The sequence below is a fragment of the Mixophyes fleayi genome, chromosome 2 (genome assembly GCF_038048845.1).
Source record: "Mixophyes fleayi isolate aMixFle1 chromosome 2, aMixFle1.hap1, whole genome shotgun sequence".
NCBI lineage: Eukaryota > Metazoa > Chordata > Amphibia > Anura > Limnodynastidae > Mixophyes > Mixophyes fleayi.
Window position 1 is genome coordinate 361,395,261 of NC_134403.1, and position 144,179 is coordinate 361,539,439.

The 144,179-nt window shown below is 40.7% G+C and overlaps 2 protein-coding genes across 10 annotated transcripts in view; one reads left to right on the forward strand and one right to left on the reverse strand.

Moving 5' to 3' along the window:
• Positions 1-8,135: 8,135 nt before the first annotated feature.
• On the reverse strand, positions 8,136-69,837 carry LCA5L (lebercilin LCA5 like). Of its 8 annotated transcripts, XM_075198233.1 has the most exons (10): positions 69,763-69,798; positions 62,511-62,676; positions 52,168-52,605; positions 43,335-43,852; positions 41,028-41,165; positions 28,395-28,485; positions 16,619-16,713; positions 13,603-13,666; positions 8,936-9,058; positions 8,136-8,828 (listed from the first exon to the last, which is right to left on the reverse strand). In XM_075198233.1, exons 3-10 carry the CDS (start codon positions 52,478-52,480, stop codon positions 8,257-8,259), a joined length of 1,914 nt encoding a protein of 637 aa, XP_075054334.1. In that variant the 5' UTR covers positions 52,481-52,605; positions 62,511-62,676; positions 69,763-69,798; the 3' UTR covers positions 8,136-8,256. The 8 variants fall into 8 exon arrangements, with proteins under 8 accessions (XP_075054334.1, XP_075054335.1, XP_075054333.1 ...); XM_075198234.1 differs by lacking the exon at positions 62,511-62,676 and having other exon boundaries at positions 43,335-43,849; positions 69,763-69,837; XM_075198232.1 differs by lacking the exon at positions 62,511-62,676 and having other exon boundaries at positions 69,763-69,837.
• A 25,585-nt stretch (positions 69,838-95,422) lies between these two features.
• Positions 95,423-144,179, forward strand: part of SH3BGR (SH3 domain binding glutamate rich protein) — a 48,833-nt gene continuing 76 nt past the window's right edge. The window contains exons 1-8 of one of the 2 annotated variants that reach the window (XM_075197257.1): positions 95,423-95,612; positions 107,654-107,839; positions 109,765-109,845; positions 123,235-123,291; positions 134,558-134,638; positions 135,369-135,392; positions 136,216-136,312; positions 143,977-144,179. The exon at positions 143,977-144,179 is cut by the window's right edge and continues 76 nt beyond it. In XM_075197257.1, the coding sequence (XP_075053358.1) occupies positions 95,568-95,612; positions 107,654-107,839; positions 109,765-109,845; positions 123,235-123,291; positions 134,558-134,638; positions 135,369-135,392; positions 136,216-136,281 (540 nt within the window). In that variant the 5' untranslated portion in view covers positions 95,423-95,567 and the 3' untranslated portion in view covers positions 136,282-136,312; positions 143,977-144,179. The remainder of the gene's footprint in view (positions 95,613-107,653; positions 107,840-109,764; positions 109,846-123,234; positions 123,292-134,557; positions 134,639-135,368; positions 135,393-136,215; positions 136,313-143,976) is intronic. The other variant, XM_075197258.1, reaches the window with a different exon arrangement.

Consider the following 144,179-nt stretch of genomic DNA (forward strand, 5'->3'; position numbering starts at 1 on the left):
ATATTTGATAATTTTTAGGATTTTGTTCTCATGTTGATCTTTATTATGTCTCCATTTATGGAGATCTTTTAGTCACAGAACATAGTCTTCATGGACAGCAGTAGCAACAGCGACACCTTCTAATAATAAAAAAGACTACGCAAAAATACTAGAGAGCTAATGTGGAGGAGCAGGGCAGAATTCGGGTGGATTGGGGCAGGGATCCTAATAGGATAGAGCTTATTTTGTCCCAATTCTGTCCTGATTTTTGCTACAGTAAAAGGTACTATATAAAATGAAATTACAGTGGGTAGGTGTTAGTATGGGAAATTATTCATGAATATTGCACACTAACAGAGGTACATTGATTATTTCCTATGAGCATGGCATCTGGAATGAAAACACTAAGGGCCGATGCTGAGTTGGATGCATGTCGGGCATAACTTACCCTCAATAGAAGTGTCTGTAAAACTAGCATATTTATGCCTATTTGCTAAGTCGAGGGCATCTGGTGATCTGCAGCTTATGCGCCAGGTTTGCGTCAGACATACATATACTTAAATACGCATGCACAAAGCCAGGTCATAAGCACAAGAAAAGTTTGTTTAAATTTGTTTTTGATAGGGAAAAACACATTCACTGTTAGGTTTTGCATAAATAAAAAAGCAGATATAGGGGTAAATGTATCAAGCTGAGAGTTTTCCGGTGGGTTTGAAAAGTGGAGATGTTGTCTGTAGCAACCAATCAGATTCTAGTTGTCATTTTGCACAATGTACTAAATAAATGATAGTTAGAATCTGATTGGTTTTTCAAACTGCCAGAAAACTCTCAGCTTGATACATTTACCCCACAGTGTTAAAAAAAAAATGTATATGCACTATCAAAGGAGAAAGCGCCTATTGGCTGGTGAATTTGCGATCATCCAATCAGAAGAGGCTAGCTAGTGCTATTACAGAGGCTACATGCACTTCTTCCCCATCAACAGCTACAGTCGTCATTATTCTACTACCTTATGTATCAAGTGTTCCCCATGCCTATTAGATTGTAAGCTCAATTGGCCAGGCCCATATATACCTTCTATTTCACATCATTGTCCAGTATTTTATTTATTTGTATCATGATCCCCTCAATAATATACACCGCTACATAATATGTTGGAACTTTAAAAATAAAAGTTAATAATGAAAACTACATAAAGCAACATACATAACATGTAAACACCATGAAACGTCTTCTAACAAAGTGTGTGTGTTTGAGATGAGTCCTGTGTGTTGATGATGAGGTTGGTGCCAGACACCTCCAGCCTGTTATGGATTGCTGATAATGTCCCCTGCATCCCCAGGCTGATGTGGGGAAATAAAAAGCGACATAAAGAAGGAAATCTGTGGGGCGGGGGCTGCATTGCAGCAGGGAAAGACATTCTGGTGCCATGTGCAGGCTGTTCCAGCCAGTGATGAGGAACAAACAGGCCGAGTTGGAAATTGCTCTGATCTAAATAGACATGATGCAGCCGCAGTGAAAGGAACAAATTACAGCTCAGCTTCTAGGGCCAGAAATCATTTCTAGTGCAGGATACTTAATACCTGCACGCAGTTCCACATTGACATCCAAAGAGAAAAGGACTGATCTGCTCGGTTCTCACTCACAACACGGATAGCCACGTCTAAAAATAAAATGATGCATGTCATGGATTGCCAAAGTCTAATTAGCTCCCTCCCATAATTACAGCTGCTTATTGCCTGTTTCTGGTGAAAAAAACCTGCCAGACTAGACTTGTATATTCTAATCGTAGAAAAACAATTATTATCAATGTTTATTTTGCATCATGTTTATTTTAGTCTTTTAGGATGGGGTTAAAAGATCTTCCATCCATATGGTTAGGGGACGCACAGATAGGCAGTTACGTTTTGTGGTACTGTCATAACAACGAACAAGAGCAATGATCGGCGCGGGAGAACAAGGACTATTAAAAAAAACCAACAGTATCAGGCAGAGCTGAGATACGAGCTGTCACATTTACCCTCAGGGGTAAATTCCAGAAAGTCTGCAGTCCCACACACATTTGAGCAAGGTTGATATAATCTCAATTTCACACAGAAGATAACAAAACATGTATGTACACAATATCTGATGGGACTGCAGCTGCAGGAATTAGAGATAAAATTGGTATATTCTTGTAAACACCAAAGGATCTTGATACAATGCCATACATAAGCCCAGCAGGACAAAAAACGGTAAAGTAGAGGTTTTTTTAACCATTTTCAGCTTTGGATCTGAATTAAAGGGCCTGGATGTATTCTCCGATTCATAATAGTATTTTTCACAAAAGTCCTTTGTTTGAACTCATATTTTATTAAGCAAAATAAAGATTATCTGGATCTTATTTAACCGTTTTGCTGCCCAAAGTCTGTACCAAATTTCCACCTCAGTGGGCCCAGACATTTTTAAAATGTTTAGTGTTACTCTCGTTTTATTTGTTTTTACCTACTCACTCAAATTTTATGTTGTGTTTTTTTTGGGACAGCTTAGAGATAATTTTTGAAGCACCTAAGAGCTTGGTTTTGCACTATAGTGTTTGGATGGCCTACACAGCACAAATTAAGGTGCACATCTGTTCTTTATTCTTGGCAAAGCAGGTAAAAAAATAATTACAAATGCTCTATGCAAATGTGTAAACACTACATTAAAGTCCAACCTGCAATGAAATAACCTTTTTCTTATAAAATACTGCTCGTATTTTCCTCATTTATGTCTTACACTAATCTTCAGAGTAAGGGACATTGAGACTGTGTTATTTTTACAATGTGGCAATTTTGTGTGCAAGGATCTATTTATGACATTATTCGGAGTGCGTCTGGAAATGCGCTTCTCCTAGTGATAATTTATCACTATAAGCAGTCATATCATAGCACTAAGTGCAATGAGCGGCTTTAATACAACCACCTGACCCACGTTCTCTCTGCTCGCTCTCTTCTCCATCCTCTGGCATCAAGCTTCTGCCTTCTTCACTCCAAGACTGACCTTACTAAGTGACCAATTATATACTAAGGGTCACTTCTCCATATTCAACCCTCTTGACCTCACCACTGCTTTCAACACAGTCGACGACCCTCATATTCTTGTCACCCTTCACTCCCTTGGCCTCCTCAGCACTTTTCTCTCCTATTTCACCTCCTACTTTTATGAAGACTCCTTCAAAGTCTCTACCACTGACACAGCATCCCCTCCACATCCTCAATCTGTTGTGGTTTCTCAAGGTTCTGTTCTCATATTTCTCTCTTTAGACATCCTCTCTCAGTGAACTAGTATGCTTCTTTGGCCTCCACTACCACCTCTATGTAGACGACACACAAACCTACCTCTCCTCCTCCGACCTCTCTCCTTCTCTGTTATGCTCTGTCTCTAACTGCTTCTCTGCCATCTCCACCTGGATGTCCCAATGCTACCTAAAGCTCAACATGTCCAAAACACCCTTTCTCACTTATGATGTTACCAAACCCCTTATCCATATAATTATCTCCCACCTGCAAACTCCTACAATCTGGTCGTCCCATCACCCATCTTTCCCCACTACAATCCATCCAAAATGTTGCAGCATGACTGAACTTCCCCTTTCACCACTTCACATCCACTCCATTTCCTCCAGAATTCAATTCAAGCTTCCCACACTCACCTCTTACACTTCATACATTTCTGACTTCCCTCTTGTCCATTTTGGTCTGCTTCTGACTTACGCCTCTAATCCTTTCAGGTAACCACCTCTCACTCCTGACTCCAAGACCTTCTGTGCCGCTCCTTACTTATGGAACTCCATACCCGACCTGCCCAAACTTTCTCTCCACCTTCATGCACTCACTCAAGACCCACATCTTCAATACAGCTTATCCTACTCAATCTGATACTACTCTCTCTGCATGCTCTACAGCTACAGTCCCATGTTGTCATAAACTGTTTCGTCCTTGGTGCAATACAAGAGACTTGCTGGAAATAATGATTCACAGACCTTTTTTTTCCAGATTGGCAGCTGGTTTGGGCCTAAAGAAACACAGCAAGGGTTAATCTGATGATGTCTTGATGAACATTGATGCTGGAGGGAATACCTGTGCTTATAAGATCTAGTCAGTTAACAGATCCCTTGTCAGATGATGGAGTCTTTCAGATCAGTGTCCAGCAATCCTGATATTGGTATCCTGATACTGCTTTGTGATGACTACTGCTGCAAGCTGCCTGCCATTCTGACCATGCTCTGTTTGACTATGATTTATGTATTTGCCTGTAGTCTGTGTGTACATGGACATCTTACTACTACACTCTGCCGTGCCGCCATTGTACCTCTGTGAACTACCTAAAGCTGAAGCCTATATTTTCTGGACTATTGCTGTCTTCTATATCAGTTTTGGCTGTGTCTGGTTCCACCTGCTGTTATTTAGTACTGAACTATCGCTATGCTCTATTCCTGTATTGGCCATGTCTGGTTCCACTTGCTGCTATCTAGCGCTGACCTACTGCTGTGCTTTATTCCTACATTAGTTATGTCCGGTTCTACCTGCTGCTATCTAGCAATAAACTATTGCTATGCTCTATTCCTGTATTGGCCACGTCCAGTTCTACCTACTGCTATTTAGCACTGAACTATTGCTGTGCTCCGTTCCTATATCGCCAGTGTCCAGTTATCTGCACCTGCTGAATTTGGGGGATCAATGGTATTAAGGAGACAGGAATGCCTGACCTATAAAGAGGTGGAAGTTGCTCAAATCAATCTATAGGCTACAGCAGGTGCGTGAAAGGGTGGGGTTATCCTAAAAGAAACAAACACACAGAGAGATCCCCCAGCACACTGCTATAGCCAGCAACATATCTGCCATTTCTACTGTAGATAAAAATGCAAATGTATGTTAAAGCCACCCGCCTCTCCACGACGCTTTTGCTAATAGGGTGTTCCTAATTCTAAACAATGAGAGTCCCATATATTTGGGCCATACACATGTGTTTTTAAATTGAGAGCTAACTTACCAAAGAGGTACCCCAGAAGCCTCCAAATAGCAATCCAATGTCAGCACTCCCCCTCAGCTACTGACACCAACATGCCTCTCAGACAAAAGAAGTGGAAGTTGCTCAAATCAATCTATAGGCTACAGCAGGTGCATGAAAGGGGGTATACGTATGGCCCAAATATATGGGACTCTCATTGTTTAGAGTTAGGACCACCCTATTAGCAAAAGCGCTGTGGAGAGGCGGGTGGCTTTAACATACATTTGCAAATGTGTGCAACTGAGACTTTTGCATTTTTATCTACAGTAGAAATGGCAGATATGTTGCTGGCTATAGAGGAGTGCCTGACCTGTCTTCCCTCATTGATTGTCACTGTGCACCCTGCTTCAGTGTCGGAGCTGTACTGCATTACAGCTCATCAGTATTTCCCTTTGTGTTTTCTGTTCAGGTTCCTTGGGTACAGCTCCCTATGGATGTCACTGCGTGAGATGCGGCAGTCGGTCAAAATCAATAGATTTTGCAACCGAGGGGCAGCCGGCCGGCCCTAACAGCGCTGCAACTGAGCGGCCCGGGGGACCAATGCCCCCCTGCCACCAGGGCCAGCCCGCCCCTGAATAGACGACTGCTTACAAAATAAAACAGGAAGGCTACATATTTGGTAGTAGGGTGTGTATTATGTGTAAATTCATTCAACACAGGGAAATACACTTTATATCTATAGTAGAATATAATGAATTTATGATCAAACATTACATTAATTGTAATAAGTCCTATGTTGTTTACCTCCTTGAATGTGGATAGAACCTAAAATACGTGGGACACACCACATCTTCCATAGAGTAAGGTTTTAGAGGAATACTATTAACAAAATGAAAGCTCAGTCATACCCAGATATTTTCTTCACTATCATAATATTAGCAGTACTAATAGGCATAGACCACATCAGTCCTACAGCAAGAAGAAGCAGTAGCTACAGAGAGCGCTGCCATCGAGAGCCTTCTGGATTTTTTATTTAGTTATATTGTATCCAGATGGCCTTAATGAAACAGTAGACATCAATGATATTCAGCTTTTCAGATTCACTTGTATTTGTGTCATATTATGTCATGGGTGGCACAGGGGCACAGTGGTTTGCATTACCGGCTCATAGCACTAGGGCCATTGGTTCAATTCTGACCAGGGCTCAATTTGTGTGGAGTTTATATGTTCTCCCTGTGCACCGGTTTTCCTCGTAAGGTCCAAGAACATGATGGTAGGTTAATTGGCTAAATTAATTTTAGTAAGTGTGTGAGTTTTCGTGTGGTAGAAAATATAGATTGTAAGCTCCACTGGGACAGGGACTGATGTGAATGATTACAAATATTCACTGTAAAGTGCAGCATAATATGTAGGTGCTATATAAAGCTTAATAAATAAATATTAGTAATTAGTAGTGGATTGGTAGTTATTATTTATTTTATATATATACATATATATATATATATATATATATATTTTTTTTTTTTATTATTTTTTTTTCTCTCACAGGTTGTATATACATTTATTCATTGCTATTTATGGTATTACGGTATCACATATTTATATATTTGTGTTTTTTGCATTACACTTTATCTTAAGTAATTAGGAAGTTGGTTTGGAAGATTAGATGCCATTGTATATTAAATTCATTTTCAGTATTAAAAAGATAAACATCCTCTGTCCGGTCCAAAGTACGGGTCATGGGAAATCCTCTGGTTATAAATATAACTGTATAACCGCTAAGAGCACATGCGCGTGGAAGCTCTTATGGATCCAGTTCCTGGCGAAAAACCTATAGGATGATGCATGACTAGCGCTCTAACAGCAGAAGAGGATGCCAGGGAAGCCCAGGATCTAGGTGAAATAATAAAGTGGGATATATAAGTTTTTTTTTATTTCAAATAAATGTATTTTTTAAACGGGCGGACATCAAAACCGCCATAAAAAAAAAGTTTTAATACCTGCTTCTGATTGGCTTGTGAGCTCTCTCGCCATTCAGATAACAAGAAGAGGTATCGCTGACCTATACATTTTCGGGGGAATCATTATTTGTTAAGGGGCAAAGTTAATTTCTAATTAACTTATGTGGGAAAATTTTATTTTTCATTATATTAAGGTTTTAGTATTATTATATTATGGGGGCACTTTGTAATGCCACATGTGTGCATCATAAATAATTATATCCCCCATTAACAATCAAATAGTATTGCTCAGTTAATATAATTATATATTAAAATTTTCCTATAATATAATACAATAACAGTGTCCCTTTAATATAATGAAAAAAAAATTTTCCCCATAATTATAAACGTATTTTACCCCTTAATCAATAAATAATTATTTACACTATAATTTATATGTCAATGGAGCCTCCTCTTACGTTCCGAATGGCAATATAAATCTCACAGCTCGCAGTTTGCGCAGTCCTACCTCTCACAACAACCACATTTTGGGCAGTTTCCAGGCGGTTTGTCAAACAACAGCTTGCTAAATATTACTGTTTGTATTTTGATCATGTTAAAAATCGGGATGGCGATTTGTAAAGTTGTGGTTTTCAGCCTTTTAACTGTCAGTTTGGCCTTTAGTAAATCTGGCGGTTTTAAAAACACCTTTTAGTAAATCTAGACCTTAAAGTTAATTTATTTAAAATTCACAGAGTATTTTGTGTTAATCAGTGTTCAGAATTCCTGAAACTTAAAGGTAACTCATTACAGTAAACAATCATAGGCAAACCGAGGGATGGGGGGGGGGGGCTTCCTAGTGCCTGGAAACCCCCCTCCAAGCCTGGGGCAATGTATAATTGAGGTGGCTGGACCCTGCCCCCGCTTCACACGGCTCTAAAGAGAAAGCTGCGTGCACCTAACAGTAGTGCACACAGCATTGCCCATGTATATTATGGGGATAGGGAGAGTTGGAGAGCAGCCAAGCACTCTCTGAAATTATAGCCACGCCCCCATGCATGCTGGCCACACCCACTGGCGGCATGGTGTGGAAGCCCCCCTCTGCAAATCCTGCGTGTGCCCCTGAACAAGTAGAGTAATATTCATCATGTGCATTAATTCATCTATAAACACATTCAGTTTGCCTGTCATATGCTTAAATAACAAAACAGTTCAATTATCTATTATAAACTGTGGGTCGAAGCATATATTTATTAGCCTTTATTATAACATTTTTATAACAATATGTTTACATAACGGTTTAAAGATGAATAAAGAAGAAAAGCTTACTTTTTTATATGGTCTGTTTCACAAGAAAGAAACTTTCTTATTTAGGAGTCGTAACTGGACTTGAATAATTGTTTTTCAAGCTGTACCCGGGTCCAAAGAGTTCTTCCATCAAGTTGTTCTTCCTTTCGTATAGAGAAACCTCTGTACTTTTCTCCATTTTCTCTTCCCTGACGTCATTCCATTTGTTGGTCTCGACTTTTGAAAAAGAAGGTTCATAACCAAGACTTGACTCACCTTGAAGCATAAGATTCCTACGGATATTGCCGAAGCTAGAAATTGGACCAGTTGCCGGAAGACCTTGATGGAGGTTTTCAGTGGCAACGGTGAATTTGTAATGTTTTCTGAGCCTTGGCAGGAATGATGTTCTTAGGTTTGCATCACTTGATTCTTCTCTTCTTTCTGCTTCAACTTTATTTTCATTAAACAACTCATCCTCCATGCTGTTCTTAAACTGTATGGTGGCTTGTAGCATTTCATGTTCCTTTCCCAAAAATGTGTCTAACTTATCTCCTAATATTTCAATTTCACAGTCTTGCTCTTGTTTCCTTGCATCTATTTCCAAAAAGTTCTCATTTTCTTCTGACTGCTGGAACTCATGTACTGGGGACTCTGAAAAATCAAAAACATCCTCTATTATCGCAAGTGAGCAACTCTAATAGTTATGAACAAACCTGAAAAAATGCAGAGACGTTGCACATCATTTTTATTAAAATTACCTTCATTTTTGTTCAAATTATTTGACCACTGGGCCAGTGGCGTTTTTCCGATTGGGCAAGATGGGCAGGTGCCCTGGGGCCCAGTGGGCAAGGGGGCCCAAGGCAGGAAGAAAATAAAAAATGCTGTAAAAAAACAAAACATAACAAAAAACTGGTGGTCAGGTCAGGTGGCGATCCGGCTCCCTCCCTGGTCCCCTCTTCTGTGCTGCGCTCGCAATGAATGTCATGCGGATGACATCATCACGCCGACATTCACTGCGCCCACAGCACGGAGGAGCGGAGAAAAGCAACAGCGACGACTCAGAAAAAAGAAGAGAAGGGGATTGGACTCGGAGAACAAGGAGTTTGTACGGTAAGTTAAGGTGGATTTGATTCTCTAACTGAAGGGACGCTGATTAAGCATATGTAAAAACAAAGTGATATATATATATATATATATATATATATATATATAGGGGCCCCAGTGCACTGCTTTGCCCAGGGGCCCATAATGTTGTTAGGATGGCCCTACACTGGGCACAAACACAGGCGCATGCTTCTATTCTGCTATTGCTGTACATGTATTTTGTGGAATTGGGGTCTGTGATAGGACTGTGTATGCTAACAAAATTGGAAACATAGCTTAAAGTCCTGTCTAATCTCTTTAAGACCACCCACTTAATTAAAGGGATTCTGACCCTATAATTTTTATTGTCTACTGTAATTTATTAAGGAATAATGTATAAATATATGCTTGTAAAACGTTCAGAAGATTCTATGATGGTGCGATCATCTGATAGATAGGGTCCTGTTCCATCTCTTCTAACATCCTTCCTGGATATAACATTGGGATATTTATATTTGCTGGTTAGGGTCTCCTAAGGACTGGTTAGCTGGACACCTCAAGCCTTTGGATGGTCATGGTCTGTTGAGGGGCCCTGGACAGTGTGGTCTAACATTACTCATATACCCAGAGTATGGGAGCTGGTTTATTGGTCTATTATATTCCCTCATTGTCTGCACAAGAGATTATTTGGGTGCAGTGTTCCATGCCTGATTGGTGTCTTTTGTCATTGCACTATGTTCTTGTTTAATCTAAAAAGCTAGACAGTGTTCAATCTGCTATGGAGGCAGCAGTAGCACAAATCGAACATAATGTTAAGTGAATTACCGCTTTGGAATCTCCCGGAGGATAACTTAGCTTCTTTACATACTATCTCGGTAAATCAGATCTCCTTACCTTTCTCCAAATAGAACTTGTTTCTGCTTTGGGAATGGCTGACAGTGGTCCTCCAAAAACTATTGGAAGGGCGCATAGACTGGGGCTGGATCGTGGAAATAGTAACAGCGATAATCGATCTCAAGCTGTAATTGCCAAATTTCATAATTTATTTTAGCGATAAGGAGGCAATTTTGTCCTCCTACAGAAGGAAGGGATTTGTTTCTGTTTTGGGCATATAAAGAATTGGTGTTTTAAGATTTTCCGTCTATAGTTTTCCAGAAGAGGAGGGAATTTGCCCCTTTATGTAAGTTTATTAGATTTGCCCTTATTTACCCTGCAAGGCTATGCCTTTCTGACAATGGTCAAATTAACATCTTTACTGACTTTGATAGAGCCAGAGAATTTATCCAAAGTATGAATATACCTGATAATCTGCCCCATAGGTCATTACCCTAGGCTCAGTATGTGTTTGCAATAAATATGATTGTTTATTATGTTTTAGTGGTAAGTGTTTTCTTTCTCCCGTTTTGGCAAAACGGGGGAATGATTTGTAATCGGGTGTAAAACGGAAAAATGGAATTGAAGGGAGGCAAATATGCTTTGTCCCAGACTTGGTTTTCATTTCAGTATGAGCTATTAACTGTTTATTTTTTTTTCACGACATGTTTGGTGTTCACAAAATGTTTTGGCCAAATATTACAATGTCACAGTTTATTTTGTTTGTTTTCTACGTTTAAAAGTACTTGAAGCTAACATTATGCATATTTCTTTATTGTGATTTATTTGTTTTACTTTATTGGTGGGTTGGATTCTATGTTATTTCTTTACTTGCCCTTTTGCTATTAGTGGAAAGATGAGTGTATGTTTTTTTTACTTTCATGTCTTTTATATTGCATATGAATTTCCTTCTTTGCTATGGCTACTGTGCCATCCTTACTTGATTCCGCTCAGCGGGTCTCACAGGGCTTCTGGGTGGTTTAATGAAATGGGGCAGGCTTGAATACACCTATAAAACAGAGTAAAGTGGTGTCTCATATAAAATCTTTATCTCCTGATATAGCTTTTCTCCACTTATTTATATAGCACTGACATATTCCGTAGCACATTACAATTGGGGACAAACAGAGTAATAAACTGGGTAAAACAGACAAAGAGGTGAGTGACTTGACATCTCATGTTACCAAAAAGAGAGGGGTGGCGGTAACATTCTATCAGCGGTTAGATTTTCCAACTGAAAGTTCAGTAATGGATCCGGAGGGTAGATATCTTGTATTACAGGTTGTTATAAATGGTGAAAAGTTCACTTTACTTAATATATACACCCCGAAAATCCCTAACTATCCCTTTTCCTATAGCTTTCAAGCACATTTGGATTACAAGCTGCTGATAACAAAAGAAGAAGAATTCAGATTAGTGAGTATTTTGGGTTTTATTATTTTTATTAAATTTATATGGTAAAAAAGAGGTTGTGTTATGTTTTTATTGTTTTTTTTAATTTTTATTAAAATTGTGTTGTTTTAATGAGGGTGTGGTGGTTTTTTTAAAAAAAAGTTTTGTGGAACTACAGGTCTCAGCTAGCCATGTGTGTCAGGCCATGTTGGCACTTGTGGTTCACCAAGTGCCAGCATGCCCTGGCTGCCATGGGTATGCTGGTGCTTGTAGTTATACAAGCATCAGCATGCCCAGACTGTTTATGGCACCCTGGCTGGCTGGGACTTGTAGTCCCACAAAACAAAATAGCGTTTGTTTTTTTAACTTATAATCGCCGATATTACCCTACATGCACTGCCCACGGGTGTAGGAAGAGCTCTAATGCTTTTACCACTGGGCTAGTTATTCCTAGAGGGGGGGCCCACTCCTTTTTTTTGTGGACCCCACTCCCTAGGGAATCCAGCCCAGTGCTGAACAGCCTGGGGTTGGTGTGTCATTATGGCAGGGGGACCCCTGCCGCGTGTCCCTCTGCTATAGTGACAACCACCCCGGCTGGTTTGTCTAGTGCTGCTTGCTTGAAAATCGGGGGGACCCCACGCAAATTTTTTCCCGATTTTCATGCAACCAGCAGTAGTCTGACAGAACTAGGGTTAATAGTGGTCGGACGGAGGGGGACCCCACACATTTTTTTTTGCTTCCAACATTTATCTATTTTTTAACTTTTGACAGCCTCGGGGACCTGCGACTGTATAGGCAGGGTAGTGTAACAGTGATGTGTTTACTAATCTCGCAGCTAGGAAGCAGCGTGTTGTATCTAGCAATTTTTAAAGCAAACTCAGGAGAGTTTGCATAATCGTAGCTTCATGCATTTAAGATTTCTATAGCTAGAGTGGCAAACAGTCGGGACTTCGATCTCTAGCGATTTTACATGAAATCTCAGGTTCATACATCAGCGACTTTCAACTCCGGATTTTCAAAATCGCAGCTTGACACATTTACCCCCTAGAATCTGACTGGTTGCTATAGACAACATCTCCCCTTTAAAAAACCTGCAGTTTAGTAAATATACCCCCTGATGTCTTATTGAGCATTGACACTGAAAAGGCTTTTGATACGGTTTCATGGACACATGGACACATCTTCAAATGGTCCTTGAGACTAGGGTGTGTGAACAGGAATTTTCACAGTTTATTAGATGTATTTATAATAATCCGTTAACTTCCTTTTTTATTAATGGACAGCTCAGCTCTCCTATAACCATGACCTGGGGCACTAGATAGGGTTGCCCTTTATCTCCACTTTTGTTTAATTTAGCATAGGACCCCTTCCTTCGCATTTTACAATCTCACCCCCCACGTGTCGGGAATTCATACAGGTCACCATGATATTAGAGTGGTTGCATTTGCGAATGATTTATTATTATTTCTATCTCATCCACGCTGTCAGCGTGCAAAGGGTTGCTTGCTGTTATTAGCACAGCTCAATCTGGAGGTGCGGAGTCTAATGCGCCTCTGGTCTTCACCAATCTACCTCAGGGTATACAACCAGACTTATGGTGGATAATCCTCCTTGGATGGAGATTGGCATTAATTATTTTTTTTTTTGTTAATTGTGTTACCATATATGGTACATTCATATTTTGATTGTCTGGCCCTGGTGATACCTGGAGGAGGCGACTAATGTTCTCTGTTGTATAGCGCTTTGTTATCTTCTTGTGGCATCACCTATGATAGGTTTGGCCGCACCGGGATTCTGCTTTAGGAGAATGTATTTTTATCCTGTGAGCATGTGTTAAGTGTATAGCTATATTTAGATGCATCTCGTTGTCATTTATAAACAGGTTATTGTTATTTCTTTTTTTCTTTTGTGATGCCATTTATCATTGTATAATCGTGAGTATGTTTCACACTTGTTTATATAATGATGTTGTTTAACATGTCTTGTTTGTAGTTTTTTACATTTGCTTCAATAAAAGATAAATAATAAAAATAAAGGGTGATAATTGTTTTTTTTTAGCTTTCTCCTTGAAACGCACCTTCACCTGTAATCTGACAATTGTTTTCTTCGTCTCTTGCTCTGTCAATTTCATTTTCATTGTCCTGTAATTATATTCATGTTTTATACAATCCATTATAAACAATATGCATGTTAAGAATAATATTACTAGTGGGGCTAATTCAGATAATATTGATATAATTCAGATGATCACAATCAAAACCCTTACAGTTCCTTGTTATGTATCAAGGATATTCACATTATGCCGTTCCAGTCTCAATACATAAATATTAAAATGCTAAATATTGCTAGTGTTTGGTTAAAACATTTTCAAACCTGAATTTTTCACCAGTTCACAGCTGATGGATATGGGGTCTCGCCCTATACTTTGAATGGGTCCCGTTTTGCGCCTGCATATTGCACTTTAGTGGAGAAGCGCACTCTGAGTAATGAGAAGGGTTTGGGGAGTTGCAGAGTATCTACAGGATTGAATCCAACGAATCCAACAAACAGACAGGAGCAGGTCAACAAACTGGGTCAGTAAGCACTATAACCGGCAGTGAAGCTAAGTTCTTCCTGCCTTAAATACTTTGATGTGCCAATCAGAAAAGAGATGGACAGGGCTGACAATCAGCCTCAGGAGGCTGCTAATTAATTACTGGCTTAGAACTAGCATAGATAATAACATAAACCAGGAACATGTATACATATATAAATGAACCAATTTAAATCATAGGAGAGCTCCCCCTGGTGTTGGAGGATGTCCCTACTCTAAGACACAAAGATAAGCCCAAGGAAGAATAACAGTGCATTGAAACTAATGCATGCGTCCGGCTGTTAGTTCATGCCAGGATGCGGCGTACCGCCGCAGCTCGTGACAGTTTTACAAGATTTACCTTCAGATCTGTGCTCTTCATCTGTCATAACCATCAGCTGAGAAGATGTTGATTCTGCACACTCCATAGAAATCTATGGACACTGCCGGTCCTGAGTGCATACACACTGCAGGATTGGAACAATGTTCCCTCGTTGAATTACATTTTTATAAATATCAAATCACACAATGCGATGAGCTTTGATGCGATAAACATGATCGTGGGAGCGTACACACTAATGTGATATCGGACCTAACGGTTATTTATTGTGTAAGTGGCACGATAATCGGGTGAAAAACCTGTAGTGTGTACCCAGCCTTATAGTTCAAAGTAGCCCAGATATCTATCGCTGTGACTGATAGAGGATTTGTGCTTCCATGTTGCGCTTTAGAGGAGAAGCACATTCCCAGGTGGAGTCCAAGCATTGTAGGAAAAAGCTTTTTACAAACAAAATGCATGTGATAAAACCAGTTCGATGTCCTTTCACTGTCATAGGAAATATAAGCCATAAATAAGTCTAGCCTGAGCAGCATTTTAGGAGAAAAAAACCTTTGTTTTTTTAAATTAACAGAGGTAGTGCTAAAGGTTTAGAAGGCTGAACTTTTTTTTCCATTTTGCACAGTGCATCGGTAACATTTTTTTCTGAACATGTAGGTGGCTCCTGAGTGGGAAGGAGATTTGCATTGGGTGGACCTTGGAGACACACTGGTGCATAACCAAGTTGTGCATCGGGTGTATGCATCCCATATTTACTGACCAAATTTAGTACTCCTCCTCCGATGAACATTCCCATTACCTCCAGTGATCTAGATGATGGGATTACAATATTTATAACTAGCAGGGCTTACCAGGCTGAAAAGGATGTCAGAGGGAAGGGTGTGAGATGATCATGTGAAGGACACATCCAAGCCTGAGATTCACTCTTCTGCAAGGAAAGCCCCAGAAGCTAGAACGAAATCGTCGGATCCCTATGCAAATTTGGCCATGGGGCCCGGTGATGCACTTTTCTTCAAGTTTCTTGTACATAAAAGCCCAAAACATTGATGAATTACACTTCAAATGTCTCCTCCTACAGCCACTGTGAGGAGCCTGCTAAACAATGGAATGTAATTTAGTGCTCCAAATTACAGAAAAACCCTTACACCTAACTCTTGTGTTCCATATAATACTATACATCTACTGTATATTTCCTGTGTTTGTTTGGTGCTTAAATTTGTGGCAGTATTTGTTCATTGAAAAATAAAAGTGAACCCCTTCTGTGCTGAGTATGTGGCAACTGAGAAGTTAATGTCTGGTGATCACCAGACAATAGTACCAAACAGAACAGAAAACAATGAGAAGTCCAGGGATGGAAGAGGATCTCTACCATCCTTGATCCAATAAATTCAGGCATACCCTCGTTTGACAGAGAGGAGACTCCTCTTTCAAATGATATGGCCCCTAAGTAGTTAGTGTCTGGTGATCTCCAGACAATAATAGTCTACACTACAGAAAACACTAAGCAGCCCAGGGATGGGGCGATGTGTTGTATTGCCCAGATTTCCCCCAAGTTCCTCTGAAAGGGGGCTCGTAAAGGTGAACATCTCACAAATCGGTTCTAACAGTGAAGATCTCACGCTACTCTGCCCTTAACAGAACCACAAAGTATTTTTGGTCAAATTTGCTGTCAGTTCACTTTCTTGCAATTGCAGATAAAAAACAAACAATCAATGTTTTGCCCATTTTGGGTCAGAAGGTATAACCAAACAAGTAGTACTTTCTGAGAATTCAATCTTCTGAAAAAACAAGGTGTAATTTGTGTGGGTACTACATAAGCAAAGGACTGAAATTGATGTTAGCATGTGTCCAGCCCAAAATAAGCTCAGCACAGGAGTGAAAAAAGTCTAAGCAGGTGAGAGGTTAAATACCCTTTCTCCATCCCCCATATAAGTATACATCTGCCTTTGAAACTTAAAAATCTTCAACACGTCTGCTCAGTATGAGGATTCCCTTCAGGAACACAATGAATAAAGCAGAACAGGGTAAGTCAATCAGTGTCTCCTCAACTAAAGCATCAAACAGCTAGGTGGCCGAGTATGTTAGGAGTTGCAGCTACTTGGGAGCTAGCTTATATAGTAGTATAACTAAGATCCTGCAACAAGTAAGACTTGTGTCTGATAAATGAGAGGTGCATTGTGTTACCTTGTGATCAGTTTGTTCTTCCACTTGGTGTTTATTTGGCAGCGCTTGTATAAACATTTCACTCAATGTCTGGGTGCCTTTAGCCAAAGTCAATCCTGCAAAACACAATGTTCCAAGTCAGCGAGTTGTAAGAAAAGCTGAATCTCTACAATTCACTTATTATCTTCCAATTAACATACCGTGATTGATGTTACTTATACATCTAAACTCTGTGGCCACTTTATTAGGCACACCTGTACAACTGCTCATTAATGCAAATATCTAATCAGTCAGTCATGTGGCAGCTACTCAACGTATAAAAGCATGCAGACGTGCCTTCCCTCATGATGGCCTTGGATGCGGAAAAGGCTTTTGACCGTATCTCTTGGACATTTAGGAAGGGGGTTCTCGAATCCATGGGCTTTTGTGGTAGGTTTCTAACTGGTATTTTGGCTCTCTATAGAAACCCCTCTGCTACGGTTTCGGTCAATGGCCTAACCTCCAAACCATTTACAATTTCTAATGGCACTCGCCAGAGTTGCCCCCTCTCCCCATTGATCTTCGCCCTTATAATCGAACCGTTAGCAGCCAGAATTCGTTGCAACCAATCCATTTCCGGTATAAAGGTCGGTTCTACGGAAAGCAAAATTGCTTTGTATGCCGATGATGTCCTCATTAGCATGTCCAACCCCATTACCTCTCCCCCCCCTCCTTTCGGAATTAGATACTTATGGGCACTTCTCGGGCTACAAAATTAACCCTGCCAAAACTGAAATTTTGGATTTCTATGTCTCTAAAACAGATAAAGCAATCCTAGATCAAACATTCCCTTTCACTTGGCATCGCCATAAAATAAAATACTTGGGGGTCTTTCTTACCAAAAATCTCTCCCATCTATTCCAAGCTAATTTCCCCCATACCCTTTCCCAAATTAAGAAAGATTTCAACACCTGGTCCCTCCAATTTATCTCCTGGATAGGTCGTATAAACTCTGTTAAAATGAATATTCTTCCCAGACTGTTATACCTTTTTCAAACCTTACCTATCCGAATTTCCCGCTATGTATTTAAATTCCTCCAATTTGAGTCTTCTAAATTTATTTGGGCAGGTAGACGCCCGCGAGTGCGACTCAGGGTCCTACAGAGATCCTCACGGGGTGGTGGTCTAGGTATACCTAATTTTAAAAAAATACTACCTATCGGCCCAAATCGCTCAATGTGTCCTATGGAACGGTCCTGTTTCTGCTAGGGTCTGGGTGACACTAGGGGCGGAAAGTCTGGGGATGCTTACTCCTGCCTCCCTTCTGTGGATTCCAAGGGCACGTCGCCCCAAAAAAGCTTTGTCTCATCCCAGCCGGTCTTTATTTCATTGAATCTGTGCTATTTTGTCTCTAAAGCACGGAGACTTCTACTTCACTATCCAATGTTCTGAATATATTTTGTTTGATATAAAATGTATCCTCTTGCACTGTTAATTCTTTTTTGACCGTTAATAAACACTTGTTTAAAAAAAAAAAAAAGCATGCAGACGTGGTCACAGGATTCAGTTTGTTGTTCAGACCAAACAATGGGGAAATGTGATGTAAGTGACTTTGACCGTGGGATGATTGTTGGTGCCAGACAGGGTGGTTTTAGTATCTCAGAAACTGCTCATCTCCTAGGATCTTTAGGAACAAAAGTCTCTAGAGTTTTCATAGAATGATGGGCAAAATAAAACAAAAAATATCCAGCTCTGTGATCGAAAACGCTCATTAATGAGAGAGGTTAGAGGAGAATGGCCAGGCTATGACAGTAACAGAAACAGCCATCCGTTACAACAGTGGTATGTAGAAGAACATCTCTGAATACACAGCAACCTTGAAGTACATGGGCTATAGCAGTAGAAGACCACACCGGGTTCCAGTCCTGTCAGCTAAGAACAGGACACTGACGCTACAGTAGGCACAGGATCACCTGGACTGTTGAAGACTGGAAAAACATCACCTGGACTGATGAATCTCAATTTCTGCTGCGACATACAGATGGGCCAGAATTTTTGGTAAACAACATGAATCAATGGATCCATCCTTCATTGTGTCAACAGTGCAGGCTGGTGGTGATAGTGTGATGGTGGGGAATGTTTTCTTGGAACAAATTATTTTATTATTATTATTATTATTATTATTATTATTATTATCTTTTATTATAAAGTGCAACAAAAGGTCTGCAGTCCTTTTGTGGCACTTTATAATAAACTTAAAATTAATCAACTGAGACCTCTGATCTTTACAAGTTTTAATGACTATAAACCATCGCGAACAGTTCATTAAGAATAGGCAATGGAACAATTCAGCTGAGTACACAACTAGTCAATCACAACGCAAACACTGTATTCCCAGCAGGTAATTGCACAAATAAATCTGACTGGTAGTATGAGAGGATTTGTGGACCGTAAATAATCTCTGGAGGTTCCTACTGTGAAACACTGTGTTTAAATCTTTCATGCATTAACTTAGCTTAGAACTTAAACGCCAATTCTTACATGCAATAATATTCAACACTAACTGATGATCATCTTTAAATAAACAGTTAAAGGATATGGTTAGAGGGAATTTTGTGACTAGAAAAAACTTTATATAAGTCTGTAACAGGCCTGTCAAAATGGCCGCTGAACTCCATTTTGATGTTCATATACTGTGTGTATTACTTTAAAGGTTTTAGTAAACAAGGCAGAATCGAGGCAATGTTAAAATATCTTGCCATGGTGTTGCGCAAATGCAGGAATGTATTCTGCTTAAGCTCTATTATACCAATTGAGAGCCTGAATTCATTTATATAACCAAGTGATTTTGCAATGCTTATATAATCAAGGTCTTTCTAGAATCTGCCACACATTTCTAGTTAGGGAGTTGTCTTTGGGCCTACTGCACATGCTCAAGTTTATTATCAGTATTAAACCAACAGAAAGTCCAACATTATATTCAAATGATTTTAGGCTTCCCGTCACCAAAAGAAAGGCAATTGCGACATGACGTCGCCTCAGCTTGGAATGCTGCAGAATTGCCTAGCACCCGTTATTACCAGTTGTTATTCCTAGCTTTCGAGTTTACGTGCTATCAGCTGTATAGAGTTAGGAAAATCTGAGATTAAACATATCTACTGGATAATCTATTTTCAACAGCATTTTCTTATATTTACTCTTTGTACTAATCTCACTTTCTTTTGTATTACATTTACTTTTTTATGTTATATCTTTCACAAAATAAACTATATACCTGTTAGACAACCGAAGTGTCTGTTATTAATCCATTGTACCCCGAACCCACAGTTTCCAATCGGGAACACAGTCAACCTGTGATTACATTATTTAATAAGCAGCTAAGAGACACTATGAAATGCCATCAAAAGTTCGCCCCCCATAGCAGGGGCTTGCTGCCGGCGGCTGCACACTATATGCAGGTCCGTTCAGCAGAGACAGGCAGCAGAGATTGTGTTTTAAAAACAATCAGAGCAGCCGGGCAACACACTCTCCCTGCCTGTCTCTGCCAAACGGACCTGCACATACTGTCGGGCAGCATTAGCTGTGTAAAGGGGACTGAGACTAAATCGCCCCCCCCTCCCCTAAATCACCCCCGGTAAAATTATTTTCTAGATCCACCCCTGTGGGACAGTGAGTGATAGTGACAGTAATGTACAAGGTAGGCCTAGGCTCAGGAAAAGAGGATTAGGGAAGCAGGCCTAGACGTACAGAGGATGGCGCAATAGTAGAAGGTGAATTGCTCGTGAGAACTTACATCCCAAAAGGGAGGGAGACACAAATAGGATTGCACTGAGTGGTGGGGAGAGTAGAGGTGAAGGTCAAGGAGTTAGGAGGACAGCTGATAGTCTTGCATAAAGAAATGAGTATTAAGGCCCCTTAATATTATTTGAGCAACAGCCAACCTGAGTACTGAAGCAGACCATGTGCATTCCTTTATAGCGATAGTCTACTCATCCTCTAATGGCTACTTCCAGCAGGATAATGCGCTATGTAACAAACCTCGTCTTCTCAAGCTGGTTCAACGAACATGACAATGAGTTCAGTATACTCCGATTGCCTCTACAGTCACCAGATTTCAGTCCAGTAGAGTACCTTTGGGATATGATAGAATCGGAAATTTGCAGCACGAACGTGCAGCCAGAAAATTGGAATGATACTATTATGTCAACATGGACCACAATCTCTAAGGAATGGTTCCAGCAGCTTGTTGAATCCATTCCATGAAGAATTCAAGCTGTTCTGGAGTAAAAGGGAGTTCCCACCAACTTCTATATGGTTTACCTGATAACGTGGCCACTAAGTATATATATATATATATATATATATATATATATATATATATATATACATATATATATATATATATATATATATATATATGTGTGTGACTTATCTTAAAGATACTAGTAGCAGATACTATATGTTGTACTCTCTTCAGTATTTATCGTAAATGTTACAACTCACAACTGAAAGTGACGATAGTAATGGGGATTTCACAAAGGGTGAAGGGTTTTTATGAATAGAAACATACAAGTAAGACGCTATATATTAGTTATGCAGTGACTGCATTTTACTATGGCAATCATCGTACCCATTACATATAATAGACTTCTGAAATTAAATTCCATATTAACATGTCCAAGGTCTTTTCAAGGGCTCTTGAGGAGTCAAAGTAACACTCATGTTTTCATATCGACGAGGTGAAAGTAAATAATTTAACTTGCAATAAAAATCTTATTCATGTTTTTATCTGTCTAAGACACAAGTGAATATATAAAGACGAGGAATGTGTTCAGATAAGCTTGTATGCTATATTATGAACAGTAAACAAGAAAACAATAGTTTTGCTTTTCAGTCCAATTACTATGGTGTTATAGTGCTGAGGCTAATGCTGACTCTCTGAGGATTCTGGGACATCTACAGAAGCGGCGATACTAAAGTTTATAGTTCCATACACATATACTAAATTAATTTTTTAAAACAATATTTTTATGCTGTTTTAACTTGAATGTTCAAGGAGCAGCTCTTGATGCATTTCCAGATAGAATGATTTTTTAAACCGTTTTACTGGTGTGGGATATTTGCATGTGATAAATTACTAATTATTATGGTTATTATTATTACCTGGTCAAAAGTTGATAGAACTGGTCTTGTTTGATGACCTCGAAATTCAGTTGAAAATATCAACATTTGATTTTGGGTTCACCACCAGGGTGTGGATTCAAAGTTCGAAGTTTGCAGCTCGCAGTTAAAATATGTTAAAATAAAGAATTGTATGTTGCTTTCTCTGCCTGTTTAAGCTTAAGTGGTTCGTTTCATCTTGTCTTTAAAACTTTTTAATTCCAACAGCAAATATTACTGTTTCTAGTTTGAAGATCAAATTCACTATATGCATGTGTGAGAATACCATCCTTAGCTGGGACGGTGGTTACCCTCTGTGAGATTCAACTTACTCGGGCAGACCAAAATATATCCAAAATAAGGCTTTATTACGACAGTACAACACCATCATCATCACCATCTATTTATATAGCGCCACTAATTCCGCAGCGCTTTACAGAGAACTCATTCACATCAGTCCCTGCCCCATTGGAGCTTACAGTCTAAATTCCCTAACATACACACACACACAGACAGAGACTAATGGCAATTAACCTACCAGTATGTTTTTTGGAGAGTGGGAGGAAACCGAAGCACCCAGAGGAAACCCACGCAAACACGGGGAGAACGTACAAACTTCCACACAGATAAGGCCATGGTTGGGAATCAAACTCATGACCCCAGCGCTGTGAGGCAGAGGTGCTAAGCACTTAGCTACCGTGCTGCCATCATAAGACGTTCACAAGTTACCGGGTAAATGGTAGCGTGTACCCTCCGGCAACCTCTTGCAGTTAGCACTCCAAAGTAACAATCTCAGTATCCTTTAGATTCATACTCTCGCACAGTATTACCATTACCGTTTACCTAAACAGTTTCAATGTCGCCCAGCCTGGGATACTGGCTCACACAGACCCTGTCCTGGTAGGGTTTCCTCCTGCGGCACCACGATGCCCGGGCCAGAGTCCTTTGTGCTGGTGTTACATACACCAGGATCCACCACCATAGAATGAATCTGTTGACATTCTGCTCTCCTTATATTCCTGGTTGTCCACACAGGGAGTAGGGTCAAGATCTCCCAATCCTCTAACTAACTTGGGCTGCCAGCTAGCTATCTTAACAGTCACTCAGACATTGTTCTGATTACTAACAGTCCAGACCTCATAACAATGGATATTTGAGATAAACGGTTATTACCTTAGCTAACTTAACTCTCCATCCTGTCATGCAATATGGCTTCTGCTGTCCAGCTATTTTCACACAATTTGGCAACAGTCTTTATATTTTCCAATACATACAATATGGCAGGTAATAGCAAGAGCAAAATGGACCCAATAACATGATATAACAATACACATAATACACCGATGCTCTGGTGTACATTCTTAGACTGGGCAAAAGATTAAAAAGTACAATAAACTGGGAGAAACGGGTGATGAATAAAAAGTCTGCAGTCCAGTGGGACCTCGTTTCATCACAATGTGAAAAAAAACTTTGAAGATACTATACAATGTGGCTATTTAAACAAGCTTGAACATGATCAAACCTGATCACCTTGCTCAAACTTAGCTCAAATTTTAAGTCTTTAATATAGAAAATTGAACATTTATGGCAAACTTCCTAACTTCAAAACTGGTCTGTCTAACGAGTTTGAAAACCACTTTTAAATAATTATAAACATATCTAGTACTTAGCAGTAAAGCAATTCCATTATTTTAAAAAAACATATGGCGTGTTCTTTTTTCCTTACATTTCTCTTGTACTTCATAGCATTTGTTTTTCCAATAAGGATGGGATATTTTATTCAGAGTTAGCTCAAGGGCAAGGCCATTGAGGCAACTACCTTAGGCTCCCAGCTGTTAAATGTATAGCAGAGTTCTATGTAATTTAGTTTGTTCCCACCTACCATATTAGCAGGAACTGACAGCGTAACGGATCACTATGTGATCTTTACTGCCCTACAATGTAAAATAAAATAAGAAGTAATTGTAGTTTCTTCACATGCATTATTGACATAATGGTTCTTTTCCTCTTTTTGGCTTTGTTCTATAACAGTCTTTAACCCTGTTATGACCACAGGTACGTTATACTTTGATGTAAATTGGCCATATGTTGTTTACGCCTCAGGTCCAAGACTTTGTTAAACCTACTTTCTTTTTTTTTTCATCCCAAAGCTGTTCTCAAATATCAAATTGTCTTTTAAAAACTGATGACGGATATAACTAGAAGAGAACTAAAATAGTTCATGACCAGTTATTTACATGTCTAAAAATGTATTGTGGCTAAAGAGGAAATATAGGAGGAAGATTGATTAAGTTGCTTTATGCTTCAAAGCTATGGGCTCAGTCATGTGGCTATGGCTGGTACACACTACAGGTTCACCCAATTATTGTGCCAATCACACGCTAAATGACCGTTAGGTCAGATGATATTAGTGTGCACACTCCAAAGCTCATTGTGTCATTTGATTTGATTTTATAAACGGACTAAAAATCTCTGTAAACGATGGAACGATGCCGCTCCAATTCTGCAGTGTGTACGCACTCACGACCAGCAGTGTAGGCAGATTTCCGTAGAGTTTACAGAGTCACAATCTTTTCAGCGGATGGTTATGACAGATGAAGAGCACAGATATGAAGGTAAATTGTGTAAAACGTGTATAGTGTGTACACAGGATTCGGCTTGCTGACTGGGACTTTCAGTCATTGGTAAAATCGTTAACGATATTGAGAAATTTTCAGTAGTGTGTACTCAGTCTAAGTCCTATGGTTGCAGTATATTGATATTTATAGAGAGCAGCCGTTTTCTTTACTATATACCTTGATATTACTGGAGAGATATTGTACAGCAACTACATAAAATCATGTCATTTTGTGACGATGTTGCCTAAAGCACATTATGCTCTTTACTGCAGGCTGCCCTTTGAAGTGACCAACTAGTGGACTTCAAGCTTGGCCGTTCCTGACATTTATGCCACCTGAGGTGGTCACTGCTGCATCCTCTATCCTCTTGACTTACACCTGACAAGAGAATTATTTCTATTCGAGAAAATAAATAATATTATTTTACTTGTTAGATGAGTCCTGTATATGCAATTCAAGTATAAGTGATTAAGTGTTGGGGTATGTTCCACCTGGATGGTCCACCCAGGGCATATCATGGTGCACGCATACTGTGTGCACTCAGAAGATGCTTCCACAAACTATGTGCTCGGAGACACGGAAAAACCTGAGCAAATGTGTAATTGTCACAACAAAGTTCAACCTTGTTAGCGTCAGGAATGGCTTTGTCACGAGTTTGCTTGTACTGAAGCCTACTTGCTGGTATTAAGGCACTAAGCTAGGAGGCGCGGAGTCTTCATCAGGGACCCTCGCAAGGGTGTTTGGTGTTTGCTGCAAGAGACACGCAGGTTGAGGTCCTCCAAGATAGCCACCAGCGAAGTAGCTGGTGAAGAAATGTAGTCGTGCAATCCAAAGTCAGGCTGTGCTGGATGTGAGGTACCAAGGGATGAGGTAGAAGCATATTCACAAAGCCAGAGGTCAAACCAAGAGACATTAAGCAGCCCAAAGGAGAATCCAAGTGCAGGGTCAGGTAAAGCCAGGTCAAAAGCCAGGAGGTCATTCAGAATGCAAGAACACAAACTGGAGTGCTGGAACATAAGGGGACCTTGATACTCTGGCACCGAGATGTGGGCGTAGTGCGCATGTGTCCGCAGGACGCTGGGCCAGAAGGGGAAGAAGTATCCCATTGCTAGGCAACGAGACGCGGCTGCGGAGAAAGAGAAGGCGACTGTCCCTGGCACCTATCGGAAGAGCGTGGACGAAGCCTGACAAGCTTAATTATTCATGAGGGGAATTTGTGTCACTTTGCTGTGTGTGAAGTAATTTATTACATTGTTCGAAGTTTGCCAAGAAATGATATTTGGTACATCCTAATCAGATCACACATCAGCAGTACAGGCAGGCCTTCCGGTTGGTGATAGACAAGCAGACAGGCAGTGGATTTGGGGTGACAGACAGACAGACAAGCAAGCAGCAGGTTTGGGGTGACAAACATACAAGCATGGCTGCGGGATCAATTTTAGTGGTAATGAGCTCCGCAGTGAGAGAAGTTAAATCAATTGGCATTGAGTTGAACTGCTGGTGTGTGATTTGATTAGAATGTTATTTGGGGGGAAATGGATCTTTTTATTAAAGGTGAATGACATTAATTTACTGTCCGGGTTGGTTGCTGGGAGGCCTAATTATTAAACGTGGGTGCTTTTCATTTAATATCAGGCTGCTTTGGGGGAAGGAGGCCTACTGTGTTCACTTATTGCTAGGATTTCTATATCATGTACCTGTCCTTTTTCCAAACAGGGACCCAACATTCCAAGATCCAGACAAGCAGTAACTGAGCTTAGGACACAAGCAGCAGCAACAAGTAGTGAAAGCAGCAAGAACAGGTAGGAGAGAGCAGGATAGTCTGCCAACTGTGCTAACACACGCAGTTGGACAGTTGGAAGGTATGTCCCGCTACAAATGGCTATGCTCAAAAAGGGAGAGCTGCTTGCACCTAACAGTAGTGCACGCAGCATTACTAGTGTATATGATGGGGATAGGAAGAGTTGGAGAGCAGCCAAGCACTGTCTACAATTATAGCCACGCCCCACACATGCTGGTGACACCCACTGGAGGCGTGGCGTGGAAACCCCTCTCTACAAATCCTGCACTTGTCCCTGTAACATATGATAATATGACAGATATATCATGGCGTTATATACTAAAAGTGTAATAATGTATAATAACTAGGCTTCAAAACAGCAGGAGAGAAAACCTACCATCTCCATACCCTAAGGATATGGGAACCAACTGCATCCTGAATGAACTTACAATAACCCTGCAGGGTAGGATTTTTTCTTGTTGGAATTTTGAGCTGCTTAAAAAGACCCTGTAATGGAGATTCTGGGTTGTTGGTGGTTTTCCTGAGTGTGGGTTTTTCTGAGTCCTATTTCTAAGCAAAGGGTGACCAGATAGTAAACCTGCAGGTCGGGATCATCAAGCCAGAAGAGGATCGCTACAGCGTTTGGCCTAGTTTGGAAAGATCCGGTGAACTGAAAGGATTCGTTGCTCCGGCAGCATATTCAGTACCTCCAACTGGACAACAACTTGACCTACGAGCAACCTAACACAACTGGGTTCATATACAGTAAAGACTGCTCATATGTTAACGGTGTTTTGTGACTGGGGAATTTAGGAAATGTTGTTTGGAGAGTGGCGGTTGGGGTAGGGGTTGTTTAAAGGTATATTTCTTCATTTGGGCTATTGACTGCAATTGAAGTTCATCTGTTGTAATAAAGATACAGTTGTATCTTTGTCTGTGTGATCTCGAACCCCTGAAAACCAGGACCACTGGGTTCCTACCCTAATGTCCTGGTATCATCACAAAATGAAACTAACTTCAATGGGAGAGGGACTTGGTAATGAGTTGACTGGAAACAAATAGCACCACTGTTGTACTACTTTATTAAAAGAAAATTATCAAGTGACTTTTATGGACTCTTCTTTAAAAGTCTTACTAAGAACAGATAGTTTCACATCATTTGCCCATTGTTATATGGAGCCTGTTTGGATTGGGGCACCATTGTGTATATAGCATGAACATCCCTGCGGAAAACCATTTTTGGTCCAAAGTTGCCAATGTATGCCTCATTTTTGGGAACACCATTCCATAGATCAGCTATAGATCAGCTAGAAAATTGCTACTGGGTAGGTAACTCACAGAGATGTGAAGTCCCATTCATCAGCTGGTCGAGATAACTTGTATAACTGCCAGGATACACCTTATATCCCAATGGATCCTTCTCTCTGTGTATCTGCAGTCAAAAAAATGGTCCCTTATACGATCACTAATGAACAGGTAATGAAGTGATAATCACCACTGCCACAGATACACTTGAAATTCATCATTGTATATAGAATCCTGGAAAAAATGTATCAATGGCACATTTTATTCGTGCTAGGGTATCAACTATGTATTACATTGTAATGCTCTATATATTTGACTGTAGTGAAAATACTTTGCCTAATAAGTGTCTACAGGTACCTTATAAAAAGGTTTCTGACACCATGAAGATAGGGATTGTTTTTTTAACTGACAATTAAACATGTGGTTTACATATAGGCTCTCTGACTATTTTAGCATCACCAACTATATTATTAGTCGATCCATTGCTAAAAGCTCAATGGAAATACAATGTTTAGAGTAACGATCACATTCTCAGTGACACATCCCAACCCATTTTATTACGATTTATTTTAGTGTTTTTGTGATAGCTCAATTCTGTATGTTGAAACATGGAACGTGCATACAGTCCATGCCAAACGGAGCCTACAATATAGTCCAATTGTAAAGCGCTACGGAATATGTTGGCGCTATATAAATAAATGATGATGATGATGATAGTATTGTATTCGGTATTCTCTCCAGTGCCCTTCAGCTTAATCACCTCTCATTCTCTGTTCTACTTTGAGGCTTCCTATTGCTCTGAGCAGTACTAGGAGGACATCGTCAGACAAGCTTCTTTGGACCATTTGTGTGATCCTATCACAGTATGTTGATGTGTAAGATAAAATTATTTTGTTTTGTATTGGATTGTGAATGGGTAAATATAAGTAATTAACAATCCATAGACAATACATACCTCTCTGACAGAACCGACTCTCATATTTGTATAAGTCTCTTGGCATTCGATTGGCATATATGTTTTTTATATCCAGTTCTCTCTCCTTTTCCTTAAAAATAACATCAAAATCAGATTAAAATTCAATTGATAATCCAACATAAGTAGTATAAGTATGGTATATTTTATCTGGAAACCTGTTATTCAGAAAGCTGATAACCAGAAACAGTAAATAATTGCTAATGTTCTGTAATAATGTAATGCACACAAATATGACTACCAATAATAACCTTCTACAGTCACTAAGGGGTGGTGTACGAAGGTGAAAAGGTGCAAAGAACACTGCAAATGCTGTTTTGTGATGTTGTGGGTGTGCTGTGCCCAATTTTATGTGTAATCCCATAGATACGCAGACCAAGATGGTACATGGGTGCATAAAGGATGTTAATTGCTAAATACACTTAGGGCTAGATTTACTAAGCTGCGGGTTTGAAAAAGTGGGGATGTTGCCTATAGCAACCAATCACATTCTAGCTTTCATTTATTTAGTACCTTATACAAAATGACAGCTAGAATCTGATTGGCTGCTATAGGCAACATCCCCACTTTTTCAAACCCGCAGCTTAGTAAATCTAGCCCTTAGTGTTGCCCTTAAGTGGAAAAAAACAAGATGTTATTTTCCCAGGATAGCATTCCTGAAAGGGGTTGGCAGGGGTGGAGAAGGCGCATTTAGTGAAGCTGGGTACACACTACAGGGTTTTTGTCCAATAATCGGCTCAACCAGCCGACATACGACCACTCGTTCGAAAGTCAGGTCAGTGTGTGTAGTGACACGATGGTCGAAAGTCTGCCCAACTGAATGATTGTCACCTCATTTGGTTGGTCGTACAGTTCAATATTTTCGTTCCAATCTCCTTTCCGTTGTGTAGTGTGTATAAATTTCCGACCAATCCACGACAATTCTCTGATACTTCCTCGACCTGGGGGGCGTGTGTATGTAAATTTGTGATGTCTGTACCAGTCCCACATGGTGCGGTATCCGCACATCACTGACTTGTGTTTTGTATAGATGTGTATTGCACCTGTCTGGTTGCAGACTATTATACTTGTGTAAAGCACGTGTGTTATTACCCTTTCCATCTATATTGGGAACCTATTCATATTTACCCTTTATAAACTTGTACCTTTAGAAACTATTAAACTTATAAAGTCATATTAACCTTTATTAACTAATATTTGTAAAATACCCAGAATAACCCTTCTAATAAAATGCCTTCTCTTTTTATGTGGCTTTGGGTGTTAACAATAGTGAAAGCTCTGCCCCTTTATCCTAATGTCTTTGGTATATCGTTACATTCGCCGCAAATGTTGCTTTAGTGTGTACGAAATTAAAGTCATTGCTCATGACAACATGACTATAAAAAGTTGCTAATGGGACGGCCACTCTTCCCTTTATCGTCTAAAACAAGACTAGTGTGTATGCAGTCCATGGACCGAGCGATCGGACCATCGATCGGATGTAAAATCGATTGCATAAAAAGTTGGTGGAAAATTCTGTAGTGTGTACCCAGCTTGAGTGTTTAGCAAACATGTTACTACTTCCACCTGGTCTCATGGTAATAAAAATAGCCCTTCTCTATTTGCAGTTGTGTCATATATAAAGTTGCAAGTCAAAACCACTAATGAAGAGGTCCACTTGTTAGTTCTAGCGAGGCCAATGTGCCATTAGAGAATGTACCCATTTTGGCACTTATTAGGATGATAATCTAGACATGTTATGAAGATTTTAACAAAATAGTTTATTTGGAATCTGTGAAGGTGGAGCACTCTCATATTACTCTCATATTACAAATTTAAATCCTCATGCTGGCATTTGGAGCAGAGGTTGAAGGTTTACAATTCCTTACACCTGGCCTTTGGAATGACCCTTGTGTTGAGCGTCCAGACATGCAGAAGTTGATTGGACCTGAAATAGATCGTTCCTTAATTTCCATTATAAGCACATTAAAATTGGATCCAGAAGATCCAGAAAGTTTGATATTACTTCAATTGAAAGCTGCTTTTGAAGCTGCCCATTGGCATTGATGTTACTAAAATATTAGCAAAAGGGTCCAGACTGAGGGCCCCTCTTTTAACTTGTAAGTTAGCCATGGTTGGAGCCATATCTGGAGCTGCTTTGCTTTTAGGTCAGACATTCACTCCTGTCATAAATGAAAGAAGAGCTAGACTGCTTAAATTAACAGGATTCTCAGATTTAGCTCCACAATCTTCTGATTTTCCTAATCTAACAAGTGCTTCTTTTAGAAAGGGCCATTTCTTTTGCGTTCAGCAAAGAGAAGACAGCGTTTACTTCCCTCTACTAGACAACATTACCCAAGATGCAAAGCCTGTGAGTTTGAGCTCTTTGCCTTTCATTCTAGGTCAGGTCACTCAATGTTTACAGATAGACACAGATTGATAGGAATTTTGAAAGTAGTTTATCTCTTTCAAGTACTGGAGAAAGTCCCTTAATAATGCACTGGTAAAGATCATTCCATCAGATCATACTCAAATGGTTGAATAAACCACCTTTTTATTGTTCTCAAATAAGATGTGTCTATCAATTTAGTGCGAAATGTAAACCTGTTTGTAAACGATTTATGATGGAATGCTTAACATATCTTCTATCCATTCTAAGTTCAAACTTGTGAGAAATAACAATAGATGTGAAGACTTATTCCAATGAAGATATATTGCTTTGAGTCTGTCAAATGTCTCATACTTGATCATGAAAGCTGTAGTGGATCACTTCCAATACAAAGGAGTTATGTGCCTGATCTATGACATGCTCACTGTCATCCAAGACAAGGAAACCTTTTATGCCAGAAAGATCTCATTCTGAATCTATTTGTAATGGAAGGTCCAGGTACAGACCCCCTATTCCACTAGCAATTTACACCCGCTAACCTGCAGCATGTGAACCTTGGGTTTCGTTAGTAACTTCTGCAAGAGAGTTATGAACTTCCCCTGGGAAACCCACAGGTCGCAGCCCTTAGGCTAGACTTACTAGGCACCTGCTATCAGAAAGATAGGTAAGGGCTGGTAGTTCTGGTTCAATTCAGTATACAAGTCTGAGTCAGAGCTGGCAACATAAATTCATAAACGGGTAACATACCAAGGTCAGGGTCACAAGTAAAAAAAACAAGGTCAGAACATGCCGGGTCGGTACACTGAATCAGACTATATAAAAAGAAGCAAACAAAACCTCAGGCATCAGTAATGGGGCTGAGGAGGTTTACACAGAAGCCTGAGTGACATCAAAAAAATGTGTCCAAACGTGTGCACTCACATCACTACACAACCAGGCATGGATGTTATGCAAATAAAATGGAAACAGAGAATAATGAATGGTGCAATCTTAAAACCATGTTAGTTATAGTACCCCTCTCTCTCTAGAGTAGCCGCAGACGCCCCTTTCGTTGGTTTGAGAGGACACTTTAAATGGAACTTCTTGACCAAAAGTGGATCATGAACACTGTTCTTCAGGGCAATAGTGTATTAAATAGAAGAGTCCAGTGTGTTATTAATTTCAATATACTGCCCAATCTATGCATTGGAATGCAGTTGTAAACTGCAGTATATGGGAAGGACCACCAGACCATTGAAAAACAGATTCCTTGAACATAGACACAATATTTTAAATAGAGTACAAACACAAAGTGTTTAGAAACACTTTTCAATTGAACATGTGGGGAATCCAGAATGTCTGACTTTGGCAGGTCTAGAACACATAGAGACTACCATGAGAAGAGGGGACAGATTCAAGAAATTATGTCTTGGAGAATCCGCTTGGATTCTAAAGCTTGGTACGTTGTCCCCAAGAGGTTTAAACGAGGCTTTGGATTTCAGTTGTGTAGACTAAAGAGTTAATGAAGTGAGGATAATATTCATGTGTATTTTTATTGGAGATGCTCAGGCTCGGTTCCCCGAGAACCGAACACACCCGCACTTAGCAGATCCGAGTACCGAGCAAAGCCGGCTAGGTACTTTCGCGCGCCCTCGGAATGGAAAACGAGGCAAAACGTTATCGTTACGTCGTCGGATCTTGTGAGCTTTGGATTCTATGAGTGCCAGCGCCATTTCACAGAGGGACACAGAAGGGGTAGCACAGTTCTTGGCAGTCTCTAGAGCAGTTGGGCAGCGTCACAGGTAGAATAGAAAGAGGAGTGGTAGCAATGTTCTTCAAAGTCACCAGTGACATTCAGGAGAGCTCCATTGCTCCATTGCTAATTGTCATTGCTGAAATAGAAATAATAGGTCTGGCAGGCTTGGTCTTCTAAATCTGCAGTCACATTGTGCTGTGTTATATAGGTAAAACACAAAGAGGAGAGCTCCATTGCTAATTGCACCACTTTTCTTTACTGACACTGCTGTGTGGCAATGTTTCCTAGATGTGTTAGGAACTGCCGTGTGTTTGAGTCATTGCTCTGTCGATTAGCATCCAGCTAGGTCGCTGCAGTCTTTGTTTGAAAGTGTATGAAAATAATATTGTGACCTGTGAGGTGGTCAAAATTGACTGCAAATGACTTGAAATTAGTGTTATTGAGGTTAATAATAATGGGGGGGGGGGGCTCATCAAAGCAATCAGCTTTGGTAGGCTTTCTACCACTAGGGATGACATCACCAAAGTTCTGCACAAGCGTCACAACAAGGCGAAACTTAAAGAATACTTAACACAAACTAACTTTCATATTGTGGTGGTTGATTTAAAGTGTTTTTGATATATCAAAATAGAATTATTAATTGTATTATTTTTCTTTTTTTCTATAATACTGGATTTTCACGTTTGAAAGTTTCAAGGAAGAATGCATCTCAAGATCCCTTCACATTAACTATAAGTATTTTTTCCAATATATTCAGTATATTTTATATGCTCATCCATGAATAGTTTGGTTTAATATATTTTACTGAGGTATTTATGAAAGAACCCTTCAGTACTTAATTTCTTCTATATTTTTGGTATGCTTATTGTGAATAATTGGTGTATGGTTTTAGTTGTTTATTGAGTTGATTCAAAAGGAGGAGGAGCGCTATAGAAATTCTTAATACTAATATAATTTTTGTAATTCTAGCATCAGATTTGGATTTATCTCCAATAAATGAAGAACATATCCTCTATGTTTATTTGCTGGTTCTCCTGGCGAGATGTAACCTTGAAAATGGCTTCACAAACTTTTGACCAGATGTTTAGGCCCTTATTTACTTTGACCCAGAAGCTGAAATTCCTGGAATAGAAGATGGAAATTGATCTGGGGGTCTTGGAAGCACCCTGTAGGAAGGGTTTTATTAGTGGAATTATGAATTTAGTCCAATTAAGTCACCCCAGCCATCCTGATGAATGGAAATATAGGACTTGTATTGTTCCAAAACTTGAGTTCACCATTTTGGTCTGGATGCTGGATTGGGAGTTAATTTATTTTTTCAATTTAACTCCCAATTTCTTACAAAATGGTCTCCAAAAGATAGACCAGAATTGAGAGATAATTTCAAGATAAAGCCCAGGCAAAATATTTCTGTCATAAAGATGCCTGATAGATAAGAAGATGTAGGAACACCGTACAGAGCAACAAAATGAGACCTTTCTGAAAGACGAATGAAAATCCTCCTGAGCTTAGTAAATCAGTGATAATGTCTATTGTAAGGGTTCTGCAGGAGACTGATGTGAAATTCAAGTTTGTGCCCACACAGGGCAAGGACTTTATACTAGGACATTGTTTCAAATACTGGGCCACCAGAAACTTCTAATATATAATTTGCAAAGTCTTTTTCACTCCTTTTGCACTCACTATTAAGAATGATTTACCTGTTACCTTTAAAGTAGGAAACAATAATAAGATAATTAATATGAGTGAAATCTTCCTGGGATTCTGTGTCAATAATTGAGAAAAGGCATTAGCTTTTACAGTTTGGGAGCCAGGGCACAAAGTCAACAAATCAAAGTGTTAAAACAAAATTTCCTATTTAAGATCAAAACTTTGTATAGATTGACGGTATTGCAAATTGTTATGATAAGTATATATTGATGATGGGAGGAAGTGCTCCTTTAAAGCCACTAGTCCTAGGGTATTATTTACTAAACTGCAGGTTTGAAAAAGTGGAGATGTTGCCTATAGCAACCAATCAGATTCTAGCTGTCATTTTGTAGAATGTACTAAATAAATGATAACTAAGGGCCTGATTCATTAAGGATCTTAACTTGAGAAACTTCTTATTTCAGTCTTCTGGACAAAACCATGTTACAATGCAAGGGGTGCAAATTAGTATTCTGTTTTGCACATAAGTTAAATACTGACTGTTTTTTCATGTAGCACACAAATATCAACTTTAAATTTCAGTGTACAAATAAGCTATCAAGTATTTGTGTGCTACATGAAAAGACAGTCAGTATTTAACTTATGTGCAAGACAGAATTCTAATTTGCACCCCTTGCATTGTAACATGGTTTTGTCCAGAAGACTGAAATAAGAAGTTTCTCAAGTTAATATCCTTAATGAATCAGGCCCTAGAATCTGATTGGTTGCTATAGGCAACATCTCCTTTTTTACAAACCCACAGTTTAGTAAATATACCCCCTAGTTTCCTTTCGAGTAATTATGTTCTGTAGGAACAATTTTTTTGCAGAAAATTCTACAAGGATGATTTTTGCAAGGATTACTTTGCCTGACTTATTATGCTGCTAGGGGGTGGCTACAATACCAAAGAGGAAGCAGCTGCTTCAAGAAAGAAAGAACAAGAGGTCCTCAGGGTGTTAGGATGATACAAGACTGGAGCAGTGGAAAAAGCTTTCTTGAGTTGTAGGAATACTGAGCTGGCACTCAAAGGCCACTTGAGGTTTGCTGCTGTCAATTTATAGTTTTATAGGGCCTGGTTCATCACGGCATATATTCTGAGCGCAGCCTGCGTTTTGTTTAAGGTCCATAAATGGGCTCTGCGTGCTCCCAAATTCAACAAGAAGCGGATCTGAAAATATGTGCGCTAATGAATCGGGTGTACGGCTATGTTCCTGTCAGCTCCTGCAGCGCTCTATACAATCTTAAAAAATAGAATGAAAAAAAACAAACAAGTGTGGGCTTCCCCCCTCCCAACAATATTAACCCTTGTGCTGACAGTCTAGTTGTAAAATTGGGGGTAGAGGGAGGGTAAGTGTGGGGTCCCCACAATTTTACGATTACCAGCACTAAGCAAGCAAGCCGGGGCTTGTGGCACTATAGCAGGGGAACCCGCAGCATGGGGTCCGCCGGCCATAATGACAAACCAGCCCCTTAGGCTGTTCAGTACGGGCTGGATCCCCTAGGGAGTTGGGTTCCTCAAAAAAAAAAAGTGCCCACCGCTAGGGATTCCCAGCCCTGTGCTGAAATCACTAGGGCTCTTCCCACACCCATGGGTGGTATATAATAGATTCAACACTATTTTAGTTTGTGGAACTACAGGACCCAGCCAGCCCAGGCTGCCATTAACAGTCTGGGCATGCTGGTGCTTGACGTTCAACAAAAACCTTACGAAAGTTTGAGATGAAGGCTAATGAATTGTGGAGAATCAGATAATTTTTCTCCCATAAGGGAGAGGTCCAAGGGCCTGATCAGAAAGTAATGAAATTATAAATGCAAATTAGAATACTGATTCAAAAAGTCCCTACAGGCCTGTGGATCTCCACTGAGGTTGGAGGTATAGACAGGCTGACCTCAGGTGATGTAGAGTTAGGTATAAGCACTTTAAACCAAAACACCAGACAAAGCAGCCAAGGAGGGCTGAAGTGCTTCCATGTGTCTCGGGAGACTCGGGAGCAAGCACAGATTGGATTATATTTGCCTGCATTTGCCCTCGCTCGGAATAATCCTGCATAGTTGAGGCCAGAGACGGAATGCCACTGGTGCTCCATGGTCTGAGCTGTCACATTCAGTCTAGATGTGGAACTGCTATGCTGTTAGCAATTGTACGGGCTAACCTGGGGAACAGAGTCTATTTGTATCAACAATATTCATATTGGACTTTTCCATGGGGCACCCACAGGTCAAGGTCCCAGACTAGTCTCATAAGGCAGCTGCTTAATATTAGGGGATGATAGGTTGTCTCTCTTCATAAGCATATGGCTATCCAGTGAAGTAGAATAATTACTTTATTTCATGCAGGTTATTAGCCAGTTTGCTGCACTATTGGGGCGCATCTTGTTGTTTCATATTGAATGATGCTGATCCGGTAGATTGGTGTGAGGCGGTTTCTGGCACTGCCTGTATATTCCTGATCTTCCTCTGAAATCTGTAGGAATGGTAGACAAACATTAATCCTCATGTGTCCATTGTGCTTCAATATTGTAAGCATATCTCCTGGGGCAGCATTAAAGGAGTCCTGCCAAAATCCCATTAGCTGTTGAAATTCTATTCTTAGAAGAGAGGGAATCTGCAAGTCATAGATTCTTGCAAACTCCTATAAGAACCACTTAGCCCATCCAGTCTGCCCATTTTTTATATTGATATATTTGAAAGTTTCAATCATGTCCCCCCTTTCTCTTCTCTGCTCCAAACTATATATATTAAGATCTATTAGTCTTTCTGGGTAAGTTTTGTGCTGTAGGCCATGGGCAATTTTAGTTGCCCTTCTTTGTACAGTCTCTAATGTATTTATATCCTTCTGGAGATATGGCCTCCAGAATTGAACACAGTATTCTAGATGAGGCCGTACCAATGACCTATACAGTGGTATTATTACTTCCTTCTTTCTGATACTGATTCCTCTCCCTATGCAACCAAGCATCTGACTTGCCTTCCTCATTGCTTTGTTTCATTGCTTACCTGCCTTTATGTCACCTGAAATAGTGAATTCTAGATCCCTTTCCTCCTCAGTAGTTTCCATTACAGTGCCGTTAATACTATATTTAGCCTTTCGGATTTTGCATTTTTTGGCTTTAAACTGTAGTTGCCACATTCTTGACAATTCCTCTAGTCTACCTAGATCACCAATCCTTTGTTTTACCCCTCCTGGTGTGTCTACCCTGTTGCATATCTTCATGTCATCTGCAAAAAGGCATACTTTCCCTTCAATACCATTTGCAATGTCACCAATAAAGATATTAAAAAACACTGCTCGAACTACAGATCCTTGGGGTACTCCACTGGTAACCTTTCCCTCCTGTGAATGTACTCCATTTACTATAACTCTGTTTTCTATCCTGCAACCAAGATCTTATCCGTTCAACCATTTTATAATCCAATACCAAGCTTTCGAGTTTATTTAACAGTCTGAAATGTGGGACAGAGTGAAAAGCCTTACTAACATCTTGATAAGCTACGTCTACGCTCTACCCCCCTTGATCTATTACTTTAGTCACCCAGTCAAAAAAGTAATTGATTTGTTTGATGCGATCTCCCCCCAGTAAATCCATGTTGTTTTCGATCCTGTAAGTTACTGAATTTGAGATATTCTACAATATTCTTCCTTTAAGAGTGTATCCATCAATTTCACTACTACTGATGTAAGGCTCACTGGTCGGTAATTGCTCGCATCTTCCTTGCTTCCATGTTTGTGCAGTGGGACTACATTCGCTCTTTGCCAGTCCTCTGGAATTACTCCTGTATCTAGTGACTTGTTGAATAATTCTGTTAATGGTGTTACCAGCACCCCCTTAAGCTCTTTTAGTATCCTTGGATGTATCCCATCTGACCACATTGATTTATCCACTTTCAGTAATGAGAGCTCTGTTAGGACCTTCTCCTCTGTAAATATACTTGTAGCTACGTTATTTTTATGAGTATACTTGTAACTTATCTGTGGCCCCTTCCCCACTCTTTCTGAAGTGAATGCTGAGCAAAAATAATTCTTAAAATGATCTGCCATTTCCTTGTGTCGCTCAACAAGACTCTCACTCTGTCTTCAGTCTTATTATTCCTCCTTTTGTTTTTCTCCTTTCACCTATATACCTAAAAACGAAATAACTAAATTCACTTGAGTTCTCACTTATTATACTCACTGCTTAAGTGCACTTTACATTTTGTATTGATTGTTTTTTTAGTTGGGGAAGACAATTGCTGCCAGCGGTTGCTGTAACCATCTGCATATATCTGGTACAATAAAAACATGAAGTTTTGGTTTATATTTTGATCAAAACCTACTAGATGTCAATAGCCAAGTGTAGCTGATGTGTCCCGCAGGACACCTAGGCATTCTATTGGTAAACTTTAAAGGTTTGTTCAGATGCAAAGTGCATGCTATTCTCTGCTCATCGAACATGCCTCTGTAGCCTAGGAGTATGTCTACGTGTGGGGAGATGTGAAAAAATCTGAAAAGTGTAGACAACCAAGGGGTAAACTTAACCAGCTGTGAGTTTGAAAAATGGAAGATCTTGCCTATAGCTTCAGATTGTAGTTATCATTTATTTAGTACATTCTACAAAATGACAGCTAGAATCTGATTGGTTGCTATAGGCAACATCTCCACTTTTTAAAACCCACAGCTTGATAAATTTACCCCCAAGCTCCTAAGACTACCAGCCCTTTAAATAAAATAAACACTTTTGTTTTTCTCCTAAAATACCATTTTGTTTCGCCTCATTTATGATCATGACAATGAAGGGGGATTGGGAATGTGTTTATTGCTTCTGGTAATAAATTGTGTGACACCAGAAGTGCCACACGGAGGCGCAAAAGCAGTCTTGTTAAAAGAAAAAGACAAAGCCCAAAGTCTGCGGCAAAACTAAAGTGATTTTGTAGAGTGGAAATGGATGCGTCGTTGTCACCGCCTTTACTTGTTAAAATAATCTTGCCATACAAAAAGAAATCTCGTTTCTGCACTGATACACGAAACAATGCGGCTCAGTGTCTCTCATCCATGCTTTACTAAAAACACCTTCACTCTGCCCAACTTCTGGCAAACCATCACGCTCAATAAATCTATATCCCTTGGAAAAAATCTAACTGCACTCTTACAAATTGGTGCCCACACAGTGAGACTAGGGGGTATATTTACTAAACTGCGGGTTTGAAAAAGTGGAGATGTTGTCTATGGCAACCAATCAGATTCTAGCTGTCATTTTATAGAATGTACTAAATAAATGACAGCTAGAATCTGATTGGTTGCTATAGGCAACATCCCCACTTTTTCAAACCCGCAGCTTAGTAAATCTAGCCCTAAGGCTTCTTTTGCACTATGAAACAAACAATTTGCACATTGTAAATGATTGCCACTATTCTTTTAGTTATTTGTTAAAGTATTCTTGTCACAGATTTTGTCACAGGTTAACAGAACACTTTTCTTAAAGGCCCGATCAGCATCGTTGTATTTTCTAAAAAGTACAACTTTATTGGCACCTAAGTAAGCCATAGGTGTTGGATCTGAGTCCCAGGCAGCTGCCTCTTCTGTCTAACCCTAGTCATGCTCATTTTAAGTGAATTAGTAAGTGTGGATATTTTTCAAAGAATAGTATGACTTATGCAGTTTTACCCTTATTTCAAGAACTACAAAAGGTGGTAAACATGATAGGATGACAGTAGTAATATTTGCCCCACCCCTCGCCCACACTGGTCAGCTGCAGCTGTCCCTGGCTGTCAGTGTTGGTACCTCTCTGCTGGCTCTTGTATGTTCAGCTGTTATACCAGCTGAGGTAACACTTGTAATGTGACAAGGCAGAGGTTGAACACTGTATTTTAACAAGTATTTCAAAGAAGCATTTCCAACAGTGATTACGGTAACCTAAGCAAACACCATGTGGTCTGTGGTCTGGGAAATGAGCATATAACAGTATTCTCGTACAGGCAGTCATTGGAGGTTTGCTCAGTAAAGAAAAAGCTGTAAGACAATGCATAAAATAATACATTTCCATTAAGTGATGCTCTTAGTGGGAAAAAATATACAATGTAAACTTAAACACACTAGAGGTGGCCTCTTTATAAGCTAAACCAATACTCATGGGAATGGAGCAAATCAATTCACCAAGAAACCAGTGACAGAACTGATGCATGGTGGAGGCAGCCATTTTGTGGGTTGAATCAATACTCCTGGGAATATAGCCTATCAATTCAATAGGAACTTATGTCAAAGTGCCTCATGGTTATGTCGCCAGTTCCTAGTGAAATTGATAGGTTGCATCCTCATGAAAATTGGTTCAGCTCACGCAAGGGCTGCCTTTGTTATTTGTGGGCAACGAGGGCACATTAACTTTTTAACTTACTAAAAACCCAAATCAAGGCACTACGGACATCCAATCAGCACCAGCTATCCGTCAGGGGCACATTATTGTTACAAGTGTTGCTGAGGAGGGTAACTGCTGAACTGCACTTGTCCTGGGCATTAAGCCCTCTCAGCTCTACTGCTGAGAGATGTTGGGTCTTTGGGTATTTTTTTATTTGTGTGCAGTTCTCTTCAAAAATATATCTTCCTTTACATTGATATTTGCTGTACTTGGAATTATTGACAACCCTTGAGGGCAAAAACATCCAATTAGCTAAATTATTTTGCATATTTTTTCTTTTATTGATGTACATTTAAATTACACATCTATTCCATATTCACACATATTCTGTGGTAAAAACTGTGGCTATGCTGCTGCATAAACCTGATAAAGTAACTTAAAAGTGTTTTTTTTGCAGCACTAATTTGTATTTGGTGACCAGCAATGTACAGTACCTTTATTTTTTTCTGCAGAGACAGAATTTCAGTTTGCAGTTTCTTTGTGGTGTCCCGGGCGTCAGAAACATTTTTACTTTCGAAATCTATTTGGCGATCATAGAAGGTAACTGTGAGGTGAAGCTTTCTCTCCAGTGCCTACAAGCACAATAAGAGATGAATAAGGGTTCCTTACTCACAGAGCTATGTTTGCTGAAGTGGTTATATAGTTATGAATAGTCCATTTGCATCTAATGCATGTAGTGAGAGTTTACGTACAGGCATCCTAGTAAATATGCTTTAATGTAGTGCACTGTTATATAATATTTAGATCTTTAGATTACAATTCAATATATTATATACATTAACAAAAAATCCTGAGTTTCAGTGAAGCCTTATAATCTTATACATTGTTTACCACGTTTTGGGATGATTTTTCTTTAAATGACCCACTCACAATTTTGCCTAAAAACACAGCCATGAATAAAGAATGGGACCAATAATCCTCCAAGAGCAACTTCTCCCAACCATCCAAGAACAGTTTGGTGATGAACAATGCCTTTTCCAGCATGATAGAGCACCTTGCCATAAAGCAAAAGTGATAACTAAGTGGCTCGGGGATCAAAACATCGACATTTTAGGTCAATGGCGAGGAAACTCTTCAGACCTTAATCCCATTGTCAATCCTCAAGAGGCGGGTAGACAAACAAAAACCCACACATTCTGACAAACTGCAAGCATTGATTAGACAAGAATGGGCGGCCATCAGTCAGTATGTGGCCCAGAAGTTGATTGACAGCATGTCAGGGAGAATTGCAGAGGTCTTCAAACAAAAAGGTCAATAATGGAAATATTGACTCTTTGCATAAACTTAATGCAATTGTCAATAAAAGCCTTTGACACTTATGAAATGCTTGTAATGTTACTTCAGTATACCATAGCAAGCAACATCTGACAAAGGTCTAAAAACACTGAAGCAGCAAACTTTGTGAAAACCAATACTTGTGTCATTCTCAAAACTTTTGGCCATGACTGTACTTGCGTTCACCGCTAGTTAATGCAATGAGATCAATGGAGTGTTCACCCCCACTGCAAGTGCTCGTTAATCACCACGTTTCAAACTCTCGACTTGCAATGCGGTGTCCTTGACGTTTAACACAAATCCAGAGATTCAATTCGACATGATGTGTCTCTAGAACAGTCCCCAATGACACTCCAAAGTGGTGTTCAGCCTTGTGGAGGTTTAGGAGGCTTACAAGGCAGAATGGTGATGATAATATAAGAAAACACTTTGAATTGTGCAACCTTAACAGACAAATCAGTTGGGAAACAATTGCAGCTGTGGCCTTGCTAGTATCAGTGAAAAATTTGGTTGTCCCCCTACAACATCGCAAGCTGGGAACTAAAGCGTAGAGATAAAGAAATTCAACTCGTGACTGTTCATGGGAGAAAGAAAACTACTGATATCCAAATAAGGACTGGGGGCGTTGTTGAATATGTTATGCTGTAGCTAGCAACAACGTATGTTATATTCTTAAAAGACTTGGGAGGAATAATTAATGTAGTGACACAATAAGCTCTATCAAAAGGTGATTCAAATAAATGACCTCAGCTTAGAATCATAAAAGGATATACTTGTGTGAGTGTCTTCATTACTGGACTCCCAGTTAACTGGTTTATAATAAATCACAGACAAGCTGAAGGACGTTGATAATTGAAAGAGGAAGTACCTTAACAGCCTGAAATATCTGCTCATTGTTCTTTGCTCCTCATAGAGGTGCACAGAAAAATGAGAAGGGATTCCTTGCAGTATTAGATGACAATGGGCCTGATTCATTAAGGATCTTAACTTGAGAAACTTCTTATTTCAGTCTCCTGGACAAAACCATGTTACAATGCAAGGGGTGCAAATTAGTATTCTGTTTTGCACATAAGTTAAATACTGACTGTTTTTTCATGTACCACACAAATATCAACTTTAAATTTCAGTTTAGAAATAAGCTATCAAGTATTTGTGTGCTACATGAAAAAACAGTCAGTATTTAACTTATGTGCAAAACAGAATATTAATTTGCACCCCTTGCATTGTAACATGATTTTGTCCAGGAGACTGAAATAAGAAGTTTCTCAAGTTAAGATCCTTAATGAATCAGGCCCAATGTGCGCAGCCGTGTCTTGTGGCACATTACTTGTATTGAATCTCCCCCTTAGACTTCAAAATCCCATATTGAAATCCACCACTGCTGAGAATTATGGCAAGTTGCTATTGTTTTACTTAAATGTGGAAATAATATTTTAAATAAAAAATATAATAAAAGAATACTGTACCTTCACTTTGTTGTCATACATGTCCATCTTAATTAAAAGATTCGATAACTTATTATTAAGCTCTTCCCTCTCAGCTAAATTCTTATCCTCTGAGAGTTTCTGTAACTTCTGTAATTGGTCCTTTGTCTTCAGCAATTCACTTTCTGTCTCTTTAAGTTTCTTTGATAAATTCCGTTCATGCTCCTGGGAGGTTTTCAGGTTCTCTTTTAGTGCTCTTACTTCACTGTTATGTCTGCATATAAGTTGATGCAAACTGCTCTCATCGCTTTCAAACTTCTGCAGGGCCTTCATGTGCCTGTGCTGCAGACGCGTCAGCACCTTGTTTTCAGAATTCACTGATTCCAACGCGCGCTGAACATTGTACAACTCATTGGTCAGTTCTTTGACTTTGTGAAATTCTGCTGATAATATGCGTTTTGTGATGTTATTTTCTGTTTTTGCACCTTGTAGATGTTCAGTTTTGGCGCATGACTGTTTCCAAGAAATTGACTTTCTCCACAGAAATCCTTTGCTTCCTGCTAACAAACACATTAGTTTAAGTTTAAAAAATGAACTTAGTTCAACTTATCCATGAAGTGCGTAGTGTATGCTGTGTTTGGTACTAGTGCACCACCACTGTTGATATAATATCTTGTAGTAATACCCACTGAGTCAGGAATGCTGCATGCTAGTATCTGAATTGAGGAGGATGTTGACATCCTGATCATTGATCCTAGCACCTAAATTATTTTGAATGTGTCAGGGTGTAAAAAAGAGTCATGCTATGGCCCAGTACAAAAATGTCAAAACAAAACAAAAAAAGGGGAGTATATAAATTGAGGCACTCTAGGGAGTTTTAATCAATTATAAAAACATTTATTTTTATTGGTATACATTAAAAGATTTATTTGGTTCCATACAAAAGCGCAAACTATTTAAAAGTAATAAGGTGATTAATTAGTGAAAAAACTGTGTTAAAATAAAATGCAATAGCTTAGTAATCCCCCAAATTTATTCTTAAAAATCACCTTTATTGGTGCTATATAAATTCTGACAATGTTATGTTTAAACTCTGTTGTTATATCACACAGCTATGAATTGTTTTACTATATTACTCAGCTGACTGTTATAACCTCCTCACCAGAGTCTCCACCTATAATGATGATTATTAATAGCGATATAAATATGACCATTAATTATATATTAAATTATGGTTACTATGTTTGTTAATTATAGCACTCTAAGACTAGTGTTATTAAACATATTGATATCAACAATATAGATAACCACAAAGTCAGCCTCTCAACATATGATAATGTTGTTTATTGGCTGTTTAATAACAGATGATTGTGGTCATAAGATTCAAGCTGTTACTGATTAACAGGCTGGTATCAGCGGTATAAGTATCTCGTACCTGGTCACAGTATCAATCGCTCAGTAGTAAGATAAATCTAATAGTAATCTCACTTATTAATTATCTGATTATGGATTGTTAGTGACATAACTCACAGGTTAGTGTTAGATGACAAATTAATTTCAGAGCAACCAATCTCTCATATATAGCCATTATATCCGCTGATCATTATTGAAATGAAAGTATATTGCTCACTGCCTGACAAATAAATTTCCTCTGGCTGTATTCGCTATTAGCATTATATGGTAGAGTTAGTGGTAGAAAGAAAGAGGGAGTACAAAGAAGACTCCGGCACGCGTTTCGCGTATGTACTTTCTCAAGGCAAGACGACTCTTAGAAATGACAGGTTTTTTAAACTCTGCCAGTCTAGCCCCATCGGGATCTCATCGATTTCAGCCAATCAGCAGATGGTAAGCATTAGAGTGATGAACAGACAGAGTTACCAAGTAAGGTCCCTCCTTTCCCGTGGTATTATTGGTTAAAAGACAATCTTCAATTTATACATAGAGAAAGCATTCAGTTTATCTCGCTATTCCCCATTATTATATGTTGATTTAATAGGCAGAATTGATTCAGCAGCACAGCTACACTGCCGGAAGTAATGAGGAGGAAAATATATCATGTTTATTATCCTAAGGAGACGATCATATTAAGAAGATCATTATTAGTTATTTAGAATTTTTTGAAAGTTGTTATAAGTTGACATATATACTCAGAGAAAAGGTGAGTGTTAATTTGAAAATGGTATTCTGATTTAATGATTGTCCTCATGTTGGGCAAAGTGTATGTTACCATAAAGTGAGTCTATTATGATGATGCTTATATGCATCAATTATCTTCTCAAATAATTAATAAAATTTAAATTCAGATGTGTCTGTCAGTGATTTAATGAACGGGATGTGGTCCATAAAATAAATAAAATAAATGTGAAAAACAATAATAGACATTAATTATAAAGTGGGCAGCACGGTGGCGAAGTGGTTAGCACTTCTGCCTCACAGCGCTGGGGTCATAAGTTCAATTCCCGACCATGGCCTTATCAGTGTGTGTGGAGTTTGTATGTTCTCCCCGTGTTTGCGTGGGTTTCCTCCGGGTGCTCCGGTTTCCTCCCACACTCCAAAAACATATTGGTAGGTTAATTGGCTGTTATCAAAATTGACCCTAGTCTCTCTCTCTGTCTATGTGTGTATGTTAGGGAATGTAGACTGTAAGCTCCAATGGAGCAGGGACTGATGTGAATGAGTTCTCTGTACAGCGCTGCGGAATCAGTGGCGCTATATAAATAAATGATGATGATGATAATAAGAGGTAAATTACCATTATTATTATAGTGTGTGATTAAGAGTCAGAAACATTGAGTATATATATTTATCCTATTTTCAACAATAATACCCAATAATATGAAATTAAATACAATATAGCAACAATTAAGTAGATTATAAATAGATCATTTAAATTGTCATTATTTTATATTTATTGTCTTTCCCATGCATCCAGCAGCGCAACTGCATTGCTAGAATTTCGCCAAGGCTATTCCATAATAAAGATCAATATTTCAAATAATGTAGTATACTATATATACATATACATGGCCTATAAAAATGCCAAATAGCTGATATACTCATTTAGACCATCCGGGGTCATACTTCCCATAATGAAAATCGTTTTGGTTTCTCTCTTGAGGAGTTCTTTTTGTAAATCACCCCCTCAAATTCCCATATGGACTTTCTAAATTATGAAGGCTTTAATCAATTTGGGATTGCTACTATGAAACATTAAGAAGTGTTTAGCCACCGAGGTCAATGTCTTAAGATTGTTGTTATCTTTCTCTGCATGTTTTATGTTCCCCACATGTTCTAATAGTCGTTTTTTAAAGGGGTGACTAGTCATTCCCATATAATTCTTAATTCTAGTTATAATTATAACCAGAGAAGTTCAATGGTTAGACCTGAGACCAATGTGCACTTCAGAAAGGACTCAGAAGGACTGAAAGCTTTCACTAAATTAGCACAGTGTGATTTTCAGCATTTCAACACTTTATTGTAGATATTATCAGTGAGCGCTTAATATTAATTTGTTTATGCATGGTGGCGTGGATGGTTAGCACTTCTGCCTCACAGCACTGGGGTCATGAGTTCAATTCCCGACCATGGCCTTATCTGTGTGGAGTTTGTATGTTCTCCCCATGTTTGTTTGGGTTTCCTCCCACACTCCAAAAACATACTAGTAGGTTAATTGGCTGCTATCAAATTGACCCTAGTCTCTGTGTCTGTCTGTCTGTCTGTCTGTGAGTATGTAAGGGAATTTAGACTGTAAGCTCCAATGGGGCAGGGACTGATGTGAATGAGTTCTCTGTACAGCTCTGTGGAATCAGTGGCGCTATATAAATAAATGATGATGATGATACTTTATTGGAACCGAGGCATTGATACTGTTTGAGGGCACCTCCAGGACTGATACTGTAGTACTAGTTTCCTCATGCTTTCATCCTCCAGCAAAGAAAGAAAAATTTGGTAGCAGAACAATCCTATTGCTGTTTTACTGCTCATCTTTGTGGACTGTTGTTGTTAGAATGACTGGTGCACTTGTATACGGGGTATTTTCAGTATTAATGTGTGCCAAGAGTTATCACAGGATCTATTTATTTTTTATATTTATGCAACACTCTACATCTGATGTCTGTAATACTGTTTAGCATGTCACTATTTATAAATCTTTTACTTGGAAACTATTCTTAACTGACCCTTTACTAGTTTTTTGCAAGTTCTCTCACATACCCAAATATTGACACATTAGGTCACTCCCAGATCCAATCAAACCACACCCTATTTATCAAAAAGCCAAATCTCTTTCCCATTAGAACAAATCCCTTTAGACCTTCAAACACTAGAGCTGCTTGCAAAAATAGGGACTAATATTGGATGATAGATGAGGCCAAGTTTGTGATGCAGAGAGAATGAATACTCCATAAATTGTTACATAAATTCAATACTCCTTATTCCTGTTTTTCTTTTCTTTCAAGTATATGGCAGTGAAGGAAATGAGTCAATATGTACAGTATGTTTCTTGGTTATTTCATATGTTCTCCTGCCCCTTTTGAATGTATTATATGTTCAATCACTACAGTGTAGCATATTTTGCAGTTTATTTAAAGTAATAGGTTTTATGCCAACACCCTGTTAGGATATTAGGAATGCATCTTTATCTCTGGTGAGCATGAATCGCTAAGTGTATGTTTCCATTACCTCTTCAGTTGTGGTGAGCATGAGTCATTGAACATCTGTGTCATTAAATTGGGCTGTTTCTCTCCTGACTTGATTGGACGGATGGAGTTTAAACCCCTCTCCTGTTCTATGCACTCTTTGGGCTAGATTTACTAAGCTGCGGGTTTGAAAAAGTGGGGATGTTGCCTATAGCAACCAATCAGATTCTAGCTTTCATTTATTTAGTACCTTCTACAAAATGACAGCTAGAATCTGATTGGTTGCTATAGGCAACATCCCCACTTTTTCAAACCCGCAGCTTAGTAAATCTAGCCCTTTGTCAGTGATAGAAGTTACTCTGAACTGCTGAACAGCCTGCACTCTGAGATTCTTCAGTTACCAGTTTCTGCTTCAACTATGACTCTTTGCCTTGGCGAACAACACTACTACTCCGAGATGTTGGCATCCTGCTTACTATAAATTTTTCTGTGCGTGCTGCTGCTTGAACGCAGAACTGCTTAAATTAAATAAATGTCTGCTGGCTAGGAAAGAAATCTTTATAAATCACACTGCCTGTTGATACTGCACTAAGGGGCTCTGGGCTTGTCTCAGTTGTACTTGGATGCCTTCATGTGATCAGGAATATTGGATATCCTCCACTTCCATGACTGCATCTTTGAGTACAATTGTCTACTATCAAAACTGTTATCATGCTTTTTAGGTACTACAGACTACCAATGTCTCTTAAGATCGTTAATTTACTACAGCTGTTTGAGACTACCTTTTTTCTGTGCTCATTATCCAGTTGAAAGCTGTGTTTCCTCTGTATCTGATCATCTGTTACTTTGGGTGTTTCTACATTTTCAAAATAAATTCGCAGTTGTTTAAACTTCTCTCCTGCCTCTATTTTGCCTTGAACTACCTAAGACACCCGATTCAAATATGGATAAGGATGTACAAGAATGCATTGTTTTACATTAATTGTAAGCCACAATCAGAGTTGGTTGAACTAAAAGTGGGACCTAATGTCATATTAACTTATTCTACCTATGCAACATCTTATCATCTCTAAAAATTCTTAACATATAATTTCAGTAATATACACCCCAATAATACCGATTACTCAACCAATAATATACAACAGTGTCCAGCATATAAATCCCAGCTTACAGTCATAAATATAAAAATAACAGTATAAGAACAAATGCTCAGGTTATCAATCAGCATAGATAAGAGGATTGATACTGGGCAGTTGATCAGTACTAAATGACAGTGATAATATGAAGGATAGAAAATATCCAAGAAAAAATCTTTAACATGTTAGAAAAAGGAAGTACCTGCCTTTTGGCTTTATCTCTTTCTTATATTCCCATTTATGTGTCATTATCATGTGTTCCTTTGATTCTTATGTATCTTTCTCCTGTGTTCCAACTGGTACTAATATGTCTTTCTCTTATGCTGCTCTACTGCCATCTCTTCCTAATTCCTGCTATCCTCCTGCTTCGGATGTGCCTCATCATTTAACAAAAAATAAACAAATTTCTTGGACAAAGTGGTACAGTGGTATATTTTTTGGAACTAGTGGTTGAGTCTCAAAATAATCCTACTTTGAGGTCTAAACCATTATAATGGTTATCACGGCGAAAAAGGTAATTGTTTTATCACCGCAAATGTACTTATCGCCATGATACTCAGCTGCCACTGTAAAAAATATTCGGAGTGATAAGGGAAAGAAAAGGCAGAGTCAGTGGGATTGTCAGCAATGAGAATGAGAGAGGGTAGATCAGAGGGATAAAATGCGAGGAAATTAAGGAAGTGAGGGAGCCAGGAGCAAAAGTTATCAAGGAATTGGTCCGGAGTTAGTGTTAAATGACTGCAACACAAACGTGGAGCAGATAGAAGAGACAGAAGGAGGAGAAGGGGTGTGGAGTTTGTGGGGTGGGTGGATCAGTTGATTTGACTTGGAAGCTGCAGCTATGAGAGAGCGGCATATTCTTTCCCCAACTGTGTCTGTCTCTGGGTCTAGGAGTGTGTGAGTTAGCTGCAGTGGAACCACAACGACTTTGTGATCCATTATTTAGCTTTTTTAATAAAGTACTTTTTTTTAGTTATTTTTTCTGAAAAAAGACATGCTATTGATAAAATGTAATACACCGTGCAACATTATTATATCAAAACATGGGCAGCACTTCTGTCTCATAGCTTTGAGGTCATGAGTTCAATTCCCAATCAGAGCTTTATCTGTGTGGAGTTTGTATGTTCTCCCCGTGTTTGCGTGAGTTTCCTCCAGGGTGCTCTGGTTTCCTCCCACACTCCAAAAATATACTGGTAGGTTAATGACAATTAACATTAGTCTGGGTGTATTTTAGGAAGTTTAGACTGTAAGCTCCAGCGGGGCAGGGACTGATGTGAGTGACAAATATTCTCTATGCAGCGCTGCGGAATTGGTGGCGCTATATACAGGGCCGCCATCAGGGGGGTATGGCCAGTACTGCTGTGAGGGGCCCGGACAGACTAGGGGGCCCGGACAGACCTCTCCATTTGTCCGGACTCCCTGGACTGTCCGGGTCCCACAGTCACCGACCGTGCCTCCCCTTTTTTTTCTTACCTTCTCCGCGATGCTACAGCTCTGCCTCCCAGACTCTGATAGGCTGGGAGCATGGCCAGCGCGGTGACATCATCACCGCGCGCCGCACTCCCAGTGTATCAGTGACCGGGAGGCAGAGCTGTAGCATCACGGAGGAGAAGGTAAGTTAATGAGCTACTATTTTTTTTAAGAGGGGGGAGAGGGAGAGCCTGGGGGACCTGGGGGACCATAACTGTGGAGGGAGGAGGGAGAGCCTGGGGGACCATAATTGTGGAGGGGGGCAACAGGGAGAGCCTGGGGGACCTTATCTGAGGGGGGAAGAGGGGGACCTTATCTGTGGAGAGAGGGAGGGGGGAAGAGGGGGACCTTATCTGTGGAGGGAGGGGGAAGAAGGGGACCTGATCTGTGGAGGGGGGAGGGAAATGGAGACCCTAACTGTGGAAGGGGTGGAGAGGGAGAAGTGGACATTAACTGTGATTGGGGGGGAGAAGGGGACATTAACTGTGGGGAGGGAGAGGGGGATATTAACTGTGGGGGGGAGAGGGGGACATTTAATGTGATTGCGGGGAGGGGAGAGGGGGACATTTACTTTGGGGGAGGGGAACATTTACTGTGATAAGGGAGTGGGGGGAATGTACTGTGATGAGGGATAGGGGGCGCATGTATGGCGAAGATAGAGGGGTGCACATGTATGCGGAGGGGGGCCCCTCCAGATTAATTAGTACTGGACCCAGGGGGGGCGGCAGATTGATTAGTACTGGGCCCCACAGTTCTGATGGCAGCCCTGCCTATATATATAAATGATAATGATGATGATGCTTAGTAGCCCAGTTAGTAGTTAATACTACACAACACTCTTGCTAGAAGCGATTTATTGAGTCCCACCCTAAATGGTGTAGCAACCCATAGATTAAAGACTAACTCCTCCTAAATCTCAAAATGTCCCCCAAATGAAGGCACCATGCCAGGGACCCTGACAGATTTGCCAGGTACTTACATTGGCATCATCATCGTCATCATCAGCTATTTATATAGCGTCACTAATTCCTCAGCGCTGTACAGAGAATTCACTCACATCAGTCCCTGCCCAATTGGAGCTTACAGTCTAAATTCCCTAACACATACAGACAGAGACTAAGGTCAATTTAATAGCAGTCAATTAACCTAACAGTATGTTTTTGAATGTGGGAGGAAACCAGAGCAAACCCACACAAACACGGGGAGAACATGCAAGCTCCACACAGAAAAGGCCATGGTCAGGAATCGAACTCATGACCCCAGTGCTGTGAGGGAGAAATGCTAACCACTGAGCCATTATGCTGCTCGTTGGCACTGACAACTGGGAATAGCTGAATCTCAAATCATCAGTATCTAACAAAGAAGATAATAAGCATTAGTGTGCTAGAAGACGTGAGGTCTCCTGAACTGTGGGCAACCATGGCATGGCACCTTCATGGTGCTGCCAGTGTGGGGTAGGAGAGATGTTGACAAAAAATAAAGTTTTGGGTGGAATTAGCTTTTAGGAAACCACAATACTATACACTTGGCTCATTACTGATATTGCAGGGTATCCATTTAAATCTAGAGGCCAGTGCAATATCATCTTGGGCTAGCCTAATTTGATGATATTAATAAAAATCACATTCTTACCAACTTTTGAAATAGCTTGATAGACCCTGCTCTTTTTTGTCTCTGTTTGTGCAGTTGTCTGCTCTGTGAAGCCTTTTCCTGGAGATTTTAACATTTTCTGCCCTTCTCTACTGTCAGATACATCCGAATACGAGTTGTCAATGAGCGAGCGAGCGCTATCGCCAGTAGAAGACTCATTACTTGGGCTTCTGCTGTCAGTGTCGCTGTTGTGACTATGGATTACGTCATCGTCACTGCTCTGGGACCTTTGCTTGGTGTTGGTAGAATGAAATGGTTTCCAATCTCTTTTATCACCTGAACGGTCAATACTCATCCTTGCTGAACTCGGAATAAATCATTGATAAATCACATAACGCTGACTTTACAATGTCCTCGTTTTTCTACTCAGTGAGAAATTGCAAATATTCCAGCAGGTGATGTTGAGTCCACAGTAAAATCCTGTTAAATACAATACAGTAAAATAGGTGAGATCTTGTTTTCTTTAGTATTTAAAGCGCTGGTAGCTAACACTGATTACAGCCACTATAAACTGTAAAACATAGATCCAATAATTAGACAGTAAATGGAATGGAGACTATTATTAATCAAGCGCACAAGTAATTAACTGTTTTCCAGACTTTTCTGTCTAGTTGTTACTTTTGAGGATGTTGCATTTTCGCACATTGTACATCTGCTCTATGTGATATTGACAAATTGTTCTGCCTGAGTGATGTCCCTGGTTCTTAGTGCGTCTGAATTCTCATAGAGGTTGGTTTAGCTCACACAATGGCTGTTTCCTCCGCGTGCAGGCGATGGTTTCATGTTGAAGAATAGAGACTGCAGAGATCCTCAATTTTTCTTTTAGTATTATACGTAATACACTCCTGGGGGTAAATGTATCAAGCTGTGAGTTTTCATCAATTTAAAATCGCAGCAAATCGTGAGAGATCACCGTAGATTTTATGTGCAAAGTCGTCATATGTATCAACCTGCGATTTTGACATTCCAAAATCCAATCTATGGCGATTTGTGTTGATTTTAAAACACCTATCCCTTTTAGCCAAAGTTGCCAGAGATTAAACACAAACAAGTTTCAGTTTCAAAAGAAACTGAAACTCGCCTGAGATTGAACTGAAAAAAAAGATGTTAGCGCTATCTGGTCAATGGTAACATAACAGGAGACACAATACAAGTTTAATACTTTAATATAGTTTAAATAATTTGTCCCCTGTCAGATAATTAATAATAACTTTTGCCCCATTAAAACAAAAATCATGCTTTACTTAAATTTGCATTGTGTCTCCTGTTATATTAACATTGCCCAGCAGTGTAACAGTGATGTGTTTGCTAATCTCGCCTATAGAACGCAGCGTGTTGATTCTGGCGATTTTCAATTCAAACTCAGGCGAGTTTGCAAAATCGCAGCTTCATACATTTGGCAAAACGTCAGGTCTGCGATTTGTAGTGAATTTGGAAAAGGCGATTTTGAAAGAAACACTTTACTGGCGATTTTATATCAACTCGCCGTTTAATACATCGACAAATTTGAACTCACCCGAGAAAAATCGCTGAAAATCCAAAAATCGCAGCTTGATAAATTTACCCCTGAACTAGAAAACCACACCACATAGACTCCTAATAAGACTCCTAGCAATGGTCAGCTCTCTGCAGTAAACATTATTTGCAGAAATTACACATAGGCCAGGCCTTCAGGCGGCAATGACACAGAGATTTTACAATTTCAGCCAAACTCTAGAGCTGTATATCATGGCAGTTATTTTTTTTAGTATCCCTTGCTGTTTGTTACTTTACAATATATATATTTTTGTTAATGTCATTCAATTTGAGAGTTAATATGGGGGGGGGAGGGAAACAGATGTCTATATGGGGCACTCAAGGACCAAGATAAAATATATTATACACTTTACTGATATGCATTAAAATTAGAATAATAATATGTATATCTTAAACAACATTAGCGAATTATTAAAAAATGGGTGTAGTATGAAAAACCAATAAGTAACTGTTAAAACTAGCAGGTAAATACTGCTAGACACGCCATGGGCAATAAGTATAACTGTCAACTATTTTATTCACTGTGAACAGAAAGTTAAGGATTAATGTTGTCAATGTTGACGATAGGATCCTACCAATATTAATAACCGGGAAATATAATATAATAGTAGCTTTCCCCTCCTCTACATAGCGAGATAGCAATGTTGTAGATTTTCCTAGTAGATATATTTATGCCAGTACATACACGTTTTAGCCAGTGAGGGGAGTATAGAGCCGGATATGATATCCCCGAACCCTGATAAACTGGGTATCTTTATTATTCGGACTATACCCTCTGTCCCCGACACTAAATATACTTAAAAGTGTCAGCTAGTATGCGATCAGTAGCATTTGCCTTATAAGGGTTTAATATGTTTATAATAAATTTCTATCCTCCGGCAAGGTAGCTACTTCAAAATATCTGATTTTATCTGTATGACTTTGGCATGATAAGTCTGAGAGAGCCTGTGGAGCGTATAGACGCCAATGCGCATTTCACTAAACCAAGCTTTGTCAAGGCAAAATATTGGCAGTTGTAGTTGACACTTATGTCCTTCAAATATTAGGAAGGTGGTGTGATCCTCATTTTTTCACCTCCCTGTCCCTTCTAAAGCTTCCCCGAGGAATGAGCTGAAGATCCTATGTCCCTAGATAAGGTTCAGATGAATGCTAGGCAGGACAATAGGCTGGGGTGCAAAGTCCTGGAAGGATGTGGCACAGTTGGAATATTTTTTTTTTTTACATTTCTCGCTCTTTTTGTCTATATTTATTTATTTTAATTCTTTTAATATAACTGCCAGGCTGGTTGCGATAATCGGGGCTGTCCCTGGTCTAAAGGGGTAAGCCCCGACAGTTATTATCATAGACAGGTAATCTGACAGCATCAGTGCGGCCAAGGTTCTTAGTCTGGTTTTGCGAAATTACCACATCTCACAAAACTGGATTAAGAACTGACTGAACTGACAGGAAGCTAACAGCAGTCGGATGTGCTGCCACGCTGCCTGTCCCCAAAGAAGATTTCTGCAGTGCCGGAGAAGAGAAAAGAGAAGAGCAGAGCCAGACAATTGCTGCTGGAGAGGAAGCTATGTGCTCCTGAGGGGAAGCTAGGAGAGAGAAGGGGGGGGGGGGTTGAAGACTGGGAGGGGGGGGTCATAAATTGGCCACTGGGGGTAAAGAGACATTTATGCATACATCCTTTTAATGGGCAAGTGGAAGGTATGTGGGGGGAGCTGAATTGGATGATGAATTGACTGGAGGGTTGAGTCATAAATTGTCTGGGGGTTATGTCATGAAGTGGCTGGGGGAGTGGGTGATTAAATGAATGGGGGTGGGTGATGAATTGGCTGGGTGAGAGGGTGATGAAATGACTGGGAAAGTGGGTGATGAAATGACTGGGAAAGTGGGTGATGAAATTGCCAGGGGGGTCATGAATTGGCTGCTGGTGGTTGATGAAATGGCTGGTGAGGGGCATGATCTCCGTTCATAAGGGGCATAATCATTCAGGGTTTGTTAACATTTTGCATTATAATACAATTTTTGCACATTTTCAAAACAGGAGCCCAACTTTCCAGAAGACAGCTAAATGGCCAGAAAGCTGCAGGGACAAGCAAGAAAGTACAACAAGAACAGGACAGATAATATATCTAAATTTGGAAGCTGGAGAATACTCCTGAATCTTCCTTTAATAATTTGAGGGAGGTGGGGGAGCGCTACAGGTGTATTAGTCTAGGGCGGCTTGAACCCCTTAATCAGGCTCTGATGCCAGAGTAAAGACACTCCCCCTAGCCAAATTCAATGGGTACTTCAAGCTGCACAATAAATGAAAATAACAGTTTGTTGTACAATACACTTGTAAAGTGGGCACTCTTTGTGACGGATTACAGTCTAAATGAGGTACTTGGCAAACATTTACAGACATTATGGGATACTTGGTTGACCATAAGTATTGTGTGTTAGATTCTCAGGCTATTTGCCTTTATAGAAAAATGACTGACTGAAACATTTGGTGGACAAACTTTCTCCCCAATGCTTTGTGTGGAACGAGTCCACAGACTACCCAGCAGATCCCCTCACACCATTGTATAGAAGTTCCTTAATTACAGAGACAGTGACCATAATTTTCTCATATCAATCACCCCAAAAAAGATAACCATCCTGTGTATTTAGATTTCTCTATAGACAAACAAAAATGACATGCACAATTTCTATAGGTGAAGAAGCTTCTCAGAAATAAAAATCTTAATTATGCCATGATTGTCCCAGCCTGGCTGAGACAGGAATATCATAAAAAGACCTACATACCGATGCCCTGCACAATTCCACCACCTGGCGGGAGACACTGCTGGCTGATGTCCAGGGGATAACCTTCAAAGTCTGCTGCAAAAGCTGTAAGCAGAACTATTGTTTACAAGAGCCCAGACAAATTATACTCATTTCTCTCACACCGGTCTACATCTGCCTCCCCTTTCTGTCAAGCATTACTCCCTTTTCGCTTCGGAATCATCTTCAAACCCTCACCTACAAAGCCCTCTCTAACTCCACTGCTCCTTACGCTTCAAACCTCATTTCCATTGATACTTCCTTTCGCCCTCTACAATCAGTCAACAACCGACACCCCACCTCCCATCAGGTTACCACATCTCAGTCCCGCAATCAAGATTTCTCCCACGCTGCCCCCTTCTCTGGAACAATCTCCCTCCTTCCATCATGCTATCCCCTAGCCCGCAAGACTTCAAACGATCCCTTAAAATCAACCTGTTCAGGAAATCCTACCATACCACTATATAACTTCTCCCCTTCCCTCCTGATCCTGTCTCTTCATGCATCTTCTTCACAAACTCTAAGTATTCCTTACCCTTATTCATCCTCTGCTCCTTGTATAACCCACTCTTTATCTCTTCCTTCAGATTTATAGCCCGTTACTCTGACTCACCACTATGTGTTTCCTGTTGGTTTGCCCCTCTAACCTCAGGTCCTTTTCCTCATTACCTTACTTTTCAGCACTGTAGCATCATTTTGCACCTCGCCCCTAGGCCCACTGCTCTTGATCTCCTCCTCTCCCTTGTTTTCGCATCTGTCAGGCGCCGTCCCCGGCCCCTTCGCGCCAGCGAACGCATGCGCACTGACATGTCCCGTATCTAGGCAATGGGACACTTTCTTGTTTCGGCGGACAGCGTGTCTGACCGTCCCTCTCCTCTCCTATCACAGCTTGGCTGCCTCTATTTAAACCCTGGTCTGGCACCATTAATGTCTCCTGTCCTCCAGCATTATTGTATGTTTCTGCTCCTGTTTTGGTTCTGGCCCGGCTTATCCTGACTTCTCTTCTGGATTGTGCCCGTTTGCCTCTGTTGTGACCTCGGCTTGTTGACCATTCTTCTAGATTCGGCTATTAGTCCTATCCTTGTGACCTCGACCTGTCTGCCTACTCTGTCGATCTCCCTTAGATACCGCCGGCTCCTGTTTGGTTTTTGACCCGGACCATTCTGACCACTGTCAATCACTACTCTGGTAACTGTCTAGAAGGACCGTGACCAGAGTACCTTGTGCAGATAAGCCCAAACTTCCTTGTGGGGTCCCTGGTGAACACCAGGGGTACGTTAGACTCCGCACCTCCTGGTTTAGTGACGCTAATACCAGTTAGTGGTTTCTGAGCATCTGTTAGTCCACAGCGCTCTACGAAGCCTGACAGCATCTCTATCACTGGCTTTGATCCTGTTAGCTGTGCCCACACTCTTGGGCTGAGATTCAGCTTGCTTTAGTTTATTCCTTTACCCCTCCTCCTTACCTTTTCTAGTTTTTAATTGTTCTGGGATTCTCTCACACCTCTTTGCCCCAAGTGTTTGTTCTAAGCCGAGCTGATATTTTAACTGCATTGTGTTTATTGTATTGTCCTATAATGCTATGTTCTGTTTTGTCCTATGCTCTCTGTACAGCGCTACGGACCCTTTGTGGCGCCATATAAATAAAGGATAATTATAATAACAATTCCTCGCTATTAAATTATTTACTACCTCAAATTTGCCTTCTGCTGTTATGCTGGTGTTTGGTTTTGTTTGCTGGTTGTAAATAAATGTGTGTTGAGTTTATTATCTATGATATGTGCTGCATTCTATTACCAAAACAATATTCCCGCCATGACATTTGGAAGCTTATACAAGATTTTAGCCAGTGCCAAAACTTATACTTATGTTCAGTTTGAATTTTTGTCATGAAAGATATCATATATCCCATGTCTTAAATTAACAATTCTTTCATGGAATGTAAGGGGTTTAAGTATAAGCACTCATTTGTATTTCAGTACCTAAACACCAACTCACCAGTTGTAGTATGCCTTCAGGAAATGCATTTGATGGAACACAGATTAAGGTTCTTAAAAGACCGTGGGTGGGACATAAATTTCACTCCACTTTCTCCAACTACACACAAAATGTCTCTATACTGATTACAAAGTCAGTAAAATGTCACATTCTGCACACTAAGATAGATGGCAATGTGGGATCTGTAGTTTTTCACTTTAAAATTCCTGATTCGGACTTTATATAAAACCACCTAATCCACAAGTATTAAATGATGTACATGTGAAGGATCCCCCTGGTGGCCTAATCAGCAAAGACAAGTGGTCCTTTTCCCTCGGTTAGTTGATAGGTACGGGCAAATTATACTAGAAGGCCCATTCCCCCCGAATACATGGGTGTTTATCACAGTTTAAGGACATGGCTGTAGACACTAGTGGTGTACATGATGCAGTGCAAATAATGCTGGGGCCCAGGCCATCTCAACTTCATTGCAAAATATAAGCTTTATTCCATCCTCTCTTCCTCCAGCACAATGATCTTAAATGTGGCACATGGCAAACACTGCACATTTCTTTAGCAGATGGTAAGGGATGTAGCCAATATGTCGATGCTGAACCTGATAACAGTCAGACTGTCAATAGGTTCAGTGTGTCTACGTGGTTAAAATGTCGACATTGTGACTGTCGAAAAGTAGTAAAGTCGACAGTCACAATGTCGACATCCAAACGGCAATGTCACTGCCAGCCGGCAGACCCGCTGGCACAATACAGTCACGGGTCTGCCGGCACAATATAGTAAATACACTCTGGAGCTGCCAGTACAGTACAGTACAGTACAGTACATTGGAAAAAAAAACTAAATACCCAGTCAGAACATAAATTTTAAAAAACCAGCGTTCCCCCTACCCCCCCAAACAGCTTAACCCTAATGCCGCCAGCCTAGCAAAATCAGGGGGGGGGGGGGGGTCCCCCACTAGGTTTTGCCAGGGACCTCCTACCATAATAACAACCAACCCCAGGCTGGTCAGCACGGGGCTGAATTCCCTAGGAAGATGGGGTCTGCTAAAAGAAATGCAGCCCCCTCCCCTCTAGGTGTAGCCAGACTATTCCAACATCCCTGGTCGGTGGGTGTGGGGTAATGTAATATTATTTTATGTTAAAAACTCTGATGCACTTCAGGTCCCAGCAAGCCCAGACTGCCATTAACAGTTGGAGCATGCTGGTGTTTGTAGTACTACAAGCGTTTACATACTCATGGCTGCCAGGGCATACTGTGACCTGTAATGCATCAAGATAAAATGTAAATTAAACACACCCCTCATTTGTAAAATAACTTTATTTGAAATAAAAAAACAAACAAACCCTGTATAATCACCAACATCCAGGTTCTTCATCTGTAATCCATGTTTGCCCATAGAATAAAATTAAAATAATCTCCTGGGATCTGGCAGCTTGGAACCTAAAAAAAAACCCAAGTCCATAAAATAAAACTAAAAATGTCACATCCTCTGTCCTGCAGCTTTGAAAAGAACTCAAATAATGCACAGGATCCATAGATTGTAAGTTTGCCAGCACCTCTCTGTCAGTATTACTCAGTATTCTTTATTACTTTGTTTGTCCCCAATTGTAAATCGCTACGGAAATTGCTGGCGCTATATAAATAAATGTTGCTGATGATGATCGGTGCTTGACAAAATAAAAAATGTGTTTGGACCACTGTTTGGAACTAGCTTTAATCATGAAGAGCTCCCGTCAGTAGATCGATTTATAACATGTGCTTTTCCCATGTCCTACAAGTACCAGCATGCCCAAACTGTTAATGATTGCCTGGGCTTGCTGGGAGCTGTAGTACACCAGGGACAAATGTTTTTATAATAAAATATTTTTATTACCCCACAACCACTGCCCAGGGGTGTGGAAAGAGCCCCAGTGCCAAAAACTCTCAAAACTGAAAGTGGATAAATCAATGGGGCCAGATGGGAAACATCCAAGGATACTAAAAGACCTTACAGGGATGCTGGTAACACCATTAACAGAATTATTCAATCAGTCACGAGCTACAGGACTAATTATAATAAATAGTAATATTAGTATTATAATAGTAATAGTAAACATCTTTAAAAAGCAAATCAGGGCACGGGCACTGTCTAAGTTTGGTAAGCCAGGAATCAATTTGGTTTTCTAAATCTGAGATCTCTACAATGGATTTCTTCTTTAAGGCCAATCCGGCACTTATTATTTTCCTCTGCATTATAGCCTTTACAGGATTACCAGAGAATTGCAGGGGAAATGTCTTCAATGTACAGAGTGAAAAAAATTATTTAATAGCTGTTTTATTTCTTGAGGGCGAGGGGCGAATCACCCGCCGGACGTCAGTGGAACTCTCATGGAGTGGAACGAGTACTGTCGTAAATGGAGACATCTGTGAAGTGGTCTGTCCAAGAAAGTCGGGTGATGCCACACTGACCAGAGAATCCTATGTGGGCTTGGGCGCTGGGTCATCATTGGTGGCTTTCGTGCCTCAGTTGCTATATCTTTCTGATTCAGGCCTTGCCAGATTATTTTACTAATATGTCCTAGGGCTAGATTTACTAAGCTGCGGGTTTGAAAAATTGGGGATGTTGCCTCTAGCAACCAATCAGATTCTAGCTGTCATTTAGTAGAAGGTACTAAATAAATGAAAGCTAGAATCTGATTGGTTGCTATAGGCAACATCCCCACTTTTTCAAACCCGCAGCTTAGTAAATCTAGCCCCTAGTGTCCTGTGCTCTATCTCAGTCCTGAATACCTGTGTACCAAATCCTAGACTATGTCTTTGATTATACCCCTGTTAGTAATTGCTCCCAGGTTGCTTACTGATGCACTGAACTTTTGCCTATATCCCTATGGTTTCTGAGTGCTCTATCCGGTCACCAACTATTGGGTTCCACCCCTGCACATTAAATTTCAGGTATCAAGTTGCAGCTGTCGGATCCCACTGTTGCGCCTACACAGCTAGCACTGGTTTAAGTCATTCAAACTCTCCAGACCGCTGACTGTGGTTCATGCTCACTTAGATGAATTACAAGCAGCACAATATATTTCCATATCCACTCTGACTCCACCTACGGTTGTACTGATGTTGAACAATTCCGATAAAGCACCCAAAGTGAAGATATCTGAGACAGTACTGCCAGTTTGCAGCTTATTTTGTCTGATTTTACAAATTTGGCGCTGAACCTATGCCACAGATTCCTTGAAGGTTGGCATAATTCTCACCATACTGAAGGGAGAAGCCCCAGCCCAGCCCGTTGTTAGAAAGACAAGACATCATGTTGAATTCTCTGTTGCTTTTCCTGGATGCTTTTAAGAAAGCCTTTGATTATCTGCACAGAACCATTATGGAGGAATCAATTTTAATCAGTTTTTTTTTATCATGGTCCATGCTCTGTGTTAGTACACTGTGGAATTCCATCAATGGATGGATGATATGGAATATGACATCTAAACACCATAAGTAGCATCAAGGGCTAACTGATAACAACGAGGATGTTAGCCCATATATATTCCTCCCCCCCAAAATTCTAGAAGAATTTATGGGCAAATGTATTATCATTGACACTTGTCTTACTGAACATTCTAAGAGAAAACACACACAAGTAAGGTCTACCATTTCTGTAACTCTTCCCTTATCCTCTGTCAAAACTTTGATTATCAACACTTTAGACTCAGACTCAGACCCCATGTAAATCAGGGGTGTAAGAGATCCATTATCGTCACAGCAAAAAGAATAGGAGGAAGCCTCTGCCATTATTACGCCAGTCCAAAACATTTTCTAGCCGAATGTCCACTCGGAGGAAAATATTGTAAACTGTTGGGAAGCTATCGGATGCAGGTGCCTTAAAGAGGGGGGGGGGGGGGCTGGGTCATGCTGTTTCATTACCTCTTTGGATAAATCATCTTAGACCCACTGACCGCATCCCACACTCTTATATCTCTTTGCAGTTACAATTAGATTATGATAACCAGCAGGTACCTGCTTCAACTTTGGTGGACTCTGGATCCATGGGAAATGTTATTGACAGTGGAGTCTCCATTGCTTCTTGGTTTGTAAATAAAGACTCTGTACCTCTATTATTTAAGACTTCTGTGGCCGCTGGTAGTCACATTTCTGTGACTCATATCACCGACATAGTAAATCCCTACAAAATAAACCCAAATCTAATAAACCCGATAAATAAAAAATTCAGACTTAACTTAAAAAAGACACAGTACATCCCCGACATGTCCACTTTACGACTGCTATATTTATCATTTGAAGGAAATGCCAGGACTTGGTATTGACGTCACTAATGTGCGCGACAGTGACATTTACGAAACTAAAGCGGCAATACCATCACTATGTCGGCGATGTCGGCATCGCTGAGACGCACCCAACCCTCTGTGGTACACAAAGAATTCTTTGTTTTAGACATTGTTCAATACCTTAAATTTCCAGAGAATCCCTTGGCTAACCAGACATAAATCTCCATCAATTGGCTTACCAAGAAACTACTGTTTCCATCAGAGTTTTGTGGATGTTACTGTAAAGAAAATGACATTATGGTGGGTTCCGTTTATCTAATCACTTTGGGTATCCTTGAGCAATACAAAGAATTTAAAGATATATTTAAAAAAAGACAATGAGAAACCTTGCCGTCATTCTGTCTTTATAATTGTTCTCTTGATTTTTATGTCTGGGGCATCAATTCCTTTTGGGGGTATATAGACCTTGTCTGAACCAGTATTTGCCACCTTAAAGGAGTTTCTTGATGAAAATCTACAAAGAGTTTTTATCTAACCTTCTTTTCATCAACTGGTGAAATACAGATTTTCTTTGTGAGTAAGAAAGATGGAGGTCTTCGTCCATCTGTGGACTATTGAGCATTAAACGCTATCCCCATACACAATATGTATTTTGGGACATTTTGGATCGATACATAATAGTATATTTAGATGATATACTAATTTATATACTAATTTATTTGTAAACCTTACATGAACACAGACATCTTGTCCGGGCAGGTTTGAAATGCCTCAGAACCCACGGATTGTATGCTAAGTTATAAAATTGATTTAGAAGCTGAATCTATAGATTTTCTGTGAGATATTATATCCATCAAAGATACTGAAACGGGTCCTGTATAAACTCAAGCTATTGAAGACTGACCCTTAACTAAGGAATTAAAAGTAATACAGTGTTACAGTATTAGGCTTTGCTAATTAATATAGAAAATGTATTAAGAATTTCTCTATCATCCAAACTAGCTGACAAATTTATTGGACCTTTTGTTGTAACAGCCAGACTGTCAGGTTTGTACACGAAGGATGAGTAAGATCCTGCTGACTGGTATTTGCTAGACTCACCCAGAGGCGCGGAGTCTAACAGGGCGGAAGGTATTCACCAGGGATCCCTGCAAGGAGATTTGGGCTTAGCGGCTTCCACCCTGCAGGTCTCGGCCCCCTAGGGAAGTTCCCAGTGAGACAGGACAGACAGATGACATTGAGAGGCAACTTGACACAGAGAAGTAAGATCCAATGAAGGGCAGGTACATGGGTCTTTAGTAGAACACTGGAGAGGAGGAGATGATGACCCCGGACAGGGCAATCCACGGTGAGGTAGCAAGGCAGAGATCAGCAGTATATAGGATAAGCAGCAGACGATAACCCACAGCTATTGTCACTTGAGAGTGGAACAGATCAGCGGAGGTCAGCGGTGCAAGCGGGATAGGTAGCGGGCATTGATCACAGCGATTACCACTAACGAGTGGAACAGGTAAGCAGAGATCAGCGGTATCCAGGTTATGCAGCAGACGAAGACCCACAGCTATTACCACTTGGAGGTGGAACGGATCAGCGGAGGTCAGCGATGCTTGCGGGATAGGTAACCAGGGTTGAACACAACGGAGAGAAGGGAGCTGCTTCAGGCCAGGTGAAGACTCGCAGAACCAGCACTGAAAGGTGAGGGGAGGAGCCTTATAAAGGAGTACTGACCAATGGCCAGATAACACAGATGAAGCATAACACAGGTGCAGACTGCTGCTGACAGCGTGCACAATGGGGAGAATTAAGATGATGGCAGGTGCGCCGATCCTCGAGTGAAGATACCCGGAGAGCGGTGTGTGACACAGACAATCACCATCTGTTATAAAACGTTGTCTTCCAGTTTTTATGCGTTGTGTCCATCCTGTATTTCATGTGTCACAAGTCAGGCCTACATTGCCTACATCTTCTCGAAATCCAGACCCTCCATCCATCAGGATTCATTAGCATGTTGGGCCTGATTCATTAAGGAAAGTAAGGCAAAAAAAGGAGTAAGTTTTCTCTTGGGCAAACCATGTTACAATGCAAGGGGTGCAAATAAGTTTATTATTTTGCACGCAAGATAATTACTGCCTGTTTTTTCATGTAGCACACAAATACTTGATAGCTTTATTTGTAAACTGAATCTAGAACATGTGCTACCCCAACTATGAATCTGCCACCGCATTTTAAATTTGTCTCCCCTTCCAATGCAACATGGTTTTGGCAAGCTGCAAATATACTCTTTTTTTTTTTTTGCTTTCCTTTCCTCAATGAATCAGGCCCATAATATCTACACATTTGACACAGTATAATAATGTCTACAGGGTAAAAATGCCGACAGACGTAGGTCTATAGCAGGGAAACCCGCAGCATGCGGTCCCCTTACCATAATGTCAAACCAGCCCCAGCTGGTCAGCATGGGGCTGTATTCCCTAGGGAGATCGGTTCACAAAAAAAATGCTGAATCCCCCCCAGGGGTAACCAGCTGATAGCATTAGGGCTCTTCCCACAATGGGGTGGTGGGTGTGGGGTAATATTAGTTGTTTAAGTGTATAAATCCATTTTGCCCCTGGTGCACTACAGGTCCCAGGACACCTATGGCTGCCAGGGCATGCTGACACTTGGGGAACCACAAGTGCCAGCATGCCCTGGCACCCAGGGACCTGTAGTGCACCAAGGAAAACTGTCAATAAAACACAGACACAAGTGTAAAAATAATTTTATATGACATAAAAACTCCCCTACACTACCCTCATTCACCCGCTTTATTGCTCCCTAAACCAGGCTCTTCATCTTTAATAAATCCAGGGATCCTTATCTTGACAAAATAAAACACCATCATATGCAACGCAATACTAGCTCCTAAGAGCTCCTGGTGCAAATGAGCTCTTGCCTGCGGATCACTCATATACTGTATATAACATGGGGATTTTCCACGGCTTGAGCTCAGGGCTTGAACATCCTAGGGCAGCGGTGGCCAACCTGTGGCTCTTTGAGCTTTGAAAAGTGGCTCCTGTCCAGGAGCATCAACGAACTATAGTTGTCCAGCCATAGGCAAGGGTTGATTGGAAAACATTCAACTTTTTGATTGTCTGAAAGAGCAGCCACATCTTGTGACCTTCTCTGAAAAATAGAGGGAGGTCAGTGTCGCAGACAATCCAAAGAGAGAAGGAGGAGAGAGTGTAGTGTGATCTTCCTCCGCAAGGGCAAGAAAGAGGCAAGTGAGATCTGATGGCATGTGAAGAGGCTGATGGACTGTAAGGAGATGTGATGGCATTTGGGGAGATCTGATAGAATGTGTGTAGATCTGTTGGTATGTAGGGAGGTTGATGGGCATGTAAGGTGTAGATGTGGAGGTCTGATTGCATGTATGAGGAATGTGGGTAGATCTGATGGCATGTGGGGAGGCTGATAGCCATTAAAGTGACATGTGGGGGTGTCTGGTGGCATGTGGGGAGGCTGATGGGCATGTGGTGAAATTTGGTGGCAGGTGGGGAGGTCTGATTTTTGTGTGGAGAGGTATAATGGCATGTGGGGAAGTCTGGAGGCATTTGGGGAACTCTGAAGTGCATATCTGACGGGCATTTTTGAAGCATGTGGGTAGATTTGATGGCATGTGGAGAGGATGAGGGGCATGTGGGGAGATGTGATCAAATTTGAGGAGATCTGATGGGCATATAAAGAGGTCAGAGGGGCACAGTAAGAGGTCTGAAGAATTGTAGATGCAGTAGAAGTGTGAGCTACTGTGAAGAGACTATAAGTAGCCCTTTGAAACCTTCTCCGCTGTGCTGTGCAGTGCAGAGCTGTGCTGATTTTCTGATTATTCTGAACATTTTGGCACTGTTGGATATTTTATGGCTCCTGGTCTCTGACTGGTTGGCCACCTCTGTCCTAGGGAATCAAATCCCGTGCTGAAAGGCCTGTGGCTGGTTTGGAATTATGGCAGGGGAGTCCCATGCTGAGGTTTTCCCTGCTCTAGAGCACACTTGCCTACTTTGAGGGATCTCCCTGTGGAAGAACCCTGGAGAGGGGTCTGGTGGGAAGGCGGCGGGGTATGCTGAATAGCGTCATTTTGGCCCCGCCAGCACAACAAAATTCAGATTTTTGATGCAGGGACGGGGCCAAAATGTATTGGGTCATTGAGGCCCGCTGGGGACAGGATGCGGGAGACATGCCTGCTCTCCCAGGAGTCCAGGATAATTCGAGAGTCTCCCAGACATTCTGGGAGAGTAGGCAGGTATGCTATAGTGCCATAACCCCAGGATGTCAAAGCCTATGGCTGGTAATAGTTAATGAGAGGGATCCCACGCTTTTTGTCCCCTCAATTTTGCTAGTACCAGCCTAGACTGGCAGAACATGGGTTGGTGAAGATGTTTGGGAGGAGGGGGGGCACAGCAGGACTTTTTTTTTACATCTATTGCCGCTTTATTTTAACATGTAATGCCGTTTGTTTTTTTTTTACATCTATTTATTGATGTCGACATTTTGAATGTCGGCATTACAACCCTGTATGTATTATGGCAGTGTGTACACATTTTACATGTAGACATTATGATTGTTGACATTATAACACTGTAGACATTTGGAATGTCGACATCTCATACCCAACCCATAGGGAGAAACTTTACTATAACAAAGTGTCAGTAAAATTAATATCCATATGTCTAGTTTGTCAGTAAAATATTTACTATGGTTTACTAACGCTGCTGGTGTATCATTCACTCAACAAACAGTACATATGAATGAATAGCAATTATTTCTCTTTATCTGTAACTTGAAAATAAAAGTAAGCAGGTGGGGAAGGTGCTGTACTGGAGAAAAATGTTAGTTTAGTCAATGGGAGCTGAATTTGAGTTAGCGCTAAAAAATATATATTTTTTGACACATAGGGGGGTATTCAATTAGCTTTCAGATTCGCGGTAACGCGCCGGAACAGCCGCGAAACGTAATACACGTTACCGCAATAACGTGGATTTTCGTTCGCAGCCCATAGGGTTGCGTACGAAAATCCGCGTTAATGCGGTACCGTAATACCCGCAAGAACGCGCACTTTTCACGGTAACGTGCGTTACCGCGAATCGGAAAGCTAATTGAATATGCCCCATATTGTTGCTCTCCCCTCACCACTTGGCCAGCAGTATACCCTAAAAAATATATTTAAATCTCTTGACAGAGCTTCTGGGCTAAGTTGAGTTCTGCCATTCCCATCAGCCCTCCCGGTGTTCACGATATTTGTGAGAATATCGTGTGAGAGCTCATGGCACGGACAAAGTGCATGGAGGTGTCTGTGAAGAAGGATGCATGGGCCATGTCAAACCCACCTGGGATCCCTTCACAAAAAACAAAAAGCCAGAAATTGAGTGATATTCAAAATTGCAATGTTTTGAAGATACCACATTTTACTGATCTCATCTTCATACTGATTTTTAACACTGGTGGTGTTAACATGTAGCCCCCCTCACGGCAGGTGAGGTCACTGGGGGGACATTACTACAGACGTTAGATCGCGAGAGCAGGGAGGTGTGGAGAGAGCACCTAAAGCCATCTTGCTGGGGACACTGGACAGAAGAGGAGGGGGTCCCAGGCTCCCCTGGTCTTCTGGGAGTTGGATTGTTGCAGTAGCTACGTGGGGCATGTAAGGGGAGTCCCCACCTTCAGGGGCTCCCTTGGATAGGTGTGTGTGTGGCGGGTAGCTACTAGGGCTACATTATAATAAAGATGAGTGGTGAAAGCCCCAAAGTAATAAAAGAGCAAATAAATTGCAAGGTAGAATAGTCCCTGGATGAGGGGATAATTGTACCTCACATAAGGAGAGCCCTTGGATATTGGGGTGGATGTATTAGAGAAGCTGTGAGATAAACGACAGTATGCCTGCAGATCAGGCGAGCTCAGCAATGCTGCAAACCTGTCAGTGTGTGTTGTACTACTGCTCCCAGCAGCAACAGGTATTGTAATTTGATAGTACTGTGCACGGGGAGTGAAGTAGCAATTTTACATTGGCTTATGCGCTGGAGCAGGAGTGTAATAAAGTTTTGTTTACTTGAACTGGGATGGCCCAGCGCCCAATTTCACAACCATCTTGCACTGCACCTCCATTTTGTACACTAGTGCCCACTCCACTCTATCAGTGTTAAACACCTGTGTATTCGGAGGGGAAACATTCTGGTGTGTTATTGCCCCTACCCACCAGCCAGCCAGGGCAAAGGACCGCCTATGGTCATCAGACTAGACCACCAGGGAGGTATTCACCATACCTGCCTACAGTAGGCTACGTCCGGGAAAGGGGCCCCACCCCTTGGTCCCGCCCCCTCGAGTAAAATGCAGATTATTTTTGGGGGGGGGGGGGGGGGGGGCAAAGGGTGAGGCCCCTCTCCCGGACGTAGCCAGGTAGGGGGGGGGGGGCAAAATGATGCAATTCCCGGTGAATCGTGTCATTTTAGCAAGTTAATTTCGGGATGTTGGAGAAATGCCAGCTCTCCCGGGAGTCTGGGAGACTGACCCGAATTTCGGGAGACTCCCGGACTTTGGAGAGCTGGCAAGTAAGGTATTCACAGACTGATGTACGCTACACTACAGTTTTACTGACTCTCAGTAAATTTACTGACATTTGGAAACCCACTCATCACCCATCCATGGAATCTTGTGCTTGTTAGACGTGATAACCATCGTGAAGCTGTTAGATGGATCAGTTAAAAAATAAAGTGGGGGAGGGGTGGTGGTATTAATACATAAAAATATATTGAGCAAGAGGAAAAAAAGTGGCAAAAGTTTTAGAAACTAAACAAAATTCTTTATTTGCAATATTAATAATTGGTGCCTTTATTAAAAACCTAAAATCAGGACAGCCATCAGTATATAATAATATGAATAATAATATGCACACTGCTTTTTTCTCTTCCTCATATAATATTTCCTGGTTTATCCTCTATCTATCACCTAATTACCTGAGCTGGGCTCTGCTCCCCTCTACAATCTCCAACAGACGTTTTCCATGGAAAAAAAAAAAAAGTGTATCTTTGTTGCTATGGAGACAAGGAACTGAAGCTGCAGCAATGCATGATGGGAGGTGTAGTTCCTGGAGCCAGCACTCCATCTTGTGGACAGTCTATTGTATTTCACTGTGTGACTTGGTAACAAGTAACACAAGTAATAACTGATAACAAGTTTTATAGGAGCATATGTGAATATTAGCTTATGGTTTTCTATACTATATTTATTATTTTGTGTTTAGTTACAAGATGCATTGGTATGTCCTAAGCTAGAGCCAACTGCTTGATTAAAAGTAAAAATAAGAAATGCTTATACTGTGTAATAGAAGATGTCACAGATACAGTTGAGAGGTGTCTTTCTCCAGTGGACCTGAATTACCATTTTTTGTTTCTCCAGCTGTGTTTGTGTGTGTAGAATATCCAATCAGACTGCTGAATGAAAAAAAAAAAAAAAAAAAAAAAAAGATATAAAAAGAACATGTCTTACATTTTGTACATTATTTTTTTTTTTTAACTAAACAGTGATTCTTGCAAACTAGTACGATGTACCTAATTTTGGGGAGCACTGATATATATATATATATATAACACAAATAGATACAAATGGCGCTATGACACTGCACCAGTAGATATTAGAGTCCAATGTCTTGAAATGAGTCCTTCTTATATGACACTTCCCCTGTGCGGGCGGCTGCCAATCCTCTGTACCAAGCGGTGTAGCAGGAATAGATCTAGAAATAAAATAAGAGGAGGCGCACAATAGTGTAGTATGGCGAGTTAATTTGGCCAGGTGAGAAAATTCAAAGAAGGAACCAAACCACCAGGAATGGATAAGACAGAGCTTCCCACCATGTGGATATCAACAGTGTCTAGGGTAAATGTGATTAGTTCATACAATGAAGAGATCACACAGAACCAGATAACAATCAGGAAAATGTATATATATACAGGTCACACCAATGAAGGTATATGCGTACCAGAAGCCAGAGAATATATGTCTTATCTGTAGAATTTTCCAATGGACTGTGAGGGTACAATCAATCTTCAGCCAACCTTGATTATCCAATAGGTTACCTCAATACACGAAAGGACACAGATGTAGTATCCAAAAAGTTCAAGTTTTATTAAAAAAGTAGTAACTTACACATCCAGAAGCAGATGACAAGCCTATCTGATCAGCGATGGTAGTGTAGCAGCAAATACTCAACGCGTTTCGTCTGTAAAACAGACTTCATCAGGAGCAAACACAAGTATAACTGTCCAAAACAGCATCTCTATATATAGTGCCTAGCGCCATTTTGCGCGTGCGCCCTCGAAACCGGAAGAGAGGCCTTTGCGCATGTGCAGAACTCATCTGCCAGCGATTTTATTAGGCACAAATGCATAGTGAAAACATTCTAATGTACGAATGCATTGCCCAGGCAGCATACTGCCAGTCAGATACACAACCGCCTTTAGATGCATAAAGTGCAAATAGTAGACATAATATAAAGAATATACATATAAAAATATAAAAAAATATATTGCGCTACTTCGCGCATGCGCACTAAGAACCGGAAGTGGGGCACATGAACATACTCCGTGACCCAACCACCGGCATCCTCATCTGCGCAACTGCAGAGATTCTGTAAATCAAACTACAGCACATACCAATCATATGGATCACAATCAACAATAAGCCACATAGCAAACACAGTACATACTACAGACAGCGTTAACACGCTATGTAAACAATAAACATAACATAGGACAAACTGAACATTCAAAAAAGAGCCATAACTAACCTCATACAATACAGTAGTAACACAGTTAATATAATAAGCTAAGAGCTAATTAGAAGGTACATAATACACATTAATAGTTAAAAAGTTAACACAGTTAGTAAAAGTATAAAAAAAAGTATTATAAAAAAGGAGCCACTTCAAAGCCTTCATTTAGTCCAAATGGTGACAGCGTATTGAGTGTGTATATCCAATGCATCTCACGCTGCGCTAGTTTCTTCCCTAGATCGCCACCTCTAGGACCCTGTACCACATGTTCTATGGCGAGAAATTTGAGATGTTTAGGATCTGATTGGTGTACATCGGAAAAATGTTTAGACACCGAATGGCTTAAAACTTTGTTCTTAATATTTCTAAGATGTTCCTGGATACGCAACTTTAATAGTCGTTTTGTTTTTCCAACGTACCTCAAGCCACAGGAACATTCCAAAAGGTACACCACGGATGTAGAAATACAATTCATAAGACTAGAAATTGTATAACTCTTACTACCATCAGAATTACAAAATTGTTTGTTGTTAATGTTCATATAACGACATACGTTACAATGGTTGCATTTTATACTTCCTTTGCAATCCAAAAAAGTAGTAGAAGGACAACTTCTATTAGTTCGAAGTAAGCTCGGTGCCAACATGTCTTTAAGACTGCGGCACTTTCTGAAAATAATGTTGGGTCCGTCTGATAAAATTTTAGTTAAAACCGGATCTCTCTTAAGGATGCCCCAATGTTTCGTGAATGCTGATCTGATCAAGGTCTCATCCTTATTATAGTTAGTAATGAAATTCACCACATCCTTATTAGCTCTATGTTCCTTCTTTTTACCATCTATTAGTGATGATCTATCCACATTATCAATTTTGTTAAGAGCTCCGACAAGGAGGGATTTGGGATACCCTCTTTCCAGAAATCTATCATGATAGATTGCTAATTGCTCCCTACATACCACAGGATCACTGCAATTACGCTTAACCCGATTAAATTGGGAAAACGGAATGTTCGTTTTCCATTTCTTTTGGTGGCAACTCCCAAAATGAAGGTAACTGTTAGCATCAACACTTTTGAAATAGTTTTTTGTGGTGACCCAACCATTTTGTTGGATTAGAATAAGATCTAAGAATTCTACTTGACTAAGATCGTACTTAACTGTGAACTTCAAGTTGTACTCATTATTATCAAGAGTACTTACAAATTCTTCTAATGACTGTGGGGTACCCGCCCAGACCATAACTATATCATCAATATATCTGCGGTACAACTTGATATTGTCCTTGTATTTTTCTGAGAGATAAATATAACGCTCCTCCCATTGGCCCATATAGAGGTTGGCAAAGCTAGGGGCAAAAATAGTCCCCATGGCTGTGCCACAGATCTGAATATAGAATTGGTCCAAGAATTTAAAAAAATTATGGGTCAGGATAAATTCCATAAGGACACAAATAAATTCTTTATGAGCTAGGGTGAGGTTCTCGTCAAGGTCCAGAAAGTGTCTGGCAGCTTCAATGCCCTTCCTATGACCAATGGAGGTATAAAGGGCCTGGACATCGATAGTGACCCAAATATAGTCTGTTTTCCATGGAAAGTCCTTGAATAATTTAAGGACACTGGTGGTGTCTTTCAAATATGCTGGTAACTGTACTACATACTTCTGTAGGAATAGATCTACATATTCTGAAGCCCTAGAGGTAACTGAGTCAATACCGGCCACTATAGGACGGCCAGGTGGATTTTCAAGGCTTTTATGTATTTTGGGCAAGAAATAGAATATTGGCACCACAGGATAATTCATTATCAGGTATTGGTATTCATCCTTTACTATGATATTATCATGTAGTGCAGTAGTGAGAATGTCCCTTAGCTCAGAGACGAATCCCTCTGTAGGGTCTTTACTCAACTTTCTGTAGGAAACTGTATCACTTAAAAGGCGTAAAGCTTCCACCACATATTCGTCCCTATTCATTAAAACTACCCCTCCCCCCTTGTCAGCTTGTTTTATTATCAGATTAGGATTGGTCTGTAGATCCTTCAAAGCCTTGACCTCTTGCGGCTTGAGATTATTAACCCCATACTCCTTGGAGTTATTGGGTTTAGAATGACACAAATCTTCAGTGACCAAAGTCTGAAAAATTTCTATAAAGCTACTCTTGGATTCCAAGGGGTAATATTTGGAGGGTGCTTTAAGGCCTGATTTCGAAGAATTATCATAGTTCGTTAGAACTGCCTGTTCTTTTCTCAGAAAATGCCTTTTTAATGTCAATTTTCTAACGAACTTGTTGATATCAATAAACAATTCAAATTTATTACATTTTTTGGAAGGGGCAAAGGATAAACCCTTCCCCAGAACCGAAATTTCCGATTTCGACAAAACATGTGTGGAAAGATTAAAAATGCCATTACTCTTTAGACTTGCCTCATCAACTACATGTATCGCCTTTTGTAAGGTTTTGTTGCCCCCTCGCTTTCCTCTTCTTCTAAAAATCTGCGTTTTAGAGGAGACGCTAGCCTGATATTTTCTTGTAGTGGATGTTTGGGTCTCTCTCTTACAGCTGGATCTGGGGACAAAAAATCATCCACCTCGCTCTCAACCCTATCCAGGACAGAGAAGCGATTCCTATAAGTATTAACGTCCGTTTGTCTCCTATTGGGAGGATTCCTAGGTGTGCGGACTCTCTTTTTAGATGGAACACTTGTCCATGGTTCAGAGATTTTCATATTCTTATTAGGCTCAGTATTATTTCTATAAGACATATTAGGAAACTTCCTCCAGTTTTTTATTTGATCTTTATTATAATCATTTCGATCTCTGGCATATTTCCTTTCTTTGACCTTAGCTACCTCCATTTCCACTCTATTAAGCTTTTTTCCAAGAACCTGTTCATTGATCGTAAAATCTTTGTGGTCTTTAAAACCACCCATAGTATTTTCTTTAGCCTGTATCTCAGTTTCTAGAATAAGAGCCATTTTCCTTTTTTCCTGTATGATTAAGAGCATCATTTTTTTGGAACATTCATGGAGTATAGTGTCCCATTCTTTAAGAAAATTTGGATCACTAGAGTTAAATGTGGGGGATTTATTCAATCGTAAACCTCTTGGAACCCTATCCACCTGGATATATTGTTCCAAGCTCTTAATATCCCACCATAGCTTAGTCTCCTTAATAAGGACCTTTTCAAGGTCCCAAAATAAATTATCCAGTTCATTATTGGATTCTACTGGAACTATATTGTCATCAAATATTTTGCTCGAAAATTCATTCCTCTGTTTACCTCTATTAACAAAAGACCACATTATAATTTTAAAAATAACTGGTAGTATCAGCTGCCTAGTATCTATAACACCAATAACACCAATACAACACAAATAGATACAAATGGCGCTATGACACTGCACCAGTAGATATTAGAGTCCAATGTCTTGAAATGAGTCCTTCTTATATGACACTTCCCCTGTGCGGGCGGCTGCCAATCCTCTGTACCAAGCGGTGTAGCAGGAACAGATCTAGAAATAAAATAAGAGGAGGCGCACAATAGTGTAGTATGGCGAGTTAATTTGGCCAGGTGAGAAAATTCAAAGAAGGAACCAAACCACCAGGAATGGATAAGACAGAGCTTCCCACCATGTGGATATCAACAGTGTCTAGGGTAAATGTGATTAGTTCATACAATGAAGAGATCACACAGAACCAGATAACAATCAGGAAAATGTATATATATACAGGTCACACCAATGAAGGTATATGCGTACCAGAAGCCAGAGAATATATGTCTTATCTGTAGAATTTTCCAATGGACTGTGAGGGTACAATCAATCTTCAGCCAACCTTGATTATCCAATAGGTTACCTCAATACACGAAAGGACACAGATGTAGTATCCAAAAAGTTCAAGTTTTATTAAAAAAGTAGTAACTTACACATCCAGAAGCAGATGACAAGCCTATCTGATCAGCGATGGTAGTGTAGCAGCAAATACTCAACGCGTTTCGTCTGTAAAACAGACTTCATCAGGAGCAAACACAAGTATAACTGTCCAAAACAGCATCTCTATATATAGTGCCTAGCGCCATTTTGCGCGTGCGCCCTCGAAACCGGAAGAGAGGCCTTTGCGCATGTGCAGAACTCATCTGCCAGCGATTTTATTAGGCACAAATGCATAGTGAAAACATTCTAATGTACGAATGCATTGCCCAGGCAGCATACTGCCAGTCAGATACACAACCGCCTTTAGATGCATAAAGTGCAAATAGTAGACATTATTTTCAGAAAGTGCCGCAGTCTTAAAGACATGTTGGCACCGAGCTTACTTCGAACTAATAGAAGTTGTCCTTCTACTACTTTTTTGGATTGCAAAGGAAGTATAAAATGCAACCATTGTAACGTATGTCGTTATATGAACATTAACAACAAACAATTTTGTAATTCTGATGGTAGTAAGAGTTATACAATTTCTAGTCTTATGAATTGTATTTCTACATCCGTGGTGTACCTTTTGGAATGTTCCTGTGGCTTGAGGTACGTTGGAAAAACAAAACGACTATTAAAGTTGCGTATCCAGGAACATCTTAGAAATATTAAGAACAAAGTTTTAAGCCATTCGGTGTCTAAACATTTTTCCGATGTACACCAATCAGATCCTAAACATCTCAAATTTCTCGCCATAGAACATGTGGTACAGGGTCCTAGAGGTGGCGATCTAGGGAAGAAACTAGCGCAGCGTGAGATGTATTGGATATACACACTCAATACGCTGTCACCATTTGGACTAAATGAAGGCTTTGAAGTGGCTCCTTTTTTATAATACTTTTTTTTATACTTTTACTAACTGTGTTAACTTTTTAACTATTAATGTGTATTACCTTCTAATTAGCTCTTAGCTTATTATATTAACTGTGTTACTACTGTATTGTATGAGGTTAGTTATGGCTCTTTTTTGAATGTTCAGTTTGTCCTATGTTATGTTTATTGTTTACATAGCGTGTTAACGCTGTCTGTAGTATGTACTGTGTTTGCTATGTGGCTTATTGTTGATTGTGATCCATATGATTGGTATGTGCTGTAGTTTGATTTACAGAATCTCTGCAGTTGCGCAGATGAGGATGCCGGTGGTTGGGTCACGGAGTATGTTCATGTGCCCCACTTCCGGTTCTTAGTGCGCATGCGCGAAGTAGCGCAATATATTTTTTTATATTTTTATATGTATATTCTTTATATTATGTCTACTATTTGCACTTTATGCATCTAAAGGCGGTTGTGTATCTGACTGGCAGTATGCTGCCTGGGCAATGCATTCGTACATTAGAATGTTTTCACTATGCATTTGTGCCTAATAAAATCGCTGGCAGATGAGTTCTGCACATGCGCAAAGGCCTCTCTTCCGGTTTCGAGGGCGCACGCGCAAAATGGCGCTAGGCACTATATATAGAGATGCTGTTTTGGACAGTTATACTTGTGTTTGCTCCTGATGAAGTCTGTTTTACAGACGAAACGCGTTGAGTATTTGCTGCTACACTACCATCGCTGATCAGATAGGCTTGTCATCTGCTTCTGGATGTGTAAGTTACTACTTTTTTAATAAAACTTGAACTTTTTGGATACTACATCTGTGTCCTTTCGTGTATTGAGGTAACCTATTGGATAATCAAGGTTGGCTGAAGATTGATTGTACCCTCACAGTCCATTGGAAAATTCTACAGATAAGACATATATTCTCTGGCTTCTGGTACGCATATACCTTCATTGGTGTGACCTGTATATATATACATTTTCCTGATTGTTATCTGGTTCTGTGTGATCTCTTCATTGTATGAACTAATCACATTTACCCTAGACACTGTTGATATCCACATGGTGGGAAGCTCTGTCTTATCCATTCCTGGTGGTTTGGTTCCTTCTTTGAATTTTCTCACCTGGCCAAATTAACTCGCCATACTACACTATTGTGCGCCTCCTCTTATTTTATTTCTAGATATATATATATATATATATATATATATATATATATATATATATATATATATGTGTGTGTGTATACCCCAATTGTAAAGTGCTACGGAATTTGCTGGCGCTTTATGAACAAATGTTGATGATAATGTTGATGTATACACACGCACACACATATGGAAATGAGTTACAGGGGTGGTGGGGGCTTATTTTTAGGGGTACTCTATGGACCCAATTTTTTTCACACTGCAGATGTACTAGAATTTTACATTAGGTCAGAGTTGGTGGTCTACTAGTCTCATCCTATATTTTTAATTATACTTACCTACTTTTTGTTAATCTAAGATGTGGGAGAATGGCCTGTTCTCCCAGGAGCTGGGAGACCTACCCGTAATTCGGGAGTCTCTAAGGGACATATTCAATTGTTTGAATTTCCCACAGCATTAAAAGTATTACAGTAATACTAAGCCATACTTACCAGAGAGGGGGCGTGACTGGAGGGTGGGAGGGGGCGGGATGAGGCCAATCGCGTAATTTTGGCCCCTCCCGCCCTCCAAAATGGCGTGATTCACCGATTTTCGGTGTGAGATTGGGATGCGGGAGAAATGCCAGCTTGCCCGGGAGCCCGGGAAACTGACACGAATTTCGGGAGTCTCCCGGACTTTCCGGGAGAGTTGGCATGTGTGTACTAAGCTGGATTTCAGCTCCCAGCTCCCTGAGTCGCAAACTGAAATCCAGCGTGAAAGGTACCGTAATAATGCTATTTACGTGCACTATTACTGTAATGATGGTAATAGTGCGCAAGTCACGTTATTTTTGCCAGTAACGCTAACAACTGAATATGCCCCTAAGACATTCTGGGAAAGTGGGCAAGTATGCTTTTAATCATAGTTACCAACTTTCTGACTCTCCCCTCCGGGATCTCTCAGAAGATGGGTCAAATGACTAGTGTGGAGGAGGGCGTGGTGCAGCAAATTGTGTCATTCGTCCCTGCCTCCGGAAACAAAATGGCGTGATTGTATCTGCATGTGGCGGGACGTGGGGTCAAAATGACGCAATTTGCTGTGAATATCATCATCAAGGTCTCCGTAATGCCCACTTGTAAAGAAGGGTTTGGGAGGACAGCCTGCTCTCCCAGAGGTCCAGGTGAGGTACCCGGAATTAGGTATTCTACCGGAATTTCAGGGAGACTGGGTAAGTATGCTTCTAAATGTGACACATTTTACACTTTCTTTAACCTGAACCTCAGCGGAGAGGCACATTTTTAGGCACATTTTTATGCAATGTAATGAAAAACATCACACCCACAAAAGTACCACGTATAATAAAATCAATGTCCCCTTGCAAAAATGAATAATTTAGGCCATAAATATCACAGTATTTAATTAATTAGTCAGTCATGACTTTGTCCTGAAGTGGATGGGATGGGGGTTGGTTATGCCCACTTAACGGTGGCACGGAAACCGCCCCTCTAGAAATCCCAGGTTTGCCTTTGTGATATGTTTGTGATGTGCCTAATGGCACTCAATGACACATACATAAAACATGCAGTTCGTACACCAGAATTGCACAATGCATTTTAAACATTTAACTTAACATGAAAGTTAATAAATACCTTGACGTGCATTGCTTCAATCTTCCTTTATTGTGTGTACAATTAAGATTCGTCTTCAGGAAAATGCGCAACTCTTGGCCCTGTATCCTCCAACAGCACAATAACTTGTTCCAAGATGGAACCAACAATAATTCTCATTGTCCAAAAAATGTTGAACAGATTGAAGCTTCAACAGACCAGACTGTGAGGTATAGGTGGGTCAAGGTTAGGTGCCAGCATGCTGCTGTACTTAGCCAAAATGTGTCACTCACTAACTTGTAAGAAAGTGTTCCAGGTGCAGGACAGCCATATATCATCATCATCATCATTTATTTATATAACGCCACTAATTCCGCAGCCCTGTACAGAGAACGCACTCACATCAGTCCCTGCCGCATTGGAGCTTGCAGTCTAAATTCCTTATCACACAGACAGACTAGGGTCAATTTGATACCAATTAGTCTACTAGTATGATTTTGGATTGTGGGAGAGAACCAGAGCACCCGAAAGAAACCCACACAAACACAGGGAGAACATACAAACTCCACACAGATTAGGCCATGGTCTGGAATCGAACTCGTAACACCAGTGTTGTGAGGTAGAAGTGCTAACCACTACGCCACGGTGCTGCCCATATATATTGCACAGTGCGCGTAGCCCTGAATTACTCTGCAACCCTTAGAGAACAGGCAAGTGGCAGTTTGAATTTATAGGGCACATTCTCATGAATATTGGTCCAGCCCATAAGATGGCTGCCTCTACTGTGCGTAGGTGAGAAAGGTACACTTTAAAGATTACAGACATTGGGTATAGTCTGTCTACAACAGATACCCAATTGGAGAGCGCTGGATAGAAGGAAAATTATGGCGCACAGATCAAATGACCTTTTTTTTTTCTTTTATCAGAGACGTAAAATAAATAAGTTGCACTTCTATATGCCAAGCATAAACAGGCAAACAATTATGGTAATTCTACCAACATATGTATCTATATCCTTCTGGAGATATGGCCTCCAGACCTGAACACAATATTCTAGATGAGGCCGTACCAATGACCTATACAGTGGTATTATTACTTCTTTCTTTCTGCTACTGATTCCTTTCCCTATGCAACCAAGCATCTAACTTGCCTACCTCATTGCTTAGTTACATTACTTACCTGCCTTTATGTCACCTGAAATAGTAACTCCTAGATCCCTTTCCTCCTCAGTAGTTTCCATTATAGTGCCATTAAAACTATATTTATCCTTTGGGTGTTTGAGACCCAAGTGCATGATTTTGTATTTTTTGTCATTGAACTGTAGTTGTCCCTCTCTTGACCGTTCCTCTAGTCTACCTAGATCATCAATCATTTGTTTTACTCCTCCTGGTGTGTCTACCCTGTTGCATATCTTTGTGTCATCTGCAAAAAGGCATAATTTCCCTTCAATACCATTTGCATCTCCAATAAAGATAAAAAGCACTGGTCCATGTACAGATCCATGGGGTACTCCATTTGTAGCCTTTTCCTTCCTGTGAATGCACTCCATCTACTATAACTCTCTGCTTTCTATCCTGCAACCAAGATCTTATCCATTCAATCATCTTTAAATCCAATCCCAAGCTTTAAAGTTTATTTAAGAGTCTGCGATGTGGGACAGTGTCAACAGCCTTGCTAAAGTCTAGATACGCTTCATCTACAGCCCCCTTGATCTACTACTTTAGTCACCCAGCACCCTGTACAGGATTAATTCATATGCCATCTTATGAGTGACTGCTCCACCCCCCATTCATTTTCTCTAGCCTGGTCCAATTGTGTTTTTTACCAATTACTCTAAGATTTATAATTTACTACATTCCTATACACTTAAGATTGAAAGACATTGTGAATTGTTCTATCTATCTATCTCATATCTATCTATTTATCTATCTATGAAGTCATTACGTTGCATATGTATTGTGCAAGTCACCAATGGGCAAAAGGCGGCCTTTTTAAGAGGGAGACAGTTATTATTCAGACTATGTCTCCTGGCTTTGATTGTTTATTCAGAGACGGATGTCACAGAAGGGCAGTCAACCCTTTTTTATTGCCTGGTTAAGAACCCCATAGATCCTCAAAGTTTGCCTAAAAATCCTCTGGCTTGAAAGAACCAGAGCTGGGTCATTCCAACTTCTGTTTTATAAGATTTCTGTATGAATTTATATCAACCAGAACTAGCCAAATAAGATTTGTCAATGGCATTTAAAGGTGCCCTAAGGATCCCTTTAGGATAATGTATCTCCCTAAGATATCAATATAATGTAATCATGTTTCATATGTACAGTACTGTGCAAAAGTTTTAGACAGGTGGGGAAAAAATGCTGCAAAGTAAGAATGCTTTCAAAAATAGAAGTGTTATTACTTTATTTTTATCAATTAACAAAATGCAAAGTGAATGAACAGAAGAGAGATTTAAATCAAATAAATATTTGGGGTGACCACCCTTTGCCTTCAAAATAGCATCAATGCATCAATTCTTCTTGGTAGACTTGCACACAGTTTTTAAAGGAATTTGGCAGGGAGGTTGTTCCAATCCTTCTGTCTCTTTATGTAATCCCAGACAGTCTCGATGTTGAGATCAGGGCTCTGTGGGGGCCATATCATCACTTCCAGGATTCCTTGTTCTTCTTTACGATGAAGATAGTTCTTAATGACATTGGCTGTAAGTTTGGGGTCCTTGTCCTGCTACAGAATAAATTTGGAGCCAATCAGACGCCTCCCTGATGGTATTGCATGATAGATAAGTACCTGGCTGTATTTCTCCGCATTGAGGACATCATTAATCTTGACCAAATCTCCAACTCCATTTGCTGAAATGCAGCCCCAAACTTGCAAGGAACTTCAACTTCACTGTGGCCTGCAGACACTCATTGTTGTACTGCTCTAAAACTTTTGCACAGTATTGTACATGTGCAAAAAATCATACCATCTTTAGTGGAATTAATGCCATATCTGTGCTATGTCCCAGAAGAGAGTTAGAATATATTTGTGTAATCCTTTACTAAAACTGTTTTTGGACAAAAGGGCAATAAAAAAGTTGAAAAATAGGTCAGCATAACAGCACACCTTTTGCCACGATGTCACAGAGGAGGTAAGTTGGGTAAGAAGAAGTTTAAAAAGTAATAAAATGATTTTAGGAATATGTAGATCTTTGGGGGTATGCTACTAAGAACTGTTCACCTTCCAGCCTTCCCACAGGCAGAAGATTACATGAAAAGTATGTGAGTAAAATTCTTCTGGTTCTGTGCTTAATTTTATTTTGTTTTATTTTAAAGAAACTCCATTTTGCATTGATATTCTATATGTCGCCATTTTTCTTCAGTAAGCATTGAGACGTTTTATCATATTAAATTTAATTACGTTCTGTCTTTATGTTCTTAAAGCATTCACAAGTCAGATAGTCTTCGTTTTTATAACGCTACATTTATTTAGGGAATTGTTTGGTTTAAAATATCTTGTCGGATGGGGAAGTCTATTTAAACAAGGATTGCGACAGTACTTGTACCGCCACAATACTTGTTATGTTATCGCAATCTCTGCAGATATCCACAAAGGCGAACATGATAATGTATAAGTAAATCCTTACCGCTCTGGGCCAGTATCGCCAGGGCAGCTCAGTATGGCTGAGTGATATAGTCTAAACATTTATTTTTGGGACATTGCTGCTTTTATATTATCACCAATAACAGTATATATACACCAGTGCAAAGATGTAAAATCAAAAGCTATATGGTATAAATGTAACACTTTAGGTCTGCGAACTATTGTATTGTTGTGGAAGGTTGAGACCTCGGCTTCAGAGCAGCTCCTAAGCATTGTTTTTATTGCAAACCCTAAGGGAAGATAATGAGCGCAGACAACATCTCTCTACTGCTATGGGTTATAGATGTTTGCACAAGGTTATTATATAACACCTTTGGAATTCAGTTGAGGAAGATGCTGTCCCATCTACTCAGCTATAGTAGATAGAAGTTTAAAGTTGGAAGGCAGTGGGCCTGAAGCAGAATTGGCTCCAACTGTGCCCCCAATCGTAGGCATAATTTGCTTTCTTAAAAATGTTGCACTTGCGGGCATATGCAAATATGCAAGGCACCTGCAGGTCTGCACCAGTAGCATATGCCCTCGATTTACTCTAAGTGTGAGGACCCCTGGGTTGGAACTGTAGTTTTCTAGATACCCAGCCCCATCGGTTCACGGTTCACACAGGTAAGGAGGCAAGAAAGAGATAATAGCCTATTTATTTATCAAATGTGTATACTCAGATTGAATGCAACAGTGCTCCCCAAGGAGAAACGTATTCCCAGACCAAGTGTCAGTAAGTTCACCAGTGTCAGTAAAAACCCAAAGTCCCCAGCAGATTACCTCACAGCTCAGAGTTCAAATTCCCGGCAACACAGTCCACAATTGAACAATCCATGAGTGTCAGTGGGCCAGGGGTGTTTATCCAGTCGATGAGTCTGTATGTCTTGCTGATCCCGGCCACTTGGCTAACTCTCCACCAGCTTATTGGGACTCAGAGTATCAGTCTCCCTACCGATGTAGGCTCACCAATTCCCCAGACTCTGTGAGCATCTCCCGGTGTAGTGATGACTAAACAGTTGTAGAAGTTCAGCACTTGATCTGGCTGAACAGGTCCCGGGTTCAAACGATCCTCTCTGGCACTGATAGAGTACGACTGCTCAACATCAGCCCAAATCCTGTCTCTCCAAATTCCCCAGCAACAACAAAACCTCTCCCCTCGGGGTTTCCCTATTTGACTCTCCCCAAATCCCCTGAACCTTGTCCCCTCCCTGGTCCAACCCCCCAAGTCATGATCCATTTTCATTGATTTTTTTTTTTCTCCGAAAAGCAGTGCTCTCTAACCCAAGTGCTCGAAAAAAAGTGCGTGACTTAAAAAACGTGCACAAGGGTACGGTACATGACCCTCCTCAAAAAATGAAGGGCCCTAGTCCCCGACCCCCGGATCTAAAAGGACCCTTAGGGGGCAAGAGTCTTCAGACCCCCTTTGCCGTAAGGCTAGGGGGGGTCCCTTTAGCCCCTGTGATCTGCTGAAACTTCACCCAGGGCTTGACAGCTAGTCCACCCCCTAAGGGGAGGACCTACAATGTTTTCAGGGGGGCCGGAGTCTCAGGGCCACACAGATCCCCCTAGATCTTTCAGGGGCAGAGCCCATAAGGGCCGACCCGCACCCATAAAATCCATGAAAAAAAGAACATAAAAATAAATCAAGTGACAAACAGTGAGAATATAAATAGTGCCGTGCAAAACTGCCCCAGTCTTTCGGCCGAGATGATAAAAATTGTTCCTGTATAGCCAAAAGGCCGGGGCAAGGAAAAGTGGGTGGTTGAAAGTGAGGTTTGTGCAAAGTGTCTTACTGTCAAGTGAGGGTCACCATGCCCCAAGTGAGTTCAGGCACCCCTGGGTCACCACTCCAGGGGCACTATCTCAGGCTTTCAAGCCACTGGCCTCTTGGCAGACCAAGCTTTCCCATGGTCCTTTCAGGTGCAGGAATCCCTACTCAGACAGGTACTCACTTGATCTTAGCCAAAAGGCCGAGAAGCGATCCATTTTCATTGATGGTGGATGGAATCTAGGTGGTAACAGGGTTGGGGGTAGAATATGACCTCAGCAGTAGCTCACCTGCTGTTGTTCACAACTTGTCTGACAAATGGCAGCTAAAGTTTGAGTTTCAGCTTTGAACAGGTGATTCCAAGTATAAACCAAACTTCAAATGTCAGGATTTATTCCAGACAACTGAGGTTCCCAGCAAAATAATTTTAATTAGGCAAAGTAATTTGTGTAGAGTTTACCCTTTAAGGCTATTTGCACATGGCCATTTTCTATCTCTTTCCCCCCAATTCCCATATTTTTACAGGAGAATGATGGACACGGATACTTCTATTGAGAATAACAATGTTCATAGAGACAGAAGAATAATGTATATGGCTGTTTTCAGAAGTGGATGAAAGAGCAGAGACAGGGGAAAGGAGAACGTGTTCTATTTCCCACTGATACCCCTCCGATATCCACCTCTGTAAAGCGTTCATGAGCACTGTCAGAGATCACTGATCCTTATGCGAGTACCCATCTCTCCACCATTTACCTGTCAAAAACAGTAAGGGGGGTATTCAATTGTCAGCAAGATTTTTTTTTCCCTGCAGCGTAAAAAAAAAAAATCTCCTGTGGGTTTTTGACGGCAATACCGACCGTTTTGAGTTAGCGCAGCGGGAAAACTCGTGCAATTCAATTGAAAAAGAGGTATCGCTGCCCCCGCGCGTTAAACGTTGTGTTTGCGAGATTTTAGGGGAGTGAAGGGAAGTTTTAACGCTGTCATGTATAACAAACAAAAAAAAGGTTTTGCATACATTTCCATACATTAGATTGCATTACACATTGATAATAACTACATTACAGTACTTTCTTTAGCATATTTTTTAATTGAACTATTTTTTTTACCATAGAATCATCTATACCATGTCAAAACACATTATTACATTCATATTTGTACCAAAAACATACATAAATATAATTAATTAGTGATTTTATTTCTTAATTTTTTTAAGTTTATTTTATTTTATTATTTTTTCACAAGAAAATAAACTTACACAAGTTAGGCATTAGCGATAAACATAACTTTAACTTTTTTTCCACATTATTACATGATTTCAAATACTTTTCAGAGGTTTTTTATTTTTAACACACCCCAAAGAGGTGCGAGATAAAACAGCATATTTTCCTGTTTAACGCGCAGCGTTAAAAAACAATTATATAGCTTTTAACCCGGCTGCCGCTTGCACACTCTATACTTTCAATAGACCTTCTACTGGAGCGCGAGAGCACCGTTTCATGAAAAAACTGAGCGTTAAAAATGGATTGAATCGCGGGTAAAGTTAACCCGCTCGAAAATGATAAAAAACAGCATTAAAATGACTTAACGCGGTCAAAAAAAAATCTCGCTGACAATTGAATACCCCCCCTAAAAGTCTGTGATACCTGATCTTGGGGCAGTCTTGGATGTGTTATTGGAAACCTCAAAAAAGCAGTTTGCAAATAAATAATTGTTTGATTTATCCTGAATCGTGCAGTCTCCTTCATTTATACTTAATAATATTTGTGGTCCAGCCTCTGTATGACTTCAGTGTAATTTTACTTTTGCACATGCTGAACACATGGTGGCATCATCGCTATCTCCAAAATACCGTTCAACAAAGACACCTGACCGGGCCAACTTGATTCTAATTCTGAATCTAATTATTGTTCTGGTGATTTCCTTTTATAGTTTCTTTTTAACAATATGGGGCCTAATTATTAGTAGTTCATCTATTCCGGCAATCATTTTTTATTGCTGATAAGTGTGGCTATAAAGAAAAATCATTTATTTCCTGAGTTTATATAATAGTGACATGGAGCATTTAGTGTTAATTTAGCTCTTTGCTGGACCCATCCCGGTACCTGTGTGCTTTCAGGATCCCGCATGGCGGCACGTGTGTGGCGCAAGTCGAGAATGAGCCCCATGATCGATTTATGTATATTCTGTAAGAGTATTTAATGTAATGTAGTACTGCTGACTTTGGCAACCTGTAGTTTAACAGCTGCTTTGGAACTACAAATCCCAGCATAAAATGCCAGCTCTCGCATGCTGGTGATTGTAGATCCATCTTTGCAGTGGATCACAGGTTGTCAGTATCTCGACAGTAAAGTATGCATTTGTAACATCAGCTCAAAGGACAGGAACATATTAAAAATAGACCTGGTACATGTAACACCACCTCAGGAATTATACATCACAATAGCTGGTTCCAGTCTTCTGGGAATTTACCAGTAAATATGAGACGTATCACACACAGAATGGTGGATGAGAATCCACATTTAATAAATTAAAGTTCATGCGGCTGCATATTTACCTTGTTTTTTATGTTTGTCACTTAATATTGCATGAATGTGCCCAATTGTATATCAAGTGCATAGATCTGTGGGCCAAGATGGCAGTGTCTGGGGGAATATAAACTCTAGCATCTTCTGATCGTTGTAGATTGGTGCATCCGGTCTATCCTTGCTGAATGCGTGCTAGGCACACTTTTGCAAAAACAAGAGCCTCAGGGATGGTGGAGACAGATCAATGGACTATACTTTCAATGGGACAGCTTTTGCACTTTATAATAATGTAATAACATTATTATATTGTATAATAATTATACAGGTAATAACGCAGGGCCTGATTCATTAAGGATCTTAAATGAAGAGGTATCTTAATTAAGTCTCCTGGACAAAACCATGTTACAATGCAAGGGGTGCAAACTAGTTTTCTGTTTTGCACATAAGTTACTGACTGTTTTTTCATGTAGCACACAAATATCAACTTTAAATTTCAGTGTACATATAAGCTATCAAGTATTTGTGTGCTACATGAAAAAACAGTCAGTATTTAACTTATGTGTCCGTTGAATCGATTGCTCCACACAGCGATCAGGCAAGGAAGCCGTTGTTAAATGATGAAAACTTTATTGACTAAAAGGTAAAAATACACCTGTTCCAGGGAACAGTAATGATATAACACTGCAAGTAGTCGCTAAAAATGGATATATAATAGTGCCAGCTCAACGCATTTTGTTCTGGTAAACAAAACTTTCTCAAGAGGTTCATACTGTACACATCAGGAAAACACTCATGTAGTATTACTAACCTATCAGTTTATTTTTAGGACTGTTGGAGGAAATCTATACAAACATTGAAAAAAATACAAATTTCAGAGAGATATGGCTCTAGTCAGCACAGTGAAGCAGCAATGTTACCGTGCATCCCTGTATTAAAACCTGCAATCAAGACTTGGGCTTTCGTTACACTGCTAAAAAAATAAAAATAAAAAAATCTGTTAAAAATTATAGGGTAAGCTTATCTCCAGGAAAACCCTGGCGAATCTTATTGTTGGCAGTGTCCCCTTGAGTTTTATCGTGAAGCCTTATCGCCATCAAAGACGTTTTCGCCCCTCAATTGTTTTTTGCAGGCAATGGCTCACTCAATAAGTAGACACTGTCACAAACAAGCAATTAAGTGAATTATTGCTGACAAGAATAGCAAAACACATAAAGCTGATAATGTAATCAATAGCAAAGCAGTATATCAGAAAATATAAGAAAACACTTTAACAGCAATGAAATGTTAGAGCGTCTCTATATGACAGCTACATATAGATATAATATAAAATAACACTAATCATCATCATCATTATTTATTTATATAGTGCCAACATATTCCGTAGCGCTTTACAATTGGGGACAAACATAGTAAACTAATAAACAAACTGGGTAAAACAGACAATGAGGTGAGAAGACCTTGCTCGCAAGCTTACAATCTATTGGACAATGGGAGTTTGACAAATGAGGTTAAGTCTACATTTGCAGTCGGCCCGGCCAGACTGCAAAGGTAAAAGTGACTCATAAGCTGAATGATCCTGTCACACGAGGTTATATATACACTAAATGGACAAAAGTATTTGGCCACACCTGTTAATTATTGAGTTGAGGTGTTTCAATCAGACCCGTTGCCAGAAATGTATAACATCAGGCACCTAGCCATGCAGTTTTCATTTGCAAACATTTGTGATACAAAATAGGTCGTTCTGAAGAGCTCAGTGACTTCAAGCGTGGTACTGTGATAGGATGCCACCTTTACAATAAGATGGTTCGTGAAGTTTCATCCCTGCTGGATATTCCACGGTCAACTGTAAGTGATATTATTAGAAAGTGGAAGCATTTAGGAACAACAGCAACTCAGCCACAAAGCGGAAGACCACGTAAAATCACAGAGTGGGGTCAACGACTGCTAAGGCGCATGGTGCGTAAAAGTCGCCAATGCTCTGCTGATTCCATAGCTAAAGAGTTCTGAACTTACACTGGCATTAATGTAAGCACAAAAACTGTGTGCCGGTAGCTTACTGGAATGGGTTTCCATGGCCGAGCAGCTGCATGAAAGCCTCACATCACCAAGAACAATGCCAAGCGTTGGATGGAGTAGTGTAAAGCACACCGACACTGGACTGTGGAGCAGTGGAAAAGTGTTCTGTGGAGTGACGAATCACGCTTCTCTGTTTGGCAATCAGAAGGGTGAGTCTGGGTTTGGCAGATGCCGGGAGAACATTACCTGCCTGAATGCATTATGCCAACTGTAAAGTTTGGTGGAGGAGGGATGATGGTATGGGGCTGTTTTTCAGGGCTTGGGCTAGACCCCTTATCTCCAGTGAAAGGCAATCTTAATTCTCCAGCATACTAAGTCATTTTGGACAATGCTATGCTTCCAACTTTGTGGCAACAGTTTGGGAAACGCCCTTTTCTATTCCAACATGACTGTGCCCCAGTGCACAAAGCAATGAATACAAAGACATAGTTTGATGAGTTCAGTGTGGAAGAACTTGACTGACCCGCACAGAGCCCTGACCTCAACCCCATCGAACACCTTTGGGATGAACTGGAACAGAGATTGTGAGCCAGGCCTTCTCCTCCAACATCAGTGCCTGACCTCATAAATGCTCTACAGAATGAATGGGCACAAATTCCCACAGAAACACTCCCAACATCTTGTGGAAAGACTTCCAAGGAGAGTGGAAGCGCTATCGCTGCAAAAGGGGGAGCAACTCCATATTAAAGTATATGTATTTAAATACAATGTCATTACAGTCCCTGTTGGTATAATGGTCAAGCGTCCGAATGCTTTTGTTCATATAGTGTATATATACATAGTGAATACACAGTATAAGAGGTTAATCTGCTGCAGTTACTCAATTTTGGTTGATTTTCATTGTCCACATCTGTACTCAGCAGGGCCGGATTTACCGCTAGGCAACCTAGGCACCTGCCTAGGGCCTAGCGGCTCTCTGGGGGCCCAGATGGGGGGGACAAGGGAGGAAAAAAAAAATAATAAAAAAAAAATTCGGCCCCTCCTCCGATTCGCGGCATTCCCCCCCCCTCCGCCCCGCGACTCCCGGGGGGACAGGGGGAACAGGGTTGCTGGGCAGCGCAGCCTGGACTCATCGGAGGTGGCCGCAGTCAAGCGTTCACACACTACAGCTGTGTAGACGAATCACAGCAGCCACAGTAAGACTCTGACACAGCGATGGGACCAATCATTTGGAGCTTGCAGATTTGTAGCAGCCAATGAGATCAGTCTACATTGTGAACTCGATCTTATTGGCCGGTGCATATGTGCGGGAAATAATGATTGGCTTCCTGTCCTGGAGCTGCTGTGATTGGCCTGTGTCGCCCTTGTCACTTTCTTAGGGATCAAAGAAGAAAGGGGAGAATTAGCTGGGGGAAGAAGAGAAAGAGTACAATAGGGGAAAAGAGGGAGAGCTGGGAGAGAATAAAGAGCTGGAGAAGGGGAACTTCACAGAGAGAGAGAGAGAGAGAGAGAGAGAGAGAGAGAGATCTAAATGATGAATGTAAGAGTACAAGGGACAATGGATAAAGCTGGGGAGAAAAATGAGGACAGTAATTGGTGTTTGGTTGGGGGAGGGGGGCTGGAGTAGAGACCATTGATGGAGAAAAGTGTTTCCATTAGAGGTGACAGATCAGGTGTGCTGGTGGAAAGATTATGGTGGGAGCGGAGATGCAGACCAAGCGCAGCGCTGGAAGACGAGCAACCAACAGCCTTGAGGTTAGTATGTGTTTGAATGTGTAAAGCACCATAATGTAACTTGTTCTTTAAAAATAAAATATACTGTTAGTTTCAATTTTTTTATTACATCTTACGCTATGTGAATAAGCACCACTTTTTGACTCTACCGTACTTGTAATTTACAGTAAAATATTTTTACTTCAAAATAGTGTCACTTTCTGGCCTATTGCGGCTTTGCCCCAGAATCCAGTATTTTGAAACCCTTCTCTAGGAATCTTTTGTTTGCCCATGCCAGCAGAATGCATTCAAAAACAGGCAGTCTGGCAGTAAATCAGAATGTGACAGCTGTATTCTGATTTGCTGTTCTGTTGTCTCTCATTGCATTGCATGAGCTGTGGAGCTCTTAGTCTCGTGAGATGTGATAAAAATATAATGCTATGGATTGTTTCAGGTAGGTGGGGGGGCTGGGGGGGGGCGGGCGTGGAGGGCTGGGGGGGGGCATAGGGGGGGCTGGGGGAGGCCCCAAACCAATATCTTGCCTAGGGCACCATGAGGTGTAAATCCGGCTCTGGTACTCAGGGGAACCCCAATCAGCAATCAGCCCAGTTGACAGCCTGGCGAGGCATCTACTGTATGAAGGATAGTCCTGGCACTTATTCTGTACTGTCTAAGGTGACGTTCAGTCTGGATGTGGCAATTTTCTCTTCTTATAATCCTCCACATTGACATATAATCGATGAGTACAAAATAACAATACACATTACTTACGACCGGTGATATACACCTGATTATGATTAGTCAACAAAAATGTGATATTTCTACGTAATATGTCATAGCCACGTGTGTAATATGCCATCTAATTAATTAGTGTCTTGTGTACCTATCCAAATGTAATAGATAATCAGCATACTAAAATGAAACAATTATTCCCTACTCCCCAAATCCTTTCATGGCCTTATATAGTGTTGTCCAAAGACCATGTGCCAGGTACACACTTTTCCCAGCCAAACATTGTCCATCTGCCTCAAGCTTTCTTGCAGAAATAATTCCACATATAAGACATTAACCCTTCCCACAATGTGCGCGTCCATCTGAAAGTATATTTGCTTACATCACTTTTACCTCAAGTTTATAATTAAACGGCGTATCAAACTAGAGGTAAATGTGGTGGTATTTTATTGACGTATGAAGTTAATTTACCACCATTATATATAAATAACTGATGATGATGGTTCTAGAAGAAATCTGGTGCAGAGGAAAATATTTATGTAGTGTTTATTGTTCAAATATATAGACGTGACAGGTGTATACTGACATAAATGACAGGCAGGTCCATCTATTGCCACTTTAAGCCAAGTCCCGGTGGGTGATGATGTCATTTTGTCCAGCCGACAACAGAGTGAGTCGTGATTTGAAGTAATCTGTCTTCCGGTAAGTAGTTTTTTTGCAGGTAGGTGTACTTTTCAGTCAGACTCCTCATGTCGTTGTCTTCTGTGTCGGGGTATTCAGTACCGTTAGAAAGTACAATGGTACTTCTATTGTACAAAACCACAAACACTAGAAAATACAATATTAAATAAATGCCAGGCAGGTTTATCACACTCACTTTCCCTTACACCAATAACCAAAAATACTGCAGTCCCCATGATTCTTTTATCCCCTGGTCCTGACCACTCAGCCCGTTATTCTCCCCTCTACCATCGTGGTAGGAGTCAAGTGCAAGGTCTCACTGCTCCAGCAATGCTCACCAGATAGCAGTACTCACATGGTTTCAGACGTCTCCAACAGCTAGATGTCCCATCTAGCTGAAGCCCAAACATCAATGCATATGCTTTCCAAAGCCAAACACAAGCTGCCTGGGCCTGGTTCCCAAGCTTATGGGGCTGGGCCAGGGCAATCGTAGATAGGGAACCTAGCAGAGTTTGGCAGCTGTCATAAAGTGGCTATTACCAGGCTGTTCCTTTCCAACCTCACAGAGCCACAGAGCCCCCTGCTGGTCTGACTTTGGGCTGTCTAGGTGGCCACAGCCCAGAACAATGGGGCCCCACTTAGGTTAACTAAGGGTCTGGGTCTGCACAAGGGCTGGGTGACTCCCAGTCAGAGCTGGATTAAGGTTCTGGGAGGCACTTAAGACAGGGGGCTCCTATGCTCTAACATGGCTATTATTTTAGACAGATACAGGTGTAATACTGTGTGCACACAGCTCTCCCTTCAGGAGCAGTACGACATACCTTCCAACTGTCCTTGTAGTCGGACCAAATCCTCACTAAGCGGAACAGTCACCCAAATTCACGACTGTCCCTCCAGAATCAGGACAGGACTGTAGCGGTTTTTACTACCTGCAGCTGTTGGTTTCTGTTAAGAGCGTTTTGTCGCTATCCAATAACGATTGTTGTATCTCGATTTGTGTTTCCAACGCACAAATATTTATTCTCAAACAGTAGCAGAATAATTCAAGCGAAATAATAATAAATACAGCTGTTACTTATCGCAGGCGCTCTGGATCCAGTGTACAGTCATTCGGGTCTGAAGTCTGTGGTCAAGGTGATTGAACACTACATGAGAGCTACTGCTTATATGGAAACAGAGATACAGTGAAACAATGCAGATGGTATAGCTTGCTTCTATTGGTCCAGGCTTCAGGAGGGTCCAGGGAGTTGCACATCATAGGCTGATTCAATCTAAGGAATCCAAAGGTGGGGGTCATCTCTCCAGGGGATGAGCTCTGTTCTTCCTGCCAAAGCTCCAATTACAATCAGTCCATTAGCATTTCACAGTCAGTATCATATTAAAGGTTTATTCCCGAACATCAATAACTAGAGTATGCAATGTGCGATCTCTTCGCCGAATGCACCGGACAGCTGCTGATGTAAAGGGGATTAATATGATATCAGACATGACATTCCCTTAACCTGAACTGTAGGTTTCACTAGTATGCATATACCTCCTTTATTAAACATGAATTCTACTATATTTCGACATAAATGACTATGTGTTGCAACTACAATTAATGTGTACTATTTACAAATGTTTATGCTTGTGCGAATGTGTGTAAAAGTGTAGAAACTGTTTATTGCCATGTGTTGCAGCTGGATACGCCCTTTTACGCCATAGCATGCTCTACGCATAATTTCAGACAAAGACAATCAAGTTTGCGCGATATTAATTGAAATGACTTCATCCAATTTGCTGACTTCGACATTTCTTAAGCTCAGTTGCTGCTTATTTAGATCTTGGAATGTTGGGTCCCTGTTTTGAAAAAAACACAGGTACATAAAATTTAGAAAACGTCAACCAATCCCAACATTAAATCAATGCACTCACGTTTAGTCATTAGGCATTCCTCCCCAACTATAATAAAGTAAGTAAAATTAATAGTATCCACATTTAGTAAACAGACCTATTTTCCCTCCAACCAGCCCTGACATTAAATTAATAGTATTTCCATTTAATAAATAAACCTATCCCCCCAACAGCCCCAGTAATAAATTAAATTACGTTTATTAAATATACCTATTTCCCTAAAACATAGTCAACATTAAAAAAAAAACATATTCAAATTTAATAAATAGCCCTCCTCCCCAAACTCAGTCCACTTTAAATTAGTAGCCCCAAATCCACCCCAGGATAAATTAAGGTCCCATCACCCCACCTTAAATTATTAGGCCCCACTATTAAATTAAATAGCCCCACCATCACCTCAAAAACAAATTAATAGCACCCACCATTAAATAATTATTCTCCACCCACACTCCACCATTAAATTAACAGCCCACCTTCCGACCACATTACATTAATATCCTCCCTCCCCTCTTCCCTCACACTTACACTTACCTTGCTCAATCAGTATTGCTGTATTGGAGACGTGCCTCTCATGTGGTGTACGTCCCATGTGAGACATTGTCAGTGAGGTAGATAGGAGGAGGAGGAAGAGGCTGACACACATAGGGGAAGGGAGGGAGGGAGGAACCAATCGTATGATCTGCAGGCACAAGGCCACTAAGACCTCTCCTCTAAGAACCATACTGTGCCCCGTGGACACCCCTAAGTTGGTACTGATGGGAGTACCTAGTCCAGGGGCCCCCTGGGAGATGCTGAACAATGCATGCACAGTGGAAACCCATTTGGGCCTTCACTTCCAGAACTGAAAACCCGAACTGGACTTCACTGTAGGTCCCGGAAACCTCTGGACTTCATAACCACTGCACCCACTGGCAGCAGTTCCTCCAATGCTGTGGAAGATAATAAAATAATAATAATGATAATATCAGGTTGTAATAAACACTATTACATAGGTACAAATAATCAGAGACAAGGTGACTGATATAATAATTATAGACACATTTTATTAACTTTTCAATTGCTTCCCCACACTTGGGAAAGTTTGGGTGACTCGCCAGGATTATGGAAATGTTTTCCAGCAGTCAGCTTTATGCAACAATAAATAAAAAGGCCTTAGTTGTTTTTTCTTTGTTTATTTCCAGAAGTGCTCCCCTCTCATGTTATATGTAATTTACAAACAACAGAGCACAATAAATGAATAATATGCTTCAAGAACATTCTGATTGGTGTATTGTCTTACCTTACCTTTTAGGGATTGCGGCCAACCTAACCTGATTAGATGCAGTTGCTAGACTGCTCACAACAGATGCCCTTTAAGAACCAATCGCTCCCAAAATATCTCAGAGCCAATGATTAGGTTGCAATGTGCACAGCTCGGAGAGCTGGCTCGGTTTACACGCACTGCACTGGGATTCTGTCTGTGAAACACACTCGGGATCCTTGTTACGTATTAACAGCCTTCTTGGAGTTCTGCAGTCAAAATGGTCATTAAAGTCTTTGTCGCAACTGTTGCAGGATCCACTGCGGTAAGTCTATTGGATATTTATTACTTGCTGTTTTCCCCCTTTGTTCTTTTTTAGTTGTGCATAACCTGTGCAGCTTTTAGAACAGTTTAAAAGTTATCACAATACAGCAACTGTACAGAACTAAGTAATATAGAACAAGGCTGATACTTATTTTCATACACTTACATATATATATATATATATATATATATATATATATATATATATATATATATATATATATATATTCTTCATCTCTGTCATCTGATATACTGGATTACCCAACTAACATCCATTAAATTATTTAAGCACAAGTAATTAGTATTCAACCTTTCTTGTGCTTTGTGCTGTACCAACCAACACGGTGGATATTTACATATAAGTGCAAAGTTGTTTGTTCACTTGTATTATTGTCAAGTTGTTATAATTGTAGTAGTAATAATAATAATAATAATAATAATAATAATAATAATAATAATAATAATAACAATAATAATAATAAAAAACTGTATTCATATTTTGGCTGTGAAGCCAACCAAGTTTCATTTCCATTGTGATTGCTGCTGCTTTTTATACAGTATGTTGAAAATGTTTACTTTTTTGCAGATTTTAATTTCAAACCTGCTCAACTCCTGAATTACCAGTTTTATAGATTCCTTGTATTATCTATTTTTGTGCGCATTATGTATTTTTTTTTAAAACATTAATGAAAATCAGCAAAATATACAAGTTTGTTGCTCTTTGTCATGTAGAAAATTTGCAACTTCTACTTTGTAACATGAATCACTTTTGGGGGTTGTGCAAGTAATGTGTGCTCTCTAATGTCTAATTATCTAGTAGTCAGGTATGAACTGGTATAGTTATTGGAACGGTAGATATATTTACTGTGAAGCCGGACTGAAAACCCTGGATGTGTATATTTGATAGGCTCTTTGAGCAGAGATGCATGACGGAGAGAGAGAGAGCATGGGGGGAAGGGTCACTGTTTCCTTATATATCCCTGTTTGACAGCTGATCTCTAATGAATTTGAGCCTTGTATGTAGCAGCTACTCAAAGACAGTTCATGTGGAGCTGCAGAGATTATAACGGAATGTTGAGAAACTTCCAGACAACTAGTTCTGAAGAACAAACAAATATACTTCATAATAACTTAAAATAAAAACTCTTTTAAATGTTCATATTCTTTTGCATCAGTTGCCAGTAAAATGATAAGCTGCATTGAGGAATGTTGGTTTAGCTTAAAAAAATGGCTGCCTCCACTGTTTACAGCAGATAAGTGCACGTTGAAGTTCAGTGAAAAAAAGGGTATAAAACTTTGTTTTAAGATTTCACTAAAAGTAGTTTACAATTAAGTATTTTTTATTTATGTTTTATTTATAATTATGAAAATAAAACATGTAATAAGATGTGAATAAAAAGTCATGTAAAGCTGGTCAATAATGCATATATTTTTGTTAACAAACAACTGTATTTCTTTAGAATCATATCAATAAACAGTTGAAGATCTAGGGCCTGATTAAGGATCTTAACTTAAGAAACTTCTTCTCTAAGTCTCCTGGACAAAACCATGTTACAATGCAAGGGGTGCAAATTAGTATTCTGTTTAATACTGTTAAATACTGTTTTTCATATAGCACACAAATATCAACTTTAAATTTCCGTGTACAAATAAGCTATCAAGTATTTGTGTGCTACATGAAAAAACAGTCAGTATTTAACTTATGTGCAAAACAGAATGCTAATTTGCATCCCTTGCATTGTAACATGGTTTTGTCCAGGAGACTTAAATAAGAAGTTTCTTAAGTTAAGATCCTTAACGAATCAGGCCACCTAATGTTACAGTCTGGTTTAATGATTTTGAATCCAATTGTTTTTAACCAGATTTTAAACCAAGCAACTAGTGATTTCTCAGAGCGGAAAGACATTTTCAGTTGATGCCGAATGTTCTACTGATGTTTACATGTTTATCACATGATTATGAACCCTTCAATGATTTCAACACTATCAATTTCAGATGAAAACTTTCCGTTGAAGACAATCAATTTACCTATCTGTATTTCATCATATTAGATTCATTTGCACCCACATATTAGATCCATTGTCACAATGTATTAACATTATTTTATTAAATTGTTTCTAAGAGAGGTGGTCTAAATTATACTAGGTGGTTTGGTTGGGATAGAGGCTTACAATACAAAGGTAAAGCTTAAGCGAGATTAATGCACACCAATGACGTGAGAAAATAGCCCCCCGCACATGAAAGCGAGTAAAGGGTTAAGTCTCAACCTGTAAAAGTCAACACAGTAAAAAGATGTCTCAGATGAGGCAGTTTTTCTCCCAGACTGCAAAGGAGACTTTTTGGGAAGATAAAGTGTACGTTTTTCACTTACGCACAGTAGAGGCAGCCATCTTATGGGCTGGACCAATATTCATGAGAATGTGCCCTATAAATTCAAACTACCATTTGCCTGTTCTCTATAGGTTGCAGAGTAATTCAGGGCTACGCGCACTGTGCAATATATATGGGCAGCACGGTGGCTTAGTGGTTAGCACTTCTCCCTCACAGCACTGGGGTCATGAGTTCGATTCCCGACCATGGCCTTATCTGTGTGGAGTCTGTATGTTCTCCCCGTGTTTGCATGGGTTTCCTCCGGGTGCTCCGGTCTCCTCTCACAATCCAAAAACATACTAGTAGGTTAATTGGCTGCTATCAAATTGACCTCAGTCTCTCTCTGTCTGTGTGTGTGTGTATGTTTGGGAATTTAGATTGTAAGCTCCTATGGGACAGGGAATGATGTGAGTGAGTTCTCTGTACAGCGCTGCGGAATTAGTAGCGCTATATAAATAGCTGATGATGATGATAGGCTTAATATTGTCTGAAAAGTGTTAGGTTGGTAGAGATGGCATAGAATGCTTAACATGGCAATAACCAGATCTGAGGTCAATGTAGACAGATATGTGTACAGGTTTAGTCATTTACCAGTGGTGTGGAATGACTATATGAATCATGGCACTTACATTGTGGATGGTTGATGTATGCTATTTCACAGTACTTAGGTTTAAAAGATACATTTTAAGGTGGAATATTCGTTTCAAAGGCCACTATTCAGATATTAAGTGACATTGCATTGCAGCTCTGTTAAAACATGTAGTATGCCTTCTCCCACATCATTATGTCCTAATGAGATCTTAAACAGGTCAAAAAGAGACTGAGTGGGTTTGACATCATTGTTCCTGTGTATGAGTCAACCAGTCCACACTGTGCATTCCTGCAAATTAGGTTTGACAATCTGTCAGTCACTGTCTACATGTTTATGTGGTTCTCTTGTCGGGTAGTTGTCAGTGATGGTTTCTTAACTACTTCTGCAGAGAGGGTGTCGCCAACCCCAATGCAGAGAGCCAAAAACACCAAATAACTGAACGATACATAGAAATTAATTGGACACAATGAGATAAATTGGTTAGTTATTTATTTTTCTATGCAATTCTGTAATTTACTCTAAAATTTATAAATAATAACTATACATAATGTCAATATTCCTACAGTAAAACTCATGAATACCTATTTCCTACTATTAGATATATACAAGTAGTTTTATAGTTCTACAAACACACTATTGCATTTGTGGTTTCTGAACTAGCTTCAGTGTCTGTTTTTCCACTGTATTTCTTATGTCTTTCTTTATATACTTCTATTGGAGTATTATGTGTTGATGCTGTTCACAGAGGATTCAGCTCGCCAGGACTTAAATGTAAATGGTTTATAAGCGTTGGTAGATGTAGCATGATACTCTGTAAGTGGTACCACTCTGCTTCAGTAAAGTCCTGATCTAGTTGAAGTCCTCTGGTGTTCTCTGGTTTCCTGGTGCTGGTAGCTCATGTCTGCAGATGGTCAGTTCAGCAATTCAGGCTTCCTCTGCTTCGGTGTTGGGATGGATGTAGGCGAAGTCTCACGAGGTTCCTGTGGCTGCAATCAACTTTGCCTACTCTAACTTCCCGTTCTCGAAGTGTTACCTCACTCGACTTACTTGTTACTGTCTCATACCCCTTTCTCACCAAAATCCTGGGTCAGACACGGGATAATGAACACGGTGTTGCCGCCCTTCACACCGCACATTGGTCCCAGGTATATCCCGGGTCCTTGCCTTTCACACTGGACCTTTGTCTGCCCTTCATTATCAAGTTGAGTCATTAAAAGGGGACAACAGAGGCTCATATAGATGACGTAGCAGAGGCCAATGAGCTGCTTTCAACAGACCCGGGTTGCATGACCTGAGTTGACCAATTCACACCAATTTATGACCTGGATTATTCCTAGGTCCATGCCTCTGAGTGAAAGGAGCATAATTAAACATTTATTCTGTCAGATGCTTTTCATGTCAACCTAACTCTTAGGGGCATATTCAATTAGGGTTCCGGTCCACGGTAACGCACGTTACCGTGGAAAGTGCGCACTATTGCCGGTAATACGGTACCGCAATAACGCAGATTTTCGTATGCAACCCTATGGGCTGCGAACGAAAATCCACGTTATTGCGGTACCGTGGATTAAGTTCGCGGCCCATTCCGGCGCGATCCCGCGGACTGGAATCGTAATTGAATATGCTCCTTATAATTTCACATTCTTGACTGAAATGTCCTTCTCTTTAAACCTTTTCCTTCCAGTCTCTCATCTTTACCTCATAACCTCACTTTGACTAATCATTTCACTCTAGTTATCTGCTATTCTCTTTCATTGTCCATTAATCTAATCTGTAGTCTCTTCCTTTCAGCATTGAAACTATTTACTATCCGTTCTCTCCCGTTTCTCCTTTATCTGTTTGGTTTAAGCTCTCTCTTCTCATTTAAGTCGATTTTTCTTGGCGCTCTCTCTTTTTCCTTATAATGCTCTGTGTTTTTAAACCTCCTTTTCTTGACACTGATGTTACTCTGCTCTCTCTTACTCCCCCTCTCTCTCTACTCCTTGTTATTGCTCTCGCTCTCCTTTTTAATCTTCTCTATTTCCCCTCACATCTCACTTATTCCTTCCATTCCTGTGCCTCTCCTGTCAGTTCTCTGCCTATACTTTCCCCTTGACAATTACCTTTAATGCTCACTTTCCCCTTTCCATTTCCCTGATTCCCTTATGTATTTCTCTTTCTTTTTTATCACTTTTGTCCTCCCACCCCCTCAAAAGGCTCCTTTTTCCTTCATGTCTGGTTCCAACTGTATGTTCTCTAGTGGCCCACAGCTCTTCACAGTTGTTAAGGCTGAGATTGAGCTCTCCGCATCTCAAACGTTCTCTATTCATGGATGTAAGTGGAGGAGGCTGTGTATCCCTCCTAGATGTTGAGTCCTCATCAGTCTCCACTTACTATATTAGGTGTTTGGGAGGAAAAGGACGGAGAGTTCTTTGCTCACAAGAGGTTAAGCTGCTCCTAGATCCTTGATTATAACCTAAGGCTTTGGAGTGGCTAAGTCAAAGTCTAGACCTCAACAAGTACGAGGGCAAGCAGTGGCCTGCCTGATTTTCACACCCCATACAATCCAAAGTCCATCCTCCACAGTGTACTCACAATGTCCATGACAGATATATGTTTAATTGGCCAAATCAAAGCCTAGACCTCAACAAGTTAAACAGCAAGCAGTGGGCTGCCTGATTTTTGCACCCCATACAATCTTGAGTCAGTTCTCCACAGTGTACTCACAATGTCCATGTCTGATGTATGGACTCTGCAAGGCGTTATGAGTGTGAACGATTAGATATCCACATGTTGCGATTGTATGTGCCATTATGACACATGTGTGATTGATAGAGCATGTGACATGAACATGGAATGCTTTTAATACATTCTTCCCATTCTGCAATATCGGTGGTCTACAACAGGAGGAGCAGCAATGGCTGGGGTTGGCAATGTCCTTAAATGTATGAGAGAATGTTGTTGGACTTTAAGAACTGAAGCAGCGTTTAAAGGAGGATTGGGTCAGTTCCTCAAATATGATGATTTAAAGTTATTGCTGCAAAGTCAGGTTTTTCAAGCCACTGCATCATGGGGTATACTTATCTTTTCAAACATGACATCTACATCTTGGCTTATTTCGTCTTGAATAAATAATAACAATGTACAATCTGTTATTGGTTCTTTGTTACTGTTATAAATCCCACAATCAGCAACTGATAACCCCTATACAGAACCTATGGTGTGGGATGTTTTCACCATTAGCAGCCGCCTTTCCCTGGAACCACACACTGTTCACTGGTACTCGGATGCCCCCTGGACTTGATCCCAGTAGTGTATATTTGTTAACAGTTGTGAGTGTGGTAGAGTCAGGGAAACTCGCAGCTATGGAACCACACACAGACAAAACAAGACAACAGGACACAAATGAGAATGGTCAATTGGCAAACCAGGTCAGAGGACCAGAGAGGTACACAGAGTCAATAAACAGGCTGAGAGTGCAAAGGCAGGCAGAGACACAACAGCAAGGTCCAGTAAACAAAGCCAAGGTCAAACACAGAAATCCAGCAGCATAAGATATGCCAATCTATACAGGCTAAAGATACCAGAACTAGCCTAGTCATCTCTAACACCAGCAAGGCAATACAATTAGTATATTTATGTAGGTCCCGGTCAATCAACTGCTGGGTAGAAATCATGTGAGCAGAGAGTGTTGACTGCTCAGCTGCTAGGTTGTGAGTAGTGTTGAACCTTGCAAGTGCTGGTAATCAGCTGCAATGAAGAATCCTCGTTAGCAGCTCAGGAAGCAGGGTGAGTAAGGTTGCTCAGCAACAGACACACAATAACTCTGATATTCACCAAAATCTGGAATGGATTCCTGAGACTAGAGTGAAGCAAAAACATAACTGTCGTATGAGATTTATAGACTTTTAGGACTTGCTTAGGACTAGATCATTGTAAATGTTGTCCTGACTAGTAAAAACACTTACTTGAAAGGGGGTGTTTTCTCTTTCATATGACTGTATAACTAAGTCCCCTGAAACAGAGATGAACCCATTGATGAATCTGGTTTCACATACCTCAAATCCACTAGTGTAAATTTGCAAGTTAAGAAAAATTGCCTTAAACTCAAGCTTGTAATCCAAGTCATTGATTAGTAAGCCCTACTGGCTACTTCTTTGGCAGTAGAACACTTGCAACTAGTTGGTGCAGTTAAAAGTCCTTATATATTACTGATATTATCCTTTTACAGAAGCTGATGCTTTAACATGATTACACTCAAGCCTTCTTTGCTCCTTTTGGTCACCCAGCACAGACAGACTGAGCCTCCCTGTCTATGCCAAAAGACAGCAGGGTAGAAATGGTCACAACAGTGGAACCAAGCACAGTGCATATTGAGACTAAAGAATCCAAACCCGCTCACCAGGGATCACTTCAAAACTCCCCCACATGCCCCTTAGGTCTGCTCATGTACCCCCAAATGTTTGTCAGGCCTACACACATGCTTCTCAGACTTGCCTTTATGCCTCTCAAACCTCACATGCCCTCCCAGACCTCAACACATGACTCTCAGACCTCCCCACTTGCCCCTTACATGCCCATCCGACCTCCGCCACATGCCCCTTACATGCCCATTAGTCCTCCCCTCATGCCCATCAGACTTCAGCCACATGCCCTTTAAATCCCAATCGGACCTCTCACAATTCACAGGTGAAACTATCCAAAAGCACCACCACCATTTATATAACATACAGAAAGTATATTCTACATACCACACAATAGTCCTTATATCTGGCAGTCAAAAGTGGCATGGCAACAGGAAAAGTGCATATTTAATCTGAAATAGGAGTAATCAGGGTGTGGTCTAAAGAGATTATGGGTGTGGTCAAATTTGTCAGGAATGTTGGAAGATGTGGATTCTTGTAGCCTAAATTCGGGAACCAAATGGGCTAATTTTAGGTGTGTTTAGTCATGTGTATAATTCAGACCTGGTGAAGGATTCTCTAAGGGAAATTCTACCCAGGAATCATCTCCCTTAGAAAATTCTTCACCAGGTTAATTTGGCATGTGCTTGGAAGATATAAAAGTTAATAAGTATACACACTGAGCTGTTGCAAGTTGTGGCTAATGGCTGGTACGGAATGGCAGGAGTTTTTGGTTATGTATGTGTGACTTGACTAATTGTCAGGACCTGTTTGATTCTTTGTGTTTTATTATTAATACTGTGAGTTTAAATAACACTGAAAACATTAAATGCCAGATGCAGTATAACCAGGTCCAACATCAAAAGGCGTAAGAAACAGCATAAGCAGTGATCCATATTATGAAATATTATGACCAAATTTAAGGTCTAAAAACAATTTGGGAATAGAGTGGTGGGGGTAAGGCAGGGTGGGGAGAGGGGTAACTCCGGGTATCACTTGACAGCGGGGAAGAGGCGTCACAGAGTTGAAGGAGAGTCTTGATGTTGGGTTACCTCTCACCGTGCATGGACTGAGGGGAGAAATCTTAGGGGCAGTCGAGGAGGAGCATAGAACCTTCTCTCTGCGAACAACCAAGAGCCCATACATGGTTTAAAGCTTGGCCTCTCACTGAGGTAGTACGCTATTTCCTCAATGAACACTATATGCCAATGTTATTTTTTAAGCATGGAATAGGATGGTGAGCATAAGTTCCCCAATTTTTGGCTAGTAGGCATTTAGCTTTCGCTAATATGTGTGCAGCAAGCAGAGAATGGTGTAGCATAGCAAGAATACCCAATGGTCCTTGCTACCAGGGTGTAAGAAATTACTTTGACATTTGCACCTCCGACCACTAGAAGTCTCTGCATTTGCAAACTTGCCCTTAGATTTGCCCTTATCCAAGATGGCCAGTTTGGCATCAAAGAGAAACCATCTTGGATCCTGTTTCCTGTTTTGGCCTATAAATGGCACTTCCTGGTTCAGACATATGCTTTGAGTATTCTGCTTGCTCAGCTCATGCTACTTGCTACTGTTCCTTGCATCTCTGACTGCCGACCCGGCAAACATCTGACTAGCCTTTTGTGTACTGACCCGGCAAATGTCTGACTACTCGATGGATATCTACTTGGCTATTGGGCTTCAGATAATACCACCAGTATTGTTACACAGGGCCTCAAAGAGGTTTTTCGTGAGTCTATGTACTTTAATCCAAAAGGGAGCTATTACTTCTCCATTATATATGAACCATCGAGCCCCTGTGGCCACAGTTTCACCAACAATCAGGCGAAACAGGAGAAAACATTTTATTGAGCCTTGCTGGGGTATGTTACCACTAATAGTAGACTTTGCAGGAAGTTTCTGTGATCTCTAGTTAAGTTACAACTTTTGGCAATTTCCAGTCTCATGTACTCCTAGACCTCCTCATCCGGAGGGGGACCCAGGTCCCTTTCCCATTCAGCTTCATAGTAATTATGGGCAGCATTAAGCAAAAATACCATAAATTTGCGAGATCACACCCCTGTCCACTGTGTGGCAGCTACAAATTTTCTCATATGGAGTAATATCTTAGAGAATGTGGGTTGGGGTTAAGGAGCACAGGAAATGGAGAATATGGAATAACTCACATGGAAAGTCATTAATCATGTCCACAGAAATCAACAGGACATTTAAGATCAGCTTGGATCCATGGGTCTAGTCACTGAACTTGGTCGTAGACGTCCCTGGGGATAATGTGATTTTGCCTCAGATGGGAGTCGGGGGGGAGGGGTTGGGGGTGGACTGGAGAGGTGTTCTTCAGTTTTACGTAGTATAGGTCCCAGATCTTAGCAATGAATTTAAGTGTTTAGAGTAGTTTGTTGGCAGGTGACATTTGCTTTTTGGGTAGACCCCAAAGGGAGTTTGGTAAGGGCGATTTAAGAAGCTAGTTCAATATTGAGCCAAGAGGTTGCCCTATAGCGGCTATTTTGGAAAAGCGTGATAGTAGGATTTTACATTAGGGATACCCATTCTGCCCTTGTGAATAGGGTTTTTTTTTAACTTTGGCTAAAAGATATGGAGGTCTGTTCTTCTAGATAAAGTTGGTAAAGGCTTTCTGGATGTTGTTTAATAGAGTGGGGAGGACTGCCATCAGGAAAATCTGAAAGAGAGCCATTTGGGGAGATTTTTTTTTTAAATCTGAGATCCAGCCCAACTAGCAGATGATAAAGGGTTAGGTTAGCTTGCATTTTGAAAAGAACTGGGGACAAGCAGCAGGATGTGAGAAAAATCCCCTAAGTATTTTATCTTTTGAGATGGTCACTTAAAGGTAAAGTTTGCTTTGAGTATTTCAACATCCGGAGGAGAGACATGAAGCAGCTTGGCTTAGGATTTTGAGTTATTGATCTTGTAGACAGATAGTTATGGGTTTGCATAATTTTGTAGAGGTTTGGTCAGATGTTTTCATCTGGGATGAGCACAAAATTGGGTGATCTTCTGAAGATTACTATGTGGATAAGAACAAAGGCTTGTCTGGGATTGTCCCTGACCTGATACCCCGGAATGAAGCCCATCTGGTTGTAGCTTATCAAGGAAGGGAGGAATTGATTCAATCTATTGGTCAGCATTTTAGTATAAATTTGACATCTGTATTAAGGAGGGAGCTGGTACAGTTATGTGGATCCTTAGCCATCTAAGACTGTCCTGGTCTGTTGCATTTCAGCAGGGAAAGGGTCCTCTTTAAGAATATTGTTAAAAAGGGAGTTCATGTGAGGAACTTGCAAGTCTGAGAATTCCTAATAACATGCAGCTGTAAACCCATCTGGATCAGGATATTTGCATTTCTTTTGGTCTTTTTCGGTTTCCTCCACCTCCTTAAGCAAGATCTCCCTGCTCAAATCCAAAATTTAGATAGCTGAGCTCAAGTGAGGAAATTGCTGATTATCTCGTCAGTGGGTTGTCTAGAAGAAAGGGGGCAGGGTGAGCGCGCAGGTTGTAAAGGATGAGATGAAGGCGGGATGATCTACTCTCAAAGATTGTTTAACTCTGCATAGAAAGCTACAGTGAGAGCAGTTTGAGTATAGAAATATCCAAGTTTCATAGAACAAAATTTGATAATGAGTAGATCAAGTATCATCATCAACATCATCATTTATATAGCGCCACTGATTCTGCAGCGCTGTACAGACAAATCATTCACATGAGTCCTTGTCCCATTGGAGCTTACAGTCTAAATTCCCTAACATACACACACACACACAGACAGAGACAGACACTAGAGTCAATTTTGATAGCAGCCAATTAATCTACTAGTATGTTTTTGGAGTGTGGGAGGAAACCGGAGCACCCGGAGGAAACCCACGCAAAAACACGGGGAGAACATACAAACTCCACACAGATAAGGCCATGGTCGGGAATTGAACTCATGACCCCAGCGCTGTGAGGCAGAAGTGCAAACCACTTTGCCACCGTGTTGCCCATATCAGCTTTAGTTGTTCTGAGACCAGTGGACAGGTCAGGAGTTAGATTGTGTTTGGATTCTAAATTTTGAAGTATGATGCACAATTCATTAATGTTGGTAATTTCAGGAGGCCATGCTAATCAGGTGTCCCCCTCGCAGGGGAGGACTGGCAAATTTTAGCCCAGGGGGCAGGACTCAACTCAGCAGCCTATTACGGACATTTTAAAGGGAAAAAAAATGCAGGTGGTCCAGTGACCCAGCCCAAAGTAGCCCACAGGGACCGTCCCGGAGGGCAGATGCCCCCCTGCCCCACAGCCCAGCCTGCCCCTGCCCCCTCAGGACTGCTTTGCAGGCCATCCAAAGGGTTGACAAGGCTGTATCAGGGAGGATGGTAAGTTCAAAGTATTCGGTAATTAGGTTTTTGAGCTAGGATACAATGTGATTGTTGTGGAGGAAGGAATCAATGAGGCACCAGGTCATATATATGGGCATGATCAGACCAAATTAATGAATGGACCTGGGACAATTTCAAATTTAGAGTTAAATCATGGCTGCGCAGGATCATATCTATGTGGGAGTATGAGCTGAGGTGTAATCTCCAGAAGTCTTTGAGTAGTTGAGATTTCAAGAGACTTCGGACAAGTGATTTTTTTTTACCCAAAGAAACCATCAAACTATGGTTTTAGATGTTTGAATTTTTTTCTTTTTTTTTCTTTCATAAACAGATAAAAAAGAAACAGCAAGAAGTGGTTGGTTTTCTAGAAGCAAACAGAATTGACTTTGAAGCAAAAGATATTGCATGTGACGATGACAACAGGAAATGGATGAGAGAGAACGTTCCGGGGGAGAAAAAGCCAAAGAACGGGATCCCTCTCCCTCCCCAAATTTTTAATGAGGAGCAGTATTGTGGGGTAAGTGGTTATGTACCAGCTAAAACTGTATAACATGTAAAAGACACCTACCTAACTACGCTGGGCAACTGCCCCTATTTATCTAACTAACACTCAACCCGGGGAAAACAAAAACTATCTAAAGTGATACTGGAAGCCCAGTTTGAGCTTAAAAAAATCTTTATATACAAGTTAACCCGTGCATGATACTCATGCATTCTAGTCAAATCAAGCTACTTAAGGTGTTAAAAAGGTTCTTGTCATGCATTTGGGCCTAGCCCAGGCCTCCTCAGGGGAAGAGCGTTACTTCCCGACGCAAGCACCCTTTTTTTAACGTGGTTTTGTCCACATGTCACCACCTCATCATTTTTCTCCATCACCTCATCCTTCATCTTCATCGCCACATCCTTCATCAAGCTACTTTAGGTGTTAAAAACTCCCCACTGTCACCCCCGGCAACCACCAACCACTCCCAACTGTCACTTCTCCTTCAAGAAATATATAGGTCAGTGTATAACTCTGCCCAGCAGGTGGCGCTGCAGCTTGGTTTTTTTTTTCACACACACGCCACTAGGCATTTATATAGTAGATATATATACATACACAAATATTTGGTAGATGTAATATATCTCCCCTCCTGGATATCTGGGGGTGTGGTCTAATGACTCATGTCATAAAGCCCCACCCCCCCCCACTATACTAAGGAAGTGGGCAGGATGTGGGAGATTGTCCAGGAGAACTCCTAGAAGTTTGGAAGTCTCCCGGGCATTCCGGGAGTGTAGGTAATTATATGGGGCAGTGAGATGAGCCCTATTGTTGGGGATTAGGGTCTTTCCACCCTTTGATAAATCGGCCCCATAGTTGACATTTTGCTACTGGGTAGCCTCCAACAAGCACATCATGCACTCCACCACTGTCCCCAAAAATTACCTTTTTAATGAAACTCATTATAATGTATTTTTTTATTTTTATTTTAAATTATGTCAATAAATTGACACTTATAAGCTCTTGAAGTAAGAACAGTTAGTAATCAGTGTATCCATTAAGCAGATCCACAGGAATTTTATCACACAGTGTTGAAAAATAGGGATATATACAGGGACAGACATTTCCAGAGGTACATTTTTAAAATCTAGAAACAGATAAATGGCTACTCTCTCAGAATGTCCAGTCTGGAAGAGCAGACGCACACCTAGGTTCCGTGAGAGGCGGGACTTAATGACGCGTCACAACGTCCCCCTCCCACATTTGCCACCCGACCACCTCTCCAGAATATCCCAGAAGGGAGATTTGGCAAGTATGATCTATAAGGGCATATTCAATTAGCAATGTTACTCGCAAAAGTAACGCGGTGTTAAAAATATTACCGTTATGGTAATTCTAACCCGGATTTCAGCTCCCTGAGCTGCGAGCAGAATGCTGGCGCTAAACGTACCATAATAATGGTAATTGCACGCACTATTACCGTAATAACGGTAATAGTGCGCAAGCCGCGTTACTTTTAACAGGAATGAGTCCAATTGAATATGCCCCATAGAATATAAAGGATCGCTATGATTCTTGTAAAGAATGTCTACAGCATGATTCCATTGATTTGTGTAGAGCCTGAAAGCAAAGCCAGATACATAGATATGATCACCAGTTGTTTCTTCTAGTAGTTACTATGAGGAGCTCTGCTAAACAACTTAATGAAGAAGGAGATGTCAGGGGAAGTGTCAGCAAAGTTTAGAGCAATTTTAAATGTGTTTTATTGTTTTCTAGGCAAGGTTTTCCAAATTAAGAAAAAATGTGAAATGAATAATCGTAACTTAGCCCAATGATATTTCTTATAATACAAACACGATAAACCGATAATTATATTCAATATATTGCAATATCATTCTTGTGACGCTTTCACTTGTGAATTTCTACAAAACAATTTTTAATGCCCGTCTGTTTTATTTTAGGACTTTGAGTCTTTCTTTGATGCTAAAGAAGGAAATGAAATCTATGTGTTTCTGGGCCTGGTGCCACCTCCAAGTTTAAAGGTAAATTAAAGTAACATTGTCCTGCGTTTCCTGTCCTTCATGGATATAATATCGTCACTACTAATCATAGGTTTTATATCTGCTTTTTGGCAATACTTTTGCAAAGCCATTGAAACAATACATTGAAGCAGGGTTCAGAGATGTCTTTATTTTTGCTGATGGACCTTTGCAGGGATGCTGCTAGGCCTTGACACCAGGGGCCTGATTCATTAGTGATCTTATCTTGTGCAAAAGTTAAGATGCTTATTTTAAGAAGAAACCAGGAGATAAGAGTGAAGTTAAGATGGATTTTCATCTTAACTTAAGAAATTCTTCACTTACGCAGTGGATTTTGCTACTTATCTCCCTTTTCTGAGCATGCACAGAGCGGATTTGCTTAAGATAAGCAAAAAACGGCAGATAAGATCACTAATGAATCAGGCCCCAGGTTCCTAGGCCCCCAAATCCCGAGCACTGTGCCCTGGTCATTAAATCATTTTTCAGTTGATTTATTGAAACATTACCATATATACGACATCACAGTGGATCTGTCATCTACACAGACTGGAAGCAGCCATTGTGTGGGCTGAGTTAATATTCATAAGAATGCAGACTATCCCATACATGCCAACTTTCAAAACTTCTCCCACCGGGAGATCCTGGGGGAGAAGTCATGTGACGGGGGGTAGGAGGGAGCATAGTGACGTCGTCGTGTCACCATAGCCCCGCCCCCACTATAATATGCAAAAATTCACTGCATTGAAAAGCAGGGACAGGGCTTAATGACAAGATTAAGCCCCTCCCCCCACCATTCAATGCCGGGAATTTTGGCGAATCTGGGAGGTTTGCCTACTCTTCTGGGAGTCAGGGAGGACTCCCTGAAATTCAGGATCCTCCCGGGAATTCCGGGAAGCGCCTCATGAATGTACCAGGTCTCATGAGTATTAATCAGGCACTGCCTGAATGATGTCACAGATTCCCAGTAAATCATACTTGCCAACTTGAAGTACAATTGTAGAGTGGACAGAGCATCGCAAATCATGGGATTCTTTCTTGCTTCTAAAATTAAAGTGTTTCAATCTGAATGCAATTGTGTGAAGGGCAGTATCACTGACATCTGAACTATTTAGTGGACTAAAAACAGGGTGCAGTTTGACTGTGAGCAGACCCCCCCCCCCCCAAAACAAAAAACAAAACAAAGAATATTTTTTTTTAAGAACCAATTGTATACATTTTAATAATATTGTGAAGCAGTGTTTAAGGAATTGCAAGGTAACAGTCCCTCCTTCCAAATCTCGTTGGGTGTTCACCTGGTGTGGTGGCAGCGACAAGTGGCTTCAACGTTAAGTAACATTATTCCTCTTATCAACCATGTATCAGTCTACAGATCAGGAGCATCCCAGTACTAATACTGGCAGTAGAAATACTTTTCCAACTTCTACTAGTAAAAAAGGTCATGTGGAACGAAAGTATAAGAAAGTGTCCTCAAAATCCAGACACTGAGGGTCTGCCCGTGCACCACCTTCTTGCTCTGAGTGTAGATCCGTTACTGTCACCTCCAAAGCAGCCACATTAGTGCATGAAAAGAACACTGAGGCTGAAGAACAATTGGGCACTCACAGAATCTTGAAGGGAGTCTAAGGGTATCCATGAGTGCTATATGTGAGTCTGACATTTCAGATTCTGACTCTGTAATTATAAAGCAGCCTCCTTCCTATTTACCAAAAATGTAGACAAACTGGTATTCATCAATATGAACTTCAAATTGTATGAGGAATACTGTTAATACTGCCAATTACAGACAGAATCTGTAATGCTGGATACCAATGGGGATGAACTAAAATTGTGTGATGCTAATATTGACATCAGTGACTAGAATGATGATGAGGGTGATGCCATTGTCAACATTGAGGAAGATGACCACTGTTAGCCTGATGCCCATTAGTGAATTGTTAGTACAGTTTACTATGCATGTCCTTTTTAACATATAGGTGTGAGAATTCCTTCTTGCACTATTTTATATTATGGCCTTTGGCCCACTTGGTCTATCATCTTGTCTAAAATGTCTATTGATGCCGCTGCTATTCGTCTAATGAGCTGTTATTACTGCCCTGCTGTCCCTCTCCAATGTTTCACCCATGATGTCTAACGTTCACCTATTTGGTGTATCTTCTTTTCAAAAATGTCAATTACATTGATCTCAAGATCAGTGATGAGGATGTCAATGGCCTTGATCTTGACATCATTGATGAGAATAATGGTGAGGGTGATGACATTGTCAACATTGAGAAAGATGACCACTGTTAGCGTATTACTAAATGGTAACAATCCGTATCTATTCTACAGTTCAACAAGCAACTACAAACTGTTCTCTTTTGTGAGGTTGGGCATAGAAATCAAGCACTTCAGCCACAAAAGTAGCATTTCCTGTCACTGAAATGCTTGCTTTGTTAAAATCTGCATGTTTTTTTAATATATGGGTGGGTGCGAGGGTCCAAGGACAATTCCCCTTGGTCCCTCGTCTTGTCTAAAATGTCTATTGATGCAGCTGCAATCTGTCTAATGAGCTTTTTTTAATACTGCCTCTCTGCAATGTGTCACACATGCTCTCTAAAGATGAAAATTTGTGTGTGGTCTTTCTCCCACTATTGTGTGCGGGCTACCTAGGTCTATCTACTTGTCTAAAATGTCTATTGATACTGCTACTATCCCGACTAATGAGCTTTTTTTACTGCCTTTCTACAAGGTGTCACACATGCTGTCTAACATTGACAATAACAAATAAGTCCATCGTCTTTCTTAAACCATTTCACTTCCGGGTACAGGCCACCTTGTTCTATCTTCTCTTCTAAAATGACTGTTGATGCCGCTGATATCCGTCAAATGAGATTTTATTATTACTGCTGCTGTTCTCCCTGTCTACAATTTGTCAAACATGCTGTTTAGCATTGAAAATAACAAATAAAGCCATAGTCTTTTTCCCACCATTTCACTTCTGGGTAAGGTCCACCTTGGTCTATCTTCTTTTTTAAAATGATCATCCTTGATCATCAGCATGTGCTCTGCCACTATGTTTCATAGGGATTGTATCTTTTATTAAACTGCCATGTATCATACTTGCCCATTCTCCCACATCTTGCCCAGTTTTTAGTGAAGTGGGCAAGATGTGAGCCTCCATGACGTCATTCCTGGTGAATCAAGTGAATTTGGCCTGGTCCCCAGTGACAAAATGATGCTTTTGTGTCATTGCACTTCACCTGGAGGTTTAAAAAGTTGGTAAGTATGCCATATATCTGTGCCGCTGTTCTGTCACTATTTTTAACAAGCCAGCTTGCCTTTGGCCAATATTGGTGACAATATAGACAGTTGTAAGGTGGTCATTCGAAAGTAGAATGTAAATGACTGTAAATGAATATTAATGATATAAATACTATGTACAAACAAAAACATCTCAAAACTTATAATTATACCTGTTTTTCACAATTTTTAATGATATTCAGATCCAAAACCAAAACACGTGAGGTTTTTTTTGCTAAAAAAAAAGCACGAACTTAGTTTTAGAACCAGAACCAAAATGTCTGCTCACATTTAAAATTCTTATGTTTTAAAGCAAGGGTTTGTTATTCCCTATAAAGAATATAAGGTTTTTGTTTTATTGACAAACATTTTAATAAATTGTTTTAGTATACAACCTTTTAAGTTTATTTACATATTTACCCTTTTCTTTCCAAAAGGGGGGGGGGAAGGTAAAAGGGCCTGAGCCAAGTACAGGGGTGATGCTGGGTGTATTTTGGGCCATGAGATCTCTGTTTGAGTTAAATTTGATGGAGGAAGAGAGTAAAGAGGCAGTAAATATTTTTCAAACTGTAAATGTATTTTATCTTTATCACTCTGTGACATGTGGGGTGTGGCCTAAAATGTTATGTTTGAATGGAGATTGACAAAGATAAAGATATATTTCACAGCTGTTTATACAAGTATTCATACCACTTATTTATAACAATAAGGCCTCAAGCCTTATATAAATCATGGAAATCCAGGGAGACTACTAATCTTATATATATATATATATATATATATATACATATATATATATATATATATATATATGTACAGTATATATATATATATATATATATATATATGTAAATCGTACTGGACACGGTACCCTTTTATAAAGCTATTTATTTATTGAATACATTACGCTACTACCCCATGGCGATAGGGCCAGTTAAAGAAAATAACTTCACCCACTTGCGTCACATGACCCACTTGCAACGTCTGCCATTATGGCATTTGTTGTGTTATTGGTAAAGATATTTGAATGTAATTGAATCTGATATTTAAAAGGTATCTCCCAAGCCTTATATGGTAACCTAGCTAAAGATTAAGCTCACTCTGAAGCGTCATGTCCTGGCATCCTAGTCACAGGGTCTATAGTAGTCTGAAACCCTCATGAAGAGCATGTTAACACATAATACATTTGCAATGTCCACACTACACATACTAAACAAAAACTGTTAAAAACAACAAAAGTTACAAAAAGTAATACATTAATAGACACATAGTATAAATAGTGTGTGTATGTGCGTATATATATATATATATATATATATATATATATATATATATATATATATATATATATATATATATATATTTTATACGTTTTAGAAGTTTTAGATCAGAATAAGGGATATATTTTGTGGGTTGAATTACAATCATCATGCAAAAAGTTTGGTCTCGCATGCCCACTAGTTAAAAAAAATAATCACTTGACTGTGATGCAAAAAGGAAGCCCCATTTGTCCCAAAAAACTATTTGCTCAAAACAAATAAAACCCAAGTTATTCCTGATAGAATTGAGTTTGTGAAAGCAGAGAAGCCCTTGTTTGCTCCCTGTGCTCTCTCATTTTGTTCCCTGACTTCGAATGAGCGTGCTGCCCTCTAGTGGTGGCAATCTATGTGAGCCATAGCAATCAACACACACTCGAGCAAACCCCTTGAAACATAGTAAGTGTAAATTCTAAATAATGCAAGGTGCCTACTCTTGTGCAAAGAAACCCCAGTTTTTACAGGCAAGTGCATGGATTTGCAGGTCAAGATGTCAGTGTTTTCAGGGAGTGTAATAGTTTGCGTTTGTGGATAGCAGGTGTAAGGTTAATATTTGCCTTCCTTACTAAGTGCTGATTAGGCCTACAAACGGGCTTGGTTTTACACCATACTTGCCAACTCTACCGGAAGATCCGAGAGACTACCGGAATCCGGGTACTTCTCCCTGACTCCAGGGAGAGCATGGCAGCCCCCCGCATCTGCCCATTTCCTAGTAAAGTGGGCAGAATTAGATCCAAAATGCCTCCAAAATTCTCAGGTAATCACCGAATTTTGCCCCGACCACACTTTAAAATGTTATAGCAACCAGTGCGGCATAAACTCATAGGACTAGTAGAAGAGGTCTTCACCTTTAGCAGCCGCCTTTCCCGTAGAGACTGGTTATGCTCACAGGTACTTGGATGCCCCCAGGACTTATGCTCAGTGTAGTATAAGTTTATGCTCACACGGCAGCGCACAGGTACAGGTGGTAGTATACAGAACGGAGGCAGGCCAGAGATCTGCGGACTGGACAGAGCACCGGAAGAGATGTCACATACCAGCAGGATCAGGATCACAGGCAATGGTTCAGAATCCGGGTACAGGTAAAAGGTCAAGGTCACAGGCAATGGTTCAGAATCCGGGTACAGGCAAAAGGTCAGGGTCACAGGCAATGGTTCAGGGTCCAGGGACAGGCAGAAGGTCATACACAGATAAATCAATCCAAGGTTCAACACCAAACACGCACAGGAGCAGGTAGCAGTACTGAGACAGAACGCTACAACCGGCAGTGAGGTTCAGTCCTCGCTGCCTTAAATAATGCCAAGAGCCAATCAGGACAGAGCCCTGAAAGCATCCCCAGGTTTTACATAATTAATAAATGGCTCTGCCAGCCAATGCAGTGCCCAGCTGCATAGCAATCAGCCATAAGGCTGCAACAAGAACTGCCATCCAATCAGCTGAACTAATTAACCCTGCGCGTGCGCCCGGCTGCTTGACAGCAGGCCGGGCGCTGTGGCAGGGAGATGCGAGTGTCCCGATTGTTGCCTAGACAACCGAGACGCGGAGACCGGAAGTGACGTCAGAAACCAGGGGCGGGGAGTCGCTGCGGTGCCCGCGGCCGCCTCGGCTCCTGACATAAAATGACTCATTTGTGTCATTACATTGTGGGGCAGGGCAAAATGGAACGATGGAACCCGTATGCTTTTCGCTGGTTGTGTAAACCACATTCACCTTAGACAAACCAGGCTCTCATGGTGCCGGCAATGCCAGTTCATCCATTGCAGCATGCTGCTAGACGTGCCTGGGTCACTTTCATGTATTTCCCCCCCTGAGATAAAAGTTGTAAGAAGTGTATTGCAGGCACTACTTGCAGCCCCTAGCGGATGTAGTACCGGCAGGGCGTGTTACTGTATAGAGACGTATGAATACTCTTTTTCTGTGTTCACTTTGTGTGTTAAGTGAACAGTGGGTTCAGCGACTGCTGCGCCCTCTCGTAAGCACTGGTCGTTACTTTCCTCATAAACCACAATTAGTGATGAGGATTAAAGGCAGGGAGAGACACAGTGGAGACATATAGCGCAGTGTGATAAACAGATTCAGGCCGCAGTGGAGCACGCAAGTTATACCAAACCCTTCGAGTAAGGAGGGAGAGTGCTAACAACAATTGAAATGTCAGAATATATCGGCACAATAGCAGCTTTTGATAGTACAATAAAAGATTGTACTACCTGTATAGAGAGTGGAATATATTGTTATTCAAACAATGTGGACACTAAAAGGCAGGTTTCAGTCCTGCTTAGTGTAATGGGAGCAATGACCTATAGTCTAGTATTACGCAACTTGCTAATACTAGTATACCCTGCAGACAAAATGTTCAAGGCATTGCTGACATTTTACAGAGTAATATGAACCGAAAACTGAAGATTCTGGTTCCACAAAGGAGTTGGTCCAAGGGCGAAAGCATATTCGAATACATTGCAGAGGTGAGACGTCTGTCTGAACACTGTCAGTTTGGAGCCGAACTCTGAGAGGCATTAAGGGACAGGCATGTGTGCAGCATGTAACGTGTGCGTAGGAGACAAAGTCACACAAACTGCAATCCCCTTCCCGACTCCCCAGGTATTCACCCAATCCTGAGAGACCACTACGAGACGTACCGTACTTTATTCCACAGCAGTCCTTGAGCCACACCTCGTGTCCGCTCATCCCAGCACCTCCTCCTTCACGGAGACCTGCCCTTTGGTTCCTACAGGGGAAGGATACCAGAAAGAGACAGGTTACATACAATCAACACTAACAGTTCGGTGTGTTACCTGTTAGGGACCACCTCACCAATGTTCACTTTTTTGCTCTTCTGGGGACGGACAGATCCTGCTGCTGCTCATCCGTCCTGGGCCACCTATATATACGCCTTTACTCAGCCGCTCTGCAGGCCTCCGCCTGCCGCCTTTACCCCAGCTTAACGTCTTCTTCTTTTCTTGACACAGTGTCTCTCTCATCGTCTTCTTGTAGCAGGGTAGCTCTTAGCCTTTACAAAGGCTCCCTGACACTTCCGCTGCCGCCGCTGCCGTCTTCCTTTCTTCTGGACGCCCCACAACATCCTCTCTGCTGGGCTCTACCGCTGAACTGAACTAAAAAATGCGACGCCCAGCGGCTTATATGGCCTATTAAGTTGTGAGTTTTGGTATTTTATAGTAGAGGCGGGGCAGAGCTATGGTGACACAACAACATCACCACTCCTCCCCTCCACAAGGATCAGGGAGATTGCCTGCTCTTCCGGGAGTCCAGGGTGACTTATTGCAACCCCCTTCTCCCCAATAGGTCTCATTGCAGCCCCCCTCCTCTCCCATCACTTGTTACTTATCTTTAGTAGTGACCCCCGGCGCAGTCCTGCAGCTACGCTGTGTGCTCCTTGCTGCTCAGACAGGAAATTAATACACTTCCTCTCTGAGCACTGCATTGTGGGGAGGCTAATCTTTCAGTACAGACTCCTCGCAGCGCTGTCTGACTGCTCCGAGGAGTCTGCATGGAAAGACTAATGACTGTCTTCGGGCAGCCGGACTTACATGACCCCTAAGAGAGGGGGGGCCCAGGGCACATGCCCCAGGTGCCCCCCCCTTATTCCGGCCCTGGGTTGGGGACAGCTTAGCTCTTCAGATGTACTAGGCATACACCCCTTATGATGCAGTTACGTTTCCCTATCCCCGGTCATGTCCTATCCCAGTTCCAAAAATTGGAATTTTGCGACATACCCAAAATGCCTCCTTGCAATCAAACTTAAATATATTAAAAAAATATATTAGGCAAAATTTGTGTATCTCACATGAGCCTTCAGAATTTAAAGTATGCATATAAAAAAAAAATTGTAGCAGAGTTTATATATTATTTTTTCTAATGTACTTTTTTGGCAGAATTAACCTGTGAACCTTTGAGCAGTCGGCAGGACTAATGTACCTCTGACTCCTGCTGTTCTCTTATCAGTTATGTAAAAATTGCATTTTTTTTGTAAGGCAAATGTATTGTTTCCTACTTTCTGTACTTGGCATACTGTTGATGTTTTGAACACTATCAGTCCTCATTATAAGTGTAATAATGCTAGATGTAAGTCATTAAGCATAGCTATGTAGGTAATCAGCCGCAGCAGGAGGTAAATTATAAAATAATTTCTTTTTTTGCCTATTTTGCATTCTAATTGTAGTGAAGCTGCTGAGGGTGTTTTCTGTGGTCACTGCTCTATGTAAGTTTCTCATAGATCATTGGCCAAGCAAATCCCCGCAGATCTGGTGGCATTAATGCTGCTGGATGTAAATTCTGCCGGCTAGATTCCCAGGGAGAAAGAATAGTAGGGCTGAATCTGAGGTCTAATTAGAGTGTTTGTTACTGCTTCATGTAAAATGATTCTTTGCCACAAATATCTGCCAGTTATATATATATATATATATTTTATACTATATGGACAAAAGTATTCGGACACCTGACCATTACACCAACGGGGCTGTACTGGAATAGAAAATGACCTTCCGCAAACTGTTTCCACAAAGTTATAAGCATAGCATTGTCTAATGCTGAAGCATTAAGATTGCCCTTCACTGGAGATAAGGGGCCTAGCCCAAACCCTGAAAAACAGCCCCATACCATTATCCCTCCTCCACCAAACTTCACAGCCATAATGCAGTCAGGAAGGTAACGTTTTCCCGGCATCCACCAAACCCAGACTCACCTATCTGACTGCCAAACAGAGAAGCGTGATTCGTCACTTCACAGAACACGTTTACACTGCTCCACAGTCCAGTGTCGGTGTGTATTACACCACTCCATCCAACGCTTGGCATTGGTCTTGGTGATGTGAGGCTGCATGCATCTGATCGGCCATGGAAACCCATCACATTAAGCTCCTGCCGCACAGTTTTTGTGTTTACATTAATGCCAGTGGAAGTTCGGAAATCTTCAGCTATGGAATCAGCAGAGCGTTGGTGATTTTTACGCGCCGTGCGCCTTAGCAGTCGTTGACCCTGCTCTGTGATTTTTCGTGGTCTTCCGCTTTGTCGCTGAGTTGCTGTTGTTCCTAAACGCTTCCACTTTCTAATAATATCACTGACAGTTGTCTGTGGAATATCCAGCAGGGATGACATTTCATCAACCATCTTATTGTAAAGGGGGCATCCTATCACAGTACCACGCTTGGAGTCACTGAGCTCTTCAGAATGACCCATTTTGTATCACAAATGTTTGCAAATGGAGACTGCATAGCTAGGTGCTTGGTGTTATACACTTCTGGCAATGGGTCTGATTGAAACACCTCAATTCAATAATTAACTGGTGTGTCCAAATACTGTTGTCCATACAGTGTATATATTGTATATATAAATAACTACTGTATGGTTTACATTCCTTAAAGGGGAATTATCCATGTGCATATCCATTCTGCTGACCCAGGGAGCATCAAAACTGGTGTCCTCACTTTCACAAATCCATGCCTCCCAACCATCCTTGGGTACTGGAGGTGTTTGGAGGGGAGGCGAGGATAGTACAGGACAGCCTAGCACTTCAAAAGCATTAAGCCAGCCCCCATGTGGTTACGCCCCCATTGTGAAATTGCCACGCCCCCATCATGATGCGGCCACGCCCCTGTACTGATGCCGGGTAAATAAATGTTGGAGGTATGCATAAACCTTTGCATTTAATGGGTGTTCACTGTACATGCCCAGATGCGTTTTACATCATTAAAATACATTAAATATTTGCATACGAATGGTACCAGCTAGCCCAGATTTGAGATTTCATTTCAACTAATTAAAAGTAAATAAATATAATAATAGTTAAAAATAGATAAAAGATAATTTAAAACTTATCAAAGAATAAAGCATTTTTTCTATGATTTTCTTCATTTATTTTCATCCTGATATATCAATAACAGACCAAGGGGTAAATGTATTAATGTCCGGATTCTTCAACTCCGGCGTGTTCAGCGTCTTCGGCGATTAAATTTAAAGTGGCGCTGCCTTGTAAAGGGAAACTTCCCTTTACAATGCAGCGCAGCTCTAAATTTAATCGCCGAAGACGCTGAACACGCCGGAGTTGAAGAATCCGGACATTAATACATTTACCCCCAAGTATTGCAATGGTAAATATACTTATGAGATCCTTGTTAAATAGGCTTCCCGTTTATAGGCCAGTTACTGCCGGTGGGCGGAGTGAAAACAAACCAGCTTAAACACCCACTTTTGCTGGTAATAGGGCTTTTCCCATTTTAAATCTGCATCTCAGGCCAAATATATATTAGTACAGTGACAAATTTCTAACTAAATTCTGTATATACTTTTTTCATTAATACATTTATAAAAAAAAAACCCTTCTAAATTAGATGTTTTGGCTACTTGTCACCTCACTCCTATTTCCTTAAACTAATTTGGACTTCTGCACTCAAACAGGAAACCCCACTGCCCTCCTCCTTTGTAATCTCCAAGACCTAGTATGCCCGGGCAACAATAACTGGGCAACTTTTTACGTCTACTGCGGGTACTCATGTTTCGGGGTGATCGTTGGAGAGATCAGTACAGCATCCGTTTATAAAAAGGCTCTAAAGCCCATTCAAAATTAGGAGCTCACTCCTGGTCATGTCGTATGCACAAAACATACTGAAAGAAATGAGGATTGACTGATCTTTCCTTTCCTTTTTCCTACAATGTACCAAATTTGGTACAAATGTATATGTCTAGAAGTTTGCCACAGTTTGCAGTTGTGGTTGGATAGTTCCTATTTAACCACGAGTTTGGTGGTTTGCCATTATAAATATCCTCTGAAGGGTTTGGTGTAAGCAGAGGCGGATCTAGACTTTATGTTTAGGGGGGGCGATTTTGCATAATCACGCCCCTCCTTTGCTCTGATTGCCTGGCCTGCGTTAACCCCGCCTTCCGCCCGCGATTGGCCCCACCCCCTCCCATTGTGGTCGCCGGCTGGGACCACTCTGATTGGCTGGCCCACATTTAGCCCCGCCCCCGCTCGCGCTTAGCCCCGCCACTCCCGTTTTAATCGGCTGCTGGGACCTAGCTTTTTGCTGCTAGGGGGGGCGAATGCCCCGATCGCCCCCCCCTGGATCCGCCACTGGGTGTAAGAGGTTGTCACGTGGTGTATAATAAATGTTAATACCAGTATAATGTTTCTCAATGTCTAGTCTAGTGGGTTTTGTACATGCTATTTCTAAGATCATTCTCTGAATGCTGGGTTAAATTTGTAATTAGTGGTCATAGGCATATTTGCGAAACGCGCACTAAGGCTCAAGAGCAAAATTACACCTATTGTCGACTGAATGTTCCTGTTGTCACAGAATTCGTATGGCTTAGCAAGGTAAGGTTGCAGTGTCTTCTGGGGGTGCAAAATCTACCGTCTTGGGGGATTCTTTTCTAAATGCAAACTAGGAGCAGTTATATATTGTGTCCACATGAAAAAGATTATGTTTTGCGGGACAATATATTGTATGAGTTTCTAGGAAGGGAAGCATGTACAAGGACTTTATCCCCCACAAAAATACCTGATTTTCACACGTCCTTGGGACTGTAGTTAGACGTCGGCCTATTCTTTTGCACCTTACAGCAGCATTTTATGCAGGCAAATATACCTTTCTGCTCACAAATCACAATGTAATAAAAACACACACACAGACGAAAATTATTGATATGATAACTGCAGTTCCAATGTCCCCTCACGCTAATTATTTCATCAAGACCTAAATGAGGCTTAATAGAGCAGTAATTTAGGGGAAAGTTAAAAGCTGAAACCAATGTGGGGTCCTAAAGTTATTAAGAATTTGAAGTGACGTTTTTAACTTTCTCCACCATGAACATCTTGTCCTATGGTCCTACAAAGAGTCACACTAGGCATCAGCTCAGGGGCCCGGGGGGGGGGGGGGTGTTCCTAATTGTGCTACGCTTTCAGACAAATAGGCACATGGGCGCAAAATAAAATGCACCGTGCACCTACATATTACCCAGTCATCAAATGCTCCGCAAGGAGCATGAACCTCGCATCATTTACATGTCTATTTCTTAAAGCCGTATCTGGAGAGAGGGCTTCTCCAAATCTATCAAAGGCTACCACCGCCGGTAGCCCCCGTCGGCAAAGAGATTCGCCAGGCTTCTTCTGCAAAACATTCCCATATAAAACATGGGGAAAGCTATTTAACAAGGATCGCAGCAGTGCAGGAAAGTCATCAGTAATCTCCTGAAACATTTACATGTTTTGAATGTTATTAGTAGGTCTCTTACATAAACCAACTTGTATTTTTAGGGTTAGTCGTCCTTTAAAGCAGCAATCCCACATAGAAGATTCTTTTTCTTCTACCTTTATATAGTGCCTTGTAGTCATTTTTATTAGCTATCCTTCTACAAATCATCATATCTAGTTTCCAAAAGTTCTCAGTCTGACAGACACAGTCAGTCTTCTGCACAGACACAGGCTCACGGCTCTCTGCATGTCATGTGACTTCAGAGGGGGGGGGGGGGTGATCACTATGTAGACAGAGCTGACTGAGGGGTTCCAAAGTCTCTATGCTCACTACATTATGTGCCATGTGACTGTGGCTGCCATGGTAGTCCAGAATCATTAATCATTAATAGCAGCCTGAAGAAAATAAACATGGGAAAATGGTAAATACCAACATTCTTCTTGTAGCAAGTTACAGCAGTTTATGTTAGAAAACACAGCTGTTTTTTTCCATAGGATTGCTGCTTGCTTTAAGGTCATAAAACAATTGCAGAAATGTACACTTGTGTTGCTGTTTACACCTCACATCAACATCTGTTGGCTTTGTTTGGCACAGGAAATGGAGATATCACCTGACCTCCAAAATGGAGAAGTTCCAGCAGAAGACAGCCCTGTAATAAATGAGTATAACTCTTGTTTATTTCCTAACCCCTTCTTATTAACCATAATATGATTTGGTTTTAAAGAAGTAACACTACTACTGGAATTTTTGCAATATTGCCATAAAAGAAAGGCACACCAGCAACTCAAAGTGCCCCAGTTGTACTGCTTTGTTTATGATAAAATATATTCTGCTTCTGTTACAGAAGAGTTATACGTGTTTATGTACATTCCTTGTGAATCCCAAGATTTATACTACGATATGAAGCTTTAGAAATCCCTGGTTCACCTAATGCATACCTCCCAGCTGTCTAGATTTAGGCAAGACAGTTCCAATTTGGACCACCGTGTCGCCTGCGGACAGCTTTGTCCCGCGGAGCAGAAAGTTGGAATGTATGTTTCCCGTTCACTACCCCTTTAATGGGTGCTGCATGGAAGTGGTGGTTTAGGGGAGGGGGGAAAAATCTTGGTAGCGCTGGGCATGCCCCCCCTCCCGGTGAGTAATGCTTATGTCCCATGATACATGGCCGTGCCACCTTCTCGTACATGCACGTTGTCCTGATTCTCCAGCTACAAAAGTTGGGAGTTATGCCTGTATATGTATCTGAATTGGGTCATTCCATGTCAATTCAACCAGGGCTGTCCACCACCCATCTCAGATTTCTACAAAAAAATTTTTAGTTAAGAGAGGATGTCAAAACAACTATTTCTGCCAAATATCTTCACTGTCTGACAATTAGTTGATTAAATATTGATTTTTCAATTTATTAAATAATTTACTAATTGCGGCTTCTTTATCCAGTTTATTTGAAGTATTAAGGGTGTTTACTAAGGAATCAGCACAAAATTTGGACCCCTAAAGTAACTCTTTCTCCCGAATCCAAAAATCCAAACCAAATTACTTTCTCTGCCTCATGTTTTGCGTTACGGCAAAAACGCATGTTTTTCGAATATGATTAAAAACGCTAGATTCAATTAACATTAGGGATCCCATTTTTGGGGGGTGTTTAAAAAAGGTATAAATAACCACCACAAAAAAAATCAGATGGGTACTCTGTTTCATTTTGGAGAAAAAAAATAATGAAGTTGATGCTCGATTACTGCTATACAGCATACATAATTTACACATTGTTAAAAACCATACCAAAAAAGTGAACTAAACTGAGGCATTTCATGTTTTTTTGGGTGATCTGATGTGGAATAACCCAATTGTTGTTCATTAACGTTTTAGTAAATTGTGTTACAGATGTAGCAGTTGATCACCTGAGTGGTATTACATAGATTATGAAGGAAGATTCTGTTCAGTTGTTAATAAATTGCATCCTAGCGCTGCTTCCATCTTTCCTGTTGTACTGTAAGTACACTATCCTATTCCGATATAGGTGACCTGGTGACTTTCCATAGCATAGCTGCCATTGGTCCCTACCACTCAGGCACAGTCCCAGGTTATAAAGACTCATCCCAGGAAATCGTTGTTCCAGGAATTGTCCCTGTTTATCAATATTGAACCACTTACCCATAAAAATTCACTCTTTTCTGAATGTTAAGTGTAATTTTTACCATCCATTCTTACTCTCAGTGCTGTAGTATCCCCTTAGATTGTACGCTCCTCTGAGCAGGGCCATCTCTCCTCCTGTTTCCACCACTTCTAACTCTGCTCTCCAGCTACTTAGCCCTCCTCCTCGAGGGTCCTCCACCCCACGTCCACTCTCGCTCCCTCCTCCCCCCTGGGGGTCTCCCTGTCTTCCGCGCCCTCCTTCTTGGGCCCCGTCGTTTGCGGATCCTCCCTCCCCCTTCCCCGCCCTCTCTAGCTGTGCATTGAGCGTACTGAGTTGCTGTGTTTTCTGTACTGTGCTGTCTCCCATTGTATTGTGATTTTGTTTGTCTCTGTACGGCGCTGCGGATGTCTTGTGGCGCCTTATAAATAAATATTAATAATAATAATAATAATAGTAGTGTAATATTTGTTGAGGAGTATTCATAGTGCAGAAGAGTATGTAATGTCGGGAAAGATGATATGATGAGGATTGTAGCGCTCCTGGAAACTATTTTAAACTGTTTGGATTGTATTTTTTTTTTAAAATATATAAGGATTTTTGAACTCACCGTAAAATCCGTTTCTCTTAACCTATCTGTGGTACACTGCTTACCTTGGGGTATAGAGGGCGGTGTGCTGGGAGTAAGGCACTAAATTCTAATAACTTGTCTGGCCTGCTCCCACCCTTCTATGCTCTATGCTCTCAGGACGGAGGACCATCAATTATTTAATTAACAAAGCCCTAGGGATAGGACTAAAGTACAAAAATCCTCTTTTCTCTCGCACAGCCATTTGGGGGAAACTGCTGACCTTGGTGATGTTCCAAAGGAACGTACGTTCAGGCTGTGCTGCACGCAAAACTTTTCGGGCCAAAACTTCTTTCCAAACAAGCACAATCCAATTTAGGTAAAGTTCTTTTCCACACACTGAAAGACCACTGGTTCTTCCCTGCTCACTGATCCATTGAAAGTACTTTCCTGCACACTGAGCAAACCCACTAAGCACACAACTTTAAAAGACACTTATAAAACCAGCATTGGTTTCTCGAAAGAGCTTTTACACTACACTACAAATTATTTGGTCTTTCAATGATATCGAGCACCTTTTCCATTAATCAGTAGCTGGTAATATTTATTCCCAAAACTCCTTTTCCAGCTATCCTCCAGGAAATCTAGTTATGCCCAGCTGTGGAGTGGAGCAGACAAGTTAAAAAAAAAACAAAAAAAAACCCCTCCCTTGTCACCCTATTTAAAATGTGTTTATGAGAACTCCATTAAGAAAAAGAACCATATATTGCTTAAACACTACATTTATTAAATACAATGGTAGAACAAGAGATGTTGTCCTGGAGGATCCCTGGAAAATGAGTTACTAGAGAGTCTAACTCTCAGTTTCCAGGTCATTCCCAGGACATCATCCACCAATAGATAACAATGAAGTTATGTTTAGAGAGGTACTACCTACCGTTCTGCAAAAACCTGTTCCCCAAAAAACCTGCATGTTTACTCGCTAGTGCCAGGGGAAGGTATGGATGCTGGATCAAGTGGCAGCTCTGCGAATTTGCTCCACTGTGGCTCCTGCCTTCTCTGACCATGAGGCTGAAATTGCTCTGGTGGAATGGGCTTAGGTCTTGATATAGCTCCTTTATGATTGACCTTCTTTTGTCAATGTGCTACAGGCTTCCAGTATTGTATATCTTACCAGAGAAACCTTTGAAGCTTTTGGAACTTCCCTGAAACCAAACCAGCAGATGGTTGTTTCTTTAAACCCTGATTACTTCAAAATATCGGATTAGACACTTCACTCCATATAAACAATGGGAATTTTCTTCCTTCAGATTTATGGGCATTTGGCAAAAAAAAAAGGATGGAAGGATCACTTCTTGAGATCTATGAAACTGAGGCAATACTTTTGGAAGTGAGGAATGATTCAATCTTAAAATAACATGATCCACTTAAATATTTAGGTCTGATGTATAGAAAAAGCCAGAATTTCTCCAAACCCATGGTCTGCAGTGAGTGCAAGTAAAAAACCTTGCTTACTGGTGAGGAATTTCAAGAGGAGGAAAGGCTAAAGCCGTCAAATCACATTTGAGATTTCAAGTGGTACTGGTTGACTCATTATTGGTGAATTCTGCTGTGGACCTTAATGAATCTTTTAAAGACTGACACAGCCTCTCGGATAGAGATCTAGGACTGATCTTACATCTTTTAAATAATTCTTAGTGCTTGATTTACTAAACTGCGGGTTTGAAAAAGTGCATATGTTGCCTATAGCAACCAATCAGATTCTAGCTGACATCTATTTAGTTAACTCTACAAAATGCCAGCTAGAATCTGCTATAGGCAACATCTCCACTTTTTCAAACCCACAGTTTAGTAAATATACCCCTTAGTTTCCTTTCCAAGGGAATGAGCTTCTAAGATGCAACAATTTCTCCTGAGAATGCAGAGGACTCCACCCCTCTTCCATGTTTATTAGCTATTCCATACATATCGGGATTTATTCAACTGTTTCCACATTTGTTAGCTGAAGGGTTTCTGTTTCTATCATCAAATCCCTCTTCCAACAGTTCTCCAATGTCCGGCACTAATGCTCTTAGGCCATCAACTTTGGGACTTGCGTAAGAACAAATCGGGAAGGTGAGCAAAGACTATCTTGTATCCTTCCTGGATGATCTTGACAATCCTTTAGCTGAAGATTAGTTCCTCACACCAATGGGAAAATATTTTTATTGCTTCTGGCATCATCAGGACTTGAAAGTAGATTTGTTATTGTTAAAAACTGAACCTCCTGCCTTGGTTGGATATAACAATACTGCATTTCTTACCCTTGTATCTTTTATGGAGTCCTGTCTTTTTTGTCTTCAAAAGAACTTACATTTTAAAAGATATTCTTTCAACAGAAAATCGTTTGTCATCATCAGAGGTTTTTTTGAGAATTTTCCCCACATAGTCTGGGCTCAGAATAAGTATCCAAAACAAAAAGACAGTTGTCAGTGCTTATCCTTTAAACTGCATACCTGTGTGTGTCTAGCAAAATGAAAACATGAGGTATTAGTTCATATTTTGATCAAAAGATTTAAGCCTGCATCCCACGTCAAGGGTACCTCATTATATGCAGGTCCTACACTGACCTATATGCTTTAAACACCATTAAAATGCAGTTAAAATCAGATGCACTCACCTCCCAGGTATAGGGGTTTACATCTAGCAAGGGCTGGTTTGTGAGCCACACCCAAATGTGCCTTAAATAGGCTTAATGGACAGCTGCTATGATAAAAAGGCAATATTTTTTCTCTGGTCAGAATAAGTATAGTCTACCCCGGTCTTTCGCAATATTTCTCTCATGTTAGAAAAGGCAGTTGTAACTCATTCACCAGCCTTACTTAATACTGAAAGATAGGTTTCAGCCTACTCCCTGGTAGTAGTGACCCTTCATTTGATTTTGCTACACCATTAATGACCTGCTATTTGAATAGAGGCATTAAAAGGTTTGAAGGTACAATTAGTTTCCCAAGTTTTACTTTTCGTTTCCACTTTGTATCCATTGGGTCTCTCAGTACTCCCGTATCCTCAAAGGGCAGGGAAGCTTTTTTTGTCAAAACTTTTCACTATAGGGACATCTACTCTAGGGTAGGCCTTTCAAATCATAGTATCTTTCATAATGGCTATCTTCTGCAAAAAGTAAGGAAGGGAGAGTGGAGACAGAGAAGAGAGTGGAGACAGAGAAGAGCAGATAAGAGCAAGAATACAAAATTGATGTGAGCAGCTTTCCAGGAACCCCAAAAACCTACCCATCCCTAAGAGTTCTTCAACACATTAAAGGTCGCCGATTATGCAAATTACATTTTCCTCACTGTTAAAAAAACCCCCCATATTTTGCATCCAAAATTGTTTGCTAAGATACAACGTTTTTTCAGCCTTATCTAATTTAAAAATAACAATGACCAAAATGGAAATACTTTACTTTTTTTATCGCCCCCAAATGAAAACCGCAAATTGAGCTAAACTTCCTCTTTGTTTGGCATGCCAGTCAAAAAGCTACCTTGGGGTCATGCTCCCCAAAAAAGTTGAAAATCGCTTTCAAACTAATCATCTTCCATTTCTCAATCTCATTGATAATGACTTGGGCGCTTGGAAATGTCTCTTTATTTACTGGGTTGGGCGTGTCACGTTGGTGAAGATGAACCTCCTTCCGAGGCCCTTGTATCTTTTTCATACCTTATCCATTAGATTCCCCCTCCTTTCTTTCTTCTCTACAAAAGGTGGTGATACGATTCACCTGGTCTGACAAGATGCCACGGATCTAGGGCTGCATACTCCAAAGATCCACCGCAGCAGGTGACCTGCGCATTCCCGGTATTCGCAAATACTATTATGCAGCCCGGTTAGCACAATGCGTACAATGGCATTTCCTGCCAGGTACCAGAGTCTGGGTGGACATAGAACCAACAGTGACAGGTGGTTTTCCGATATGTTTGTTGCTCTCAACTCAAAGACCTCTCCCTGCTCATGTTCACTCTATACTTCATCTCTCTCTGGTCCTCTGGACTCATGGTAACAGGATGGCTAATTTGACTCCTTCCCCAATTATTTCCCTTTGGGGTAACCTAGATTTCCCCCCGGGGCTCTAATTACCCATGTCCTCCCTTGGGTCTATAACAGGTATTTTGCTTTTAAACAACCTTTCCAGAACAGGGCTCTTCTGACATGGGGGACTCACCTAGCTTCTCAAGGAGCGATTCCACCAATATCTGCCGATGTGGCGTTTCTTTCGCTCTGTTAAGAGCAGTCTTTTTGAGCAGACCATGCTCAATGATGGACAACCTCTGTCTTTCGGGTCACTCCTCCAAAGATCTTATCTCGATGGTCTTCTGCCTGGCACAAATGGTGAAAAGGACTCATAACTTAACAAAGTGGGGAGCTGACTCCTTAGACCTGGAGGAGTGGGCTAATATTCACCAAGGAGCTGCCCCACACTAGAACCATTCTGGAAATAAGTAATTTCCTAGCCACATGCATCATTGGGTTGCGAATTCCACATGACCCCAAGCATATCCTGCCTGCTCTACCTATCCCGGATATTTCTAAACACTCTCGTAAACTGCTTTGACATGAGTGATTCATCATGTCAAATAGTAGCCCCATGGAAAAACCCATCCCCCTACCAACATCTCGGTCTGCAAGCAAGTGTGATAGATTTATCAACTTAACAAGTATTCTGTGGAACTCTTCTGCATCTTTCCACAAGATTAGGGCTTCTTGGATCTCCTTTCACGGTCAAGTTTAGCATGTAATCCAGTAATGGGTCACTGTCTTGTTTGGATCCAAACTGTCATCCCTATATCTTAGTAATTCACCTCTTAGCCCTCACCCTCAAAATACTTTCCAGTACCCCTTCCCTTTATCCTGTCCCCAAGCCCACCATTGTCCCACTCCTTTGTTTCTTTGAAAAATGTGAATCACCAATTTTGTTTGCTGGATTGACTGTAGAATTATATCTTGTTACTCTTTGCGACAGGATAGACCAACTATGCCACCCTGTCTGTTGTCTTGCTGGGGACTGGTTGGGCTTGCCTTGCCACTGTCCCCTTTTCTTTATCCCAAATGTGCCCTCTAACTGCAGTAGGAGGGGCTTTTTCTGCTGCCACAACTGGACTCATTTGCAACATCCAGAACGTCGTCCTTCTGGGTAACTTGCTGGGGTACCTCCTTGCTGGTACCCCTGACCTCTCGCCTTCAGATCAGGGTTGCTGTGGATGGTTCCCCCTGGCCTATCACATTGGCCAGAGCTGCAGATAGCGGGCAAAGCTTTGGTACTGGATGCAGAGTCCTAACCTCAGAACATCCGGATAGCAGATTAAATTGGTCTAATCTGTGGTCACAGGAATTACAGCAGGTACGTAGGCATCAAAGCAGGTTCCTTAAGCAGTTCATGTTTATTAGCTCAGGAAGTCCTGAAACGGGCAGTTACATTCACTAGTTTAAGGTACTAGTGCTATCCAGAAAGGTGCAGATGGAATAATACATTTCAGTGTAAAATAGGGCTCTTTAAAAACAATTTTGGACACTAGCTTGGCAGGAGGTAATCCGCCCTCCCGCCCCTTTAACCAATCCAGACTGATTCATGCAGCCTGCACATATATCAGGCTGGAAGGAGTTTAACACCTTTTTACATTGCTAATAGCAGTGCCACTACGTCTGTGGTTTTCTATTGAATGTTTACCATCAGGATATAACATTTCTATAATCTTGCTTTGAACGCAATTTAACTTGCACAATTCACATTCATCTGTGATCACTTGCCTAGGGAGTCTACCAGCAAGTATAATTACCCCCTCCTGTCTTTCAGGCTCAACAGATGTTTTGGTCACTCAGCGATGAAAAAGTCTAATTATCATGAGATTACCTGTCTCTAGACAGTTGCAAAACCCAAACATGACATACTGTCTACAAAATCAATACATTTCTATACAAACACATATAAATATAAAAAAGATAACTACATTTGCAATAATATAAATTGGTTTCTACAATAAATTATTTCTACGTGATCCAGTCACAAATAAGTTATTTATAAGTGATCCAGCCACACTCCTTTTTTTATATCACAGTAACCTCTTTATGTATTGTTCCTGATGCATTCAATAATTTTTTAATAATCATCCTTATCGTATTTTGATAAATAGGAGCCATAGTTATTTACATTAGATTTTATTTGTTCACAAACACTTTCACAATAGTCGAAGAGTATGTTACATTTGTTATTCATACCATATCAATGTTGTATTTTATATCATCACTTTCTATAAATCCATGTTTAGAAATCATGCAGAATAAGAACAGACAATGAGATTTGCCTCCACTAGCACTGTGCGCTTGAGCAATATTTAAACCCAGGGACAGTCCCTGAGACAAGCATTTTGGTAAATTTACTAAAACTTTTAAAAAGGAAAAGTGTGAGTGTTGCCCACAGTCACCAATCAGATTCCAGCTATCATTTATCTAGTACATTCTAGAAAACAATAAATAGAACCTGATTGGTTGCTATGGGCAACACCTCTACTTTTCCTTTTTAGTAGGCTTAATAAATCTTCCCCTGGTAAATTGTTCTTTAATAATGAAATATTGAAGTTATATGACCATTTATAGAAAGTTACAAAACAAATTCTTTTAAAAAATAAATACCTTCCTGTATGCACAATACATTAAGTCACACTGAACTCTGTAATAAAGCCTGACTATAGAATCAATGGAATATGACCAAAAAAATATTAGCCAGGGCGCATTTGTGCCCTGAGGCTTGTTTGACAAACCTAAATATCTACATCCATCTGGGTAATCCCTCATTACCACTGACATAACACATACTTACCAACTTTATTATGTTCAATACCGGTAGCCTGCGGAGGAGGTGGGCGTGACGGGGGCAGGGCTCCAAAATGTGTGTCATTAGATCCAAAACGCCGCGATTCGCCGGGAATCACGGCGTTTGGGATCTAATTCTGCCCACTTCACTAGGAGATTGCCACACTCTCCCGGGAGTCCGTGAGACTCTCGCAAAATGCGGGAGTCTCCCGGACATTCCGGGAGAGTTGGCAAGTATGACATAACACCCCACACAAAGGGAGTATGACAGTATATCTTCGTTTTATCCAATGTTCAGTAAATTATTTAATGTCAAATACGTTTAATTCTCCTCAATGGTGTCTGCACATTAGTGTCGATCCCTAAGCCTGTAACTGGCAGTTATGTTTCCACAGTTCGGTTTCACGTACTAATTATCTATATGGAGTGATGAACAGCTGGGTGCAATTAATGTTTGCTAAAAGCATCAGCCTAAGCAGATTGTGTCATCTCATTACTCAATACCTGCTAGTTGTATTCTGCCCAAATCTGTGTCATGCTTCTTCTGCTCTCCTCTACTACAGTACAAGTAAATATATATTTTGTGTTTTGTGCACAGTCCTGATTTTTCTATGTAGACACATTTATATAATGAAAAATAATGATATATATATATATATATATATATATATATATATTTATTTAAGTCCTCTGTGCCGAGTTAAGACATCCCAAAAACTGCAGGCAACTCACTTCAGGATTACTTGTCAGGGTTCTTAGCAGGTTTCGTTTGTGGGAGTTGTTCGGCCCCTGTGTACATAGAGCCCCTGAACTCCACCAGATGTAATGTTTAGTTATCACATAATCATACTTGTCTACTCTCCTGGAACATCCGTGAGGATCACAAATTTTGGGTACTTCTCCCAGACCCATGGGACCCACAATTACTTAAAAGCTAAGTTCTCATTTGACATTTGTGGACCTTTTTTTCTTTAACATATATCTCCCTACCCTGACTTAGATATAGATTGTATCTAACCAAACAATTTGAGTATATCTAACAGGTGTCTCTTAATGCACGGTTTCTAACTTCAGGAGGCATACTCCCGGATCCCACCTCAATGTTGTCCACCCAATGTCAGTAGAAATTTCTAGCGGGTTCCCAAGTGGTACTTTGCTGTTCAGTGTGTGTGCATTTATATATACCGTATTTCCCCATGTATAAGACGCACCTTAATTGCCAGCAGCCTTAGCTGTAAAAAAGTGCAGGTCCGTTCGGCAGAGACAGGCAGGGAGAGTGTGCTGGGCGGCTTCTCTGAATCAGAGCAGTCGGGCATTTACTAAACAAACGGATCAAAATGGGATTGATCAAAGTTCCTTACAGTGATCATATGTTTGGGTTGATCCTAATACTTTACCTGATCTGGGAAAAAGTACTGAGTTCATGAATGTGTGATATCTGAATTTAACAATGTCCTCTTTTCACTTTATTTCAGGCATCATAGTAATGGAAATATTTTTCGCTGACAATATTTTTGAAAAGAACTGACATAACCCATTTACTGACAGGAACAGTGGAGGAGTTGCCCATAGATTCCAGATTCTAGCTATTATTTATCTAGTACATTCGAGAACATGATAGTTAGAATCTGATTGGTTGCTATGGGCAATACCTCCACTTTTCCTTTGTATAAGGTTTGATAACTCTACCCCCTAACGTGGTGCATGTTACATGGAGTTATATTTGTACTGAGTGTCAGTGGATCATTGTGTCCTGGCCAGGAGCCTCACACAAGCCACCTATGAGACAATAGAATTGGATACAAGGGGCTAGATTTACTAAACTGCGGGTTTGAAAAAGTGGAGATGTTGCCTATAGCAACCAATCAGATTCTAGTTATAATCTATTCAGTACATTCTACAAAATGACAGCTGGAATCTGATTGGTTGCTATAGGCAACATCTCCACTTTTTCAAACCCGCAGTTTAGTAAATCTAGCCCAAGGACTTTCGTGAGCCTGACAATATAGAGAAACTAAGTGCTGGTGAAACACAGATAACGAAGTAAGGTGGGAGAAAAGTGTTCCCCCGCTGGTCTTCCTCACCCATCAATAGTAACATTTCCAGCAGTGTGTGATGCGTGTTCACAGTTATTCCAAGAAGTCTGTAATATTATTTTCCATGGAATGTATAAACTTCAGCATTATAAAACCAGATACTATAAAAGTTATTTAAGCTGTAAATCTTGCTTTAGTCTATTCATCCACAATTTGTATTTATTAAAAATAACTAGTAATGGAATGATTGAGCGTATAAACTTCTTTTTTTCGCTCACATTCTAATTATTTACTGCTGAGTAGTGACTGATTAACACTATATTTCCCCCTTCATAGAGCAGTGATACCGCCCCTGTAATTGAGGAAAAGCCAGAAGAAAACCTGGAAGAAGCAACGGATCCAGCTGAAGAGAAGCAGGTATGAAGGACGAGTCTGATTTTATGCTACTAAGAAATCGTCATATGACTTTTATTTATTCATCAGACATTAATTTTATGAATTCTATAGTTTGTGCGACCTGGTGCTTAAACAATCACCTTAAATCCATTACCCCATTGTTTCTCCTCCTATGCTACATTCATTTAATCTTCTCTTCTGCCATTTAATTCAATATAATTTGGTCCCCCATTCATTCTCCTATACCCCTCTCTCTAATTCATTCCTCACGCCATACCCTTCTCACTTCATCCTACACTTTATCTACACCTAGACCTTATCCAAACCTTATCTAATTTCTGCTTGGGCCTGGATTTGGGGAAAGGACACACAGACCTATCCCTAGGACATCACGCTATCCCTGCTTTTAACAATCATTTGAATCACCAGTAATATTCATTATTACATTTATATCCATGTGGTATGGGACCTGGTGAAAGTTAGGGACATCGAGCTTTAAGGAATGCGATATTGGGTTGGCAGGATAGCAAAAGTATTCTATGGGGTCAAAAAAATGTACCCCATAGTACTATCCTGCCCGTGACATATCCAAGGTGTTATCTAGTAAACTGTAAGCATTGTGTAAGTCGTATTAACATACAACTTTTCCATTACAAAATTCTTAACTTTTTCTTAAAATGTTTTTATTCATGTACTACCAACGCGTTTATTAACTTTTTATATAACTTCTTCTGTTTTTGTTACTTTGCAGGAGGAAGAAGAAGCAGCAGAGGAGGTAAAGTTGAATCAGCAACGTTTAGTTTGAGATGCTAGTGAAAATTTGAGCGATAACGTTGGAGAGAGCACTCCAGTCAATAGGATATACATTTGAAAGATGATTTTCATCCCCCTTTCCTCAGAACTAATAGAGTTATGGGGGTCCCACTTTTAGGAACACTTAATTTGTGAGATACTAAACCACTCGCCTTTTCAGGCTCTCTGTAGGTAACCAGTTTGGAGAACTTTGAAGTTGTGAAGATCTAAAAATCCTCCCGGTTGTTATAACTGGAGCACACAGTAGTAGGTAACTCACAAATGGCAAGAGCACTGGGGTGAGACACAGGGGCATAACACAAAATCACCAGGCTCCATAGCAAAATTTGCTGGGGGTGGCAATACTGGCCCATCTACTCAGAAAAACAGAGCAAAGCCTACGAGCAGACGGGCCAGTATCACTGAGTTTCCTTTTACTGGTCCCAAAAGCTGCTCTGGCAGGAATTGCATCACTGGTGACCCCTATATCATTTCTACTAGATATGGGAGGGATATTGTAAAGCTTTACCATGTGAAGTGATGATGTCCAATTCATTAACTAGATTTGAAAGTGAATTTCAGGCAAAAGGAGACAATCTAATACATAGTGTAAGAAGTCATCAGGGTTAGAGAAGAACTTGTAATATTTTTATATTAATCCCCTTAGCCCCCAAGTAGCAGAGTGGCGATGCTCCAATGTATGTGAGATATTAACCTCCCTTGGCCTCTCGCTAAATTTTTTTTGTAAATCTAGCCCTAGGTGTTCGCTGCTCTGATCCCACTTATTTTTCTCTTCCCATTTCCAGGAGGCTGGAGAGGCAGATAATGAGCAAGAAGGAGAGGAAGAGGAAGAAGAGGAGGAAGAATCATAGGGTTCAGTGATGTCACTAATTTGTAATTAAGGTACTGCTTAAAGATCACATCTCATTCAGTCATTTGTCTTGTTCTATTCACCCAGTGATATGATACATTTTAGTTTAATATAAAATACTGTACATAACTCTTATAACATGCCTCTGAAATACCACCCCTCTTTAACTTGAGACTTACCCCTTTTGCCCTGCAGTGGGGTTCACTCCTGGTATCCCCACTATTTGGGCTTAACAGAAGCGTCGCTCCGCCATGACTGGAAGCATGGAGAGCAGTGTGCGCTCATTGCTGGGGGACCGAGTATATCCTAGCTGTCCAAACACTTGTATGCAACACCTGCTCCTGCCCAATCAAAAGATTGCTCATATTCAGAGCCATGTGCTGAGTGTAAGGAACAGTTGGAGTCTTTGGAAGGTAGGAGCTACTTAAGGACAGTGTAAACAGACACAGTTCCAGGCTTCGTCTCTGATAACCACCTCCCACTCCCGCCTACAAGACTTCTCCTGTGCTGCTACACACTGATGGAATTCCCTACCGAGTCTGCTCAGGAACTCCCCCAGCATTCAAATCATTTAACCCTCTCTGAAAACTCATCTCTTTATTACCGCTTACCCTACTCCCACCTATAATACTCACACTGGAACACCCTCACTAATGTTACAATCAACACTAGTCACACTCGCTTCTGTTGTCTCAGTTCTGCCCGTTTCCCACTAGATTGTAAGCTCACGTGAGCTAGTTCCCACCCCACCTTCATGTCTGCATTTATGTTATCTACCTTATGTGTATTTGTTTTAAGCATTTCTTGGTGGGTCTTCTCTACAGGCCTGAATGTGTCACTCATGCAAATATTCTTGCATCATGCTAAGGGCCATCATGTATGAAATGTAGGGCCAGTGTCTAGGAAGAGACCCCGGTGACAGCGGGAACAGAATGATTATCAGAGTATGTTTAGCAGGACATATCAGGACATTTAGCAGGACGTCAAGACTGCTCAACTTGCTGTTGTCTCATAAGGAGCAGTGACAAAGGTGATCTTAGAATGGGCGTCAGAGGGAAAGAGACCATCAGCTAGGAGCAACTGTGGATAAAAGAGAGAATATCCCACAATCATTAACAACACATCAATGGTGGAAGTAGTCATAGAAGATTCAGTTTTTGGCAGATTATCCTAAGTGAAGGTCGGCTCCCAAGGTTTACTTACCTGGGGTCCCGTGTTTATTTTCTCCGCCAGGTACCCCATCATCCTGCATGCACCTTCTGCTCCTCCCCTCGCAGTCCGTTGTCATTTTATTTTAAGTATGCCATGCATACAGGAGATTCATAGCCAAACCAAGCGGGGGTTCCCTAGTGCCTGGAAACCCCCCTCCAAGCCTGGAGCACTGTATAATAGAGGTGGCTGGACCCTGCCCCCACTTCACACAGCTCTGCTTGAAAAGGGGAGAGCTGTGTGCACCTAACAGTAGTGCATGCAGCATTGCCCATGTATATTATAGGGATAGGAAGAGTTGGAGAGGAGCCAAGCACTGTCTAATATTATAGCCACGCCCCCATGCATGCTAGTCATGCCCACTGGTGGCGTGGTGTGGAAAACCCTCTCTACAAATCCTGCGTTTGCCCCTGAAATTAACAAGACAGTTGGCGCATACAGGGCTGTTATAGGCTGTATAAATGGGAGAAGCTATCACAGAAATTTGACGATTTAGCAGAGCTTTTATGACATGCCAAAGTAAGACAAAACAGTCATTACCGACAACATATCACAATATTTATTCAGGTTTAGTTCCATTTAAGATTTCACATAATCTAACATTAAATTGGTCAGCCTGTGTTGTGCTGCCATCTTGTGGCAGAAAAGTAAACTTAATTTAGTTGTTTCCAACATTATAAATCTTTGTGGAGGAAACACTTACAAATACTACTAATATAGTGCAAATGTCTGTTAATAATTTAATAATAGATACTCTGTACTGAAAAGCCTTATATAATAATCTGTGTGTATAATAGCCTAGTATTTTGGTGGGTCTTAAGGAATACATTTCAGTGTCAGGGTAATACCAGCCATTGTTCAGGATTTAAAAGGCCCTATGTCCATAGTATTCATACATTTATAGCATGCTTGCTTACTTTTTGGACCTCTTTCCCTCCGGAAGCCCTTCGAGGGGAAGTGCGGTGGCATGTTGTCACGATTTGTACCATTGTCCCTTTCTGGGAGAGTAGGCTAGTATGATTTATAACATTGCCAAATCTGACAAGTCTCCTAATTAATATCCGATTTTGCATACCATGAAAAATAAGTATTGAAACAAAAAGAGAGAGGCTACAGTTTTGGAAAAGACCATGTTAATCTCACCTACTTTCCCCCCCCCCCCTCCCCACTCCCCACATATAGCAAACGAGGGTGCCTTCCCTGGACCCAGGGTCAGACTGGCCTGCCGGGGAGCCGGGCTATCCGCCAGTAGGGCCTGACCTTGATCGCTCCCCTCTTCGTTGGTGGGGGGTACGGACACTTTAAAAAAAACTAAAAAAAATATACTCACATGATCGCGGTGCCGCCGCCCCTCCTCCCTCCTCTCTGCTCCCTCCACACTGAATGTCGGGCGTGACGTCATCACGCCCAACATTCAGTAGAGAAGAAAAGAGAAGAAAGAAGCCGATAGAAAAGGTAAGTGAAGGAACGGAAGCAAGGGGGAGCAAAGACAGCATGGCAGTGATTGAAGGGGGGCCAAGGCAGCATGGCAGAGTGTGATGGGGGGAGCAAAGACAGCATGGCAGTGATTGAAGGGGGGCCAAGGCAGCATGGCAGAGTGTGATGGGGGAAGCAAAGGCAGAATGGCAGTGAGTGAAGGGGGAGGCGAGGCAGCATGGCAGAGTGTGAAGGGGGGCCAAGGCAGCATGGCAGAGTGTGAGGGGTTGCCAAGGCAGCATGGCAGAGTATGATGGGGGAGCAAAGGTAGCATGGCAGTGAGTGAAGGGGGAGGCGAGGCAGCATGGCAGAGTGTGAAGGAGGGCCAAGGCAGCATGGCAGAGTGTGAAGGGGGAGGCGAGGCAGCATGGCAGAGTGTGAAGGGGGGCCAAAGCAGCATGGCACAAGGTGATGAAGGGGGGCCAGGAGAAGGGGGGGAGCAAAAGCAGCATGGCAGAGTGTGATGAAGGGGGGCCAGGAGAAGGGGGGAGCAAAAGCAGCATGGAGGGTGCAGTGTGATTATAAGGAGGCACAGCATGGTGATGAAGGAACACAGTAATGTGTGTGTGAGGGTACAGTGGGCTTGTGGCAATGTAATGTGTGTGTGGTAGGTGGTGGCTAACTAATGGGTGCTATTTTGTTTGTGGAGTGATGGTGGGGCAAATTAATTTTAAAGTGGGAACTATTAATTTAAGATGGGGTGGTTTGGGGGCTATTAATTGAATATGGAGCTGAGTTTGAGGAGCATGAGGTCTATTTATTAAATGTGAATATGAATTATTTAATGGCAATGACTGTTGCGGGAAATAGGTATATTTATTATACATAAATGCTATTAATCTATTGCTGGGGCTGTTCTGAGGGAGGGAAATAGGTTTATTTATTAAATGGGAATACTATTACTTTAATGTTGGGGCTGGAGGAAGGCCTAAGTATTAATCGTGGATCCTATTGATTTAACACCGGGGGGTAAATGTATTAATCTCTGGATTCTTCATCTCCGGCGTGTTCAGCCTCTTCAGCGCTTAAATTTAAAGCGGCGCTGCATTGTAAAGGGTTTCCCTTTACAATGCAGCACCGCTTTAAATTTAAGCCCTAAAGAGGCTGAACACGCCGGAGATGAAGAATCCAGAGATTCATACATTTACCCCAGGGGCTGGTTGGAGATTTCTAAATGTACCCATTTTTTTCTCCAAATAGGGCCCCCAACATTCCAGGATCCAGACAAGCCGCAACTAAAGAAACCAGCTGCCACAGCTGGTGAAAATGACAAGAACAGGTAGGACAGTCTGTCAAATGTTCTGAATCTAGTGGGACAATCCCGATTTTTGGTGACTGTTCTGCCCAATCTAAGGGGCATGTCAAGACTGTGTACTCTTTATCAGGGCCGGATTAACCCTAGGGCTAACTGGGCTACAGCCCAGGGGCCTCAGGCATCCAGGGGGCCCTTGAAAGTGTTCAGCAGCAGTATTGATCGGTCGCGGCTGGGGCGCCCCCGGCGCGATCAATGCCGCTGAGCACTTTCACTGCGGTCCTTCCCCGGCGAGCTGTAGCCTCCAAATTATTTCAAAGGTTTACTGAGTCTCACTCATTATTATTATTATTATTATTATTATTATCATATATTTGTTAGGCGCCACAAGGTTTCCGCAGCGTCGCAAACTCATACGAGATCTCCTCAGTAAAGAGCGTACAGTGCGCCGGGGAAAGACTGCAATGCCAGGAAAAGGAGGTAAGTGCCTTGGGGGCGGTTTGGATCACGGGGGGGGCCCTCACGGGGGGAATGGATGCCCCCTTAGTCCAGGGGCCTCCATTCCCTTAATCCGGCCCTGCTCTTTATATACACACTGAATTCTTTATATATTACACTATGGCGCTAGCTGTTCTTCGTGGGCAGACCACTCCCCTTCTAGTGTCTGGTCTCGCCTCTATGATAGCTGGCCACACCACCTCTGGTGGGCCCCTAGCATTGCAGTCCTCCGGTGGGCCCATCATGCCCCAGTCCGACACTGCCTGGACCATCAAGTACCCGCTTGGCTCTCGGCAGTTCTATGAATATATATGTAGGTGGGTAAAAGGAGACTAAGGGCTAGATTTACTAACCTGCAGGTTTGAAAAAGTGGGGATGTTGCCTATAGCAACCAATCAGATTCTAGCTTTCATTTATTTAGTACCTTCTACAAAATGACAGCTAGACTCTGATTGGTTGCTATAGGCAACATCCCCACTTTTTCAAACCCGCAGTTTAGTAAATCTAGCCCTAAGTATCTACCTGCGCTCCTTCAAAATGCAGCTTTACTGATCTAAAACAAGGATATACACTTCCAAATAATATCTTAATAACAAAATGTGATTAAATCTTTTATTAGTGTTCAAACATAGGAAATGAATAAATAATAAATAATACTTATATTCAATGGAGATCAAATTCTTCTTTAGTGAGATTCATTCTCTGTGTAATAAATCATGTGATACCGTTTAACATAAGAAATAATTGCTAAACATATGCAACATATTGAAGACATGAATTAGTGACAGGTCAATTCCTGCTGAAACTTCTTTAGGGAGTGCACTTACTATAAATTTAGAGTGTGCGCTTTGAAACATAAGTGATCAGGAATTCTTCCAAAGAAATTTCTTCCATTAGGTGTTGTCTCTTGGCTTTCACACACCCTTGTTAGGGAAAGCCAAGAGATAAGTTTATTTTAATGTTAACGTTAATGTTAATTGCTTTTGTTTTTCTCTATTTATTGATTAATTGTTCCATTTGTTGTGGATCTTAATCCTTTTTAACATTTGTGTTATTGTCCACTCGATCTCTCCATTTTATTCATTAAAATAAACTTATAGAGGGCATAGATTGTTTTTCTTAGAGTCGTCAATGGAACGCAAACCGGAAATTAAGTTCCATCGATACAGAATACCGTAAGTGACGTTTTTGAGTTGGTGGAAAGCAATCCGGAATTGTGTTTTACCTACGATAATGTAGGAATGTATTTTAGATCCTACATTAACAGCATTACACAGGAAGTGACATCATATCTATTGGACCGCAAACCGGAAGTACATTCCTCCAGCGGAGTAACACTAAAAGGAAAAATTAAAACAAATTTTATAACAGATATAGTTCATCCAGGGGGAATAAAGTTCTAAATAAGACCCAAAGCAATATGGAAGGATGGAAAGATTGGGTTGACAAGTATATCTTATTGTATTTTATTATTGTTTTTGTTGACTGCAACATGTATAAGAGATATTTGCACAAAAACAATTTGTTATTAGAAGTATGTTTTTGTTCTTCAGAGAAAATAAGTTGTTGCCTCTGACCTCTGAACCACACAATCCAGAGGTCAGACAGTGTATAAAGGAGTGAATGGATCTATTGGCCTTTATCCTTGAAAAAGACCTTGAAGGTTGAAACGCGTTGGGTATAAATGCTTGTGGACTTGAATGGTGATATAAGAATTGCATTACCAGGATACTATATTGAGAGGAGACAACATCACAAATTTCCTAGGACTTGCAATGATTTGTACTGAGCTTAACACCTATGTAATCTGGTAGGAATCCATCTAATTTTTATACCCATGAAGTCCTTTTATTATGTATGTTTTTATTTATTTGTCATATATATTTTTCACTGTTTTAAATTAAAAATATACTTTTTACTGGAACACATATTTTTTTGGATGTTTTTCCATGTAAAAATTGGATACTATTATTCATCGTAAAGAACACAAAGAAATACGTGTACAACGCCTATATTAATATGGATATTTTGCAAGTACAAACACGGTGTGTGAAAGCCAAGAGACAACACCTAATGTTTCAAAGAAATTTCTTTAGAAGAATTTCGCCCTCCAACCATGCCCCCTTGCCCGAGATCTCCCGAAATTAACTTTTCAAAGGTTGGCAAGTATGTTATCCTGGAAGTAAAATAAATATTTATCAGATGCCCTGGTGTAAATTAAGTTGATTCACTTAAAGAGGCAGTACAATAGAATGAAATGTGCTTACTACAATCTGTATATTTATCCAGAAAATCATTTACTAGGTGCTGTTAGGGAACTATAAAACAAAGTTAATTTCGCATCTCCATTCCCTGACTTGTACCAATAAATATATTGTCTATTTTAGCAGCAGAGCAATGATTTTTTTTTCCTCCTCCAACTGTTTACTCTTCACACTTTTTAAATAATATAACATCAGAATGTTATCGTAGACATAGGTTTGAAACTTTCGCTCTTCTCTAGCTGAGGTTAAAAACTTTCACATGAGAATAGAAACTTGTTTCATCAAGATCAGTGGTCAGGGAACAGGGGTAAATTACCCCAAATGGGGTAAAAATGAAATTCCTGGGGGTGATGCTGCCGATTCACATGCTGTCAGCTGGATTGTAGACCCCTTTAAATGTGAAATTGCTGTTGTACCAGAAGAGCCTCAAGGGTTGGCAGAGGCACTTCTTGAGCTTCGATGCAATAATGAAGCACGTATTGCATTTGAAAACAAAGCAGATCTGTCATATTTTTGGATGTCAACAGTTGTAAAGGCATTCATTGCACATAAGGAGGCAGTCAAAAAGTTGCTGCCTTTTGCAACAACCTACCTTTGCCAACAAGGATTTTCCACTCTAACGAACATAAAAACAAAGCAGAGAAATCGATTGGATGCTGAAGACTGTATCCAAATTGCTCTGACATCAAAATGCCCCAATATTGATGCTCTCGTATCAAAAATGAAGCAACATCATTTCTCCAAAACCTGAAGTTCTGAAGTTGAAGCTTTCAAAGAAATTTTCAATAGATTCAATAAAATTTTGAATTCCAATAATTAATATATTATTTCCCTCCTTTCAAATCAAGGGGGTAACGTCGGCGTATCTAAATATATTTGGGGGTAAAATGTAAAAAAGATCCCTGACCTCTGATCAAGATGTATTGTACATATTCTAATTTTCTTGTGTTTAATTCCTGACTCGATCAGTTCTAATCAGACTTTTGTGTCCTTGTAGGCTGCCCAAACGGAATTTCACACAAATGAACTGCACTTGGCGACTACAGAGTACACAAAGAATATTTCTGAAATCTACAGGTTGGCTCCCTAGATAAGGACTAAAAACTACTCAGCAAAGACTCTTTTTGGCACTTTATCCTCATTTCAACAAGGGCTTTTCAAACAATTGACCGTGTTACACTTTGCACTGAATATCCGCCG

Coding starts and splice junctions, on each gene's coding strand:
- LCA5L (XM_075198232.1), bottom strand. CDS start 52,480: ATGAGTATTGACCGTTCAGGTGATAAAAGAGATTGGAAACCATTTCAT. Junction 43,853..52,167: donor TCAAGCTATTTCAAAAGTTG/GTAAGAATGTGA, acceptor TGTGTTTGTTAG/CAGGAAGCAAAGGATTTCTG. Junction 8,829..8,935: donor TAATTTGAACAAAAATGAAG/GTAATTTTAATA, acceptor TTGATTTTTCAG/AGTCCCCAGTACATGAGTTC.